Source organism: Mustela nivalis (assembly GCF_964662115.1).
Source record: "Mustela nivalis genome assembly, chromosome: 13".
NCBI lineage: Eukaryota > Metazoa > Chordata > Mammalia > Carnivora > Mustelidae > Mustela > Mustela nivalis.
The window spans coordinates 61,313,538-61,416,297 of NC_139032.1; the positions used below are offsets into that span (position 1 = coordinate 61,313,538).

Sequence of the window (102,760 nt, forward strand, 5' to 3'; positions counted from 1 at the left end):
GCCCTCCCTGGCCTGGGCGAACTGGAGGAGGAGGTTACCACGACAGCACAGAAGCCTAGCCTTCATCCTCTATAAGCTGTGCGCCACTGTCCTCCGAATAGAGGGGACCCAGGTCACCCAAAGACAGGTGATGGGGAGGGAGCTTTCCCTAAAAATTGGCAACGGAAGGTCTCTCGAGGCGCAAACACTCCGTGCAGCCCAGGAATCTGGGACCCAAATGGAGAAAGTGGTTGCCTCGGGCACAGATCGGGCGGGCGAAGCGCCTCTTAACACAGCCGAAGGTGTGAGGCTCCGTTAAGCGGCAAAGGTGAGGCTGGGGCAAGCCACCTCCCCGATCGGGCCTAGGAATCCTCGTCTGAAGGATGTGGGACAGGATGGGCAATGGGCAAGGCAGTTTGGGGGGTTTGAAAATCACTCTTGAAATACCTTAAGCGCCAGCCGACTGGAAGGTCGTCTTCCTTCCCCATTCTCTGCTCCACAAGAACCAAGCACCCCCCTCAGCCATTCCTCACCTCTCCCGACAAAAAAAAAAAAAAAAAAAAAAAAAAAGAAGCGAGCCGGTCCTTTTCACCTGCGGGTCCCAGCCTGCTGCAGAGGTTAGTGAAGTCCGGGAGCGCTGAATTCCCGCGCCAAGGTCTCCCGAGACAGTCCCTGGCCTCTCCAGGCCTCAGTCTCCCCGTCGGCGCGCAGGGGAGGCCAGCCCCGGCGAGCCCCGAGTGCCCTCCCCGCTCTGACGTTGTGGGGCTCCCGCCGCGCCTCCACAGCTGCTCCCACCTGCAGAGGTGCACCCGGGCCCAGGGGGCGGGCAGTCGGGGGGCGGGCGGGCACCCGGCGCCGCCCAGACCTTCCTGGCGCCTTTAAGGAGGAGAAGCCGGCGGAGGGAGGAGCCGGTCCGGGTGTGTGCAGGGGAGCGCCTCGCCTGCAGTTTCGGCGGCCGGAGGCCAACGGTGAAGAGAGGGAACAGTCGCCGGCCTACCCGCCTGGCCCGCATCAGTGCTCATCTTGCCTCCTTGCCCTCCGCAGGCTGGGCCACAGAGGCGCCGCCTAGGCAGCCCCCACCGGAGTGCCCCACGCCTGTCTCAACTGCCCTCGCTTCAGGCCTTCGGGCCCGGAGCCTCCCCTGGGCGCACGACTTCGAAGGTTAGCCTCAGATCAGCGGCAAGCACAGAGCAGCTGCAGGCGCCCCAGCCCCAGGACTGCTTCCGGACCCCTTGACCGTCGGGCACCGCGCGCAAAGGGCCCTTCAGCCCGCGACCGGGACTAGGCCCAGTCCCAACACCGCTGCCGGTGCCTGGCCTCGAGCTCCAGAACACGAGCAGAGCCGTCGGTGGGCGGGACACTCCTGAGCCTCTGTCTGCACCGAGCCAGCCCGGACACCGCGGGCACCGAGCCTCCCGGTCACCCCTGCCAGCCCACGAGGCCTCCCAGCGCTCTCCGCAGTGGGGCCCAGTGCCCGCTTCCTTGGGCACTTCCAGCCTCTCCCCCTCCCAAACCCGCCCCCGCCCCTCGACAGCAGCGGGCGGCGGGGACACCCCGGGACGCGGGACGGCTGCGCCATGACGGCTGAGAGCCGGCCGCCGCCGCCGCAGACGGAGGCGCTGGCGGCCGTGAAGGAGGAGCGCGGTGAGGCTGGGACCGGGGTCCCGGCAGAGGCGGCGGGTCGCGGCACGGGCGGGCGTCGGCGGAAGCGCCCCCTGCAGCGCGGAAAGCCGCCCTACAGCTACATCGCGCTCATTGCTATGGCCATCGCGCACGCGCCGGAGCGTCGCCTCACGCTGGGCGGCATCTACAAGTTCATCACCGAGCGTTTCCCCTTCTACCGCGACAACCCCAAAAAGTGGCAGAACAGCATCCGCCACAACCTGACGCTCAACGACTGCTTCCTCAAGATCCCGCGCGAGGCCGGCCGTCCAGGCAAGGGCAACTACTGGGCGCTCGACCCCAACGCCGAGGACATGTTCGAGAGCGGCAGCTTCCTGCGCCGCCGCAAGCGTTTCAAGCGCTCGGACCTCTCCACTTACCCAGCCTACATGCACGACGCGGCCGCCGCCGCCGCCGCTGCCGCCGCCGCCGCTGCCGCCGCCATATTCCCCGGCGCGGTGCCCGCGGCCCGCGCGCCTTATCCGGGCGCCGTCTACGCAGGCTATGCCCCGCCGTCGCTCGGCGCGCCGCCCCCAGTCTATTACCCCGCTGCGTCGCCAGGTCCGTGCCGCGTCTTCGGCCTGGTGCCTGAGCGGCCGCTCAGTCCTGAACTGGGCCCCGCGCCGTCGGGGCCCGCGGGCTCCTGCGCCTTTGCCTCGGCGGGCGCTTCCGCCGCCTCCACCGGCTACCAGCCTGCGGGCTGCGCTGGGGCCCGACCTGCCAATCCCTCCGCCTATGCGGCCGCCTACGCGGGGCCGGATGGTGCGTATCCGCAAGGAGCGGGCAGTGCCCTCTTCGCAGCGGCTGGCCGGTTGGCGGGGCCCGCCTCGCCCTCCGCGGGTGGCAGCGGTGGTGGCGTCGAAACCGCGGTGGACTTCTATGGGCGCACATCGCCCGGCCAGTTCGGAGCTCTGGCGCCCTGCTATAATCCTGGTGGGCAGCTCGGAGGGAGCAGTGGAGGCGCCTACCATGCTCGCCATGCGACTGCCTATCCCGGCGGTGTGGATCGATATGTGTCCGCCATGTGAGCCCAGCCTACAGTCGAAAATTCCCAGATACCTCGGCTGTCCACACGAACTAAGTATCCCCTAGACCTGAGAACAGATTGAGCGCCGCGTAGAAGGAACCGGTGCACCACACACACGGTTCGCTTTTGAAATGGGAGGAGGTGGGGAGGGGCTGTGGTGGCTCACGGACTGGGACAAAGGACCCTCGATAAGGCGAAGCTCCGAAGGACATGCCTTTCTGACATTCTACTGGGGAGAGTCCTGGGTGATAATGGGGGCGCAGCGCAATGCCTACGCCAGAGTCTAGGATCCACATGGTGGGGAATCAATCACGTCTTCACTCTTCCCTAAATTGCAAGAAACTCGGGCCTTTTTACACGGTTCTGCCTCTTGTGCCTTTGATTAGGTTACTGTAACAAAAAGGCTCCAGTAGCATCTTCCTTAAGTTACAGAGGATGAATTTGCAAGAGAAGTAGCCTCCCTCTTTAAAAAAACAAACAAAACAGGGAAATCTCTACTCCGTTTGACTAGGGGCTGGTTTTCCCTGCCTCTAAGAACTACAGACCTGACTCAGTCTAGACTGTTCATGCCTCAGCTTTATGTGTGACCTGTCTCACCGCCCAAACCCTCTGTTCCCCCATCTGTTTGACAGGAGGGCTGCAGGATTGGACCCCCTGTGATCTTTTAAGGGCCCCATTGTCGTCATGGATGCCGCCTTGCATATTTGGCAGCATAGGGGGGACCACCCAGGGCCTAGCCCTATTCCCAAGTACAGGAATAGAGGTCATGGCAACCGCCTAACCTAAAGTCTCTGGGTTGGTTCCAGGCAGCAATTATATTATAATTTCTTGAATCTTTTGAGCATGATGTGCTGATCATTTGGTAGTTGTTACTGCTAGGTCATAAATTCGGTTTTCTAATGAGGCAGGTAAAAATAAATTTTTCCATTGCCCACTCTTTCTTTTCATTAAGCAACCCCGGACCAAACTGGCAGACTAAAATTCAGAGAGACCACAGGAGTCAGGGGAGCCCTTTGGTGACAGCTCTCCGTTGGTCGAGCTGGCTCTTCCATCCCTGGCACCCTCTGCTTCATGAAAAGGAAAGAGAAAAAATAATTGGGGCTGTCAGTGAAGTAAGCTTTAGAAAGAAACTGGATCTTTCACGTTTTGTATCCATTCATTTTAAGCGTCAAGCTGACCAAAATCATAGAAAATCCAACCACTTTCTCACCGTTCTCTTGGGAGATCTTACAAGTTTTTATTCTGGAGTGAATATTCCCAATGTTAAACACTCTGGAGGCTCGGTGTGCAGCTTTCAAATAAACCTGAGGATTCAGATGAACTGTTTTAATAAAAATCTTTGATCGAGTTCTGGCAAGAGATACTCAGCCCCCTTCTGTGTAGTTAACTTGCGAGGGAAGAGGTGGGGATAGTGTGAGAAGACTGAAAACCACTCGTAATTTTTATTTTTAATTTTGGCAGTTGCTCTATCTTGTTCACAAAGACATGTGAATGTGATGTGATTCCGTCCAGACGGGTATTTGTCTCAATCGGTACAGTCCTGTAGAAGTGTAATGCAAACTACATGTGTAATTTAAAATTTTCTAGTAGCCATATTAATAAAATTTTAAAAACAGCTGAGATTAACTAATACATTGTATTTAACCCGATATATCCAAAATATCATTTGAACATACAATCAACATATAAATTGTGGAAATATTTTATCTTTTTTAGACTAAATCTTCCAAATCTGGAGTGCATTTACACTAGCAGCTCATCTAAATTTGAACTAGCCACACGCCAGGTGCCCAGTAGCAGTACGTGGCTGATGGCTATTGTATTGGACACCACAGGTCTAGATGCTGGTCTTTCCTGACTTTAGTGGTGGTAAAGGACCATCTGGAGGCAGGAGGCAGCTGGAGCACTGACCTTGCTGCAGTGGGTCCAGGTTCCAGACCCAGCTCAGACTTTGCAAGACTCTAGGTTTGGAGCCTCTCTCATCTCCCTATGGACCCTTACAGGAATGAAATTCGAAGGTTCTTCATGTGCAGCTCAACAATCTGGCTTTCCCAGCCCAGAAGTCAAGATGCTTTGCCTAGTTGGCAGTTACCAGGAAAACCGAGAGCCCTCCACCCAAGGGTTTTGTCCGTGGCTGGCAAGAGCCCAGACGGTGGTATTCAGGCTGGGGAAGGATGGCCTATATGCCCAGTTAGTGCGGGAGTTGACCCTTTGTTTTTTCAGTTACCAAGACCAGTGCTTTGGCCATTAACTGTCAGTCCCTTTTTCTCCACTGTCCAATGTGTGAATGGGAATTTGTGGCCACCTCAGAGGGTCCTCCTTAAGTTAAAGGAGATGAGAGTTTCCGGAAAAGCGCTTTGTGAATTATAAAGTGCTGGGCAGAGGAGGGAGGAGAGGCTTTAATTTTTAAAGCGCCGTCTTATGGAAGCCTCCTGGAGCGAGAAAGATAGGGTGGGAAAGTGAACGCATCTTCCCTTCCCTTCTCCCTTTTGTCAACTAGGACGTCGGGTGTGATTATGCCCTAGAAGAGGGTCTGGCCCGGAAAGGGAGGACACCGGGAGCAGGGAACGGGGTGTGCGCAGCGGGAGCCAGCCGGGAGAGACGGGGACACGCGGGAGGGTTGGATCAAAGCGTTGAAGACGGACCGTCAGCGCTTCTCGGCCTCTCCGTGGGCCTCGGACACCCGAAGCTCGAGCGCCATCCGCCCCGCCTGGAATAGAAGCTGCGCAGGCGAGGGACCGCCGCCGGGCTTCAACCACAGCCCGAGTCACCCGCAGACCCTGCAGTCCGCGGGACTCTAGATCTTAAGAACATTTCACTGCGGAGTCTTGGAATATTCCAACTCTAGGAATCCCCAAACCGTGGAATAGAACCTCCCTGTTCCCCCATCCGGGGGCTCCGAAACGGGAGGTACGTTTCTCTTTTTCTTCTTCCTTTAATGAAACTAGAAAAATCATTTGCCCCTCTCTGGGCCCTGCACCCCCAGCGTCGTGTGCAGGCGCCCCCGGGCTGTGGGTAATTAGATGCGTTCTTCCCTAATTGCCCAAGGCTCGTCAGAATTCGCCCCAGAGCTGTAACATTTATTTTCTTTCAAATTAACTTTGCTTTGCAATTAAGCTTAGGAAACCAGCAACAAAAGCAGACTTGGCCTGAGGTCGTTTACTACGAAAACGGATTAGGGAGACTTCTCCCCCAATTTACAGGGAAAGATTCCTGCGGCCAGCGTTTGGGGGAAATTTCCCGACAGTAGAGGCGAAGGGGGAGCAGGAAACTGCTGGCGGCGGTGGTGGATGGTAACCGGCTGGCCTTCTTCCCCATCTCCGCGATTCATGTGCCCAGAGGAATAAGAGTAACGTCCTTGAAATAAATTAGGAATGGTTAAAGCCGACCTACACACCCATGACATGAAGCTGATGTATATAGTTAGTTTACCCAGCACGGTTCATAAACATAATCTCATTTACTAAGAACTTTGTGAGAATATTTTATTAAATTGTTTTCTTATTACAAAAATTGGTGCATCTTCATTGTAAAAGAAAAAAACAAAAACAAGTTAGAAAGAAATCAAAGGAACCCATAGTTGGCCCAGAGAAAGCACAGCAAACACCTCAATGAGTATCTTCTAGTTCTCCTTTTTGTTTTTCCTATGCAGGAGGCCTAAGTCTCAACTTTTGTCCTGAAAGGCTGTGAGATCTTGAACAATTTCCTTCCTACAATGAGTAGGCTTCATTCTTACCTGCTACAAAACTAGGGGGCAGGTCCCCTTTACTCTCACATTCTTTTTTTTTTTTTTTTTTAAGATTATTTATTTATTTGTTAGACAGAGACCACAAGTAGGCAGAGAGGCAGGCAGAGAGAGGAAGGGAAGCAGGCTCCCTGCTCAGCAGAGAGCCAGATGCGGGGCTCAGTCCCAGGACCCCAGGACCATGACCCCGAAGGCAGAGGCCTTAATCCACTGAGCCACTCAGGCACCCCTACTCTCACATTCTTGATCTTCTCTGTTCTGGGTCACTTGAATCCTGGATGCAAGGGCCAGGATGCGTTCCGTCTCCCGTTGTCTTACATAAGAGACTGAAGCCTTGCAACTTCAAGTGTTGGCCATATACCAGCTGCAGGGACATCCCCTGGGAGCTCACTGCAAATGCAGAAGCTCAGGTCCTACCCCAGATCTTTAGACCAGAACCTGCATTTCAGCAAGACCCTCAGGTGATTCATATGCCCTAGGCAAAGAGGCAGAAATTTAGAGAAATGAAAAAAAAAATGTATTATGTTGTCAAGATCAGAGATCCCAGAGTAACTTCCAGGAGCCTCTTGTTCCTGACCAAGAACCCCAACCAGTGATACCAGCGCTACTTTGAGGCTCTGGCTGCACAGGGGAGCAGGCTGGGCTGCAAGGGAGGAAGGCCGGGTGGAGCACTTCATCTCCTCCCTGGCTTGTACTTTCTGAGTCTTGGAATTTAGCCCTAGTGCATCTCACCTTATGTCCCCAACCTTAAGGGTGAACTGTGACCTGGCATTCAATGAGGTTATACGTGAAACATCTTGAAAGCTGGAGTTAGAGCCAGGGCAGGAAGATCTTGGATTCTGGTCTCTATAACCTCCCTAAGCAGAAGCCATTTCCCAAGTATGGAATAAACTTGGTCTCTGTTCCCTCAGTTCCAGCCTCAAATTTGGGAGTAGTTAGGGATTTTGGAGAAAAATAATGCTCTCTTCTTGGGACATAGTAGCCAGTAGGAAGGAACCCCCATCTCTGAGTTTGTCCTGACCAGGGGTCCTCCAGTAGAGCCTTTAAGTGCCCTTGGACAGCCTAAGATTCTGGACACTCTAATGAATTCTGTCCTGCCTCAAATACACACCTTTCAGGAGAATTTTGTTTCCATGCTCATTTTGTTCCTGAGTGGAGCTGACTCCTGGTAACTAAGAAAGAAGTCCCTGATTCTCATGAAGAATGGGGCTTGGGGTGCCTGGGTGGCTCTGTGGGTTGAGCCTCTGCCTTCGGCTTGGGTCATGATCGCAGGGCCCTGGGATCTAGCCCCTAGTCAGGCTCTCTGCTCAGCAGGGAGCCTGCTTCCCCCTCCCTCTCTGCCAGTCTTGTGATCTCTCTCTCTCTCTGTCAAATAAATAAATAAATAAATAAATAAATAAATAAATAAATAAATAGGGCTAGAGCCCAGGATCATATACCAACTCACTGGGAGAACTAGGACTCTCATTTCAGTGCTCACGTGCATTCTCAACAAGAAGAATACTGTGAGTGTGTGTAGAATTTCTACAGACCTGAAGGAAGAGCAAATGACCTCTCCAAAATCTCAGAGCTTTAAGTGTTCAAGCAGGACTAGAACCTATGCCCCCTGCCACAAGGGAGAGAGCGTTTGATGATCATCTTAATAAAAGGCAATGTGGAGATGGAAGTAATCAGATGGGAACGTGGTAAAGGTGGGAGCTGGGGGTTGGGGTGGACTGCATCTTGGAAGACTTACCTGCTAGAGCCTCCACTGGATGAACTGGTAAACTGGGCTGGGATGGGTTAAGTAAATAGCTTAGAACGACCTAGAGGGAAAGCAGTGTAGCTGGTGCTTCTCAGCCTAAACTGAGCAGTGGACTAAATTAAAAACTGAAGAAAAATGGCGCAGACTGGTGGGGTGAGGGAGGATAGGAGCTCTTTATCAAGTTTGGTGTCTGGTCTGTCCCTGCCCTCTCTCCAGCATCTTCTCTCACCAGCTGAGGTCAAAGCTGGCCTTTGCAGAGCTCCTGGAATGGCCTTTTCTGCTCCACTTCAGGAGAGGATGACTGGTCCCTATGGAGCTCCCTGTGCCCCTCTGCCAAGCGCACAACCCCTCTTCTGAGCTCAGGTTCAGATTTCCAGCTCAACCCAGAGTTAACCAGGTGCAGAAGCACGTAGTCTGGGAGGCCCAGGGATCAACTGTCAGCCCCTCCCGGGTGAGGAAGAGACTGGGAAGCCAGAATCAGGGTGGATCTCAGCCCTGATGTAGAGCACCAGCTTATCTTGCTATCTGAGAACCTGAAGCCGCTTCTCCCAGGAGTGGGGGCAGAGCTGAGCCTCATGGTTTTTCAGGCACAGAGGCACTCAGCAATCAGAGATAAAGTGTGAGAACCATAGCCTCACAGGGCCTAACTCCCACTACCCTCCCCAGCAGCCGGCCAGGAACTCCACATGGGTGTTCCTGACTCCTCCCCTCCATCCTGCCCCCACCACAAGCTTCACTTCCTGAAGCCAAACTTGAGTCCTTGGTTGGGGGGGGGGCTCCTGATGTCAACAGCAGAAAGCCCAAACTCCTCCCCAGCACTAAGAACCCTCTATGATACCTATGCCAGCCCCTTTCCCAACCTCCCCCTCCCATAGCTACCCTTCCTGCACCTTTGGTCTCCAGTCAACACACCCACTGCTGTTCCCCAGACACCCCTAGGTGTTCCTGTCACCAAGAATTTGTTCTGACCACTACCTTTTAACCTCATGCTACCTTGGGACTTCTTTTTTTTTTTTTTTTAATGATTTTATTTATTTATTTGACAGAGAGAGATCACAAGTAGGCAGAGAGGCAGGCAGAGAGAGAGAGAGGAGGAAGCAGGCTCCCTGCTGAGCAGAGAGCCCAATGCGGACCCGATCCCAGGACCCTGAGATCATGACCTGAGCCGAAGGCAGTGGCTTAACCCACTGAGCCACCCAGGCGCCCCTACCTTGGGACTTCTAAGGTCACCAACCCAGCAGGAACTTCTGTCATCTCTCTCCTGGTTCATAGTACTAGCCTCCCTACAGGTCTCCCTGCTCCCTCCACTGCTTCCCTCAGACACACCCCTACCAGCAGCCAGTGTGTGCCCCCGATCAAACAGCAACAGATCATGCCACTCTCTCACAGAGGTCCAAACCTCTCAGGAACTCAGGGACTGAGATTTGAAGCATGGTGTGTCCGTGAGTGGTCCTGTGAAGGGCTGCTTACACTAGGGAAACATTAGGTTTAATATAAGCATTTTCAAGATTTCCCCTTCCCATGTTTAACACTTTTCTCTTACTCTAGATTTTCATCACAACCTCATATGACTATTCAACCTTGTGTGAAGTGTGATCTGCCCACATTTTCTCTGCTATGGTGCTCAAAAGAATAGTATCCTACAATGGACACAGCAGTCTTGGTGACAGAGCTGAGAGCAGTCAAGTGGAACATGTTGAGAACAACCACACAACAGAAACTCTGGAGAGAAATACAACAGTACACCCTCTTTCTGCCATATTCAAGAATGTACCAGACACAGCTAGTCATCTACCCAGCTGACTTCACCCTTCTTTGCTCATAAGACTCTGATTTTGTCCAGGTTTCAGTTAGCCATGTGTGTTCGGAGAAGTCTTACCTCTTGGAGTACCCATGGGCTCAATGTGGATTTGTCTATGAGTAACCATGGTGATAATTCCATCACTCTTGCCAGGAATTACCTAGAAATGCCCACAGGATACTTTCCAAAGCCAATGAGATAGCCAGAAAAGTGTGCTGAGGGCTTCTGAGAAACCTTTTTTTTTTTTTTTCTTTTTTCTGAAAAAGAGCCAGGGGAAGAGAAGCAGTCCTTTTCTTTCTCTGACTGTTGTTTGAGCATGCCTCCTGTAAGTGTGGCAGCCATGTTGGCCAAACCAACCTGCTGAGGGCTGTAAAGCAGAAAGATGGGAAGACACTCCGTGCCTGGTGACGTCATTGGGCTGCTGCAAGAGCCCACGTTACAGCTTTGGGCACCTACAGAGATACCAAATGTCCTCCAAGTTTAAGCTGCTTTTCCTTGGGCTTTCTGTTACTTTTAGTCAAATGCATCCTAACTGGTACAGAAGGTGACCCTCATGAATCGGGGGAAAAATTCTTAGTTTATTCCCTTTGAGATTTCCTTTGCTATTTTTATAAACTCACAGCTGAAACATTGTCTAGTTCCATCCTCATTTTATGGAAAGAGAAACCAAGGACCAGGGAAGATCACTTTCTGTGGTTGCACAGGGAGCAAAACATCTTAGATGCTGTCCAGAGCTCTCTCAGGCCATCACCGTTTCCGGCTCCAAGTGGCTAGGCAGTGGCTGAGCTGACTGTTTGTAACTCTGACATTATGGAAGAGAGGCTGTGTTCAGGGTGTACCAAGCACTTCCACACGTTATCCTCTACAACAGGTTTCGGCTGCATTTTTTCAGATGAGGCAACTGAAGTCCAAGAAGAGAGAACAAACTCAGGGTCATGTGACCCTTTGAGAAACTCAACCCAGGTCTACAGCATAATGAATTAGATGCCTGAGGATTTTTCCTCCCGGGATATGGGAATTGGGAGACTTGCCTGTTGGTTTTGACTGGAGCTGCAGAGAAGTCCTGTCTCTCTGGGCCTCTGAGTGGGGTAGATCGTCCACATGCCCCTGACTTATTTCTACAGGGTGTATGAGGCTTAGACACTGTCTGTGAAGTCTGTAGATCTGGCTGTTTCAGATTCTACAAGGTAGGACGGTTAGTGCCAAAGCCCAAGGGGACCGGCTCTTGCTTAAAATGAGTCCTACCATGGCAGACAGACATGGTACTCTCCCAGCTCCAGCCACCAGTGGTCCCACCAAGGCGCAGGCTGCAGGATCAGGCCCACAGTTTACAGAACACCTGGGAGAGGCTGTGGGCAGCTGGGTAATTTCCAAATTAATTGTAGGAGAAAACTAACAAAACAATCTACAGGCTAAGCGTCCTGGGAGTGCTGCCGTGAGACTGACAGCCTGGAATCCAGCAAGTACAATGCTGCCCGACCACAGACGGCAGGGCCCTTCCTCCTAGGGGGAGGATGGCTGACTTCCTTCCAACAGGGGCCCGTCTGGGCCTGCAGCCGGGCCCGAAAGGAGAGAAAACCCCAGAACTGAAACAGCCTTTCCGCCCAAATCTTAACCTACAATGAACATAAACAGCTTTCCCAAAACATTACAGCAAGGTTGACTGGCCCTGTAAGTTAGATGTCCTGGCAGAAACCTCACTTTAGCGAGGGGATTTCAGGTCTCATTTTGAAAATTTTCTCCTGAATTCATCCTCATGCAGGAAATGAACCTGGAGTCTACCGTATATTACTAATAACAGTATGATCTTACCCAGGTTTGGCACTCTCCTGTTTTCTAAGAGGCTGCCTGCTTTTGTCGGGAAAATTCTGGCTCAAATCCTGGCTCCAGTACCTAGGTAAGTCTCAGGCTCACCTTCCCTAGCAATTAAATGGACACAGCACCGCCTTCCTTCTCTAATACCAACGAAAATGGCTCATATTCGGTGAGCTCCGTGGCAGGCAGTTTGGTGCCTCTGGTCTCCACAAACTCCCCTGGGAGATAATGACCACAAACCAGGAAATGGGGAGAGCAGAGTTGGAGGCCAGGCAGTCAGGCACCAGAGCTGCTGCTGCTGCTTTTTCTTCTTTTTTCAAAAAAGATTTTATTTATTTATTTGACAGACAGAGATAAGTAGGCAGAGAGGCAGGCAGAGAGAGAGGAAGGGAAGCAGGCACTCCACTGAACAGAGAGCCTGATGCGGGGCTCGATCCCAGGACCCTGAGATCATGACCTGAGCTAAAGGCAGAGGCTTTAACTCATTGAGCCATCCAGGTGCCCCTGGGCACCAGAGCTTCTAAGAGATAACACTTCACATCATAAGTCTCCTGGTTCTGAGAGAGGCACTATGCTAGAAGTCAAAAGACTTGGCCTCATCCATCCACAGCCACCACTTTGTGCGTGATCAAGGGTGAATCCCTTGTCTTCAGTAGTCTCATCTATACACAGAGTAGATGTGTGTGGCTGGGAGCAACCAAGTGGCCTTCTGTGTCTCTTTAGCATAACATTTGGTGAGTCTGAGTCTCTGTCCCCTCCATATGAAATGAGGATGGAAGTGTATAATGGTGAACATTTTTTATAATTGTAGTGTGATGGTTTATTTCCAAGGCCCTCCATGCCATTACTTCATAAAGCCTTCTAAATAACTCCAAAGTGAGTGAGATGGGGGAGGTTTTACTGCACTTGTTTTTATAGCATGAAGAACTGAAGCCCAAAGAGAAGTCACGGGCAAGTACGGTGGATCCCACACTAAACTTGTGACATCAGTCTCTGACCTGGTGCTCCTGCTGTTATACTATGAATTTTGCAAATGAACGGATATCCCAGCACATTGCTGGTCCAGGTATAATGCTGTGCCTGGCATTGTGCCTTGCCTGTAGTGGTTGCTCACAGTATGCAGACCTAAGAAAGTGGCTTGGTAGCAAGAAGGAGGAAAGTCAATCCCACCTTGGTACTCAACCTGGGTCCAGGGAAGTAGGGCCAGTACCTACCCAGATCTGGGCTCAATCTTATAGGTTGCTAGACCCAGGGTGCCCATGGATAGCCTGAATACCCAAGCCCTTGCTCTGTGTCCAGACTTATTATATTCACCTTCCAGATGGCGTACTGATGGTTGTCTCAGGCACGATGTGCCTCATACTTCCAGCATGGCTGTAGCTTCTGACAAGGCTCCTAAAGATACCCTCTTCACAGCCTGTGTAGTTTCCACCCACCCCCATAAGTGTGGGTTGGACCTAGTGGTTTGCTTCTAATGAACAGGATATGGCAAAAATGATAGGGGGTCCCTTCCATGATTAGGTCACAAAAGGCTGTGACTTTTGTCTTGCTAACACTCAGTTTGTTCTAATGAAGCCAACTGCCATATTTTAAATACTGGATGGAGAGGCCCAGATGGCCAGGAACTAAGGAACTTATGAAGAACTGAGACTTTAGTCCAACAGAAAGAACTAATCCTGCCAGCAAATAAGTGAGAGAGTTAGGAAGTGGATCCTTCTCAGTCAAACCTTGAGACAACTGCAGGCTTGTGAGTGATCCTGAAAAAGAGGGCCAGAGAAACGGGGAGATGACAAATGTAACTGGGGTTTTTTGAAGATTTTATTTATTTGAGAGAGCACAAGTGGGGGGTGGGAGGGAAGTCAGAGGGAGACAGAGATGCAGACTCCTGGTTGAGCAGGGAGCCTAGTGTAGGGCTCAATCCCAGGACCCTGAGATCATGAACTGAGCCTAAGGTAGATGCTTAACCAACTGAGCCATCCAGGCGCCCTGATAAATGTAATTGTTTTAAGCTACTAAATTTTGGGGTAATTTGTTATGTAGCACCAGATAATTGATACATGGAAAGTGATATTGCCAAGAACCAAGGGATATCAGCAGGCTCTAGAAGTTAGCAGAGACAAATAATGGATTCTCCCCTGCAGCCTCCAGAAGGAATCAGCCTTGCCAACACCTTGATTTAAGCCCAGTGAAACTGATTTTGGACTTCCGACCTCTATAACTGTGAGAGAATAAATACGTGGTCACCAAATTTGTGGTAATTTGGTTTAGCAGCTATAGGAAATTAATATAGCTGTCTGTAAGAATTTTTAAATTTAAAAAAAATAATAATTTTTTAAAATTTAATTTTATTTAAATTCAATTAATTAGAATATAGTATATTATTGATTTCAGAGGTGGAGTTCAGTGATTCATTAGTCTTGTATAATACCCAGGGCTAATTACATCACGTGCCCCCATTCATGTCCACCACCCAGTTACCCCATTCTCCCCCTCCCCTCCCTTCCAGCAACCCTCAGCTTTTTTCCTACGGCTAACAGTGTCTTATGGTTTGTCTAACTCTCTGATTTCATCTTGTTTTATTTTTCCCTCCCTTCCTCTATGCTCCTCTGAAGAATTTCACTTCTAATACAGCAATATAGGCAAGTTGAAAGTAAGGATCAAAAATATATATCAAGTGGGGCGCCTGGGTGGCTCAGTGGGTTAAGCCGCTGCCTTCGGCTCAGGTCATGATCTCAGGGTCCTGGGATCGAGTCCCACATTGGGCTCTCTGCTCAGCAGGGAGCCTGCTTCCTCCTCTCTCTCTCTGCCTACTTGTGATCTCTCTCTCTGTCGAATAAATAAATAAAATCTTAAAAAAAAAAAAAATATATATATATATATATATATATATATATATATATATATCAAGCAAACATAATAAAAAAAAAAAATCAAACCAAAAATGCCTGAGTTCAGTCACTCAGGCGTCTGCCTTTGACTCAGGTTATGATCCCAATGTCCAGGGATGGAGCCCTGGTGAGGAATCCCTACTCAGTGGGGAGCCTGCTTCTCCCTCTCTCGCTGCCCTCCCCCCACTCATGTTCTCTCTCACTCACTCAGTGCTTTTTCTCAATAAATAAGTAAATAATCTTTAAAAAAGAACCTCCCCCCCCCCAAAATAAGGGCTATGTTAATTTCATATCAAGTAGACTTCAGAGCAAAGAAAACTACTAGGGACAGAAAGGGACATTACATAATAACAAAAAGGTAAAAGTAGCAAGTATACTTAGAAATCCTAAATAGGGGGCATCTGGGTGGCTCAGTCAGTCAAGACTCTGATTCTTGATTTTGGCACAGATCATGATCTCAGGGTGATGAGATCGAGCCCTGCATTGGGATCCACACTCAGCAGGGGCGGGGGGCACTACTTGACATTTTCTCTCTGCCCCTCTCCCCAATCACACTCTCTCTAAAATAAATAAATAAATCTAAAAAAGAAAAAAAAATCCTAAAAAAAGAAATCCAAACAATAGAGCTAACAAAATATGTGAAGCAAATTAATAGAACTGAAAAGGGAAAGACAAATTCACAAATAGAGTTGGAGATTTCAACATCCCTCTCTTAGTAACTGGTAGAACATCTACAAAGAAAATCAGAAGGAAACAGAACAATTCAACAATACCAAAATAGGATCTAATTAACATTTGTAGAACATTCCATCCTGCATCAGTAGAATGCACATGCTTTTCAAATGCCTATGGAACATGTACCAGAATAGACCATATTCTGGGCCATAAAAAAACCCTCAAAAAATATAAAAGAATTGAAATCATCTATAGTAAGCTCTTCAAAAGGCTCTGAGAAAGATATCAGGTAGAATCTAAACACTTGGAAACTACACAGCACACTTCTAAAAACTCAATGGGTAAAAGAGGGGTATCTGGCTGGTTCAGTCAGTAGGGCAAGCAACTCTTGATTTTGGGGTCATGAGTTCAAGCCCCATGTTGGTAGAGATTACAAAAACAAAAAACCTCAATGGATGAAAGAGAAAGTCTCAGGGAAATTTTTTTTTTTAACATGAAAGTGGAGGGGTTTGTATAACTTAGTCAGTTAAGCATCTACCTACCACTCAGATCATGATCTCAGGGTCCTGGGATAGAACATCACATCGGGCTCTCTGCTCAACCAGGAGTCCGCTTGTCTCTCTCATTCTTCTCCTCTCACCTGCTCATTTTCTCTCTCTCTCAAATAAATAAATAAAACATTTTTTAAAAAAAGAAAATGAAATATAACATATAAAAAGTAATGGGAGGGCGCCTGGGTGGCTCAGTGGGTTAAGCCGCTGCCTTCCGCTCAGGTCATGATCTCAGGGTCCTGGGATCGAGTCCCACATGGGGCTCTCTGCTCAGCGGGGAGCCTGCTTCCTCCTCTCTCTCTCTGCCTTCCTCTCTGCCTACTTGTGATCTCTCTCTCTGTCAAATAAATAAATAAAATCTTAAAAAAAAAAGTAATGGGACACAAAAATCAAGAGAGGGAAATTTATAGCACTAAAAGCATACATTGGAAAAGAGGAGAAATCTCAAATCAATTAAAGTCTTACCTCAAGAAGGTAGAAAGAGAATGAAAAAAAGCCAAAGTTGGTGGCATCACAATTCCGGGCTTCAAGCTCTATTACAAAGCTGTCATAATCAAGACAGCATGGCACTGGCACAAAAACAGACAAATAGATCAATGGAACAGAATAGAGAGCCCAGAAATAGACCCTCAACTCTATGGTCAACTAATCTTCGACAAAGCAGGAAAGAATGTCCAATGGAAAAAAAGACAGTCTCTTCAATAAATGGTGTTGGGACAATTGGACAGCCACGTGCAGAAAAATGAAACTGGACCATTTCCTTACACCACACATGAAAATAGACTCAAAATGGATAAAGGACCTCAATGTGAGAAAGGAATCCATCAAAATACTTGAGGAGAACATAGGCAGCAGCCTCTTCGACCTCAGCCGCAGCAATATCTTCCTAGGAACATCGCCAAAGGCAAGGGAAGCAAGGACAAAAATGAACTATTGGGATTTCATCAAGATCAAAAGCTTTTGCACAGCAAAGGAAACAGTTAACAAAACCAAAAGACAACTGACAGAATGGGAGAAGATATTTGCAAACGACATATCAGATAAAGGGCTAGTGTCCAAAATCTATAAAGAACTTATCAAACTCAACACCCAAAGAACAAATAATCCAATCAAGAAATGGGCAGAGGACATGAACAGACATTTCTGCAAAGAAGACATCCAGATGGTCAACAGACACATGGAAAAGTGCTCCACATCACTTGGCATCAGGGAAATACAAATCAAAACCACAATGAGATATCACCTCATACCAGTCAGAATGGCTAAAATTAACAAGTCAGGAAATGACAGATGCTGGCGAGGATGTGGAGAAAGGGAAACCCTCCTACACTGTTGGTGGGAATGCAAGCTGGTGCAACCACTCTGGAAAACAGCTTGGAGGTTCCTCAAAATGTTGAAAATAGAACTACCCTATGACCAAGCAATTGCACTACTGAGTATTTACCCTAGAGATACAAACGTAGTGATCCAAAAGGGCACGTGCACCCGAATGTTTATAGCAGCAATGTCTACAATAGCCAGAGTATGGAAAGAACCTAGATGTCCATCAACAGATGAATGGATAAAGAAGATGAGGTATATATACACAATGGAATACTATGCAGTCACAAAAAGAAATGAAATCTTGCCATTTGCGATGACATAGATGGAACTAGAGGGTATCATGCTTAGCAAAATAAGTCAATCAGAGAAAGACAACTATCATATGATCTCCCTGATATGAGGAAGTGGAGATGCAACATGGGGGGTTAAGGGGATAAGAGAAGAATGAATGAAACAAGCTGGGATTGGGAGAGGGACAAACCATAAGTGACTCTTCATCTCACAAAACAAACTGAGGGTTGCTGGGGGGAGGGGGCTTAGGAGAGGGGGGTGGGGTTATGGACACTGGGGAGGGTATGTGCTATGGTGAGTGCTGTGAAGTGTGTAAACCTGGCGAATACACAAACCTGTACCCCTGGGGATAAAAATACATTATATGTTTATAAAAAATAAAATAAAAAAAAAAGAAGGTAGAAGGAGAAGAACAAAGTAAACCCCAATGAATGGAAGGAAGGAAATAATAAGGATAAGAGCAGAAATTGCTGAAATTGAAAATAAAAACAATAGAGAAAAATCAAGGAAACAAAGAGTTGGTTCTTTGAAAAGATGAGTAAAATTTAAAAACCACTAGCAAAATTGATCAAGGAAAAAAAAGAGAAGAGACAAATCACCAACATCAGGAATGAAACAAACACTACAGACCCCACAGTCATCAAAAAGCTAATAAGGGAATTCTATAAACAAGGCAAAACACATAAATTTGACAACTTAGATAAAATGGACAAATTCCTCAAAAGACAAAAACTACTACAACTCACCCAACATGAAGCAGATAATTTGAACAGCCTTTTAAAGACAAAGGAAAGGGGCGCCTGGGTGGCTCAGTGGGTTAAGCCGCTGCCTTAGGCTCAGGTCATGATCTCAGGGTCCTAGGATCAAGTCCCGCATCGGGCTCTCTGCTCAGCAGGGAGCCTGCTTCCCTCTCTCTCTCTGCCTCCCTCTGCCTCCCTCTCCATCTACTTGTGATTTCTCTCTGTCAAATAAATAAATAAAATCTTTAAAAATAAATAAATAAATAAATAAAGACAAAGGAAAGTGAGGTGCCTGGGTGGCTCAGTGGGTTAAAGCCTCTGCCTTCGGCTCAGGTCATGATCTCAGGGTCCTGGGATCAAGCCCCACATTGGGCTCTTTGCTCAGCAGGGAGTCTGCTTCCTCCTCCTCTCTCTCTGCCTGCCTTTCTGCCTACTTGTGATCTCTGTCTGTCAAATAAATAAATTAAATAAAAAAAAAAATAAAGAGAAAGGAAACTGAATTTGTAATATTTTAAAACTTCCAAAAAAGAGGCGTGCCTGGGTAGCTCAGGGTAGGTTAAGCCTCAGCCTTCAGCTCAGGTAATGATCTCAGGGTCCTGGGATTGAACCCCGCATCGGGCTCTCTGCTCAGCGGGGAGCCTGCTTCCCCACCCCTCATCTGCCTGCCTCTCTACCTACTTGTGATCTCTCTCTCTCTCTCTGTCAAATAAATAAATAAAATCTTAAAAAAAAAAAAAACTTCCAAAAAGGAGATTTCCATGCCCAGATAATTTCACTGAAGAATTCAACCAAATTTTTAAAGAATTAATACAATTACATAATCTCTTTCAAGAAGAGAAAGAAATATGTCCCAATTCAATTTAGGAAGCTGGTATTACCCTGATACCAAAATCAGATAAATGTTGTGTCAAATATACACATATATTTATACATATATATATAAACTATATACATACATATATAAATTATAGACTATTCCTCATAAATATAGACAAATAACTCTTTCTTCTTCTTCTTCTTTCTTTTTTTTTTTTAAAGATTTTATTTATTTGACAGACCGAGATCACAAGTAGGCAGAGAGGCAGGTAGGGGTGGGCGGGGGAAGCAGGCTCCCCACTGAGCAGAGAGCCTGATGCAGGGCTTGATCCCAGGACTCTGAGATCATGACCTGAGTCAAAGGCAGAGGCCCAACCCACTGAGCCACCCAGGCACCCTAGAAAACTCCTTTATAAAATATTGGCAAATAGAATTCAGCAATATGAAAAGAATTACACACATGACCAGAGTTTATTTCAGAGATGCAAAGCTAGTTCAACAGTCAAAAATCAATCATTGTAGCCCACCATACTGACAGGCTAAAGAAGAAAAAAAGTCACATAATCATATCATTCAATGCAGAAAAGGCATTTGATAAAATTAACATTTATGATAAAAACGTTCAGAAAAATAGGAAGAAAGGGGAACCTCCTCAACTTAAATAAAGAATGTCTACCAAAACCCTACAGCTAACATTATACTTAATGGTGAAAGACCTGGAGATCAAGATCACAGCAAAGATGCCCAGTCTCATAGCTCTTGTTCAACATAGTACTAGAAGTTCTAGCCAATGCAAAAAGAAAATGAAATAAGAGGCATGAAGATTGGAAAAGAAAAAATATAAAACTGCTCCTATATTCAGATGACAAGATCATCTACTTTGAACAACCCAAAGACTCCACAAAAAGGAAAATGAAAAGAAAACAAAAACAAAAACAAGATGGAAGGAAGCAAGCAAGCAAGAAAAGCTCTTAGAACTAATAAGTGAGTCCAGCAAGGTCACAGGATACAATGTAAACATACCCCCCCAAAATTGATTTCTATGTACTAGCAATGAAAAGGTGAACATTACAATTAAAAACACAATTGCACAAAAAATTTGTATGTAAATCTAACAAAAGTTGTACAGAACGTGTATGCTGAAAACTCTAAAATTCTGATGAAAATAATCAAAGAAAATCTAAATAAATGGAGAGACCTATCATGTTCATGGGTGGAAAACTCACTATAGGAAGCTATAAATTCTTCCCAAATTCATTCACAGATTTACTGTAATTCCTATCGAAATCCCAGTAAGAGGGATGCCTGGGTGCTCAGTCAGTTAAGTGTCTGCCTTGGGCTCAGGTTATGATCTCAGGATCCTGGGATTGAGACCCCGTATCAGGCTCTCTGCTCAGCGGGGAGTCTGCTTCTCCCTCTTCCCTCTGCCCTCCTCATCCCCACTTGTGTGCTCTCTCTCTCTCTCTCTCTCAAATAAATAAATAAAATCTTTTTTTAAAATCCCAGCCAGAGCTTTTATTGATACAGACAAAATTCTTCTAAAATGTATGTAAAGGCACTAGAATAGTTCAAACGATTTTTAAAAAATTAAGTATATTCTGGGGCACCTGGGTGGCTCAGTGGGTTAAGCCGCTGCCTTCGGCTCAGGTCATGATCTCAGGGTCCTGGGATCGAGTCCCACATCGGGCTCTCTGCTCAGCGGGGAGCCTGCTTCCCTCTCTCTCTCTCTCTCTCTCTGCCTGCCTGTCTACTTGTGATCTCTGTCAAATAAACAAATAAAATCTTTTAAAAATAAATAAATAAATAGATAAATAAATAAGTCTATTCTATCAGTTTGGGTGACTATAACAAAATACTATAGAATGGGTGGCTTATGAACCATAAGAATTTATTTCCAACAGTTCTGGAAGCTGGAAGTCTGAGATCAGGGCATCAGCATGGTTGGGTTCTAGTGAGAGCCCTCTTCCAGACAGCAGAATGTTAACGTCCCATTGTATCCTCATGTGGTGTTAAAAAGGATGAGAGGGCTCTTTGTGGTTTTCTTATAAGAGCACTAATTTCATTCATGAGGGCTTCACCCTCATGCCCTAATTACCTTCCAAAGCCCCTGCCTCCTAATACCCTCATATTCAGGGAGAGAACCTCAACAAAAGAATTTTAAGAAGACTAAACATTTAGTCCCTTGCAAAGTGAGAGGAATCATTTACCCAATTTCAAGACTTCTTTACTACAGTAATCAAGAGTGTATGGTATTAATAGAGGGAAAAACACATATCAATAAAAAAAAAAGATAACCCCAAAATATACTCACACAAATAGCACCAAGTTATTTTTGACAGTGGAGGAAAGATGGCCTTTACAGCAAATGGTCTTGGGACAAATGGACACCCACAGGCAAAAAACCCCAAAACAACAACTCCAGCACCTCACTCTAACTCCCATATGTCATACAATAATTAACTTGAAATGGGTAACAGACTTAAGCAGAAAATGTGAAACTCTAAAACTTTTTGAAAAAAGGTGGCAGAAAATCTTTGGGATGTAGGACTAGGCAGACAAATAGTTCTTAAACTTGGCAGCAAAAGCACAATACATAACAGAAAAAAAAATGCTAAATAGGACTTTATTAAAACAAAAAACAGGGGCGCCTGTGTGGCTCAGTCATTAAGCGTCTGCTTTCGGCTTGGGTCATGATCTCAGGGTCCTGGGATTGAGCCCTGCATCGGGCGCTCTGCTCAACAGGGAGCCTGCTTCCCCCTCTCTTTCTGCCTGCCTCTCTGACTACTTGTGGTCTCTCTCTGTATCAATTAAATACATAAAATCTTTTTTTTAAGATTACTTATTTATTTGTTGACAGAGAGAGATATCACAAGCAGGCAGAGAGAGAGGGGGAAGCAGGCTCCCCGTTGAGCAGAGCGCCCGATGCAGGGCTTGATCCCAGGACCCTAAGATCATGACCTGAGCCGAGGGCTTAACCCACTGAGCCACCCAGGTGCCCCAATAAATAAAATCTTTAAAAAAAAGAAAAGAAAAGAAAAGAAAAGAAAAGAAAAACATTTGAAAGATGCTGTTAAAAGGAAGAAAAGACAAACTACAAACTAAAAGAAAATATTTTCAAACCACATATTTGACATATGGCTTAGATCTAGAATATATAGACAACTCTCAAAACTCAACAGTAAGAAAAAAAAAAATACAGCTAGAAAATGGGTAAAAGAAATATTGCACCAAAGACGGTATACAGATGGCAAACATGCACATGAAAAGATGTTCAACATCATTAGCCATTAGGGAAATGCAAATTAAAACCACAATGACATATCACTCCATACTTACCACGATGACTAAAAACAAACAGTGACAACACCAAATCCTGGCCAGGACTCAAAGAAACTGGATCACTAATGGTAATGCTGCTCTGGAAAAACAATTTGGCAGCTTAGTATATAAAGCTGAACATGAAACCACCATACACTCAGCAGTTGCACTCTTGGGCATTTATCCCACAGAAATAAAGACTTACGTTCACACTAAAACCTCTACAGGAATGTTTATAGCAGTTTATTCATAATAGCAAAAAACCCCCAAAACCTAGGAAAAAACCCAGATGTCTTGCAATGGGTAAACAGTTCCATGGTACATCCATACCATGGAATATTACTTAGCAATAAAGGAATAAAAAGGAATGAATTATCAATATACACAATAACTTGGATGAGCCACTAGAGAATTATGCCAAGTGAGGGAAAAACCAATCCCAATAGGTTACATGCTGTATAATTCCATTTATAATATCATTTTTGAAATGAAAAAATTACAGTAGTGGAGAACAGCTTAGTGACAAGCTGTACAAGGATCTCACTATATTATTTCTTACAACTGCATATAAAGCCATAATTATCTAAAAGTATTAAGTTTTAATGTAAAAATATGTCACATTAATAAAATTAGCCTAACAATATCAGTGATAATATCAGATAAAATATATTTCATGGCAAAAAAAGAAAAAACCCTCACAAGAAATAAGGTGGGTCACCTTATTTCTGTTTTGTAATAATAACACTTTCAAATCACCAGGAAGATAATAACTCTAAACTTGTATGCATTTAACAATACAACTTTAAAATACAGAGCAAAAGTTGGTAGAACTAAAGGAGATTTTTAACAAAGACACCATCACAGAGAATACATCTCTCTCAGTAATAAAAGAGAAAGAGATTGAGAGAGAGGAGAGAAGGCTCAAATAAATACAATTAGTTGACGAAAAGAGGACATAAACACAGATGTAGCACATCTTGCAAATGTACGCCAAAAGACGTGTGCAAGAATATCCACAGCAATCTATTCCTGGTGCTGGGGCGCCTGGGTGGCTCAGTGGTTTGGGCTGCTGCCTTTGGCTCGGGTCATGATCTCAGGGTCCTGGGATCGAACCCCGCATCGGGCTCTCTGCTCCGCGGGAAGCCTGCTTCTCTCTCTCTCTCTCTCTCTGCCTGCCTCTCTGCCTGCTTGTGATCTCTGTCTGTCAAAAAAATAAATAAAATCTAAAAAAAAAAAAAAAAATCTATTCCTGGTGCTAAATAACTGAGAAAAATCCACAAATGTCTATCAAATCAGAGTGCATAAATAAATTGTGGTATATTCATACAATGCAATACGACTTGGAAATGAACGTGAATGAACTACACCTACAAGCATCAAAATGGATGAATCTTAAAAACAAAATGTGGAGCATGATAAAGAAAAGGCACAGATGAATACATGCTTTTATGATTCCATTCACAAAAATGCTAAATGGATGAAACAGAAGAATACCTTTCTTGTCTAGAGGTTCACACATATAGGAGTGATACTAGAAATTCGCTATTCGGCACAGGCACCAACCAATCAGAGTGGACACCCAGCCAACCGAAACATACGCCAGCTGTAAACAATGGAAAATGCTGTACCTGAGCAACGGGCTGAATGTCAGTCCTCTGTACCATCATGGTACAACTACTACAAAGAAATACATGAGAGTAATTAGCACAAAAATCTTGTTAGTAGTTACCTTGGCCTGGGACGAATTAGGAAGACATAGGGGAGAGGAATCACAGGGGGTCTGTGATAATTGTTCTGATGTCTTAACATCAGGTGGCTGGCTCAGGGATGCTCCTTTGATATGATGATAATGATGATGATGGAGGGGGAGGAGAAGGAAAAGGAGGAGGAGGAGAATACTGTACCAACTTCCTCTTCTATATGGATGATATATTTCACACAAAAAAAATTTTTTAAGAACATTGGATTTAGATTAAAAAATCTTGGGTTCCACATTCTGTATAAAATTCTTACTAACTAAAGCTCAAAAGGTGTGACCTAACCAGCTATGATAATGGCCTCAAAACCAGCCTCCTGGGTCCAGAGCTCACTCTTCTACACGTGACTCCACCGCAGAGCTTTCCTTAAGTTCCATTCTCATGAACATGAAGGGTTTGTCAAATGTGAAAGTTTCTGAACCACCCAGGGCTGCCAGGGTGTGTGACTCCAGGGTCACCATTCACACAACTGTCTACGGAATTGGTCTTCCAAGCAATGCAAGTAGTGCTCCTTCGGTTTGTGTAACCTGGTGCTGCGAGCTCACTGGAGGAGAACTTCTGGAAAAATAAATTAGCCACTGGGTTCAGGACAAAGAATTCTGTCTATGGCAACAAAATCATTATACAGGAGTTTAAAAGGTTAAAACTTCTAAATCCAAACCAACCTCCAACATCTATAGTCCATTTCTTTCTTTTTTTTTTTTTTTAGATTTTATTTATTTATTTATTTATTTGACAGACAGAGATCACAAGTAGGCGGAGAGGTAGGCAGAGGGGGTGGGGAGCAGGCTCCCTGCTGAGCAGAGAGCCCGATGTGGGGCTCGATCCCAGTACTCTAAGATCATGACCTGAGCCGAAGGCAGCGGTTTAATCCACTGAGCCACCTAGGTGCCCCTATGTCCATTTCTTTATAATAACTATGGTCATGACCCAAATTTTGCCCTTTACAAAGCATCTTCATCACACTCATTATCCCAGTCTCAACCAATCAGTGTTTCCCCTGACATAATTCACAATTGGAATTGGGGCTCATCACTTTCAGTTATGACAAGTTGCTCAGTGCCATTCCCTGGGGTGCCCCCCCTTCTGTATGTCCCTTGGGATAGTCCAATCTGCAGCCCACTCACATTCAACATCCTTCAAGGCCCTTACAGAATCTCACCAGTAGAAATGGATCTTTGTTACACCATAAAAGCACTACATTGGGTGTTTGTCTCTCTACATTTGAAGCATCTAGTAGATTTATCTCTTTACCCCTCTGTTCTTAGGACCCTACTAATCAGTTTTTCAACCTCAGCGCTATTGAGACTTGAGTCCAGATAATATTTTGTTACAGGGGACTGTCTTATGCATTGTAGGACATTTGGCAGTATCTCTGACCTCTACCCACGAAATGCCAATACCTGCCCCCTTCTTCCCTACCCGTATCCCACTGTGACAGCCAGAAGTATCTCCAGACATTACTGATGTCCACAAAGGGTTAAAATCATCCCTTCTTGAGAACCAGGCCCTAGGCATGAGTACCTCGACGACAGAGCAGTGACTTATTTACCCTGTATCCCAACGGTCTAAAATTGTCCTGGCACAGAGGAATTTACCAATATAGTAAAATCACCTACTGTGTGCCAGATACAGTCTGATATAGGTCAGTGTTGACCCTCCAGTCATTGAAGGCCACCTTCTTTTTTCTGCCATATCTGCATGCCACCAAAACTAGTATTCACTTGATATTTTCCTTCACATTGATTCATTTGATCCCAAATCAGCCACTCAACACGGTACCTACACACAGTAGGTACAGAATCTGACACAGAGGATTCTTAGTAAATATTTGTGGACTCTTAAGTGAATTTCCCTTTCCAGCTATCAGTATCAGCTTTTCATGGGGGAAAAACCTGATTCCCTAATTAACTACCAAGTCAGTTAGGGACCTCTCACTTTATGTAATAAATAAATCCCCAGAATTTTGAAATTTTGACACTATGGGATTTTATTTCCCACTTGTGAACAGTCCATCTACGCTTTTCCCGATCACCAGGTGACTCTCCATGTGGCAACTGAGCACCCTCTTCTCCAGAGCTAGGCCCTGAAGCGACACGCATCACTTACATTCACCTTCCAGTAGTGAGAACCACTCCCAAGTCCCCAGCTCAGGGCAAAGGGGCCTGGAAAAGAGAGTCCCTAGCTAGCCAGCTTCATTCAGTGATGCTTCAATACTGTGGAACTAGGTGCACTGTCTTGGTGGACAGCTAGCTGGCCCTGCCTCAGCCCATGTAAGGTACTGTCAGCTTACATCTCAGACACTTCTTTCTTCCCCAGAATGTCCCCTCCAAAGCATCCTATCATCCAGACCAGCTAACTGTGCCTCTGATATAACCTAGAAGGAACAGAGGAGGGGAATTCTTGTCTACAATGGGTTCCCAAAGCAACATGCCCATCCTATCCTTTCCACCTACTGTCATTAGATAAATGGTAAAACCAAGAGAGGAGGAAAAACAAATTCTACTCAGGATTACCCACCAAGTCAGGGACAGTAGAGGACTCTGAGCTATCTGGGATGGCAACAATGAGGCCCATCCACCCACCTTCCGTGAAAGCAGCCTGGGAATTAGTGTGGATGCCTACACCCTGCTCTGGAGTTCCTGACACCTCTTCTTGGATCTAGGCCCTTTCAAAAGGAGCATTTCGAATAGGAGCCATCAACACGTACAGAGGGTGGAACTTAATCCACAGAGGATCATTAGCTTCACCCAAGTGATGGGACATCCATCAGCACCTCCCATTCTTCCACCAATTATCTATCTGCTAATTATCTGGGATTAAGAATTGACACAGAGCGACATGGTCATTAACCACATATTTGCACAGCTTATTCATGTTAGTGGGGCTGCTCGGTCTCACCAGGTCTAATTGGACACGCCCACAATGCTACACAACATATTTACATCTACTTGGCTGTCAGCAGCCAATAAAGGATGGCAGGATGTGTTTACTTCCAAAGCGACTTGGCTCTTGGCAAGACCTTTTTTGCAGGCATGCTGGGTGTCTTGGCTTTCTGGCAGTATGAACTGCGGCTTAACTTAGAGCACATAATTATTTGTCAAACATTTGTTAGCTCAAGCACTGTAGCACAGCACTGGCCCTAGGAGGTTTCACAAAGATGAATGAGACACTGTTCCTACCGCCTTCAAGGTTGATCTCCAGTCAAGGAAACACATGCAAGCAGATGTTTCTAAGAGCTGTGAGAGAAGGACAGCAGAATGCCACGGGAATGCAACATTGGGAAAGATCTGTTTGATCTGAGAAATCAGGGGAGGCCTCCCAGAAGAGGTGGCATTTTCAGCAAAAATCCACACAGAGAAAGGAATTCTAGGCAGAAGGAATGGCGGAAGCACGGGCACAGAGATGTGTGAGAATATCAAGGAGTGACCTAGTGTGGATGACACACATCACAGGTGGGAAGGAGGTGCCTGGGAGACTGGGTCATACCATTGAGAACACTGAATGTTCTGCTAGGGTTTGGAAATGTTTCATCTGGGTATCAGGAACATGAAAGGAACACTGTTTTGGTGTGTATGTGTGGGTGGACGTATTTTAATAAACTTTTTTTGAAATATAGCATACATACAGAAAATTGTAAACATTTTCACAATCTGGCCACACCTATGTAAATATCACCTGGCTAAAGAAACAAATCATTACTAAAACTCCTGAAATCCCTGTTAGTCCCCTTTCAGGAACTACCCAATCACGAGACAAACCACTATCCTGACTTTAATACCATACATTAGTTTTCCCTATTTTCTTGCATGTGGCTTCTTTCAAGCAACATGTTTTCAAGACTCATCATGTGGCTTTACATAAATGTAGTTTGTTCTTTATCATTGTTAATATTCCATTGTACAACTATACCATAGTTATTAACAAGCATTGGGTAGTTTTCAGACAGGGGCTATAAATCTTGTTGCACATGTCTTTTGGTGCTGCTGTGGACGTGTCTGTTGGGTACCTACCAAGCAGTCGAGCTATAGGGCACAGGGTATGCAGATATCTATGTGAATAGACACGGGGGTTAGTTTTCCAAAGGCGTTCTGTCCATTTACACTCTTACCGGCAATGCATGGGAGTTCTGGGAGTTCTATATCCTTGCCAACACTTGATATTGTCAGTCTTTTTATGTTTATCCTTGTTTGTTTGGAGGGGAGTGATATGATCCCACCCAAGTGGAAGGGTAGTCCCTCTGGCAGCAGCACATAGTGTGGTGGTTAGAAAAGAGGGAGCTGGCACAAAAGGACCCGTCGTGATGTCGACAGTAAGGCCCAGGAGAGGGGTAATGAAATCAGTGGCGATAGAACTAGAATAAAATAGGCTGATAAAAAGAGGCACTGCAGGGGGGAATACATGGAACATGAATGCAACGTAGAAGTGGACTGAAGAGGGAGATGGAGGAAGGTTTCTGTGTGGGGTGGCTGACTGGGTGAATGGTGTCAGGTCGGAATGCAGGAGAAAACAGCCTAATTTGGGACACACTGTGTTTGCGATATAGGATGACAAGATGGAGACGTTCAATAAACTGTTGGTTAGATGGGTCTGCTGCTAAGGGATGAGGTCAAGGCTGGAGACACAGCGTGAGGATTTGTCATCACAGAGGTAAGGGTTGAAGCCAGGGGTGTGGATGAGATTTCCCAGGGGGGTTGTGCGGGATGAAGAGAGGAAGGCTGAAGACCAGTCACTTAAATTCAGGGAATGAGTTCGGGAAGAACAAGAGACAACATCGCTTCCCTGTGAAATGCTGGCAGGGGCTGTGAAGCGTGAGTCAGGCCCTTTGAGCCCCAAGCAGCAGCCTGGGGTCGGTCTCACCAGCCACAATTTTCTCCTGAATGAACTTGCATCACTAACCTCAAAACTGCGTTGTGAAATCCGCATCAGATTGCGTACCGCTGGCAGCCTCCTGGGGACAATGGGACTCATAGCATCTTGGGGCTGGGAGTCCTCTCCACCTCCACCACATCTATGCCAATTAGTTAGTTATCCAGCACCCCAGGCAGGGAACTCATAACTTCCCACGGCAGCCATTCTCCCCTTGAGCAAGTGAGGCTATCAGAAAATGTTTTCTTACAAATGAGATCCACCAGGTTTAAGTCAATGGAAAACAATAAAGCTACACTCCAGTGGTGATGACCCTGGATAGAGTAAGATTCAAGGACTCTGCATTCTGGAAAAAATCTGTTTCTGTTCACGTATCCACCACCATTTTCCTGCTGGTGTTGGGGTCATGGTGTTTGACTCCCCCCAGGAAGCTACAGTGATTTCACTACCATTTGCACACTGGATGGGAATGTGCTCATCCGCTTCAGGCATTCTTCTGGCTTCATCAAGCAGTGAGTACTGCCCTGGAATCTGGCCAGTCTCTCAGGACTCAAGCAGTGCATGCCACAGCACAGATCCACCAGGCTGGACACGCGGGAAGAATGAGAGGCTGCTAGCTGAGAGTGAGCCCACTGCAAGCAAGGTGGGCACAATGCCATACTGTTCAACATTTTTTTTCTAAATATTTATCTGCACCTGGCCCTGTGTGGGTCTTTGGAGAAAATGAAGGAAGACAGATAAGAAATGGCTCTCATCCTTGGGGAAGGTGGTGGGAGAAACAGACAATGCAAGAGGGAAAGGTGGGTGAAACTTTTTTTTCATTTGCTTTATTTTTATAGACTGCCAAACACCCATCTAAGCAGCCTCTGTATGATCTGAAATATGGAGATTTGTATTCTGGAAAAGACATTGAGGAAAACTGCCCCTGGCCTCAATGGAAAGAGTGTTTTAAAACAACTGACATAGCATAAAACTCCAACATAGGCCGGCCAACTGAAAAAACAGACACCATTTTCTCCTGACTACAAGACATCCATTCCACTAGAAGACCTCAGAATGAAGATTCTTAGGAATTTTCCAGAACGTACAGACTTTGGAAGTAGATAGCTTGTACCCAAGAAGACAGGGTAAGATTAACTTTCTGATTCTACAAAATCCTTTTTCTTTCCCTTTGCCTATTATCGTACATTGATGCTCTCTCTTTTCTCTCTCTGATTTCCATTATCTTCATCCTGTTACTTTTGACCCCCTATGATCACCCTGACTGCCTGACTCACAGGCATGGAGTCCGACTGAGCATAGACCAGGAGATTCACTTCATAGTAAACAGCGTCTGGGAATAAGCCCATGGTCATGGGATGCACTGCTTGATATCACATATTGCACCCAGGGAAACTAGCCTCATAGAACACTGAAATGCCCTTCTAAAGGCACAAGGTACCATCTCTAAGGCAACACCCTGAAAGGGAGAGTGTCATCCTCCAGGACATACTGTATTCATTAAATAAGAGACCCCTATATGGTGGTGTGCCCCCAGTAAGAAGGATAGATGGCCTGGGAACCAAGGGACAGAGCAGAAGTGGCCCCACTAACCATCAGTTTCAATGACCTACTGGAAGATTCTGTGCATCCCATCCCCACACCTTTGGGGTCTGCAGGGTCACACTTCCTCAATCTCATATGAATCTGGTCAGCTTATTATGAGTCTTCAGTTGGATTTTTTTTTCCAGTTGGACTTGACTGGAACTTATTGTTTTATTAGGAAATTAGTTGAGGGGCACCTGGCTGGCTCAGTCAGAAGAGAATGTGGCTCTTGGTCTTTGGTGTGTGACTCTGAACCCCATATGGGATGTAGAAATTACTTCAAAATAAAATCTAAGGGACACCTGGGACACTCAGTCAGTTAAATGTCTGCCATAGGCTCAGGTCATGATCCCAGAGCCCTGGGATCAAGCCCCACATCAGGCTCCCTGCTGCCTGTTTCTGCCTCAGCTTGCTGCTCCCCCTGCTTGTGCTCTCTCTTTTTCTCTCGATCTGACAAATAAACAAATAAAATCATTTTAAAAAATAAAATAAAATCTTAAAAAAACATAAAATAGGGGTGCCTGGGTGGCTCAGTCAGTTAAGCCTCTTAAGGCTCTGGTCATGATCTCAGGGTCCTGGGATCAAGCCCTATTCAGGCTCCCACTCAGTGGGGAGTCTGCTTTTCCCTCTGCCCCTCTTCCTGCTCATGCTTTCTCTCAAAGAAGTAAATAAAATCTTTAAAAATAATTTAAAAAAATAAAATATCACTTAAAAGAAGAAAAGAAAATTTGTTGGATTTGCTCATCTTCTTGACTGTGGTGATGGTTTCACGGGTATATGTATATGTCATAACTCATCAAATCAACGTTTTAAATAGTTTACCCAAAAAGATGGTCAAAAAGAAAAAATGGGACAGTGATGTTAAAAATACATCATCTCAAAAATATTAAGACTTCAATAGGGATTTGGGTAAAAATATAGAAACTAAATAAGAAAAATCAATAAACCCTTCAAAGAAGTAAGTATAGGCATGATTCAAAATTAACCAAATATATTTTCATAATAACTCTAACAGCTTTCTTTAAAGGTTGGAGTATCTTAAAGATAGTCCTCACCTACTGAAGTCAGGATGCGCTTGGGTGTGCAGGCTGGAGCAGGGCCTAGGGAGAGGGATTGCTCTATAAAACCAGAGAGAAGAATGACCATGCTGGGCAAAGTGGAGGCAGGTGGGGCCTGGGAGAGAGGGAAAAGGGATAGCAGGGCAGGATGCTGCGTGGGTAGAGGAGGAAGAGTTGAGAGCCCTTAGGAGCAGAGCAGCACAAAAGGGGCTTTGGGAAGAAAAGAATTAATCAGAGAGGATCCTGAAGGTGATTTCCATTGTGTGTGTCATGGGCCTCTTTCTCTCGGGTCTCTCCTGCACTACCTTTAGCAAAAGCTGCATTGCTCACTAGTTTTTTTTTTGTTTTTTTTTTTTAATATGAAAGTGGATTCTTCTGGAATCCTGAAGAGGGTGGGATAAGGTGTACGCCTGTGTTGATGCAAGACAAAAACAGATTATGCAGAGAATGAGAGATTTTGTGCCCTTCCTCAGAAGAGATCTCCTAATTGAAGAAAATGAACTGAGGACTCTACACAGAAAAGCCTTCTCTGAGATTTTCTAAAAAAAAAAAAAATAAAGAAAGAAAATAGAAAGTAGAGAATATTTTTATCCACTTTACAAATGAATAAAAGGGGAGGAACGTAGAACTCCATTAATGCATTATAGAAAAATTATCCATGAATTATGATCTATCCATGAATAATGTCTAGCAAGGAAAGAGTAAGAATTGTCATTCATTGACAACTGACAATTCAGATGTCTCTCCGCATCAATGCAGAAGGAAGAAGAGGAGCAAAGAGGGGGCATTTGCCTGTTCAGTCCAGAGCTCTCAAGAAGTAAGCTTATCATCATAGGGGAAGAGAGGAAAAAATAAAACAAGATGAAATCAGAGAGGGAGAAAAACCATAAGAGACTCCTAATAATTAAAAAAAAAAAAAAAAAAACCTCAGGGTTGCTGGAGAGGAGAGGGGCGGGGGAATGGGGTAACAGGGTGATGGACACTATGATGTGATGGACATGACATAATAAGGACTGGGTATTATACAAGACGGATAAATCACTGACCTCTACCTCTGAAACCACTAATACATTATGTTAATTAATTGAATTTAAATAATTTTTAAACATTTTTAAAGAGTTAAGCTTTGTCTCTCCTTTCCATGAGACCCAGGTCTACAGTCTCCTGCTAGAATCCACCCCTCTCTGAAAACAAAGTTCTCAGCAAAGAGACTCATAGGAAGGAATCAGACCTAGAATGTTTTTGAGTTCCCTGCCAGGTCCATCAGTGGAAATGAAAAATGATGGAGCTGGGCAGTGGGTCTTGCCCACTAGATGGTGGTGGTGTGAGGTACAATGGTTTAGGACTCTAGGTCCTGATTGGGTACAAATTGTCTAACTTTCCTAAGGCTCATATTCCTTGTTGAGATATCCTTGGCCTGCATCCCTCACAGCATGGTTATGAGGATCTGATGGGATAAAGTAAAAAGCGCTATTCCATACCTGAGCCTGTCGGTTGCTGTCACTGACTGATCTGATACACGAATGCTTGGGAATTTCAGAGTCTCATGTCCCAAAGGACCATTTTACTCAGCCTCCTAGATCCTTTTGCTGTTCTCTTCACCACATGTGACCAAGTCTCCTGGTGTCCCAGGTTGGACAGCTTGCCAGAAAGGAGCTCATGTGACATGGGACCTGCTTGCTCTTTGGAAAAGCATCGATCAGTCTCTTTCTTCTTGTACTTCTATTCCTAGCATGGCCTATGTGATTCCAGGGCCCTGCTGCTGCCAAACTTGAAATGGGAAGGTAAACTTAAAGGAAGGGAATGTGAAAGAAAGCTCCTGCGAGAGAAATTATAGAAGTGTCATGAGGTCATTGATGTAGGGGAACAAGACTCCTGCCAGGCCGCTGGGTCCCCCATCCCCACCTTGTTCCTGGCTGCAGCCTGTACTTCTTGTCTTGTGCGGCCACCTGGGCTAACTTCTTCATGAGGGCAGCAAGATCCCTGCTGGAAAAGCTTCCCCTTACCCTGAGGCCTGGCTCTGGGGCACTTGCAAGCAGGTGCATTGACATGGTAACCTCTCTCCCTCAGTCCTGATACCTGAAAGCTTCTGAATATACAAGTCAGGAAAGGAGTGCATTTCTGGATTATGGAGAAGAAAGAATAGGAGGAGGAGTACTTCCCAAACAATTGAAGCACATTAGTAAAATCTTCTGGGACTACATTAGTTTCTTGCTGACACAAGGGACACTGAAGGTTCTCAACCCTTGTGGAGTAACATAGATAAACCAGAGCAAGTGCACCGTCCTCAGTTCCCAAGCCCTAAACACTAGAGGGAGACGGAAGGCTCTTTGCACAGAAATGGAACCAGCTCTCCCAGAGTCTCCCCTCTCTGCAGTCCTTGGGGCTACTGTCCTGGTCTCTGGACAGGGTTGATCCCCACTAGTGTCTTCCTTTATCTTATTTAGTGGATTCCCTAATGGGCCCAGTTCATACCCAGGCTGAAGAATCCCCACTGGCCTCAGTCCCTACCCCAGGACCCACCTCCAATTTCTTTCCCACTATGTCAGCCGCAGTTAGGGCCTGTGGAATGTCCTTTCCTAGACTCCAGGATGAAGTATAGTCTCTTACCTAAGGGAAATTCAATCCCTGGATTGGCACCTGTAGAAGCAGCTAGAACATTTGTGATGTTTGTCCTCTTTTATTTCAAAGATCTCAGGAAATCTTTAATCCTTTGGCTCCCAACAGTCTTCAGTATAATAGTACAGGAGGCTCTGTCTCAAGTACCAGGCTCCATCCTTGGTGGAGAATTACCTAGCAAGGAGATCGGGGGCAGCTGGAGCATCACCTTTGAAAGCCTCATCCAGCACTCAGCCCATCTAGCACAGATACAGCCTCAGGGCAAACTAGCAGGGACTTCTCACCCAAAGGGCAAATGTGGACCTTCACAATCCTCTGCCTTAGGTGCCAGAGGAGCAGGGAAGGATCTAGGCCAGATGACACAGAGGCATCCAGGAAGTTTCCATGTGAGGGGCTTGGCAAAGTGCCAGGTAGGGAATGGTCTCCAAAGAGTATAGAGCATAGCCCACTCCCCAGTGATAATCTAGTATTTAGAAAGCTACCCCATGAGGAGCTTAGGGTCTGATTCTGAAGAGATTGACTTGGTAGGCCACTAGGGAATAACTCATCAAAGGAGAACCTAGACGAGAAGCAACTGGAAAACACCCTAAAGATTCACATGGACAAAAGTTTGGGTAGGTACCTCCAGCAGGAGCCCTTGTAGGTGTGTGTAATTCATGGCTTGTTGCCAACTGCTCCCTCATTGAAGTACTATAGCTCATAGGAAACTGGAAATTTGGCACCTTCATGAATCAGGAACACTGCCTAAATACCTCTTGGAAGCTTTCCTTCCTTAATCCAGGCATTAGATAAGCACTAAAAGCCCAGGTTTTATAGTTTGGGGTATAGACGAGATAGAACTTACCTCTCAAGGTCATCGAATCCATACAGTTGTTATGTTGATAGAGACTCAATCATGATTTCTTCCTGGTCCGCATTTCTCTCCCAGCCACCCATGTTTCAGGGATGGCTAAGCCAAGGTTCCTTATTAGCTCTTTGAAAGAAACCATTCATTGCACAGGTCCAGAGACAAGCTGATCACAAAAAATGCAGTTCCTACCCTGGACAGTCCTCTCCTTGCCTTTTCAGTGTGAGCAAGGAAACCAGAGGGCCCTGAGATGTTGGTCATGGCTCACACAGGACCGTCAGTCTAAGAAGAGGAGGAGACAAACTTTTGCCCATTATGATGGACAAGTCATGGACAAAATGTCACTGTATGGGGGACAAGAGAGGCAGTCCAGAGTCACTCCAGACAAATGATGACAAGACATGTCCCAAGGGATAAGAGTAGTGTTGTGTACCCAGACTGCAGCCATGAAGGAGTAGTGCCCCACAGGCAGAGAACAGAGAGAAGAGTGTCTAGACGGGATCCCCACAGAGAGATCTTCTTGGAGTTTCCACTTTAGAAAGATATTGGAGGTAAGTTCACAGATTCTCTCAAGGATCAAATGATGCAGGGAGACAATGAAGTCCAAGAAGACTTCAGCTGCTAAATTATAACTGGAAGATGTTCTGAGAATCAGTGAACTAAGAGATCCTCAGAAACTAAATGTCTGAGTGGCCAACGGGCTCCAGTGGCCAAGTATTGTCCCCATCCCAAGCGTCAGTTACCCAAGATCTGGAATAGCCAAGCCTTAAAGAACAGCTTAGTGATGGATTGGAAGTTGAGATGCAGAGCAAACATCAGGGTTTTCCCACCGATGTGCCCCTTGCCTTAGAGAGCCTGCCTACTTAATTTCCTTGAAACTATAAATCTTGAGAGTTGATATCTTTATACTACGTCCTCTGATTCACATTGTAGGTATTTCTATTTCTGCAATTTCTCTCAGCAATGTCCTGTAATTTTGTGTACAGACACCACATATCTTGATAAATTTTTTGCTATGTATTTCGTAATTTTATGCAAATGGCATTTTCATTTAAACTTCCAATTGCTCATTACTTATAGAGACAAATTTTATTGTTTTTTGACCTTATATTCCATACTTTGTTAAATTCATTTATTAGTTCTAGTGGCTTTTGTTGATTTAGGATTTCTTCATAGATATGTGATCTGTAAATAGGGAAACTATTTCTTTCATTCTAATCTATATGCTTTTTCTTTCTTTTTCTTGCCTTACTGCTAGTACCTCCAGTACAATACTGAAGTAGTGTGTGTAGACATCCATGTCTTGTTCTTGATCTCAGGGTGGAAAGCGTTCGTTCAGTCTTTCACCACTAAATACGTTGGCTGTAGGTGTTTTGTAAATTGTCCTTATCAGACTGAGGAAGTTCCCTTCCATTCCTAGTTTTGATGGTTCTTTTCAAAAAATTATTTATTTATATATTTATTTGACAGAGATCACAAGTAGGCAGGCAGGGGAGGGGGAAGCAGGCTCCCTGCTGAGCAGAGAGTCTGATGTGGGGCTCAATCCCAGGACCCTGGGATCATGGCCTGAGCTGAAGGCAGAGGCTTAACCCACTGAGTCACCCAGGCACCCCTTGAGGGTTCTTTTAAACCAGGAATGGATATTAGATTTGGTCAAGCACCTTTTCTGCGTCTACTGAAATAATGTGTGTGTGTGTTTTAAGATTTTATTTATTTGTGAGGAAGAGAGAGTGTACACAAGTGAGGGGGAGGGATAAAGCACTACCACTAAGCAGGGTAGCCAAAGAGGGGCTGGATGCCAGGACTCTGAGATCATGACCTGAGCCGAAGGCAGATGCTTACCCCAACTAAGACACCCAGGTGCCCCAGTTTTTTCTTTCTTAGTTTGTAAATATGATGACTTACATTGATTGATTTTTTTTTTAAATGTTAAACCATCACATATTCCTTGGATAAATCTTACTCAGTCATGATGTATTATCCCTTAATATATTGTTGGATTACATTTCCTAAAATTCTGTTTTAAAACTTTTGCAACTGGGCGCCTGGGTGGCTCAGTGGGGTGAGCCGCTGCCTTCGGCTCAGGTCATGATCTCAGGGTCCTGGGATCGAGTCCCGCATCGGGCTCTCTGCTCAGCAGGGAGCCTGTTTCCTCCTCTCTCTCTCTCTGCCTACTTGTGATCTCTCTGTGTCAAATAAATAAATAAAATCTTTAAAAAAAAACTTTTGCAACTATATTCACAAGAGATAGCAGTATGTAGTTTTCTTTCTTGTAATATTTTTGTTTGGTTTAGGTATCAAGGTAAATGAGTTGAAAAGTATTTTTCATATTTTGAAAGTTTTTTTAGATTTTTTTTTTCTTCCTATGAAAAACAATCCTTGATAGACTTCCCCAGGGAAGCCACCTGCATCTGAAGCTTTCTGTGTTGAGAAGGTTTTTAAACACAATCTGAATTTGATACATGGGCTATTCGGGTTATTCATTTCTTCTTAAGTAGATTTTGATAATTGGTATCGTTAATATTTTTTATTCATTTCATCTAAGTTGTAAAATTTATTGGCATAAAGTTGTTCATCGTAATTCCCTTAAACTATCTGTAGAGTCTAGAGAGGTGTCACATCTCGTTCCTGACATTATTAATTGGTGTCTTCTCTTTCTCTAATCAGTCGGGCCAGAAGTATATCAGTTTTATTGATATGAAAGAACCAGCTTTTAGTTTTAGTGATTTCCTCTCTTTTTTGTTTTCTATTTCATTGATTTCTGCTTTGATCTTTACTATTTTCCTCCTTCTGCTTACTTTGGGTTTCATTTGCTCTTTTGTGCTCTCATTTATTGGGATTTTAGCAGGCAGCAGAAACAAATGCTTGGATTCACACTATGTTTATCCAAAATTCAGAGATGTGATTTGAGAGAGTTGATGAACTCGGTTTTAGTTTTCTTTTCTTCTTTCTTTTTCTCTTTCTCCTTCTTCTTTTTTTTTTTAATGGAACTGCCATTTGTAGATTCTCCTGGCTGGAAACTTTTAAGTTAGTATTTAAGAATGCTGGTTCTGCAGTTTGACAAGACTCTGGATTTATATCCTAAGGGACTTATATCCCTTCCTAGCTATAAAGTAATTAAATGTCCCTGAGCCTCAGTTTGCTCATATGTACAATGGAAACATCATCATCTTTCCTTATAATGAGTTAACCATGTAAAGCTCCACCTGATCCATAGAGCTTGAAAACTATTAGCTATTATTAACTCTTTTATTACCTTTATCACAAAAATCTATGCTACCCGAGAGACCCCTTCCTATTCAAGGACCTTTTTTCATGTTAACCTCTGTTAGATAAACCAGATTTCTACTGCTCCCTTCAAGAGTGTGGTAGCTAGGGGCACCTGGGCGGCTCAGTGGGTTAAAGCCTCTGCCTTCAGTTCAGGTCATGATCCCAGGGTTCTGGGATCAAGCCCCGCATCGGGCTCTCTACTCAGCAGGGAGCCTGCTTCCCCCCCTCTCTCTACCTGCCTCTCTGCCTACTTGTGATCTGTCAAATAAATAAATAAAATCTTAAAAAAACAAGTGTGGTAGCTAAATATTATAAATAATATAAAAAGTTAGCTTTTGTAACAAACCCTAAAATTAGTGCTTGAAATAACATTATTTTCCTCTCATGTTTCTTTGTATTGGCTGGGCCATTTTTCTGGTCTAGAACAACTCAGACCTAGATGATGTAGGATATCTTTATTTACATGCATGGTGACTGGTTCAGTGTCAGCTGAGATGCAACCATTTATTTCTAATTATCCAGTAGCCTAACCTAGGCTTGTTCATGTGGTAGTAGAAGGATTCCCAAGAAGAGGAAGAGGTAAGCTCTGATGACCAAGTTTCTCCCACCTTATGAACCAGTGAACATTTTGTGCTTGGCTTCCCTAATTTTATGTCAATTGTTTTCCCCTTATAGTCATTTGCTAACACTCTATATACTCATGTCTGACTATCTATTAAAGGTATCTTTGAATGTGACCTTTTATCTTGGCAAAGATAGGAAATTAGGCAAGGAACTAAAAAAGAAACATTTCCAGTTCTAATATGAGAGGGTACCTGGATAACCTGCCTAACCCCTCTGGGATTCGGTCCTGCCTTGGCTCTGCCAGTTCTCTCAGACCTCAACTCCTCTCCCAATCCAGGCAAGAGCCTGAGCCTCTAAATCAGTTGAATAGCCCCACTCCACCCACAATTCATGGGCTCTGCTCTGCCACCTGCCAATATGCCAGCCTGTCCTTCCTCCAAGTCGGCCCCACCTCCACCTCAGCACAGCCCCCTTACCCAGGGACACAGCTGATCTCCAGCTCCAAGCTTCTCCTTTCTTGCTGACCGAGTTTCCATTCCAACAGTGGGTAAGGGCCAGCTCTGGGGATGCAGGAACAGCAAACTCCACCAGTCACATGGTCTGTGAGCTTACTAAATAATGCTCCAGTGGGTGGAACTGACGAGTGAATGGATCCTACAAGCAGAGACCCATCCCTTAGTCCAGATTGGATGGACTGCATAGGCTTGGTGAATACAGAGCTAAGGCGTTCTCCATGGCTCAGCCCCGTGCCAGCAGCGCCATTCGCACAGTGCCTGTTTTTTGCCTGGAGGCACTTTGTCTTATCCAAAACCCTCTCTCTGGAAGAACAGAAAAAGTTAGTGCACCCTCGTCTAGGCTCAGCCAGTTTATCTGCCTCAAACTGGCTCAGCTCCACAGCTGATATGTGAAACCTGGTCTGTTTCTGGTTTTATGATCCACATGTGATGCTCCAGAAAAAAAACAAAAATGTCTCTAACTCTATTTACCAGACTGGGGGTGGGGGGGGAGGTACATATAGTTATGTATTTCAATACATAAATCTAACTTATTTAAGATAGGACCTTTTGCTCTCCTTATGCTTCACATACAAAAATGTGTGTTCATCACTTTAAAAATCCACAGCATACTGAAGAGAATAAAGTTCCCTTCCTCAATGAGCCCCCAGAGACCAACCTCCAGAATCAACTGTTAACAATATTTTTATTTATCATTCCAGAAATTTTCTACATGTGTGTATACATGGGTTTCTATAACTTCATTTTATACAAATGAATAGGATGTTTTAATACATACTTATTATTTAGGTCATTTCTAAGTTTTTTCACATGGCCCTATGACTAGATACTTTCAAAAACACAGATAGTCCTTGATTTAGAAGCACATGATAACCTAAAAACTCAATTTGTAAATAACCTTTCTGAAACTCAAAACACCTTTTCAGAGGAATAATGTTTTAAATCTGGATCAACAAACTTTTTCTGCAAAGGGCCAGGTAATAAGTATTTTCAGCTCTACAGGCCACAGTGTGTCACGCGTTCTTCTCGTTTTTTTGTTTTGTTTTGTTTTTATTTACAATCTTTTTAGAATGTAAAAACCAATCTTAACTCTTAGGCTATAAAAAAATGGGGTGTGGGCCAAACTTGGCCTTCGGATTATAGCTTGCTGACCCCTGTTCTAAATAGCAGTTAGGTGCCAAGCTTAGCTCTCAGAAGCAATGGGTTGCTAAGATATGAAAAGAGATACTGTCTTTTGTTTTATTATTATTTTTTAAAAGATTTTATCCATTAACTTGTCAGAGAGAGAGCACACAGGGGTGTGCAGCAAGGCAGAGGTTGAAGCAGGCTCCCTGTTGAGCAAGGAGCCCCATGCGAGACTCCATCCCCAGACCCTGGGATCGTAACCTGAGCCAAAGGCGGATGCTTAACAGAATGAACCACCCAGGCTTTCCAAGATAATATACTTTAAACTGCTCTATAAACCATAACATCTCTACCAATGTGAAGAACTATTAGACAGTTCTTCAGTACTTAGCATGTGGGTAACTTTAAAACTGTTAATACTGAATAAAAAAGTTTTATGTATCTCAAATTGCATGAATTAGTGAAGAATCTGAATAGAATTCTCAAGTGAGAATCTACAAGGCAGCAGAGATAGATAACATCATGTTACATCCGATCCTACCTTTTTTGTCAACACAAAATAAACACACCAGGATTCAAATTTGATTGGTTAGTGTGGTGTGAGTTGACTGGATAAGTAAGTGGCTCCTTCCATCAACAAAAGAGTGGACCACTGAATTTCTGCCTCCTGTGGACACTGAAAAGACTTTTCTTCTACCTTTTCACAGACACATGCACTGACCTAGCCTTGAATCCTCTGTCAGCTGTACCTGCTGTAACCTACAAAGGTGGAGAAGAGGCAGAGAGTAGAATAGAGAGGATGCTGGAGAGTCATCTGGTGACTACCTGTATTAAGAGCCTTATTTTAACAATAACAGAAAATACTGGTCTCATTTCATTGAGCTTTAACCCTTATGACTTGCCTCTTCTCTGTCACAGAGAATAACTTCATAACATGACTACACTTTTATCTTCTTATAAAAGAAATGCAGAGTTATTTCTGAAGCATCTGGGCTGAAACAGGAAAGAAGGTCAAAAAGAAAGGCACTAAAGAGAATCACGTGTGAGAAAGGGGTTGATGGGCTGATTGTATACACAGGCAAAGAAGGCAGTTCATGTCATACATGCAATCTGAGAAGGGAAGGCCGGGTGGAGGGAAGATGCTGCCCTGGGCATGTGGCTTCATGTCAACAGGGTCCTTAATGCAGCGGCATTCTGTGATATTTCCTTTAGCAAAGCATCCTATAACTTGCTAAAAGGGATCCTTTCAAAAAAAAAATTCTGTAATAAAAAAAGAAAACAGAGACTATCCATACCTTGTATTTTAAGGACCCGTTGGTTCCTCTGAGTCTTCTTGACTTCTTGTCCAGGCAGGTGAGCCAGAGCACAGTGGCAAAAAAAGGGTGTCAATGATGACAGGCATAGTAAAAATATTACCTACATTTGTACACCACTGAAGAGTTTAGAAAATACTTTCCCAAGTATTATCCTCGTAACAACTCTGTAAAGTCAGGGATTTGGAGATGGGTGCGGTAACTTGCCCAGGGTCACACAGCTAGCAAAGGGCAGAGCAGAAAACAGCACTTGAAGTTTCTGAGGCCAAATTCAGTACTCTCCACATCTCCCACACTGCTTTGCAGGAGGTTCCACAGAGACCTGGTAGGAATAGGCATTTCTACTTGTATTCCTCCCCCTGTTTTGTATTTAGTGCTTAGACTCCCATGAACATCACTCTAAGTGTCCTGCACTTATTAAACACATGACACTGCTGACCTTCAAATAAACCAGCATGGTTTGCTGAGCATCTGCATCTGCACGGGGGAGACCGCAGAGCCACGATGGGATGGGAGCCAACTCTGGGACCAGACTCAGTGGGCTGAAATCCTCAGTGCACAGCTGACCAGCTATGTGAGCTTCAGCATGTTACCTAACCTGTGATCAATGTATGAAAAGCATATAGCCCGGTGCCAAGGACGTAACAGAAGTTCAGTAACTGATACAGATTTCACTCTTACTGAGTCTTCACCTACCTTCTTTGGGACCAAAAGAAAAACTACCAACAAGAGGTTGATTGGTATCTTCAACTCTATCTTCTTTCTAAAGAAAATAGTCGCAAATACATGAACAGAGGGAATGCCTTGTATATACATGCTCACGGGTTTGGCTAATGAGTCTATCTGGTTGTGCACAGCCTCCACATGCTAAAATAATCCATCCTAGCCCTTAAGCCAAGCTACAATTTAAAAATTTAATAAATGGCACTCATCCTCTAATCTCTCCCTATACATGATTGACAAGCATCAGTGGAAGCATCTTGTGGAAGTTACTGTTCTGGAAAGCTGGGGTAAGTGGGCTGAAAGCCAAAATTACCCAAATAGCTGGAACTGGAATTTATTTCCCAGCTAGTGAAAATAATCAGTTGTCAAGGGCTCCCCCTACTGGCACCAAAAAGCAAAGGCTAAAATTCAGATAACATTTATGCAGGGTACAGAGTATTTTGTCTCTTTCTTCTTCTGGACAAGTTCCCGCAACAAAAAGGAATATAAGACTTACTTCAAACTATTTATCTTTCTGAGGGATGGAAGTTCATGACTTAAAGATCCAAATTTCATCATAACTAAAAATACATGCATAGAGGGCCCCTGGGTGGCTCAGTGGGTTAAGCCGCTGCCTTCGGCTCTGGTCATGATCTCAGGGTCCTGGGATCGAGTCCTGCATCGGGCTCCCTGCTCAGCAGGGAGCCTGCTTCCCTCTTTCTCTCTCTGCCTGCCTCTCTGTCTACTGTGATCTCTCTCTGTCAAATAAATAAATAAAATCTTTAAAAAAAATAAAATAAAAATAAAAATACATGCATAGAGAGAAAAGCTCACACAGGAGATTCAAAAACTGGGGATGGGAGAGACTTAACATCATGCTGAATGGGAAAGAGATGAAGGAAATGGGGGTGGCTCACCGGAGAGAAAGGACCGAAGGGTATGGAGCAGGAATGATATCTGACAGACTAGCATGGAAGCAAGATAAGCCTTATGTTATGCAGCCCCACTAGAGGGTGGAGTCATCAGAGAACAGATTTTACCTTATAGAAAGGAAGAACAATTAATAATGAGCACGATCATACATAAGGAACTACAAAGGGCAGGTGTGAAGGATCATCACTGACTGGTGAGCGGGCAGAGAACTAAATACTTAGGATTTTAGTTCTAGAATCCTGAGAATGTATGTTAAAATTCCAAACAACTGAACAGTCCTGTTAAGGCTAGTTGGTGTTATCCTCGGACTTTTTTTCAATAATAAGTTGAAATTGAAATTTTTCAATATTAAAGTGAAACATACTGTGCTTCAAGCCCTGATTTAATCTCAAAATAATTTTAAGAGAAAAGACGTCAAAATCAAAATTAAGGGTAGATCATGCCAATGTCAACTTCCTAGTTCTAACGTTCTACTACAGTTTATGTAAGTTACCATAGGAAGAAGCTAGGTGAAGTGTACCCATGGCCTCTACATTATTTTTGCAATTTCCTGTGAATCTATAATTACCTCAAAATAAAGAGCTTTTAAAAATCAAATTAAAGATATTTCCCTACAGAGCTCCTGGGTGACTCAGTTGGTTAAGTGTCTGCCTTCGGCTCAGGTCATGATCCTGGGGTTCTGGGATCCAGCCCCACACTGGGCTCCCTGCTCAGTGGGGAGCCTACTTCTCCCTCTCCCTCTGCCTCTGCCACTCCCACTGTGTGTGCTTTCTTGCTCTCTCTGTCAAATAAATAAATAAATATTTTTTAAAAAAGATATTTCCCTAAGAGGTTCTAAGTAACCTCAAAGACAATCCAGTTCGGTTCAAGAGTGCAGTGTCCTCAGCCACAAATGACTCCGTGCAAGTATCTACAGGCAGCAGGGCTCATTTCAAAACCATGATCAATCAGCTATTAAGATTTACAGTTGTGATTAGGAAAGCCTGTCATGCTGACAGGTGTCTAATTTGGTTAGGATGATCATAAATCTTCAGCTATCTCAGATCACATCATCAAAATCACCTATAGGCAATACATTCTTACAACTGCTGACTACATTGTACTACAAAGGAACCACATACAGACTTAATTACTATATTTATCTAACTGTAACACAGTAACATGCTCATTCTTCCTCCTCCCCTAACTATGACTTACAACAAGAACTACAACCTGTTTTTATCTGACTTTATCACCAAAACCTAACCCATTAATAGTTTTTTAGTAAATACTCATAAAACAAGTAAGAAATAAACCAGTAATTAAGTTATTTTCTTCGACTTCTGGGACTTTGACTTTCTTTTCTGATACAAAGACATCCAAAGAAACATCAGAGTCCCTACTTTGGAATCAGGATTAAGTATATGTATACATATACATACAAATGTGTTTATGACAAAGTCTACAAAACACAGGTGTTTAATTTCTAAAGACCTTTAATAACCACTTGCTTTTGATCTGCTATTTTCCTAAGACACTGTTAACTCAGCTTGATTTTTTTTTAAGATTTTATTTATTTGACAGAGAGAGAGAGAGAGAGAGAGAGAGAACAGGCAGGGGGACCGGCAGGTGGAGGAAGAGAGAGAACAGGTTCCTTGCTGAGCAGGGAGCCCAAAATGGGGCTCAATCCCAGGACTCTGGGATCATGACCTGGGCTGAAAGCAGATGCTTAACCTACTGAGCCACCCAGGCACCCCAATTCAGTTATGATTTATAATGAAAGAGAGAGGTCAAGCTTTTCCAGACAGGAAAACCAATATGAACTGTTGAACAGATCCCCTGAGCTTATAAGTTCCTGCTAGAATGATCTCTGCCTAGTTTCACCAAGTGCCAAAAATATTCAGCCTCTTTCAGAAATTACTGCAATATTATCACCTTTGGATTCTTCGATATTAACCAAATGAAAAGCATATGGAAATTTCTCTTTTATCTGTTTATTAAAAATGTTTTTGAAATAAATACTTTGAACAACCATTAACAATCAAAGCAGTGAGATCACTAAGTGTTGCTTCTTTCTGCAAAGAAGGCACACCATTAGCTTGTATAGTTAATGCAACAGCCACATCCAAAGTCAATTAGGCTGTTTTAAACACATGACGGACACTACTTACGATCCCAGAGATACCAAGGACTCCTCAGGGTCAGTCATCTGAATAGGCTCTGAAGCTGGCTTGATCCTTAGAACCTCTGCAAAGCCATCACCAAACCAGCAAGTAATATGTGCTATGTCTACAGTAAAGTAGAAAAGGCGGTCCTGGCAGAGCTTCCGTCGATACACAGACCGAGGGTCGGCTGACAGCACAGCCTCAATGGCATGCCTTGCTTCCTCTGCTGATTGGAAATACTTAAATGAAGGCTGACTGCCATCTGCAATGAGAAGAATACAACTTAATGCTGGTCAACTTTCAGTACAGTCAACTTCAATGTGGAGTATCACATTGAATACACTATCACTTGAAATGAACTGGGTTTGGCAATCTACTCAGTTGTTACAGAGAATGTTGCTTTCAGGTGGTTTCATTAGATTAAATTTACGCGTGCCCCAAATTTTCATTCACTGAACAAAACCTTCTATGTTCAATGTCGACTCTGATTTGATTCCTTGTCATTCCATTTCTTCTCAGAATGGAGGCATGGTCAGGGAAATGCATGACAGTCCCAGCACTCTCAGAAAGCCACAAGAAAGAAGACTAAACCCACCTATACCCAGAGCACCAGCCATAAGCAAGGGATGGTGTCTCAGAGAGCTGGTGTCACAGCCCTAGTTAAAGTAACACCACACTCCCTAAGGAACGAGGACTTGGGAGAGTCCTGAAAAATAGTAGTATAGATACTCTGAGAAAGTTAAATACCATCACTAGAGAACAAGCCACCCCAAACCACCAAGGTGAGGATGTACAGGTAAACAGACGTACACCCTATTAAGTGGCAAAACTTCCTACATCTTGTCATCACGGATGTATTTTAATTTTTAAAAATACAGTATGAACAAAACTTAAATAAAAAATTAACTGTGGCTTAATTTTTAATAGCTACAATATAACATACATCCAAATAAAGGCCAGGCCTTCCCAGGAAGGCATGTGCTTTAAACAATGTTGTTCCCATTCAAAATACCATGTGGAGTGGTGGTGGATCTTTATTCTTTTGAAAGTAAATTCAGTTTTTAGAAAACAGCCAAAATCACTTGGGTAGTAAGTTCAAAAATAAAGTCATGAAGTTCGATCTTTGTTCAAAAACCAAGGACCAATTCAACTGCTGATCATGTGGAATCCTTATTAAAAAAAAAAAAAAAAAAAAATCCCATCAAGGACCAATTATGCAGTGCTAAGATTCCTTTACTGCATGGCTCATGAAATGACTCCAAGGCCACTCAAAAAAGAGTAATTCCAGAAACATCACGCTCTTCACTAACAGTATACCTGGTAAAAGCTTCAGGACTTTGCACAGTTGTTCATTTGGCACAGGTGCCCTTCCATCACTTCTCTGCCTACTTATTCTTCCAGGCTCAGCTCAAATACTTTTTCCTCCAGGTAGTACTCCCAAATTTTCTCCCTGCTCCCCAAGTCATAATCTTTTTCCCTGTCATGTGCCCATAAGCACTCCATTCCAGTGCCAATCCCCCCACTCCTACCACCAACACAGTCACCATTTCAGTGTCTTTTATCTTTTTTAGACTCTAAAGCTTCTGGCAGGGTCATTTCTTATTTCTGTATTAACTCCAAATTCTGCTGGTCCAAATCAGTCCCTGTTTTATAGTTACATTTAATTTCTCTTTTTAGTGCTTTTTCAAATCAACAAGGCACATTATAACCTCTCAGACACCCAGCACTATAGTTTGAAAAAGATAAAACTTTCCAAAGTAAGAAGCAATCACTGCTAACTGCAGGTGAAAGGGTAAGTAGAAATATAAAGTATATTCTGAGCAACACTGCTTTCTTTGTTCTTTCACAAAATCCCTTTAAAACTGACCTTCCTCTGTATACAATGAGGAAACAACTTTCATAAACAAAACTTTTAAAATAAAGAGCTCAATTTAAAAATCAGACGCTTTGTTTAAACATAAAGCCTTCAGAAAGAATAAGAAACACACCGTGGAGTGGCACATGAAATCAGACATGTCCTTGGCAACCAACTGGCTGTTCTTATGGGCTTGTTGCAGCCACCTTCCTTCTAGACTGCTGCCTCACATCTGCTACGGGCTGGGGAACCAGGGGAGGGCATCTATTACAAGCTGTGTGTTAAAGTAAACGAGTCCAAGTAAAAGCCCTTTGGCCTCTCTTCTACAGTAAAGGGCACGTCTCCAGTGCTGGGACTTTTTACAGGGACAATTACTGTGCTAAGAGACTTCCCTTCTACTCCTAGGCTCCGTGCCACAGGGAGAGCTATCAGCCGTCTGACAGAATAAGGTGTGATATTTCTCTAGTCAGAGAGTAAAACATGAAAAAACTTAATCCAAGTATAGAATGAGCACAATTTAGCTTCTGAACGCTGTTTGAAAACTCCAGGAACTACTGTAACAGACTGACAAGAGGCCCTAAATCATGCGCCACCTCACGAGGCAGGAGCCATTCTCAGCAAACACTTCACTGAGTGTCTGGGACTCACTGTGCTGAAGAAGGCTTGTCGTCAGATGGTGCTGTTGCCCAAACAGAATTTTATACTCCTACAGTTCGTATAACCAGTCATACTGACAAATCCTCTATATAATTGCCCTCAGAAATACCAAATTTGGCTAAAGCTCTCATTCCAAACTAAAAGACAGAGGGTACCTGGCTCACCTTCTGAACTGAGGTGCTCGAGGTCCGTCTCTGCGTGAGGAGTGAAGCGGACTTCCAAGGGGGCCACAGGGGCCTCTCTAACCCAGTCAGGGACCGCGCTGCAGTGGGCTGCACCAGCCATCCTGGAAGGACACTGACGAACCACCGGCTGCATCTCCGCACTGTTTCCTTGTGCAACCACTGCTTCCTTCCCTCTCTTTAGCCTCTTTTCTGTACCTTCCTCTGAAAAGCTCTTCCCCGGACAATTTGAGCCAATTTGTTCTTCTGCCACACTCAGACTCTGATCACTTCTTGATTCTACACCCAAATCTGCTGCTATTTCCCTGGGCTGAGGGGAGTTTTGCTGGATTTTTGTTGAGTTATCATGTTTCATGTAGTTTGTTCCTGAAGTTCCATCTTCACATTTAGGTTTTTCCTTAGTGTGACTACAGGCTTGTGGTTTGTCACACCTTGAGAGCTGTCGCTGGTCACAGTGGTCAGTCTTGCCATCAGACTGGAATGTGTTTTGGGATTTATATTGGTTATTCTGTAAATTAAAGTCCTGTAGAGGCTGAATCAAATTTTGTGGGGAGTCATACTCAGCTATATAGGGCTTTATGTCTAGGACAGGTGTGCCATGAATCATGTCAATTCCAGAAAGATATATAGCTCCACCTATAATATGAAAAACACATCCTCTTAGAAATCATAACAATGAAGAACGGTACAAACAATTAAGAACCAACATCATCTGCTTATGCCTCACCAAGCTTACTCACAATTCTCTTACACACCAGGTTTTCTTATACCTGGTGCCACCACACCCTTTTCATTCTGCCTGGAAACCCATCCTCTTCTTCACCTGTGAAACTCCTACATGCTCTTTAGGGCTCCTCTATGAAACCTCGCCTACAGAGCCTTTCTGGCTCTTCCACACATAAGCACTATTTCCTCTGTGTTCCACAGAGAAACCCATGTAAAAACCTCTACTACACCCCTTTTCATATGGTCTGGCAATGACCTAGTCAGTCTCTCTCCCGAGACAGTGTGGGTAGGCCCTTGAGCACTGACTCATTTTTCCATCACTGGGGCTTCTAACTCTGTTTCAGGCATAGCAGAGTCTTCAGTATGTCTCTGTGGGTTCAATGAAGATTTCCACTGTGGCAAATATACACGAAAGTGGCCCCCAGAATGCACACCTCCTGGTGTTCACACCCTTGGATAATCCCCATCTTTTGAGTGTGACTTGATTTCACTCCAATGACTGTGTTACATTATCTAAGACTCCTGTGCCTGCAGGCAGATTCACTCGAGATATTCTCCTGGTGGGCTTGATGAAGTAAGCAACCACCCTGAGAAAGCCCAAAAGGCAAGGCACTGCAGAAGCCTTTAGGAGCTGAGGGCAGCCACCAGCCAACAACCAGCAAGCAACTGTGGCTCTCAGTTCCACAACTACAAGGAAGTGAATTCTGCCAACAACATGAGTGAGCCTGGAAGCAAATTATTCCCCAGTTGAGCCTCCACATAAGAACTCACCTAGATCACACCTTATTTGCAGCCTGGTAAGATCCTAAGCAGAGGACTGGCTTAGCTGTTCCCATATTTCTAAACTAATTATTATGAAACATAGTAATATTTCAAAGAGATAATAAATGTGTGTTGTTTAAACTGACTAAGTAGGGGCGTCTGGGTGGCTCAGTCGGATAAGTGTCTGCCTTTGGGCTCAGGTCATGATCCCAAGATCCCGGGATCAAGCCTGGTATCAAGCCCCTGCTCAGTGGGGAGTCTGCTTCTCCCACTCCTTTTGCCCCTCCCCTCCCCTCGTGCTCTCTTTCTCTCTCTCTCAAATAAAGAAAATCTTTAAAGAAATAAAAAAAAAAAACAATAAAGTGTATGGTAATTTGTTACACAGCAATGGAAATCAACACATCCATCAAGACTCAAACACTTAAACAGAACATAAGTCACCACTGCCAAATATTAACAGGTCTTTTGTCTCACTTATACAGCTGCATGTCCAGTGCCTGCTACTGGTGCAGATTCTACTAACTTGATTCTTGGGAAATTGGCCAAATGAGAATCAAAAAATTGCATATGATCACATTCCATTCTGTCTCCATTTAAGAAAAAAAAGACTAACAGAGGACTGATTTCTAAAACATGCTCACTACGAATGAGCCTGGAACTTTGGAATAATGACTTTGGACTTCCTAACTAACAGATATGCCCAACAATGTCTGCAGAAGGAAGAAAGCATTGTAGTATACATAAACGTTATTGGGATTTAGACTTACACAACCCCCTGGTTGGATGCTATTAGGTGTATTATCAAACATTAAAGAGCCTCAGCTTCCTCATCCATAGGAGGAGGACTGCTACCCTATCAAATCCAAACAGCCACAGAGCGATAACGCACCTCAACACGCTTTATAAACTGTAAAGCACCATGCAACCACTAGTAGTCATCATAACACTTACTTGTAAGAATGTCTATAGTGTTATTGTGTTTGCCTTTTACATTTCTAATTTGAGCTCCCCCATGAGAATTTTAAGTTCTTCTTCAATGCAGGGATTGTGTGTGTGTGTGTGTCTGTAAATTTTTATCTACTGTTTTTGGTGACACACAATAGTTTAATAATGAGAACTGCAAGTGATGACATCATAACAGGATATATTAAAACCTGAAAAAATACAGAGCGCTTCATGAATTTGTGTGTCATCCTTGTGCAGGGGCCATGCTAATCGTCTCTGCATGGTTCCAATTTTAGCATATGTGCTGCTGAAGCGAGCACAATGCATGGATTTTTATCTAATTTGTTTACCACTATACCCTCAGCACCTAGAACAATGCCTGGCATATACACAGTGCTCAGAAAATATGTGTGGGATGCACAAATGATAATAAAATGTTCAGTAGTAGGGCACCTGGGTGGCTCAGTGGGTTAAAGCCTCTGCCTTCGGCTCAGGTCATGATCCCAGGGTCCTGGGATCGAGCCCCGCATCAGGCTCTCGAGAGCTGGCTTCCCTTCCTCTCTCTCTGCCTGCCTCTCTGCCTAATTGTGATCTCTGTCTGTCAAATAAATAAATAAAATCTTAAAAAAAAAAATGTTCAGTACTATTACTCAAGCTGGTTGGCTATCACAAATTGACAAAGCTCAAGTTGGACTGCCGTCAGAATTTTCTTGGAAAACCTATCCAAGGCTGGGCTGAATACATCCCAGGGGACGGAGTTCAAGTTCTGGCAAAAAACAAACAAAATAACTGATCTTACCTATTTAGCACTAAGTAGCCTGAAAAGTACTCACAGCTTTTGTCTCATAAGATCCTAAAAAAATTTAAAAAATTAAAAAAAAAAAATACTATGTAGTCCCAGAGAGGGCAGGTCCTACTCCTTCACCCACTTTACAAACCAGGAAGCTAAAGCCTAGAATGGACTCCTGACCTCCAGTCTTCTGCCTCTCCAACAAATGTGCTTATTGTTAGTCAGAGTGATCCAAGAACGAGATGCTTTACTAACAAACAAAACAAACCAAAACTCAAAGATACAGAGAACAGATCACTGGTGGCCAGAGGGAACAGAGTAAGGAGATAAATGAAATGGGTCAAAGGGATCAGGAGATACAAACTCCCAATGATACAATAAGTCTTAGGGATGTCATGTACAGCACAGTCAGTAATATTGTATCATATATTTGAAAGTTGTTCAGAGTAGATCCTCAAAGTTCACACTTTGAAAAAATATTTTAAACTATATGGTGACAAATAATATCTAGACTTATTGCGGTGATGATTTCACAACGTATATAAATATTGAACCATACTGTACGCTTGAAACTAATACGTCAATTATACTTCAAAAAAAAAAAAAAAAAATGGATGCTTCCCAAAAATGTATGGCCCAGTAACTAGGCTATATCTGAATACACAGTTAAAATGAACCTGGTATTCTACACAGGTACTTCCACAATCTGACAGGTGTTTAAATGTTATTATACTGCAATTCATAGCAGACCCTCTGCCACACATCAGAGTTAACAGGTGTACTACAACCACAGCATATGTTCATCTCCTCAAAGTGCAAGGAAGAAATAATACACCATCACCCTACATGTTTACCATATCTACACATACAAGCAGTTATTCTCTGTTAATTCTGAATGTGTCCAATTATTGTTGAATAATTTTGTATTTACTATATTCTAAGTCAGAGAAAATTTGGTTACTAATTTAATTATTTTTTAATAATGTAATAGTTTCTAATATATGGGATGATATAATTAAACTCTGAGCATCCTATGAGAGCTGATTTCAAAGGGTGACATTCTTTTTTAGTCATTTCTTCTTCCATGCCTGGTAATCCCCAGGGGTTAACACCACTGGTACTCCTCCGAATAACAGCCAGTTAATACTATGTTTGTTTTATAAGACTTCTTTTAGCGAAGGAAAAAACATAAAAGTAGAAATGAAATTTGTTACCTTCTACCTTTTCCAGTTTGGCCAGGGTCAGTCCTATCGCATTGGGACGATGTGGGCTCCTTGTGGAGAAAACTCCAGTCTTGATGCCATTCAGCCTAGGAGGCTGCACTTTTGCCTTACAGCTCAAATGACCATTTTTGTGAAAAACAAACAAAATCCTATTGAAAATAAACCAAACCACCAAGTAAGGAAAGAATACTAAATTAATTTATCATAATAATTTTATGGGGAAAAAAACTTTAATCTTTTATCCCACAAGTTAAAGCTGAAGGAATGCTTTTTAACGATACTAAAATGTAATCAGTGGGGAAAAAAATAATGCCATTCTCATTCCTTGAAGGAAGGCAGCGTCTTATCTCTATATCCTAACACAATTACCGGTATGTTGCAGGAACTTTTACAAATATTTGTCAAGTGCCTGAATAAGCATTATTTACGAAGTAAGAGCCTGCTATTTGCCAGGAAGTCTGCTACACATTTTTATACTTATTTAACTCTCTTAACAAGCCCAGGACTTGTAATTTAACCTCCATTTTAAGAATGAGCCATTTAACATTTAAGAAATGTTAAATAACTTCACTGGGTCTTCCTAAATAAAACAGAAAAGCAGGAAACCATAAAGAGAAACAATAACAGATTCAAACTCATTAAATCATTAAATTTATGACTCTAAAATGTTATCCCAGGAGAAAACGTTTGCTACATGTACAATAGATAATGGGTTAATATCTGTGGTATATAAACTGTTCCTACAAATCACAAAGGGGAACTCATTATAAGAAATTAAGCAAAGATGGGGCGCCTGGGTGGCTCAGTTGTTAGGCATCTACCTTCGGTTCAGGTTATGATCCCAGAGTCCTGGGATTGAGTCCCACATTGGGCTCCCTTCTTGGTGCAGAGCCTGCTTCTCCTTCTCCCACTCTCCCTGCTTGTGTTCCTTCTCTCACTACGTCACTCTCTGTCAAATAAATAAATAAAATCTTTTAAAAAAAGAAAGAGGGGCGCCTGGGTGGCTCAGTGGGTTAAGCCTCTGCCTTCAGCTCAGGTCATGATCTCAGGGTCCTGGGATCGAGTCCCGAATTGGGCTCTCTGCTCAGCAGGGAGCCTGCTTCCCCCTCTCTCTCTGCCTGCCTCTCTGCCTACTTGTGATCTCTGTTGGTCAAACAAATAAATAAAATATTTTAAAAAGAAAAAGGAAAGAAACTAAGCAAAGAATATGAATTGACAAAAAAGAGTAAGAAATAACAGCAATCAAATGAAAAGATGTTGAACCTCACTAATAATTAAGAAATTTAACTGAAAAATAAAATACTGTTTTTCTCAGGTCACCTGGATGGCTCAGTCGGTTGAGCATCTGACTCTTGATTTCAGCTCAGGTCATGATCTCAAGGTGGTGAGATCAATCCCCGCTTAGGATTCTCTCCCTCTGCCCCTCTATCCATGCGTGTGCATGCTCACTCTCTCTCTCAAATAATAAACAAAATCTTTTAAAAATATCTTGTTTTGGGGGCACGTGGGTGGCTCAGTGGGTTGGGCCTCTGCCTTCGCTTCCGGTCATGATCTCAGGGTCCTGGGATCGAGCCCCGCATCAGGCTCTCTGCTCAGCGGGGAACCTGCTTTCCCCTCTCTCTTTGCCTGTCTCTCTGCCTACTTGTGATCTCTCTCTCTCTCTCTCTCTCCCTCTCTGTGTCAAGTAAATAAATAAAATCTTTGAAAAAAAAAATCTTGTTTTTCCCTGTCTGACAAAATGCAGAAAAACTGGAACATAGACAGTGTTAGCAAGAATGTAAGAAAAGGTCATTTTCATACACTGTTTTCATTTACAATACACAAATTAAGCTTTTTAGAGCAGTTTGGCAGTAGCCCTCCAAAATTATAAATATGCACACCCTCTAGCTCAATATAACCATTTCTGATACTTATTTGTGAAAATGTACATGTGCCAAGATCTGTGTCTAAGAAGGTTTGCTACAGCATAACTATAATAGTAAAATAACTATCCATTAACAAAAGAGTGGTTGGGGCGCGTGGGTGGCTCAGTGGGTTGGGCCTCTGCCTTCAGCTCAGGTCATGATCCCAGGGGCCTGGGATCGAGTCCCGCATTGGGCTCTCTGCTCAGCAGGGAGCCTGCTTCTCCTCATCTCTCTCTGCCTATTTGTGATCTCTCTCTCTGTCAAATAAATAAATAAAATCTTAAAAAAAAGTATACCATAATGATAAAAAAAAAAAAAAAAAGAGAGTGGTCAAATCATGTCATATCTCTATTTTGCAGTAAGAGACAGCCATTAAAGCAAAAAGAAGAAACCTGTATGCATTGTCATGATATACACTGTTAAATGAAGAAAACATAATCCATTGTTTAAAACAAACACCTACCCCGGTATGTATGTTTATGCTTCTATACCTATTAAAAAAGAAAAAGAAAAAGAAAAGGCCTGGTAGCATGTAACCAAGCTATTAACAATAAAAATCTCTGAAGAGTGCTGGGGCTAAGGATGAGAGAGAAGACAAATAGGAGGGATACAAAAAATCTCTTTATATAGATTTGGACCCATTTTTTTATATATCAGCAATGTTCTTAATTTAATTAATTTAACCAAGATCATACAAACTATGTCAGACACATGCTGCTTTTACTCTACCCACATCTCCAAATTAACAAAAACATAAGCTATCTCAGAATAAATACTTCATTTTAGGTCTTCCCCAGTAAAATCAGACCAAGTCATACTGGTGATGCTGGAGTGGGTAAAAATGGATAGAGACAGAATTCCAAGTGACAGTAACACTACTATAACACAGGTGCTAATATATGTAACACTTCATTTAGAGTATCCAGATTTCTGAAGTCTCTTTTGTCTCTTAGCAAGAACAAACTTAATTGTTAATGGTCTAGAGCAGAGTCTGCAAACTTTTCCTGTAAAGGGTCATACGCTAAGTATTTGAGTTTACATGCCAACAAGTCTGTTGTAACCATTCAACTCTGTCACTGTACCACAAAAGCAGCCACACACAATATATAAATGAACGGGAATGGCTATGTTCCCATAAACTTATTTAGAAAGATGGGGAAAAAACAAAGATGGAGGGGTAGATGGATTTGGTCCATGGCCTGTAGCTTGCTGACCCCTGGTCCAGAGGACAGAATAATGACTTACAGGCAGAATTACGAAGGTCCATAGAGTACAACTCAACAGAAGGCATTCATCACAATCAGGACCAACTGCAAATGGAACGAGTCCCCTCAGTGGATCCCAAGCTTCCGTGAGAATGCCCAAGTTATGCCTACAGTCACGTGTGTGAATATGCAACAGGAATTCCATGCAACAGCTAAGTGTGGTCTGGAGGGCAGACTCTAAGGTTGCCTTCGATGGGAGTACTTTACTCAAGAGCAGGTTCTTACCCGAAGACCCACTTCTAACCATAAAACAACTTACCACACATGAGAAAACTGTTCTAAACCCATCAAAGAATGTTCAGGATTATTAAAGATGCTCTTTCTAATTCTCAAACAAGCCCGTGAATGGCTACAAATAGACGGCTGCCTTGGAGTACCATTCTTGGCTGAGAAACAGGATTCCAAGTAGCCAATTGGCTCAGTTAAAAGATTCCCTACAGAAGAAAAGTAGGTAAGAAATCATTAGTCAAAATGTCAAATAGAAATGTAGGAAAACATGTTTTCTTTAATGCACTGATTTCATAATTTTAGCATCTACCAAGTGTTACACAACTATTAAAAATGATTCATATGTCATGAATACATATAAATAAATATATCATCACCACACACATATTATTATATCCCTTTTGACAGCCAGAGAGAGTAAAGGTCTAAGAAAGACAGGGGGCTCGAGGCACCTGGGTGGCTCAGTGGACTAAGCCTCTGCCTTTGGCTCAGGTCATGATCTTAGGGTCCTGGGAGGGAGTCCTCTGCATCAGGCTCTCTGCTCAGCAGGGAACCTGCTTCCCTCTCTTTCTCTGCCTGCCTCTCTGCCTACTTGTGATCTCTGTCAAATAAATAAATAAAATCATTTAAAAAAAAAAAAAGACAAGAGAAATTCTCAGAAGTTCTACTATGACCATAACTCAAATTCAATGTTACCATTACTAAGGTATGTGACTTTGGTCAGAACTAAGAGTATTTAGGGGCGCTTGGGTGGCTCAGTGGGTTGGCCTCTGCCTTCAGCTCAGGTCATGGTCTCAGGGTCCTGGGATTGAGCCCTGCATTGGGCTCTCTGCTCAGCGGGCAGCCTGCTTCTCCCTCTCTCTCTGCCTCCTCTCTGCCTACGTGTGACCTCTCTCTGTGTGTCAAATAAATAAATAAAAATAAAAGAGCATTTAAAATAGAGGGAATTGGGGCACCTGCGTGACTCAGTCAGTTAAGCATCTCAACTCTTGCTTTCTGCTCAGGTCATGATCTCAGGATTGTGAGATCGAGCTGCAAGTTGGGCTCTCTGCCAAGCATGGAGTCTTCTCCACATTCTCTCCCTCTCCCTCCCCCTCCCCTGTCCCTTCCTCTGCTCACGCTTGTGTGCACACTCTAAAGAATAAATGAACTTTTTGTTTTTAAACAAAACAAAAATGAAGTTTTTGTTTTTTTGTTTTTAAAGGTTTTATTTGACAAAGAGAAACACAGCAAGAAAGGGATCACAAGAAAGGGGAGTTGGAAAGGGAGAAGCAGGCTTCCTGCTGAGCAGAAAGCCCAATGTGGGGCTGGATTCCAGCATCCTGGGATCACGGCCGGAGCCGAAGGCAGACCCTTAATGACTGAGCCACTCACAGACCCCAAGAATAAATGAATTCTTTAAAAATATTTTTTAAATAAAATAGAGGGAATAATATGCACAAAGTTTAAGGACAAGTGCGACAGCACATGCAGAGAACAAGTTATTTTGATTGGCTGAAGTGTGAAAGATCAGGCAAAGAATAACAAAAGATAAGGAGACAGAGATTGTATACAGACATCCTCATGCTTTTCACAAGCTTCATGTAAGCCACTGTGTGTTTGTGAAAGACCTACCTCAGTTCCTGTTTTTGCTAATCAAAAGAAATCCAAAGAGAATGTTTGATTTTACAAAAAAAAAAAAAAAAAAAAGGCTAAAGTGGAAAGTGCTCAGCATTTGTTTTGCAGCAAGCTGTTATAGATGCAGGGTGCACCCCAAGCAGTGAGATCAGCCCCACCCAGGTCCTTCCCCAGGAACTACACTCAGCATCTGAGCATCAAGCCACCAGAGCTTTGAACTGTGTCTGTGAGCATCTGTGCTTTATCTTAATTTATTTTGTGCATCAACTAACAATATGTGTCCTGAAGTAACAGAAAAGTCTAAGAGAGGTAATTTTTGGGGTCTGGGAACATTCAACAATTTTTCCACATAAATTAATGGTAATTGCTTCTTCGCATTACGCCATTTCAGGTTACGAAAAATTTCATAGGAATGACCTACTTTCAGATAGTGGGGGAAACATGTTCCAAATAAGCATACATTCAACTAAAAAGAACAGAACTGGGTGGTTCAGTCAGTTAAGCATTTGCCTTCAGTTCAGGTCAGGATCCCTGGGATCAAGCCCCGCTTCGGGCCCCCTGCTTAATGGGAAGCTTGCTTCTTTTCCCTCTGCCTGCTGCTCCCCCTGCTTATACTCTCTGTCAAGTAAATAAATAAAAATCTTAAAAAAAAAAAAAAAAAAAGAACAGAATATATGAAACAAAGTAGTTTAAGCAATAAAGGGAGTGCATGGGATCATAATCATACTACTAAAATATCTACAGACAGATAAGATTTTAGGTTAGGCTTGGTCTAGTAGCTCTCTGCCCCTAGAATGTAAGCTCCATTTGGGCAGCAGTATTTCTACCTTGTTCACTGCTACATTCTCGGCCTAGTACATTGCATGTAAGGGGGTAGGTACTCAAAAAATTCATGTTACTTGGAAAAAAAAGGATTGTTTAAGTCTAAACTGGTTAAAATGGAAAGTGAGGGGCACCTGGGTGGCTCAGTTGGTTTGGCCTCTGCCTTCAGCTCAGGTCATGATCTCAGGGTCCTGGCATTGAGACCCACATTGGGCTCTCTGCTCAGCGGGAAGCCTGCTTTCCCCTCTCTCTCTGTCTGCCTCTCTGCCTACTTATGATCTGTCAAATAAATAAATAAAATCTTAAAAAAAAAAAAAAAGTGGGCGCCTCGGTGGCTCAGTTGTTTAAGTGACTGCCTTCGGCTCAGGTCATGATCCTGGAGTCCAGGGATCGAGTCCCACAGTACCATATTGGGCTCCGTGCTCAGCAGGGAGTCTGCTTCTCCCTCTGACCCTCTCCCCTCTCATGCTCTCTTTCTCAAGTAAATAAATAAAATCTTAAAAAAAAAAAAGTGAAAAATTGAAAGAATATCTCATTTAAGAACATTTATTTATACATTTACCTATTTAAATATGTACCTGTATATGCTTAGAAAGCTATCTGAAAGGATATTTCACCAAAATGTTAACATTTTGGTAAAATGGACATGGTAATATAGTAAAAATGGATAGTGAGATTTCTGGACTATTTTTATACTTTGTAATTTGTATAATATTCAAAATTTTTTAAATCATCAGAAATCCTCTTTTTTCTTCCTAAGTAGTAACTCCTTTCAAAAGACAGAAACTTGGCAAGGCAGCACCAATATAGGTTTAAAGTCCAAGGTATCCACAACTAGCATTTTTAATTTACAAGTAACTTTCTTTTCCACATTTCATGAAATTTACTAACTTCTTTTAAGAGATGACATACAGACACTCTAGACCATCATTTTATTTTCAGCTTCCATTAATTAAATCTATCTACCAGCACAAGTGGTAAGATTATAGGCCTGGTGTTATCCCTCACAGTACCTTTCATTACTTTTCACTTATAAAAACTGTTTTATTGGCTACATATAAAGTATTACATGCAATAAATGTATAACAGAGCATAATACTCTGAAATCCTGTGTACCCACCCACCCATTACAAGAACAAGAGCTTTACCAACAAAATGTTATCTTTTTATGTTGCTTCTCTCCTATGGCAACCCATCCTTTCTCCCTGAGATAAACAGGTGCCTGAATGGGATCTTTATCACTCACTACCTTTAATATAATTTTATCACATGCATATGCCTAGATAATATTTATTTTGTTTTGAATTCCATAAAAACTGGGATTAAACTGCACGTTATCTTCTCAGAATTGCTTTTTCTTTCTCAGTATTACAATTCTAAGACCCTTCCATATTGTGTATGTTTTTGATGACTTTAAAATATTTTCCCAAATATGTTTACAGGCATTCTTCTGTTTATCCTCATCCATGTTTCTGTGGAATAAAGATGGTAAACAACTTAGAGATGAAGAAACTAAGGCCAAACAATTCTCTGGTCTTCATTAAAATGCCATAAAGAAAAATGGCCCAAAAAAGACCCCTCACCTAATAAGACGGGATCCCTGTGTCTTGTTTTCATTTGTTTAGCAAACTTTATAATATTCTACAACTGCCAGACATTGAGCTAAGCTTGGGTTAAAGAAACAAGAATTCTTATCACAGCAGAATTAACAGTTGGTTGGGAAGAACCTCACAATATGTTTCAACATCATGGGAAAAATATGGAAAGTACCTAGTGCCATGCAAAGTGCTCAGCAAAACTTGGTTTTCTAAGCTCTTACTTAGGCATTTCTCTTGTTTTAACAATACTGCAATTGTACTAACTGTGTAATACGAGAAAAACCAACAAGTTATTAATGCAGAGTTTTTGTACACAAAGTTTATCTGTATGTTTTAGTGCTCACAGAAAGTTCAGGTCCTAATGACCCTCCTGCCCAGACCCTAAAATTACCCCTGCTATAATTCACAGGTCCCTCCCCTTCTTAAAATACACTACACCAGTACTCCAGACCCTGAGTTCCTTAATTATATGCTATCTCTAACTAAAATTTTCACTTTTCTGTTAACAGACATTGTATTTCTTAACCTGGTATTCAAGGTTCTCTACAATCTGAATCCAATCAACCTCCTTGCTCCATCCACTATTTCAAATTTATAGTTCCCCAGTCTGGTGTTATGTAGACCTCTAAGCCCTGCTCCTTCCTGCCTATGAAAATATTAGGCCTGTAATCTGGCACTGTGCAACAATTATTTTTAAAGAGCTCACCCTTCTACAAGTAACAGTGCTTTTAGTAAATTCAATCTAAGTTAAACTTTTATAACATGCACAAACATTTCAGTCTTAATAATTTTCTTCACAATGAAAACTGGCAGTAACCTAGAAGTCCAACAGTAAGAAATTGATTAGAACACATCTCTAAAGCAAAGTACTATGCAATCCCTTAAAACTATTAATGGCCACCCATTTATATGAAATTTAAGTTTTAGAAAGACGTTATAAGACAGTGGGGTCACATAATTCATTTACTAGTTATTTCTTAATTCATAATTCTTAATTCATAATTCATTTTCTAGTTGTTTCTGCATGCGCAGAAACAAGTATGTAAGGTAGGCACCAGGATATTAACAGCGGTTTTCTCTGGGTGATGGCAGACTTTTTCTTCCATTTGCGTCTTCTAATTTCTAATGTTAATACTCGGCTCTATGTAATGAGGTAAAAATAAACTCATGCCCAACTTTCCAGGCCCAGTTTAAAAAGATTTCCTGTCTCTCCTCTCCGCCCCAGAACTTTTCCACATCTCCCGTCTCACTTCCTACAGCACAGGATGCCTCTCTCGGGGGTATTTATTAATTCCTAACCCGCGTAACACCAGCGTTCAGATCCTGTCTCTCCTACGTGAGCAAAAACTCTGTGAGAAAGGCTATTACACTGCACGTGCCTGTTCCAGCTACGGTGCCAAGCCCAACTCAACCGCAGCTACCAGGAACGGAACAGATGACATCATGCCGCTCGCCTCAGTAAAATCACGTGGTCGCTAGTGCACGTGATCCGTGGCTTCCCAAGAACTGCAACGACCCACTTGGGTTCAAGTTGTCGCATTTTACATCCCGTTCCGAAGTCGGGTCAGGGGCCTGCGCCCGGGCCTCTTTTGGGTGCGGAACCGCTGATCTCTCAGAAGTTACCTGTTTCCAGAGCCGGCTTCACGCACCCACACCCGGTCGCTGTGGGCTGAGGCCCCGGCTCTTCCAACACACGCATGGCGACTGCTCACTGAGGTACCGACTCGCCGCGACAGGCCTTCCGCTTCCGGTCTCCGAGCGGGGTGCCTGCGCAGTAGCCGTCCTGGCGGGGTGGCGCGAGCCCAGCGCCTGGCGCGTGCGCGGGTAGTGGGACGCACGCTAGGCGGGCGCTGCATGTGGCAATGGTGGGGTTTCGTTTTCTATTTCCTGGCTTCGGTATCTCTGCCGGACCTGATTCTGATCCTTCGCGCTGACCCGCTGCGATTCCCTGCCAGTCAGCGACTCCGAATTCCCGCGCTTGTGAAGGGGGACACTGCGATATATAGATTTATGCACTCAGACGTCTCTCTCATTGATATAAACAATCTACGTGACCAATGAATGACACTGGTTTTTAAAGACAAAGGATGTGTTTATGCAGTTAACCACTTAGCATAACGATGGGATGTTAGGAAATTAGAATTTTTTTTTTTTTTAAGAAGATCCTTGTAGCTTATGGGTGCCCACAAGGCATTTATTTTAAAAAAATATTTTATTTATTTACTTGACACACAGAGAGTGAGATCACAAGTAGGCAGAGAGGCAGGAGGAGGGCAGCCCCGCTGAGCGGAGAGCACGACTGAGGGGCTCGATCCCGGGACCCTGGGATCATGACCTGAGCCAAAGGCAGGGGCTTAACCCACTGAGCCACGCAGGCGCCCTGGGAAATTAGAAATTCTTGAGTGGTGGGAATAAACATGATTTTACTTCTGTATACGCCCAACTTTTCCGCAATAAAAACGATGTTTTGTCAGCAAGGAGCCCTAACTAAACTACTTCACATCTAATGGATGGGGAGCGTCACACTGGAGTAGGAGTTAAGGAGTCCGGACTTTTCTGTGCTCCAGACCCTATGGGAACTGAAGCAAGAATGAAATTCAGAGTTAATATGCCATGTACATGGGAGAGATTGTGATCGATGTTTCTGGGCAAGCTGTGAAAGGTTGAGAGCCAACAAGAATCCTGATTTCATCCCATGAGAAGACCAGCTATCCTTGCAGCGATACTACCCTTTCACCTACTTATTTGTAAAGTCATCTCTCCCCTATATCAAGTTTCTCTGTACATAAAATTCTGTTTCTGGGTTTTTTATCCTGCTTGGGGTCGGGGAACATAGGGCTTGCAATATAAAATATCCAGAAGCATGCAAGTCCACAGACTTTAAAAGCTCAACCATGAAAATCTGTTGCTAAACCTTCTCATTTCTCATGGCGTTATATAAGATCACTAGTAGAAAATAACCGGCAACACCCAAAGATTTAAGGAAAAGGTTGTGTAAAATACACACTTTGGGGCACCTAGGTGTCAGTCAGTTAAGCATCTGCCTGCAGCTCAGGTCATGATCCCAGGGTCTTGGGATCTAATTCCGTGTAAGGGTTCTGCACTCAGCGGGAAGCCTGCTTCTCCCTCTCCTCCCTGCTCTGGCTCTATCTCTGTCCCTCTCTCCAATAAATAAAATCTTAAGAAAATGATAAAAATAAAACATGCACTTTAAAATTTATCAACTCCATATATGAATCCTATGTCCATGAAAATTTGGAAAAGAATATTGTTAATCTGTTTCCAGGAGAAATGCCATTAATATGTGCACTTGCAGAAACAAGTAGGAAAACAATTGAGCTATACACACTTTATAAAACTGGGGCTGTAATAGCTGTGTTTGCCACTAGATGGTGGTATTAAAAGTGATGTCTCGCTTAATTTATTGACAGAGGAGTGTGGGGAAGACAGAGGTAATTGCCCTCTTGACACTAGATATCATTATCTAAAGGTAATCATGAAAAATAATGCATTACCGAGTGTGACAAGTACTGCGATGCAAAGCAGATTTGGAGACACTGATGAAGTAGCTTGCTACTTCAAATTTCAAAGGTAAATTTTCTTTTTATGGAAAACAGGAACTTAAATATATAGCAACTTTATTATGCGATCTGAGGCTTTTTATTACCCTTTCTAGAGTTATATCTGATTATTTATAGTTTATAAGGCAACTGTTTCTTTGGAGGTGAGACCTAGGAATCTGCCTTTAAAAAAGCCTAAATGATTCTAATACAGGTGATCATCAGCCTACACTTGGAGAGACACCAATTCTTATAATGGTTCTTAACCTTCCATTTGGATGAAGGATCCCTTTGAAAAGCAATTAAACCTTTGGGACTTCTCATGCATCATTTTAGATTTAAAAGCATAGGATTCATGGACTTTTTAAGAACCACTATTGTACCTACCACAAGAGGAAAATAGCACAAAGTAGAGGTAGATGTTTACCAAACTTTTGATTCTGTGACCTCAAGGTTCAAACCCAAGGAAGAAAACTGGAAAATGTTTAGATGCACACTGGTGTTTGAATGAGAATAGTGAGAAAGCAGAGTTTGTATGTATACAGGGAGCAAGGTAAGAGAACGAGCAGAAAGGATCCTAAGAGGTAAAAAGAGAATATTCCCTCTCCTTCTAATGTACTATAGTCCTCGTTCCATCTACTTCCCCATCTCTTTCATCGTTATGCCCCCTGTGAGTTGTACCTATGCAAGTATCTTATGATTCATTTTAATGCAACTCTCTTAGAACATGAAACTTCCATTTAGTCTTTTTCCTCTAAGGTTGACCCACCCTGGCAGGTGGATTGAGATAAAATTTCTTAAGATTAGACCTAGCGTGAAAAGCACTGAAGAAGTTAGATGTGACTTTAGGTGAGTACCCAGCATCTTTGAGGCTCTTCCCTCATCTATAAAACTGGAACTATAATCATTGCCCCTCCCATTTCACACTCATATGCAAATAAAAAAAGTGTTTATGAAAACATAAATTCTGAAATGTCATCCAGTTGTAAATGACTATTATACAGTTATGCTGCCCTCAATATGTCACTGGAGTAATATGATGGGGTATGAGTAAATCCCTATACAACGAACATATCTCGAGGAGAAATAAATGTAATGTTCATGGGGGAGTGTGTGCAAACAGAAGGGAAACAGCATTGTGACTGCCCACTATATCAGTGGCCATTAACTGTAGCTGCACTTTAGGATCACCAGGGGAGCTTTTCAAATACCCTAAATGCAATGTTGTATCCCATTTTGGATCCTGAAGCCAGAAAAAAGGGCATTAGTAGAAAAACAAATGAAATCCAGATAACGGTAACATCACTGCCTTAATTTCTTAAGGTTTGATGAATGGACCATGGTTACAGAGCTTGTTAACATTAGGATAAACTGGTGAGAGGTATACAGGAACTTCTGTACTATCATGTATTCTATAATTTTTCTTTTAAAGATTTTATTCATTAGACAGAGATCACAAGTAGGCAGAGAGGCAGGCAGAGATAGAGGGCAGGGGAAACGGGCTCCCTGCTGAGCAGAGAGCCCAATGTGGGGCTCGATCCCAGGATCCTGAAATCATGACCTGAGCCGAAGGCAGAGGCTTAACCCACTAAGCTACCCAGGCACCCTGAGTCTTCTGTAATTTCTAAAATTATTTCTCAAACAATATTTAAAACAAAAAAAAAACTACTTAACAATTAATGTATCTATGCCTGGATCCCATCCTAGACAGGTAAATCAGAATCCTTGGGGAGGTGTCTTGACAGCTGTGATTTGGAAATCTTCCCCAGTGTTTCTGATGGACCCTGAGGGTTGAGAAGCTCTTTCTACACTGTGATGCTTATGAGACTGAGATTCTGTCTTGTTCTTAGCTGTCTAGCTTAGCACTTAGCACAGTGCCTCTATACATATATGGGGAGCTTATATAATCACATCCTTGCTGAACTAAACCCTTACCTGCAAAAATCCCCTTCCTTTGAGTCTTCTGTAATAACAGATGGAAAACTGCAAACAGTGCCCCCGCCAAAATACTGGGGGGGGGGGTTCAGATATCTTCCCCCACAAAATAATTCCTATTCATGCCCCCAGTCTCTTATAATTTTCAGCTAACCCTGACCATTACAAGATAGAAAGTCTTAAAATACTAAAACCGCATTGTTCAAGTCTTACTTCGTTCCACGTTACCTAACACATACTTCTTAGGTGTGCAAAATTCTGTCCACTCTGATATGAGACTTTCAGCCTATTAGCCTGCTGTTCCACACAGACCGTGCATTAAGTGTAGTTTGTATGCAGTTCCCTTGAATATATGCTGAATTCATCCTTCTCTGTGTCACATACAGTGAGGCCACAATCCTCGCCTACAGTACAAATCTTTTCCACCTTTCAAGACTCCTCGAAGATGTGATTTTTTTCAGGTCACTCCAGCAAAAAAAGAAAAAGTGAGTGTTTCCTCTATTGTGTCTACTCTTCAAACGACACTAGCATTACTGTTATTTGTGTTCTGTTTTATTCCCCCCACGAGACAAGATTAAACCCCCGGAGGGTAAGGACTATGTGTTATAGGTGTTCTAATCCTCGCGGCGCTTATCAGGATGCTGTCCAAACGGTGAAACATGTAATAAAGATTTAATGTACATTTTGCACAAATACAATATTTAAAAAGGAAAAAGAAAATCAAAATTCAAACACTCCAGGAAACTGCGTTGATCACTCATCTCCTCAAAATATCTTGAAAGGAGTCCCAGAATAATTGTTAAAATTAACTTAAAAAGACTACCAAAGTCTGAATAAAATGTTGATGCTATTGTTACATGGATAAGTGAACAAAGTTTACAAGAAAACTATTACTCCCCCAGATTTTAAGTGTTCAAACAATAGTTTCTCTACTTTTAAGAATTAACCAAGGAAAAAATAAATAAAATATAGAATTAAAGATTCTTGATGGGTGATCAATTACTCAGCCATTCCTTTCGCGTTTCTCTCTCTCCCCCACCACTATCCTCACCCCAATATGCATATATGTATATACACACACACACATGCACACACACACACGCAAACACTAGCAGGATATCATCTATATAACAGGGCCTGAAAAAAATACCTTCATTCTCTCAGAGTCTATACATGAGAAAAAGAAAACGTAAAAATATTAATGAGTATTGTAGAGATCTACAGTGTTTTGAAAAAATCACACACGTAATATATTAAGATGTGTATTTTGTTGGACAACTATTGACAGTTGAGCATTGTTAAAACAAAACATAACTAAAGACGTCATTTTCTGGATGAATTTCTTGAGGAACATTTGCAATTGCTGGTATCTCTGGTTCTTCTGCTTTGGGTTTTTCTCTCATTTCTGTAAAATAAAATATGGAAATAGGTCCAATAAATGGTATTGAAACAATTAAGTATCTCGGGGGAAAAAACTCTGCCTCACACCTTGCACAAAAGCAAATTTCAAATAAATAAAAGTTTTAAATATTAAAATACCATAAGTTTTGTAGAAACAATAAAGTGTTTTTTATACTCTTAGTGTTGGAAAGGCCTTTCTAAGCAGAATAGAGGCCAGAAAACATAAAGGAAAAGAATGACTGGTTTGAAAAACTTAATATTAAAATCATGACAGTTTTGAATAACTAAAAATTAAAATTTTATCATGTAGATGACAAAAACCACTATAAATAAAGTTAAGCCAAAAACAACAGGGGAAATATTTATAACTTTTATGTAGGTGAAAGCTTAATAAATAAGATATAAGGATCTTTAAAATCAATCCAAAAGATCAAATTTAAAATAGAACAGGAAACGGGCGCCTGGGTGGCTCAGTGGGTTAGGCCTCTGCCTTTGGCTCAGGTCATGATCTCCGGGTGCTGGGATCGAGCCCCGCATCAGGCTCTCTGCTCAGCGGGGAGCCTGCTTCCTCCTATTTCTGCCTGTTTTCTGCCTACTTGTGATCTCTGTCAAGTAAATAAATAAAATCTTTATAAAAAAATAGAACAGAGGGACGCCTGGGTGGCTCAGTTGGTTAAGCAGCTGCCTTCGGCTCAGGTCATGATCCCAGCGTCCTGGGATCAAGTCCCACATCGGGCTCCTTGCTCAGCAGGGAGCCTGCTTCTCCCTCTGCCTGCCATTCTGTCTGCCTGTGCTTGCCTGCCATTCTGTCTGCCTGTGCTCGCTCTCTCCCCCTCTCTCTCTGATAAATAAATAAAATCTTAAAAAAAAAATAGAACAGGAATTCAAACGCAATTCTCAAAAGAAAAAAATTCAAATTTATTATAGTCATGAAATTCAAATTCATGATAATATTAATGCCTAGTAGCAGTAGTCATCATTTTAAAAAGTAGAAATTAAAACAATTGGGTTTTTTAGTTTTATTTTTTTAAGCCTAACACATAGGAAAAGGTTGTTTGTTTTTTATTAAAGATTTACTTATTTATTTTAGAGAAGTGGGGACAAAAGCAGGGGAAGCGGCAGAGGGAAAGGGAGAGAGAGAATCCTCAAGCAGGCTCCTTGCTGAATGCAGAAACTGACACGGGGTTCAATCCCGGGACCCTGACCTGAGCCAAAATCAAAAGTCAGACATTCAACAAACCGAGGCACCCAGGTGCCCCAGAAAAGTTTTTTAAAGGTAATAATATGCAGTATGGGGGCACCTGGGTGGCTCAGTGGGTTGGGCCTCTGCCTTTGGCTGGGGTCATGATCTCGGGGTCCTGGGATCGAGCCCGCGTCGGGCTCCCTGCCCAGCGGGGAGCCTGCTTTCCCTCTCTCTCTGCCTGCCTCTCTGCCTAATTGTGATCCCTCTCTCTGTCAAATAAATAAATATACATGTAAAAAAAATATGCAGTATGGTCAAGGGCCTAGTGGAAAGGCATTATATAAACTCTTGGTTTGTGTGGATTGCTACAATATTTTGGGATGCTGGTCTGAGAGAATGTATCCAAACATTAAATGTGGGTACCTTTTGGCCCAGCATTTCAATTTCTAGAGATTTATCCAAAGAATATAATTGGACAGACAAACTTCCTGTGCCTCAGTTTTCTAATCTATGAAATGGGGATAATATTGTTTTTCTGTTAGGGCTTTAACATTGAATAAAATAATTCACCCAAAATGTTTAATAGTTTCTGGCACATAGAAAGTGCCCCATAAATGTTACTTCCAATGATGTCCATTGAACTCTGTTTTAATAGTAAAAGTTGGCAGTAATGTAAGTGTTCGTCATTTCAGAGATTGGCTGAATAAATTATTGTACATATAATACCATATAACTGCTACAAAAGATTTCATCAAGATGGCCATGATATATATTGTATGTGAAAAAACGCAGGTTACAGAATGTATTCTACTATCTCATTTGTTTTTTTTAAGATTTTATTTATTTATTTATTTGATAGAGAGAGATCACAAGTAGGCAGAGAGGCAGGTGGGTGCAGGGGGTGAGGAGCAGGTGGCTCCCTGATGAGCAGAGAGCCCAATGCAGGACTTGATCCCAGGACCCTAGGGATCATGACCTAAGCCGAAGGCAGAGGCCTTAACCCACTGAGCCACCCAGGCCCCCCTACTATCTCATTTGTTAAAATGAAGGAAAACGACCTTCAGGATGAGGATCAAAGATAGGAGATGGTGTTAGAGTGGACTTACTCTACATTCACTTACATATTGCCCTCCTTTATCATGATGAACATTCATAATTCATTATTATGAACATTTTCTACTCAGTAAAAAAGGTAGATACTTCCACTTGTTTGGCCAGACAAAACCCCCAAAAAAGAAATCACGAATTAATTTCCCACATTCACCTTGGCAAGAATGAACTTTCTAGAACAGAGCCCTGTGTGGATGAGAGCTGCTTCTCCAGCAGGGGCTCCTGTCAGCACAGGCCCATGCTTCACCCTATCTGCTTTTTACTCTAATTTTTTCTTTTCTTTACTCCAATTTTTTCAGGGTATTTCCAACTAACCCCATGCTTTTGTTGCACTCATCTTTTAGGAAAGAGAATAAATAAGCTACCAGAAGGATTTCTTTAGGAAACAATCGCCTGGAGAGAACTCTAGTCTGGGAGACTCAGCCCTTTGCTAACATTGTCTATGGTATTGTACGAAGAGTAAGTGAAACAGAAGAACGGTCACATTATTTAAAAAGTGTTATGCTTAAGAGAAAGCTTTTCAGGAATAGGCATTGAAATAGAAAGGGGTTTTAGAAAACTTGATAAATCCTACAAAAATGAGCTCCCCAGTAACAGGATCACATTTTATATCTTTATAATTTCCTCATACCTTGTACCCTGAGAATTTACTTGCTTTAAGTTTGCTGGGAAATTTTTATTCTCAAGAAATACTATATTCCTGAAATTTTCCTATTAATTTAGATTTGACTGTTCTTTAAAATATTTTGTACATAATTCATCTTATATTGGGTTCATTTCACTTTACTGGCTAATGCTTCCCAGGTATATCAAACACCTACTATAAACAATTATATTTTCTTTTTTTATTATTAAGAGATTTTATTTATTTATTTGAGAGAGAGTGAGAGTGAGAAATCATGAGAAGGGAGAAGGTCAGAGGGAGAAGCAGACTCCCCACGATGCTGGGAGCCCCATGTGGGACTTGATCCCTGGACTCCAGGATCATGACCTGAGCCGAAGGCAGTCGCTTAACCAACTGAGCCATCAGGCGCCCCACACTTATATTTTCAATGATTTTCTTTTAATTCTTTGTAAATGTGCCAAACAGACATTGGTTGGATGAAAAACATTTTTTACTGGAAACTAGCTAATGACATTAATCGTATCCTTTGCAATAATGGGAGATACCCTACGATTGTTAAGGCAGGCTATAAAATCACCACTCCAAGGGAGACATACCTATGTTGGTGCTCTAATTATAAATGGGGAACCCCACTAAGTGGCAGTATCACTGACTTATCCCGATAAAACACCCTACCTCGAGGAAAAGTATAAACATCCTTAGCATCCTCCTGGTGTGCTTTAGGATCCTGGCCTTGGGGCCCACCTGTTTCTTGATGTGGTTCTGGAAAGCATTCTTTGGGCAGATCCTTATTTTTATATGCCTTAGTAGAAAGATCTTCAGGCCCAGGTGTTTCTTGGTATATTTCAGGTGAATAGTCTTCAGGCCCAGGTGTTTCTTGGCATATTTCAGGTGAGCCTTCCTCAGGCCTAGGTGTTTCTTGGTATATTTCAGGTGAACCTTCCTCAGGCGCAGGTGTTTCTTGGTATATTTCAGGTGAGCCATCCTCAGGCCCAGGTGTTTTTTGGTATATTTCAGGTGAACCTTCCTCAGGCACAGGTGTTTCATGGTATATTTCAGGAGGATATTCCTCAAGAGCAGGCACTTTTTGGGTTGTGTTATGAGAGAATGCTTTAGGCACAGCAATTTCTTTATATGTTTCATGAGAGAAGTGTTCAGGTTCAACTGTTTCTTGGTGTGTCTTTGTAGAAAGGTCTTTAGGCACAGCTATTTCTTGTGTCTTAGGAAAGAAGCTTTCAATCTCAGCCATTCCTTGTTCTGGTTCAGAATTGTATTCCTCAGGTTCACCTCTCTTTTGGTATGTCTCAAGAGCATACCCTTTAGGCATATCTGGTTTGGAGAATGCTTCAGGGGAGCATGCTTCCAAGTCAGCTATGTCTTCAGATGTTTTAGAAGGAAGGACTTTGACTACAGTTGTTTCTTGGCACATTGTAGAGGAGAGGGCTTTAGGTTCAGCCGTATCAGGGCACATTCTGGAAGGATGGTTTTGAAGTATGGCGGTTTCCTGGCACATTGTAGAAGTGAAATCTTCAGGTTCAGCTGTATCAGGGCACATTATGGAAGAATGGCCTTGAATCACGGCCATTTCTTGGCACGTTGTAGGAGAGAGGTCTTCAGGTTCAGCTGTATCAGGGCACATTATGGAAGAATGGCCTTGAATCATGGCCATTTCCTGGTACATTGTAGGAGAGAGGGCTTCAGGTTCAGCCACATCTTGGCATGTTTCAGAAGGGTGGTTTTGTACAACTGTTTCTTGTAACTCAGAAGAATGATCCTGATGTATGTTTTCTTGATCCACTGCAGAAAATTGTGTCTCAGGCATAACTTTTTTGGGAGAGGCTAGCAGAGACAACACTTCAGTTATACTCTTAGGTGGTTCAGTTTCTTTCTCCGTAGGTACCAGTGCTTTCTCCATTGTGTCTTTTTTAAATTGTGACTGAGGTTCCTCCTTTAGTTCTGTACTTTGTCGTCTCTTTCTTCCTCTTTTGTTTCCTTTTCCTGTCCTTGGCCGCTTGCATTTTTTCTCTCTGGGGAAGATAAGAATTAGTGTCAGCAATGGGATTACAGGATTAGAAGAAATCCTTAGTGATAACAGTACCAGGTCTCCCGCATCCTACTGTGTTGTATGACCATGAACAAATATTAATCTCTGTAGACCTCAACCTTCTTGTTTGTAAAATGAAGGAGAAGTGCTAGATGTTCTCAGTTGGCAAGAGAAGAAATGTCCCTCGGGGAATTTTTGTCTCTGACACCTGGCTCACACAGAATCTTCCTGGTGAGTGGAGAGAGAGAGAGAGTGTGTGTGTGTGTGTGTGTATGTGTGTGTGTGTGTTTGAAACCCTATACTTAACGATTGGTCCTGGTAAGTGTATTACTCATGTTGTACAGGAATAGACTGGCATGCTGGTTTACACAGATGTCTCTTTGGGTCGAGTCTATGTGAGTTAGTCCCACTATGCCCTGCGCAAACGGATACAACTGTGTTTCTAGATCTGCAATCTAGGCACAGCTCCTTGCCTGTGCAGCCCGCAGACAGAAGATATATGTATAATTGCTTATCTAATTCAGCGTCTTGTGTACAGAATGTTAATCGCTGTGATACATGTCAAATGAGATGTACTGTAAGCTGGGCCAAAAGCTGCAAAAACATTTCTGGAAATAAAGAAGTCTAGTAGAAAGGCATGAGTGGCCATATTATACCTACTCCAAATTAATAGCTAGAGGAGGGATCTAAAAGATAAAAGGATATGCATGGAAATTGCAGTTAATGACAAATTGTTAGTTATTGCCACTACAAGCAAATACAGATGGCTAATGCAGATGGGCTGGGGGGTTGGGGGAGGAAAAGGTGCTATAAATAAACATTTCATCATTTTTCTAAACCTATTGAAATTCTGTTCTATGCTACCTGCTCTGCGGAGCCTTCTCTTAGAGATCACAGGCTGAAATGTTCTCCTTGCTCAGGATTTATGACGAGGGTCATGCTTTTAGGGGAGGGACATGGACTGCCTCATACTTTCATTTTTTCTGGGGAGATATTCTGAGAGTAAATATTCTTATTTCTTTTAGCAAACAAGGTAAAACCAGCGCTTTTATATCTCTGCAGTGTTCATAATTCCTTGCATACTTAAATGGGTACCCTATTCTACCTTTATTTATGTTTGGTGATTTCCATAGTTAAAAATTTTTTTAAAGGTGGCCTCACAAGAACTAGTTTGAAATCAATGTTTTGAAAGTTATATATGTGGGGCACCTGGGTGGCTCAGTGGGATAAGCCTCTGCCTTCAGCTCAGGTCATGATCTCAGGGTCCTGGGATTTAGCCCCGCATCCGGCTCTCTGCTCGGTGGGGAGTCTGCTTCCCCCTCTCTCTCTGCCTGCCTCTCTGCCTACTTGTGATCTCTCTCTCACTGTCAAATAAAATCTTTTTAAAAAATAAAAAAAAGTTATCTATGTAATAAGACAGTCAAAAATAAGTATTAAAAGTAATATACAAGAGGGGTGCCTGGGTGTCAATGGGTTAAAGCCTCTGCCTTCAGCTCAGGTCATGATCTCAGGGTCCTGGGATTGAGCCCCACATGGGGCTCTCTGCTCAGCAGGGAGCCTGCTTCCCCTCTCTCTCTCTCTGCCTGCCTCTCTGCCTATTTGTGATCTCTTCTGTCAAATAAATAAATAAAATCTTTTTTTAAAAAAAGTAATAAAGAAGAAGATGTGCAAAAACGATGGGATGAGACCTCAGCATTATAGAGTTTAATTCCAAGTGACAGAGGACACAAGATAATTTTTGAAGTCCTCATTGTCAGATTTTTAAAAGATGCTGTATGTGACTTTTTCAGGAAACACATTTCATCCTAGATATTAAATCCTAAATAATTTGTTAGGTACAACTCTGAGGGATACTGAGTTATGTTCCATATTCTTCCTGGTTGTTTTTCAAAAGCCACAAATACATCTATGTGGCCTAAAGTTTAATCCAGACTCCGTCACTGGTCAGCTATGTGATCACGGACAAGTCACTTAAGCTCTCTATTCCTTGGTTTCTTCATAGGTAAAATGGAGTAAATGGTATCTGTCCAACTTCATGTGGTAGTTGTAAGAATTGCATATAATAGGGGTTCCTGGGTAGCTCAGTTGGCTAAGCATCCAATGCTTGGTTTTTGGCTCAGGTCATGATCTCAGGGTCCTGAGAGTGAGCCCCATGTTGAGCTCCCTGCTCAGCAGGGAATCTGCTTCCCCTCCCCCCTCCCCCCGCTCATGCACACTCTCTCTCTCTAAAAATAAATAAATCTTTTTTAAAAAGAACTGCATATAATAACTTGGATGAGTGAATTATTCAGGTATAAATTAGTACTCATATTAATACGGGAAGCCCAGTCCTTCTTATGTGCCAGGCACGGTTTTGAGTAATTTACTTATTCTATTATCTCATATAATTTTCACATCATCCACTTATGAGACAGATACTATTATTACCTCCATTTTGCAGATGACAAAACCAAGGCACTTTCTTGTCCAAGGTCAAATGGCTAGAAGTGGGGGAGTCACACCTCAGATCTAGCCATTCTGGCTGTAACAGCCAGGGCTCTTAACCATGACCCTCTGCTGCTTCTTTCTGGAACCACCAAGGTTTCACTGTGTGGTGTGTTATGGTAAAAACAGCCCTCAGCAGTAAAGAGATGTGTCACAAGAGCATGGCCAGCCAGCTGCCAAGAGACTTACCAAGGTGTCATCTACGTCAGTGGCTTTTTCAGCCTTGCCCCACCGCCCCCAACCCAGCAAGCCCAGAAACCCAATTCTATCAGCACACGGAGAAGAGCTCTTTTTATCTGGAATAGAACTCATCAACCAGCTCAGAGAGACTGATAGATAAGCCTAAAGACCAGTTTTTAAGGAAACAGTGAGAAAAGCAAAGTCACCTAGCAGAGGATGCTTGGACTAACAGACGAATGTATTCTTTCTCTGTACCAAGTATTTGAGAAGCCAAGTAACAATCAGAAGTTTGCTTGGCAAGTATGGAATTAGGGGAGCTAATAGGATATTCTTCAACTGAGTCACCTGCCACAGGACTCGAGTACAAAAGTTTCTGCTGTAATTCCTGGAAAATCATAACTCCTGGAAAACCTTTCTACAAATCAAAGTGCAGTGCTTTGCGGGGGGCGGGGGGGGAATGAGTTAAGGCAAATAACTCAAATTCTGTGCAAATTTTTGTTTGTTTTTATTAAGTAGGTCTAACACGGGACTTGAACACTCAACCCTGAGATCAAGACCTGAGCCAGATCAAGAGTCAGGGGGCTTAACTGACTGAGCCACAGAGGCACCCCTTGTGCAACACCAACGAAAATAATGGGTACCCAGGAGATGACTTGAGTAGTCCAGACAGGCCGCTTACCCCTGCTGGAGGCTGCCTGAGACAGAGTGAAAATACTCAAAAGCAACAGTGTAAATGCAGGCTTTCAGCTGCTGAGATCATGCAAATGATGGGGGTACTCTGAGCCAGCAGGCTGGGCAAGGAGATTGTGCAAGCTACATGTGGGGAGCAGTGCAGGGCTAATCCTATCCTCTGGGGAAGGATGCCTGAATGCACCCTGCTTTTGCAGCAGCCAAGCTGAAGATTTTCCCTTTTCGAAGGTTTTAATTGTATTCCCTTTTGACCAGGCAAAATCTCAAACCAATACAACTTCTACATTATACTGACATCATTCTCCTATTTACCAATCATATGTGAGCTGACTGGTGCTGTAGAAACTCGCCTTGTAGCAAACTAGCTGGTAACTCAGTCCACAGGGGGATAGGTGCTTTTTCTCCAGAAAAGTGCTAAAACATCTACATTGTACTTTTTTTTAAATGATGCCTACAAATATGTAACCTATTTTATCTTTGCCATCAAAAGAAACATTTTTGCAGCAATGAAGAAATGCAAATCTAACTGCTAATCTAATAATAATAAGAATGATGATAATAAGTGTTTAGATCAGTGGTTTTCAACTGGGGGCGATTTTGCCCCTTCGTTTCCCCCCTACGCCCCACCCCCTGTCCTATGTCAGCAGACATTTGACAATGTCTGGAAACACTTTTGGTTGTCACAACATGGGTGAGGAGTGCTACTACTTTCTAGATGCCAGAGAAGCTACAAACCATCTACAATGCACAGAACAGCCTCCCACACAAAGACTTACCCTGCCCACAGCCTCAATAGTGCCCAGATTGAGATACTCTGGCTTAGATGGGCTAAACTCAAACTCTGGCTCCTTGGGCTCCCCGTTTCTATCTCTAAGCATGTCCAAGTACCTCTGTTTTCAGAGTCCTATTTTAAATGAGTGTAGTTAGAAGCTGCCTCGTTTATAATCATGGTTTCAGACTCCCTCCCTAAGGGAGGCAGGTGACTTTGCTTGGAGATTTAAGAACTCCTACACTCTTCCATCACTTGTTTCCATGGTTTACTCCATAGAGAGTTAGCACTCTTATTCAATTAGGATTTTACTAATTGAAAGCTTGGAAAAACTAGCTCAACATTCTCCTCCAAGATATCTACTGCTCCCAAAAGATGCTTCTATGGTTGTATTACCAGGGTAGTAGAACACCAGGCCCCTCTATAATATGATTCAGCTGCCTGGGGCTTTAATTTAAGAAGAACAGGAATAAAATTCTTTTCTCAACCCTTCACTAGCTATGCGATTTTAGTCAAGAGATTTAACCTTTGGAGACTTGGGGTTTTTTTGTTTTTGGGGTTTGTTTGTTTTGTAAAATAAGAATAGTCCCCCACCCCCTCCAATTTCTGGGGTTGTTGGAAAGATACAGTGTGTAAAAGCATGTCAGCACTACTTGACCCAAAGCATATACTGGACAAATATAAGTTCTTTTCCCTCGCAATGATACTGTACCCAAAATGCCACTGCAAATTTTGCTTCTCTTGTGCTTCAGCTTTCCTTTTTCTGAGTTGCTCTCTGTTTCGCAAATTCCAAGTTCCAGTGACTTCTGTAGGATCAAAATGGAAGTTAGAGGATGTAGTGATAAATTGTGGCATTTATCAGCAAGAGTCCTAGGGCACAGTGGTAGAACCTCTACACAAGGTGTCTGTTTTGCTCCCAGCTTTTGGAGAACAAAGACCATATCTTATTTATCTCTGTACTGACCTCCAAAGAGTGCCTAGGAGCAAATATTCAGTAAACACTTTTTAAACGAAAGAGTCAGTACATAAGTGTGCTATTAACCCATTAATTTCTTCAAAATAATTTTACATATTGTAGAAACATTAAAAAAAATCAACCATGTTCTGCTATCCTTAATGTTAGAACCTGTTTTCATTTTATTTCTCATACCCATCTAGTCCTTATATTACATAAATCTGTAATGATTGCATACTATAATTTTATCATTATTAACCTAACATTATGTCAGATATATTTTCTATGAGATAGTCCTCATAATTGTAACTTCAATCAAGTTGATGTATTTCTGTTTGTTCAGTCATTCTACTAGCATTGGTTGTTGCCAATTTTATGGGAATTTTATGGCAAATTTTTTTCCATTGTAGATCAAATTATAATAAGAACATTCATGCATACAGCTTCTTTCCTTTTGAATTTTTTCCTTAGGATGATGTTTCTCCAAGTTCTTTGGAAAGTTATCAAAAAAGGGTTCTGTTGCCATCTAAGTTGTGAAAAGTTAGTGGGTCTTCTTAGAACTGTAAAGTGATTATAAACTTCCACTGAGATTCCAAAGAGACAGATCATGCCCCTTGGACCACAGCACCTTTTGTTCTTAGGATAGAAATTCTTAGTGAACTTTGATGGGGGAATAATATACCTTCATTTTTATCAATGTTTAAGTAAATCTCCTTCAATTATGAATGTAGGTGACAAACCACAGCAATTTTTGTTCAGTAACTGACTTTGTCACCAAAAGAAATCACAGTTTTTTCCTATCACAATACAGTTGTTACAGATACCTAAAAATACAATTTATTTGAGATGATATATTCAATCTGATACAGTGGTTTTAGACTCACCTTAATATGATCTTGTTATTTAATACATTTACAAATAAGCATATATATTACTATATCACAATTTTAAAATTTTGATTATTGGATCTTATAATTGTTCCCTCTGGAATCCTATCAATTTTATGTATTTAAAATATTTACTTTATAAAGGGGTCTATAGGTTTATCAGAATGTGGAAGAGATCCATGGCACAAAAAAAAATTTTTTTTAAACTATCTCAAGGCCTAGGGTTCTGCAAAATGTTTTGAGACATGTCACTTTAGAACAGACTCAAGACTAAGATTAGTGAGTCAAAAGAATTAGCTCTATTACAGATCGGCCATTAGGTAGACCAGATCTCTTTCCCAAAAATCATAGCAAATTTACACTACCATAGAAGTATAAGCATGTACTTGTCTTACCTCAGCCATCCAGTATTGGGTATTTTCATTATCTTTCACTTGAATATATTATTAATAACTTACTTGTTATCTCCTTATGTTTCTCTGACTTATTAGAATCAACACACTGTAAGTCACCTCAGAAGGTATATAACCCCAATACTTCCCATCTAACGTTATATGAACATAATCATGTCCTTTTTGGGGGACAGATCCATAAAATTTAGGAAAATAATCACAGCCCCAGTTCTTCCCAACAGTCACCAAGTCATCTGAGTGGCCACTAGAGACCTCTGAAGATCTCTCTCATTACCTGGAACATGGTTCTCTTCTTGACGAGGATTAGGTGTCTGACGGCGTTTTAAGCGAGATTGGTCCTTTCCCAAATCCATTTTGCTGTAATACCTTCCTGCTATTTGGTCTAACTTCCACAAGCAACCTTTTTAAAAATATCAAAAGCACCTAACAGTTAGACAGACGCAGGCACACAAGTTTACTTTTCACTTAACTTCCCGCCTAAAAGTTTTATCTGGTGGGACCACAGCTGTTGGGCACTTCTACTTTCTTTATCACACTGCACAGGTATGAGTGAGTAGGGGACATGGTTCCTACTGTCCTCATCCTGTAGCGTAGTTACTGGTTAGAGAGGGAACTACATGGCCACAGCCTGGCATGGCGCAACCATTTATTTCTGTTGCCTGAAAAGTGCCTGAGTCTGATGGTCCTTTTTGGAAGGACCTTTATACACTATGGAAGTAACATAGTGTAGAAAGAACCCTAGGTCTAGGACCTAACCAGTCCATGTCCTAGAATAAGTCACCCCTCCTTTCTGCGACTCTATGCAAGGTGGGTAAATACTTCCTGACTTGCCCACCCCGCACAGTTCTTGTAAAAAACTGAAGATAAGAATGTGAACACTATGAAGGGGTGAAATTAGACTTACAAGCTCTTCCTGCAAATGGCATTCTTTCTACCTTAATCCTTTGCAAAATAATGTAAAGTCTTAGAAATAAATTGAAAAAATTAAAAAAAAATAATGTAAAGTCTTGCTGTAGATGCTGTGAAATTTAGATGATAGCGCCAAAGAATAAAATTAGGAAACTGAAGCAAATCTGAACTCTTTTCTGTTCACCTGATCATTCTGCAGTGACTCAAGGTAACTAGTGAAATCCACTGTTACTTGTCCAGGAAATGTCAAAAAGAATTTCTTAATGAAAATATGACCATGTGATGCCACAGAAATTAAGTTGGAACCAGAGGAATTACTCCATCCCCGGTCGGTTACCCCATTTGAGAAGGCAAGGAGGCTGTTCAAGTAGGGAAGGACGACGGAACACACCTGGATGTGAGCAGCCCGTCTGAGAAATGCAGGATTAACAGTATTTGAGAGTCACAGATTGCACTGAAGCGAGTTTGAACGCCAGTGATGCTCAGTCCAGTTAAATAGTCTGGGGGCCAACAGACCTAGCTACACACGGGGACAATATCGGTACCTATCTCATGGTGTTATTGGGAAGATTAAATCAAATACTCTGTATAAGACATTTTCTATGTGCCCAGCATATTGAACTTGCTAACAAGTATTAGCTGCTTTTATTAATATTAAAAATATACTAACCAGATTTTGGTAAACCAAGTCATTGTTGGTGTTGTTTTTCAACGACTTATTTATTTATTTATTTGAGAGAGAGAGAGAGAGAGAGAGAGAGTACAAGTGGAGAGTCAGAGGGAGAAGCAGACTCCCTGCTGAGCAGGGAGCCAGATACAGGACTCAATCCCAGGGCCCCAAGATCATGACCTGAGCCGAAGTCAGACACTTAACTGACTGAACCACCCAGGTACCTCCCAAGACATAGTTTTAAATGCACTAAAGAAATGCAGGAAATCTGGAAAGAATCCTTTATAAACAGAAAACTTTTAAAATGTGAAGAGGTGCCCCGTGCTTTTCTAAACTCTTATGGCATTGGAAGTAGAAGGGCCCGCAAAACCATCTAGTTCCCTTCCCCATTTTATATATGGATAAACTAAGAGCCAAGGAAGGAATGATTTACCTGCCCCAAATTTTCTTACTTATTGCCAATAGCACCTCTTACTGATTATAAAACAGCTTATCTTTTTCAGGCTTGATCTTGTCTGGGTATGAAAATGTATGAACAGATGAGAGAAGCAAGTTTTTCAAACACACTGGAAAATATTGAGAATCACATAACACCCATATATACCCAGCACCCAGAATTAATGTGGTTTTCAGTCATCAGATCCTAATGCTTTAGCTTTACATTCCTAAATTTTCCAGTCTTTCTCTTCAGAAAACATCTAAAAACTCATAACCTCAGAGACTGTCTCTACAAAGGAGTCCTGGAAGGAATGGAAGGTGTAATTTGCAATTTGCTTCTTGATCATTTTTGGATTTTCAGATATAGGGCTTAAAGAAATCAAATAAAATTGGAGTAACTTTAAAAATTTTAAAGTAATATGTTGGTTAACTGAACATAATAAAAAAATAAAAAATTTTGGAGCGCCTGGGTAGCTCAGTGGGTTAAAGCCTCTGCCTTTGTCTTGGGTCATGATCCCAGGGTCCTGGGATTGAGCCCCACATCGAGCTCTCTGCTCCGCAGGGAGCCTTCTTCCTTCCCCCTCTCTCTCTGCCTGCCTCTCTGCCTACTTGTGATCTCTCTCTCTGTCAAATAAATAAAATCTTTTAAAAAATTAATTAATTAAAATAAATTTATATCTATTTAAATAAAATTAAAATATTTTAATAAATATTTTATACTTATTTTATATTTATATTAAAATTTTATAAAGAAATAAAAAATTTAAAAATAAAATTTTAAAGTAGTATAAAGTAAATGATAAAGTTTATCATTTAAAACTGGCATCTTAAATATTGATCCCTTTATTTGAAATGCTTTAATTCTTACTAGTTGTTTCTTATGATAGCTCAGTTAAATAACCTTATCAGATATCTCTGGGGTACCTTACAGAAGATGCAGAAGTACTTCTTAATGAGAATGATCTTTACTCAGGGCTTATTATGTTCAGTTCAGTGATTTGGTAAACCTTAGGGAATGCCACGTACTGTGTGCCAAAAGTTGACCAAGACTGTCAGGATGCAAAGACCGATGGATGTAGTCCCTGAATTCTGGGCACCGTATGCTCAAGAAAGTCATACACATCCTTATTGTAAGGAAATAATAGATTCTTTGGTCTGCTGCAGCCTTCCTAAGTTAATTCCACTCCTGCCTCATGTTCCTGTATCTAGAAGCAGACTGCGGAGGGACCATAAAAGGGTGGGGTCTCAAGTTAACAGTAGTAGGGCCAGTACTGGGTGGAGGGGGCCAGTGAAGGGACCTTGGAGTAAATTAGATTGGAAGTCAGGCAAGCTGTCTTTGATGTGATAAGCAGGCCAGAGCAGGAACTTGTCTGGGACAGCAAAGGAACAGCCACCGAAACAGAGGAAAACCAGAAAAGTATAGTGTCCCAGAAGTCACTTGAAAAAGATGTTTCGAGGAGGAGGGAGTGGGGGCGCCTGGGTGGCTCAGTGGGTTAAGCCGCTGTCTTCGGCTCGGGTCATGTTCTCAGGGTTCTAGGGTGTTCTCAGGGTCCTAGGATCAAGCCCCATGTCAGGCTCTCTGCTCAGCGGGGAGCCTGCTTCCCCCCCACCTCTCTCTGCCTGCCTCTCTGCCTACTTGTGTTCTCTCTCTCTATCAAATACATTTTTTAAAAAATCTTTTAAAAAAATTTTTTTAAAGAAAGAGGAGGAGGGGGTGTGATCAATTGTGTCAAATTTAGCTAATAGGTAGAGTAGAAGAAAGATTGAGGGTTGTCTATTTCCTAACAATTCAATTCATTATAGACTGCAGCCCAGAGGGGCCCTATAGACAGGACAAAGTTACATGATTTGCACTTCCTAGTGCACAACGAAGAGGCATTGCTCCTCCTACAAAAATTAAGAATTTCCCGTCAAGGGGCTCCAGGGTGGCTCAGTCAGTTAAGTATCTGACTTTGGCTCAGATCATGATCTGAGGGTCCTGGGATCAAGCCCCATGTCAGGCTCCAGGCTCAGTGGGGAGTCTGCTTGTCCCTTTGCCCCTCCCCCTGCTTATGCACACACACACACACACACACACACACACACACACACACACACACACACTCTTTCTCTCTCTCTCTCAAAAAATAAAAATAAAATCTTAAAAAAAAAAAAAAAGAATTTCAAGCCAACCACAGCAGAAAATTAAACCCAGCACAGGGCCTTTCCTACTTTCACAAGTGTTTCACGGGATCCTTGCAGTAGACATAAAATAATTATGGTCATTTTTTCAGATTTTTCAGACCAGTGTATGGTCATTTTTATACTGGTGCTAAGTATTGAGTGATTTCAGGTCACAGAGCTAGAGTAAATCTAGAACTTGGGCCTTCAGCCTCTGAGCCTGGTCTTCTTCCTACAAGACCAAACCAGTTATTGAGGGAGAGAATGGCTTTTCCACCTCCTGACCCATCTGGAGCAAGTTTAAATATTGACGTCCTGTTCATGCTTTTCAGAAGGCTGATTGAACCGTGCAGGTGTGGGGAGGAAGGAAACATGGCTAAGAACTTCTGCCCCAGGGCTCTTATGATGGGGGTGAGAAGGGAGAAGGGCACATGAGGTACTATCCCATCAAAAACATGGTCTGAGCTTGTCTGCTTATGGATGCCGCCGAGTACACATCGTTAAAGTTCCACTCCCACCGCCATCAGGTCTAAGTCAGAGTCTCCCAAGGGGCCTGAAGAGCTGTGGAAGCTCTTCATCAGAGGTCTGGGCTTTGAAACAACCAATGAGAGTCTGAGGAGCCATTTTGAACAATGGGGAGCACTTAAAGACTGTGTGGTAATGAAAGATCCAAACACCAAGTGCTCGAGAGGCTTTGGGTTTGTCACATACGCACCTGTGGAGGAGGTGGGGGCCGCCATGAACACAAGGCCACACAAGATGGATGGAAGAGTTGTGGAACCAAAGAGGGCTGTCTCAAGAGAAGATTCTCAAAGACCTGGTGCTCACTTAACTGTGAAAAAGACTTCTGTTGGTGACATTAAAGAAGACACTGAAGCACATCATCTAAGAGATTATTTTGAAAGGTACAGAAAAATTGAAGTGATTGAGATCATGACTGACCAAGGCAGTGGCAAAAAGAGGGGTTTAGCTTTTGTAACCTTTGACGGCCATAACTGTAGATAAGACTGTCATTCAAAAATCCCATACTGTGAATGGCCACAACTGTAAAGTAAGGAAAGCCCTATCTCAGCAAGAAATGGCTAGTGTGCTTCATCTCGCCAAAGAGGTCGAAGTGGTTCTGGAAACTTTGGTGGTGGTCGTGGAGGTGGTTTTGGTGGGAATGACAACTTTGGTCGTGGAGGGAACTTCAGTGGTCGAGGTGGCTCTGGTGGCAGTCAAGATGGTGGTGGATATGGTGCCAGTGGGGATGGCTATAGCAGTGCAACTTTGGAGGTAGCGGAAGCTATAATGATTTTGGCAATTAGAACAATCAATCCTCAAATTTTGGACCCATGAAAGGAGGAAATTTTGGAGGCAGAAGCTCTGGCCCCTCTGGTGGTGCAGGTCAGTCCTTTGCCAAACCACGAAAACATGGTGGCTATGATGGTTCCAGCAGGAGCAGTATAGCTACAGCAGTGGCAGAAGGTTTTAATTACTGCCAGGAAACAAAGCTTAGCAGGACCGGAGAGCCAGAGAAGTGACAGGGAAGCTACAGGTTACAACAAATTTGTGAACGCAGCCAAGCACAGTGGTGGCAAAGCCTATCTGCTACAAAGAAGACATGTTTTAGACAATACCCATGTGTATGGGCAAAAACCTCTAGGACTGTGGGCGCCTGGGTGGCTCAGTGGGTTAAGTCTCTGCCTTCAGCTCAGGTCTGGGATCGAGGGTCTGGGATCGAGGCCCACATCGGGCTCTCTGCTCAGCGGGGAGCCTGCTTCCCTCTCTCTCTCTCTGCCTGCCTCTCTGCCTACTTGTGACCTCTCTCTCTCAAATAAATAAATAAAATCTTAAAAAAAAAAAAACAACCTCTAGGACTGCATTCAAGACTATTTGTATAACAGGTTATTTCAGTTTCTGTTCTGTGGAAAGTGTAAAGCATTCCAACAAAGGGTTTTAATGTAGATTTTTTTTTGCTCCCATGCTGTTGATTGCTAAATGTAATAGTCTGATCCTGACGCTGAATAAATGTGTCTTTAAAAAAAAAAAAAACACACATGATCTGGTACAAGTGCACCAAAGCTAATGTGGTTATGTGTTTTCAGGCTATACTGATAATTATAGAGCCCCCAAACCAGGGGAGATCAGAGTCCTGCTACACTGTGGTTTGTCATGCTGTATCCGGAGCATCATACTGTGAGGACCATGGGCGTGATATTTGAGAATGTTCAGGAAAAAGAGGTAGGGTATGTAGCAGTACCCGGTGGTGTAATTTGGGGGGAAACTGCAGCGTTCTTGCTAATCCTTGACTTTTTCCCTTGTAAAACAGGAAAAGTAAAACTTCACCTGGATTCTGTGGTGGACAAAACCAATCTTGAGAGCTTTTTGTAGAATGAAAAGCACTGTGCGGATAGGAGTGTCCTAAACATGGGGGGTGTTCGTGGTATTGTTGGAGTGGTCTCATGACGCACCTAGGCATTCTCCTAGAGTGCATTTGCGTACACAAGTCAAGAAAGGGAAGATATCATACACTTACTTTTCTTAGTGTTCCTTCCTTGCTAAGATACTTTTCCAAAGCTTTCAAATTCTTTTCAAAGAGTGGATCAAACTTTGTTTTCCTAAGTGGAGAGGGAGAGTTTCTGGTTTCCCTCTCTCATGGTCTGTGGATACATGATAAATGAGTTCTGTCTCTGCTTAACCAGATGCTTCAGGACTCCTAGTGATAACATGGTCTACGGTTCTAGAACGGCGGCAACCTGCCTTTCAACCTAGTTTGTGGCAAAGGTCGTCCTTTGGCCTCCTCCACCAATGTTTATTTCTACTTCTTACTGTATAGACAAATAAGCACCTCCTGATGAACCATGAGTGGTCATTTGTCTGGGGAAGAACAATTCTGCTCCCACCTTGAGCCGCCATCACATCTTTCTTTCCCCAACTTCTTGAACTCCTACCATACTCAGTTGACCTTCTTTTCCCCACACCCCTTCTTCCTTCCTTCACACCTGCAGTCTAGTTTTTCTTTCCACATTTCGTTCTCTCATCAGTGATGCCTAGCGGCCAAGTCCCGTGGCCCCTCCGCAGTTCTACCTCTGAGAGGGAGAGACTTGCTCACGACCCCTCCCAGCACTTCCACCCTCCTTGAAACCTGCTCTGGCTCTTGGCATCTGTGAGGATCTATTTTTCACCTCTCTTCCACTTCCTCATCCTTCCGCACGGCTTCTCTTTCACTCCCCCGCAATGTGGGAGGTATTTCCCAAGGATGACTCCCTGATCTTTTCTCTGTATACTTCCACCCTTCTTAGGTGGTTGATCCAACTGTAGACCTTCTGTTATTACCTCTGTGCATATATCTTCTAAATAAATATCAGTCTGAGTTCTAAGTTCAAGTTTTCAAGTGTCTCTTGTATGTCATTCATTACAGAATATCCCACTGCACCTCCAACTTAGCATAACAAAAACCAATTCTATCTGCCCCCTCAGGCCACTTTCCTCTTTGGTTTCTTTCTGTCAGAACAATAGCACCATGCTCCTGGTCATCTAGTTGTAAATCTTCACCACTGTCTTCCCCTCTGTCTCCTCACTCCTTCTCACATCTGGGGGACACGGTTCCATCAGTTTCTTCTTCCCAGTGTCCCACATGTTCATTCCCACTTATCCTTCCCCATGCCACCATCCCAGAGAGGGACCTCACCTTCTCACTCAAGTACTGGAAAAGCTTCCTAGGTGGATTATCTGTTTCCATTTTCCCTCACTATCCCCAGACTGTCCTGCAGAAACAGCCAGAACATTCCCCTTATGGCTCACTCTGAACTGGTTACTACCTTGTATACAATACTGTCAAGTATCAGTAACACTTTCAGGATAAAGACTTAATTTCTCATCCTGGCCCTTACAGCCAACTTCCTGATCTTCTTTCCCATTCCTTTCCCCAAAATACCCAATATTCTAAGTAAACAGTGCCATTGGTCCTCTCTGTTTGCCCTTGGCTCTTTCTAACACCCACAGTACCTTTATTCACACCTCCTGGCTGTTCAGTGTTCTTTCCTTGTGTCTGCCCTTCCAGGTAGTGAGCGCCTCCATCACAAAGCCTTTGATGATGGTGATGATGATGGCGAGGAGGAGGAGGAGGAGGAGGAGGAGGAGGAGGAGGAGGAGATGTTAGCCACTTTACAAACACATAATAGGTACCTAATGTTTTATATACATTATCTCATTCAGCTAATATTATCTCTGTTTCACTGATAAGGACATTACTGGTTTAAAGAGATTAGGTTATATCCCAAGATCATCTAAGCGCATTAGTGCTAGATTTAGGGCTTAAAACCAAGGCAGTCTGTCTTTAAGTTCAGATTGACCATTCTGTTCTACTAACTCTTCGTACATAGAAGTGATCTCTCTTTCCAAACTGTAATCACACTTAAGGTGAGCTTCTTGTATAGTAAATACCACATAATAGTTTTAATTTTATTGTTCACATGTATACATCTTTTCTACAATATTCATTTGGCAAACACGTAACAAACATTTACTGCCAGGCTCTTCACGGAGAATTGGTGACATGGAGAAGAATCAAATAAGAGTCCTTTTCCCCCAAGAAACTCAGTCTGATTGAGGGTGAGAGATAACAAGCAAATCTGAATTCGAATATAACACAGTGTGGTCATTTTAATATTGATATTTCCAAATGCTCTGAGAGTAGATATGGAGTACTAATTCTATTGTCATAGAAGTGGAAAGATACGGATATTACACTGTGCACCACGGCTATAATTCTTATTTGTAACTGCCATGGAATGAATCTGCATTGGTCAACAAGCAGATTTGGGAAAATGAAGAGGTTTTATATGTATGTAATAGTGTCATGGTTTTTTTTTTTTCCACTTTATACTAGTGAGTTTTCCCCCTTTTAGTAATTTCACACACAAAAATAATAATAATAACCAATGTTTATTGAGCACCTGCTTACCATATACCAGGCACTATTCTAAGCACTTTATATAGAATTCATTTGGTCTCTGCAACTTCCTTTAAGGTAAGTAAGTATTGATATCCTTGCTTTACAGATGAAGAAACTGAAGAAGAGGCATGACCTTGCGCCGTAAATCACCCACCTAGTAAGTGGCCCAGCTGGGTGGTTTGGATCTAGAGATTTTTTTTTTTTTAAGATTTTTTTTAAAGAGAGAGTGAGCGCACAAGCAGGGGAAAAGGCAGAGGGAGAGGGAGAAGCAGACTCCCTGCTGAGCAGGGAGCCCGATGTGGGACTCGATCCCAGGACCCTGAGACCATGACCCGAGCTGAAAGCAGACACTTAACCAATTGAGCCACCCAGGTGTCCCAGCTGGATCTAGAAGACCATAGGTTTAATTACCTTGTTCTCTTACCTCTCAAGTCTACTTCTTTCATATTGAATAAAATAAGATAGCAATATATTTTCTTTTCCAATCCCCTCCCTCTCCTGGTTTCTCTTTTTCCCTCTCCCTTATACTTTGTTGACTCTTTATTCTGCCCAAAACAATGCAGGGTGTTGGAGATACAAAGGCAAATTAACAAAAAACAGCATACATAGAATAGTAAGAAAACATGGATGAGGGACACTAGCCAAGGTGGAAAGAGAAGGACTTCTTGGAATAGATGATCTTGAGCTTAGTTTTGAAGGGTGAATGGGAACTAACTATTGCAACACAGCAAGGCTAAGAGCAGAAAACACAGGCTCTGGAGTCTGATCTAAGGTTATTCACATCAGGTTGTGTACAACCTAGGGAAAGTTCCTTAAAACCTCCCACCCTTGATCCCCTTGTATATGGAATAGGTATCATAACACCCACCTCTCGTGACTATTACGAAAATTTAAAATGAAAAATTATGGAAAACATTCAGCTCACAGATGACCTTAATACGCTGGCTGTTATTATGATTGCTCATAATCTAATAGAACCACTAAATAGTAAAGCTGAGCAAGGCGTTAGAGTTATTTTCAAGGTAAGAAAGTGGAGATCCAGAGGGAGGCCAGTGTCACACAGGCATAGTGGCAGTTAGAACTGGAACCTGGATCCTTTAAGAGTTCTACCATTTTCCTTTTACTTGTCTGGTGTTCTGAACTCTCCTGTCTACAGGTCAATCTATTTCATTCCCTTGTTTAATATGTATTTCCCAAACTTTCCAATTGTTTACATTCCCTACTTGTGACTTTTGCCAGATTCTTGTAATAACATCTTCTATATTATTATTTGCTTAATATTTTTTCTTCAGATAAACCCATTTTTAATGAAAGCATTTCAAACATTTTTTTTTTTTAAAGTAGGCTCCAGGCCCCATGTGGAGCCCAAGGTGGGCCTTAAACTCACCACCCTGAGATCAAAACCTGAATTGTTTCAAATGGAAATTTTATATCACCATTGTATGCAGAAAACCAGTCACAGGTTTGTGCTGTAATAAATTCTATTTCATCCAAGGCACATTAAAGTAGATACCAAGCTATGAAAATAAAAAACATTTCATCTAATTATCTGCACTTCCCCAAGTGGAATGCATACCACATCTGGGAAATGCTGGCCTATGTAATTAATCAATGAACCTTCTCATTTTACAGAAGTTCTAGATCATGTCCAAATCCATCTGTAAACCAAACTGCCCTTTGCGGTGGCTGATTTATAACTCAGAAGAAACAGAGCAAAAGACTCACCTCACTCCTGGCCTGCTACTGACTCACTATTATTCAATCAGCAACTCTCATTAACATCTCTAGTTGAACACTAGCCTCTCCTATTTTTGCTATTTCTTCATCCCGTGGAGTTTTAGCAATTCTGGCAATGAACATACTCTAGAAACTAACATAATGGGGCGCATGGGTGGCTCAGTGGGTTAAGCCTCTGCCTTGGGTTCAGTCATGATTTCAGGGTCCTGGGTCGAGCCTCACGTTGGGCGCTCTGCTCAGCGGGGAGCCTGCTTCCCTCTCTCTCTCTCTGCCTGCCTCTCTGCCTACTTGTGATCTCTCTCTCTGCCAAATAAATAAATAAAATCTTAAAAAAAAAAAAAAAAGAAAGAAAGAAAGAAAGAAACTAACATGATGCTTTTGTTCCATTTATGAAGTTTCAAATCCCTGCTTCCAGCAGATTCTATCCCCCGACTTGGAATTTATAGTTAAATTAACCTAGATCTGTCCCTGCCCCAAAAGGGACCCCTGTGACGAACTGCAGCCTTCTGAATGGTTCTGCACACCATGCACCTGCTGCCCACCCCAACTCAGAGGGTCCTGCGCAGGTGTGTTTTCAGTAAATAGTCATCGCCTGAACCAATTGGGGTAAAGGGGCTCTGGCTAGAACTGCTGCCACTAGGTGGACATCTACGGCAATTGCACCATTCTCACCTGCCAATGAAGTCAGAGCTTTGGCTCCAGCACTTTCTTTTGGAGGCAGCCAGCCTTCCTCCCTCATTTACTGACACTCTCTGTTCCTCCTCCCTGCAAGCCCTCCTACGGTGAGTTAGCACTGGGGACGTTTGCATACCAAACACTTAGCTAATTGATATTCTGTCACAATCTGCTCAACAAATGGTAGGCTTTTTTGTTTTGTGTGTGCCCCCCATCCCCGTGTGTGTGTGTGTGTGTGTGTGTGTGTGTGTGTGTGTGTGTGTGTGTAGTGACATGTTGGTTGTATTTTTAGCCAGGTTGGGAAAGGAAGAGCAGGAATTACTCTGGCAGGCAGAAAATGTCTTGCCAGGGTCTTTCTTGCCTGGCGTTCTCTTAAGTGGCTGTGAGCGCCTTTAACAGATGGAGTTCAGTTATATGCTCCAATCTGATTTTATCAGCACATATCCTGGGCAAGTTCAACTCGAGGATGAAGACTTCCTTTGTGCTTCTATATGTGTTGTCTTGTCACCCTTTCTTGTTAGTACTCTCTCCTCATTTTAAGGAAACCAGCCTTGGTCAGCCATGAGAGACACCCGTGTGGGAGTCACGTAACAATGTCTGACACTCCATGGGGATAGAAGATGGTGGCAGTCCTGGCCCAGCCTTTGTAGTGAACCTTCCAACCTCCCCCATCAGCAAGAAGCACTTTTTATTCTTAAAGTAAGTGGCACAACGTTCTTGGTAATCAAGAGACACTAAAACAAACCCAGACAGAAGAGCCATCCTCTAAGACCACCAGCAGCACCCAGAATGGCCCATAATTCTTCTATCTGAAATAGGAGGTCATGTGTTACTATTGATATAGCCTTTATCATTAAAGTTGGACATTGCACTTCACCTCTCAGGAAACATTAACTCAAAGGAACCACTACCACCCTGAACAGCATGTGGTACAGCGGGTAGAGCCTGGGCCCTTGGATCAGAAGATAAATAGGGTATCTATTTGCACAGAACTGCTATTAGCTGATGTTTTTACCCAGTCCAGATGGGTGTATAATACTTCTTTCTCATACAGGGAGACTGGGGAGAACCTTGTCAGACAGAACATAAATAACTTCATTGGTCCATCCCATGAAGGCAGACGTTACTTTCTAGAAAACCACACACCTACTCTGACTTATGGAAACCTCCATTCCCATATCCCACTACCAAATATGACACCGAAATGGATTTAGTCATCTCTCTGAGAGGAAAGAATAGAGTGGAACTGCACTAATCCAGTCAGTTTAATTCCCCTTTAATGGGAACTAAATTAAGATCTCAATAATACATGATGACAGTTCTGCTTTCTAGTCTTATATAGAAACTACGCCTCTAGCTCTAAATCCTAGTTATCTCTGACAGAGGAAGTGAAGCATTGATCAAGTAATAGAGTTGTTATGTTGTAGGGAGTAAAAGGAGTGGAAAGAAGAGATTGATGGCGGGGGGGGGTGGAATAAATAAGTACCAGGGGGAGACGTCTGGGTAAGTCAGACAGGGATGCCAGGCTGGGAGGGCGAGCTATTTATTTTGGGATTTACGAGGGAGCTCAGAATTGTGCTTAACGAAGTTACATGAACCTGGGACACAGTAAACACTAAATTTCACAGAATCTCATAGCTGGAAGAAATCTTTAAAGTCATCTGGTCCCAAGAAATGCCTGGAAACCCTCTATAGACTCAGTTTACTAGAATATGTTTCTGTTTTTAAGCACTTTGTTAAGGAAACCAGCAGGTACTTTTTAAGTAACCCCCATTTGTTATAGTTCTGATTGTTACTTCACAACCCTGGGAAAGTCATTTCCTATTTAGGGGCCTCTGCTCAAAAGTGTGACCTCTCTGGCTATGAGTTTCCGTTTCTATAAATAACCACCCCAGATCTCTCCTACCTGCCCCTCTTCATGGAGAACAGGCAAAAGAAAAAGGGAGAAGTGGGAGTGTCTTGGTAACCCTGAGGTATGGTGCACTTTCAAAAACATGACGAGTGTTGCTTTCCCTCCTATATTCCTCACCAGTAACATCCCCCCATGCTGTGCAAGAAGGGCAGTGTTCCATCCCTCTCTGTTCTACCAAGAAGCTTCTCACCCTTGCTCTTCATTCTTTTCATAGAGTGACCCACAGACGCTATAAGAGCATTCACCCAGGGATCCTGAGCTTTTGCACAAAAAACAAGGAACAGGCTTGTGCTGGTCACAGTGCTGGCTGCCTGGGGTGGGGATAGGGGAGGGCTAGTGTGCAGGGAGGCTTAGCAGTGGTCTTCTGGCTCCTCCCCACATCCTCGACTACCAGGGCCACCTGTCCACAGGCCTCTATGGACCCCTGAAGAACCCAGCGTAGCAGCCCACACAGAGGAGCCTCGTAGTCCTGGGTTTTCAGTCACAGTGGAGCCTCCTAATGGCCCAGACTGTTGTTCCCTTTAAGAGGCATTTAGTAAGTGTTTGTGATGCGTCAGGCCCCGTGCTTGCCACTGGGGATAAGAGATGAGTCAGATGCACTGCCTTCCCCAGAGACCTCACAGATTAGTGGGAGAAATAGACTCATGAGTGTCATACACAAGACAGGTTATGACCAAAGCCTGAATGGTGTTTGGGCTTAGCCGATGGATCACTTCAGTCTGTCTGAGGCTCTGGTTCAACTTCTCAGAGGAGATGAGGTTCAAACAGAACCTTAACAGGGGTGTAGAAATTCCCCAGGGGAAAAGAAGAGGCATTGCAGGCAGGGGAATCTCCTAGTACAAAGGCACAGAGCTGTAGGAGGACACCTGGGTTCTGGGTAATGGGAAGGCCGGAGTGTGTGCTCCCGTCAGGGAGTGGGAAGACCTGAAAACAGAAGGCTTGTGAGGATCCAAGGAGCAGGCCTTTATGATGTCATGGCAGCCACTGAAGGATTTTAGGGAGGAAATGTCATGGTCAGGTAAGGTTCTTAGAGCATTTAGGTGACAGTGTGGGGGCTGGGTGGGAAAGGAGAGAGAAGATAAATTAACTGAGGGTACTGAAAGGAAGGGACAGATCCTAGAGAGATTGAGGAGGTAGGATTGATAGACCTTATTATGAAAAAGTCTAAGAGCTTCTGGCACAGGAAATTAAAAAAGAAAGAAGGCACACTGAAAATTTAGTGAGGGCCCACAGGTAAGATGACAAGATATCTTACATCAACTTGACTTCAACTTCTTGACTGCCTGGCCAAGATGGCCTGGGTAATGTTTGCGGAAAGGAGGTCAAAAGCTTTTTTACAAATGATTTTTCCTAGCTGCAGAGAAGGATTCGGCAGATCTGGCTGACTGAGCCAGTCTTCCCTTCCTTCTTCTCTCCTGCTCCACGTATCTCAGTCCTGAAACTGATTGCTGTGTCAAGGAGGTTGCCTTCCCCAAATAGAAAAAGAGCCTCATTTGAGTTAAGGATTGGCAAATAACCGTGTAGGATCTCCATGCATCTAGATCTATGCATAATCACCAAGAACCGCATAGCTCAAAATGCTCTACTATCTCTAGCATACAGTTACAGACCAAGCAGGGGGGAAATTTCCAGAAGAATCGATATTTGGGCTGGGTCTGGAAGGAAAGCAAAGGAAACACAAATGTGCTAAAATCATATCTTTCTTGGTTTGGCACCTAGAGTGCTCTAGGGATGAACTGTCCAATATGGTAACATGTGGCTATTGAACCCTTGAAATGTGACTAATGTGATTGAGGAACTGAATTTTTTACTTAATTTGTATTACATTAAATGTAAACCATTCCTTGTAGCTAGTGGCTACCATCCTGGATAGCACAGCTCTGGAGTGCATTTAACAAGCCCGGATTCTGTTTGAGATGTTCATTCTTTGCTTCATTCTCCTTGTGACCCTCCTCTGTCCCTGCTCTCTTCTGCCTAGTCCTTCCATTTTGATTACCAACTGGCTATCTTCCAGCTTCGAACACTGGTTCTACTTCCTGGTTATTGATTTCCTCTCTCTCTCACCATAACGGAACCCTGGACTATCTTCCATTTGACTCATGCCTTAATACCTCCCCGGTTTGTCCCACCACATGTGTGGACCTGGCTAAAGTAGGATTCAGAGAATCCTCTCCTGCCACATTGGGCCCTTCAACAGGTCTCATTTCCTCCTTTTCCGTGGTTTCTTTTCTAGGTCCCTTGAACCAGCCAGTTAGTGATGTGGAATATTCTTTGATGTTCTCCCTCCCTGACAAGCTGAGTTAGAGGATGGGACAGTTGAAAGAAAAGGAAGGTGGGAGGGAGAGTTCTAATAGATTGAATGACTACTTTGATCTGAGGTCTCTGGTAATAGGTCAAGAGCTCCATCCGGAGGCCTTCTCTGTTGTTTTTAACTTTGATTTGGGTAAAGATTGCAATATTGATAGATTGTTTACCTTTGTGGATGAAAGGGATAGACTCAGGATAGATTCAAAAAACGGGTCGGGGTGCCTGGGTGGCTCTTTGGTTAAAGCCTGTACCTTTGGCTCAGGTCATGATCCCAGAGTCCTGGAATCAAGTCCCCTATTAGGTTCATTGCTCGGTGGAGAGTCTGCTTCTCCCTCTCCCTCTGCCAGCTGCTCCCCCTGCTTGTGCTCTCTCTCTCTCTCTCTTGTATCTTTCTCTCTCTGTCAAATAAATAAAGTCTTTTAAATTTTTCAAAAAAAAGCTTTTGATAGGCCAAATTTAACACGACAAAATGGAATGATGACAAGTCTCAGATCCTGTATTTAATGGATTTAAATGGCTAATTGCTTATATGTCAATACATGGCTCAGAAGGCTTGGTGGGTTTTGCTGATTCTGAATCAGTGGTGGATAATAAGAAAGGTAATATACTCCGGGAAAGCACTACAGAATCATATCTATGAGAGATCTGTACATTTCCACAGCAATCAGAACATACCTGGATCACTGTTTCAGGTTCTGAGCATCTCACTTAAAAAAAAAAAAAATGGTGGGGGGAACATTGATTAACCAGCCACAGGGGTAAAGGGACTGGTAACCCATCATATGAGAACTGAGCCACCTGAGGCTTGGAAGAACAGACCATGAGGATGGGATTACCATCCTCAGTCTCTGCAGGGCGTTCACAGGACAGAGAGCAGACATTCTCAGGGGCTCCCGACGGCAGAGCAAAAAAAACAGAGTGAAAATTCAAGCCGACTTCAGCTCAGTGTGATGAAAATGTTCCCAACTGAACTGTGATTTTTGGCATTGTAACCTGCAGAGGCAGAATTTGGTAGAGCCTCCGGAGGAACGATGTTAAACATGCCCCAGAGCTAGTCTGCTCAAATATTGATTGTCTCTCCAGTGACGATGGCTCATTCAAATCTGTAAGCCCCATCCTTGCTGACCCCGTGGAGCTGGCAGGTTCTATATTAAGTGTCAGACTCTTCTCATTCTAGCTCAGCATTCTAATTAAATAACCGTGGCTCCTTGCATGTGGCAAACAGGTTTCAGGCACAGAACCTCTAGCACCAAGCAGAATGGCAACATAATTTTAGCTCCGAAGCAAAATGGGTCTCACAATAGCAACAGTGGGGCGTGTGCATTAACATTTGAATATGCTGTATAATAAGCCTGTTAATTACTCTGAGAAGAATACTTGAAGAATAAAATAAGCTGTGACCATTGGAGGAGAAAGTGGCTAGCCACGGATAGGATGGCTGCTGCTTGATATTCAAAAATACATGACAGCTCTCATCACAGGTAAAAAATAAAATTACTGGGATTATACACCGTGATGAGAGCGGCAGGAAGTGATTGGAATTTTATTGGAAGGAAGTCTGTGGTATAGCTGTTGTCGTCGTCGTCGTTTGCCACACTCAGATTTATTACTAATAAAAATGTGTTTCTGTCTGGTGGTTTCGTTCCTTTGAGCAGTTTAGGTGTGAACCTGTTACTGTATTGCTCATCTCAACTGTGCAGAAAACGGCTGGCAGTTTACAAGGGAGATGAGGACCTGGGAGGGGAAGGTCTCCGGTTGGACATGGGGCCATGATAACCACCTTGTGCTAGAAGAGAAGCTGTAGGGACACTCGGGCGCCTCAGTCAGTTAAGCGGCTGCCTTCCGCTCATGTCATGATCCCAGGGTTCTGGGATCGAGTCCTGAATGGAGCTCCTTGCTCAGCAGGGAGCTGGTTCTCTCTCGGCCTGCCACTCCCTCTGCCTGGGCTCGCACTCGCTCGCTCTCTCTCTGACAAATAAATAAATAAAATCTTTAAAAAAAAATACAATAGAAGCTGTAATGATGACCCAGTACCCCATGCCTTGGACAACCTAAGAGGGCAGTTCTTAAAGTCTGGTCTGCAGACCTCGCTGCGATCCTGCTACTCTTTCAAGGGGTCCATAAGACCAAATTATTTGTATAATAATAATAAGATATGATTTGTCTTTTCCACAGTATGGAACAACTATATACTATATGATTCATTTCTATGAAATGTCCCAAACAGGAAAATCTGTGGAGACAGAACGCAGATAAGCAGTTGCCAGGGACCAGGAGAGGTCAAAAGGGAGAGCCTAATGGGTACAGGGTTTCCTTTTGGGGTGAGGAAAATGTTCTGGAACTAGGTAGCAGTACTGATGATGAATGTCCTAAATGTCACTGAAAATAAAATAGTGAACTTTATGTTATGTGAGTTTTACCACAATTTTTTTTAAAAGACCAAAAAGAGAGATATAGAGAAAGAGAGAGTAAAGTTTGCACATTGTACCACATGAGAAATTTTTCCTCTCCAGAATTTTGAAACTTGAGGGGTTTCTAGTCCTGAAAGCTTTCCTCTTTGCAAGGCCTCAATAGCTACAATTCTTTTTTTTTTTTTTTTTAAGATTTACTTATGTAGGGGCTGCTGGGTGGCTCAGTAGGTTAAAGCCTCTACCTTCAGCTCAAGTCATGATCTCAGGGTCCTGGGATCAAGCCCCACATCGGGCTCTCTGCTCAGCGGGGATCCTGCTTCTCCCTCTCCCTCTGTCTGCCTCTGCCTACTCTCTGTCAAATAAATAAATAAAATCTTTTAAAAATCTTAAAAAAAAGATTTACTTATGTATTTATTCTCACAACCTGTGAGATCATGACCCATAAAATCATGACCTGGGCTGAAATCAAGAGTCAGATGCTGGGGTGCCTGGGTGGCTCAGTGGGTTAAGCCGCTGCCTTCGGCTCGGGTCATGATCTCAGGGTCTTGGTATCGAGGCCCGCATCGGGCTCTCTGCTCAGCGGGGAGCCTGCTTCCTCCTCTCTCTCTCTGCCTGCCTCTCTGCCTGCTTGTGATCTCTCTCTGTCAAATAAATAAATAAAATCTTAAAAAAAAAAAAAAAAAGAGTCAGATGCTTAATTGACCAGGTGCCCCAATAGCTACAATTCTTAAAGTAAAGAAACATTTTTCTTATTCCCTGAACATGCTAGCCTCTTTTAAACCATCTCTTTGGACTTTACCCAATGCTTTATCCTTTTGCCTTATCTTTTCTGTTGACCTGGAAAGTTAGTACTTGTTCTTTAAAGTCCATCTAAAATGAGGGGTGCCTGGGTGGCTCAGTGGATTAAAGTCTCTGCCTTCGGCTCAGGTCATGATCTTGGGGTCCTGGGATCGAGCCCCTCATCAGGCTCTCTGCTCAGCAGGGAGCCTGCTTCCCCCTCTCTCTCTCTGCCTGCGTCTCTGCCTACTTGTAATCTCTGTCTGTCAAATAAATAAAATCTTTTAAAAAAGTTTTTTTTTAATTATTTAAAATGACATTCCCTTGGTGAAATCTTCCTGGACGTGCACCCCAACCCCAGGAAGAAATGGCCAGTCTGGGTTCTTATAGTACTTTAGTCATATTCCTGATATAAAGAATTGTATCACAGTTACTCACAATACATCACTTTTTGTTAATATGTCTGTCTCTCTTAAAAGGTGAGTCTTAAGAGTGGGAGTAATTCTCATTACCCGAAAAGCCCAGTACATCCACATACCCCTCACCCCACACCCCTGTAGCTCTCCAAATGCTGTGCCGATTAACAACTTTATAGTAAGTAGTTTTTAAAAGGCTTTACAAACATAGACTCATTTAATCCTTCTAGCTTTATATACATTTTATAGATGGTTCACCTGAGGTAACAAAAACTTTAGGGCATGAAGAGGTGTTAAAACAGCAAAGTCATGGGCACCTGGCTGGTTCAGTCGGTTAAGCACCTGCCTTCATCTCAGGTCATGATCCCAGGGTCCTGGGATTGAGCCACATATGAGGCTCCCTGTTGACCAGGGAGCGTGCTTCTCCTCCTCCTTTTCCTTCTCCCTCTGCCTGCCACACCCCTTGTTTGTGCTTTCTTTCTCTGTCAAATAAATAAATAAAATCTTAAACACACCCACACACACACACATCAAAGCCATGTGACAGTAAAACCACAGGACAGCATCTGCTCTCAAACTTGGCACATGGTTGATCATCAGTAAATGCCTGTTCTGACAAGAGAAGGAAAAGCTAATAGTATTAGGTAAAGAAAAGGTTCCCATATCTCTTTTAGACTTCACAGTGTTAGAGCTGGGAGGGGACCTTGGCTATCTCCCCGTGCAAGTTAGGGATAGAACAGGGGAGGTGCCAGGCAGTCCTGTGGAGCCTGGAGCTGGAGCCGAATGGGAGAGATCAGGAGCAGGGAAAGAGATCTCCCAGAAGGCGAGAGAGTGAATAAGCTGAGAAAGAGTGGGGAGGGGAGCTCAAGATGATTATTCGACCAGCACTAAGGAAACCCCCACACCCAGGAGAAAGGCGGCAGAAGGCCGGAGAACTAAGACATGGGGAAAGCCATGGAGTAATGCAAGATGGCCCAGAGCATGCATGCCCCCCAGGGGATAAAGTCTCAAATCAAAGAGCAAGTCAAGGCTTCCTCCAAAAACCAGCTGTAGCTCTTGTCCCACACCGCCCTGATAGATCTGCCCAGAGGCAGCTACTGCCAACTCTTCCAGCTTCTGAGGTGTACCCCGTATTTATAAACAGTTTCCCTTGCTATTTCTTCATCTCTCCACGTTTGCTGTTACATATTGACCTCCTACCATTCAAAGATGAGGATTTAGCTCTCCGCTACCTCCACGAAGCACTGGGTGTGCATCAGCCAACTGGAAACCAAGTGACCCAGCTGAGGGGGAGACAATTGCTACTTAGCAGGTTACCGCCAGGGACTCAGCTCCAGGTTGGCGGGTTGTGTTTTTGTTTCTATAGGCCGGGAAAAAAAAAAAAAAAAAGTATGTTTTTTTGCAAGTCACCCAAACACAGCTGAAAAACGGGGACTTAACCATGAAGCTCACACTAAGGGTCCCGGGTCATTCAAGCTTCAAGGTTGGTTTGATTTAGCAGAACACCTGTGTCATCGATGCTGATTTCCGTGTGAGATGGCCACCGACAGTCCCCGGGGTCCTCACCCACATCCAGACAGAGAAAGGTCATTTCTGGAAGCCTCTTTCTCAAAGACCTCAGCAAACCTCCGTTAGTCTAGATTGGGTCATGAGCCTGTAGTGGGTACCGTGAAGCTCTGCTCAGTTTCCCTCGTCAGGCTGGACATAGTGGTGTCTCAGATGCTGAGAATATTCTTGCAGTCAGTCTCAGGTCTCAGGAAATCACTTCCCCCAAGGTTTTATACCTCCCCCCAACCAAACCAAGGTGCTGTCTGAGGCTAGCCACTGGCTGATGAGCCTGGGCCCTACGCTTCAATTTGGAACGATTCTGAAGGGTCCTCCCCATTCTCAAGTCCTTGGTGGGATCATCTGAGGCCTTGGTTGTAACTACATTGCAGTTAGCTGATCAGCTCTGTCCACATCTGCCCTGGTGTGTTCACGTCCCCACAGATGTATGCCCTAAGAACACCCCTTAACAGACCTTGTGCATGTTACTCTCCATCTCAAATCCATTTCCAGGGAACCCAATCTAAGACAGTCCTCACTTCTGGATCAACAAAGGTAACAAGAGGTGAGACTATGCTGATGAATTAGGACTAATTTACATGCCCTATTATAGAACCAGGGTGGGATCAGCTTCTCCCAAAGCATATAGGCTGAGGCAGGGAAGATGGGGACTGGAACAAAACTTTGAATTGTTGATAAAAAAGGGAAGAATCGGGGTGCCTGGGTGGCTCAGTGGGTTAAGCCGCTGCCTTTGGCTCAGGTCATGATCTCAGGATCCTGGAATCGAGTCCCGCATCGGGCTCTCTGCTCAGCAGGGAGCCTGCTTCCTCCTCTCTCTCTCTGCCTGCCTCTCTGCCTACTTGTAACCTCTCTCTGCAAAATAAATAAATAAAAATAAAAATAAAAAAGGGAAAAATCATCCTGAGAAGGAAATGCTACAGATATTTTGATCCTTCAAGAGAGCCAGAAGCAGTTTATGTTAAAAAAAAAAAAAATCTCGTGATGTTTCCACATTGGAAACGAATTGAGGTATTTTTAAATGCCATGAAGAGCCCACAAGACATAGTCCAATACTGGCCCACATTTCAGCAGTTGGCAACCTTAGCCAGAAAAAAGCAAGTGTAGTTTGTAGCTCCAGAGACCAAAGTTAGGACTGATAGCTACGTGAAATCAAGATTTCAGCTCCTCTAAAGAATAGTTTCCTAATGATCTGAGTGATATAAAAATGGAATGAAGCATCTAAGGAGGAGGTGAGTTCCTTAGCACCAAAGTTCATGTTTGAGTCACCCTAGAATTTGAACGCTATGATCTTTGAGATCCTGTTCATTGATACCCATAGAAAGTGCCCTACCTTTACAAAATATCATTGATACACCCTTATCCTGATCTTAACAACAAACAGCATTGGGATTCCACCAGTAGTACTGCTGAAACACGACTCAGTTTCCTTTTCCTGGAATACACCCCACTTGACTCATCACTTCTGGATATCTACTTAAGTTTATCAAGGGAAAAAGGTTTCTTGTCTTAGATATAAAGATGCCCCTAGCAAACCCTTTATAAATATCTTGATAACCTCTGTTGCTTAGAAATTAGCATTATATTCTAGCATGTCAGAGCTGGAAGCATCTCAAAGATCATGTAGTCCTGTTCCTTCATTCAATAGAAGACCCAGAGAGGGGAAAGAACTTAACTTACACAGTAAAGACAAGATCGGGGTCCAGAATTCTTTACTCTTGGAGAAGAGTTCTTCCCACTGCAACCCAAGTGATTTTTTTTTTTTTTGTCATTAGGCTGAAATAGTTTCCTATCATCCAGCTATCCCAGAGTGACAGGATTAATGGGCTAATGGACTTCAGGGTTCTAGGAGCAAGCCAGTCTCAGCACCCATTCCCTTTCAGGAGCTTAGAGTACGAAACCATTTATAGAGATAGTTTCTTTGATTACATTTAGAAGTTATTTGTTTTAAAAGTATTATGTTCACATGGTTCCAAATTCGGTGTTCTTTTCTCAATCTCACTATGCCATGAAAAAAAAAAATGCCACGGTACGTGGTAAGAACTTAGTCATCCTGCGAGAAGCAGGATGAAAGGTATGGTGGGTCTGGAGGGCGAAGAGCCACTGAACCAGGGCTCCTTAAATTCCCTAATAGGACGAGCCTGCAGAAGGAACAATCAGCCCAACCTGTAAAGAAAAGAGGGACTCAACGGGCAGATAAATGATCACCTTGAAATACGACTTGTTTCATCCCGCTCCTTCATCCCATACATCTAATCTGACATAAAGCCTGGTCGAATCTTCCTGTGAAATATGTAGCTTGCCTGTCCCTCCTTCTCTCCCCTCACAGCAAAAAACTTGATCTGGACTTGAGTTACCTCACACGGAGATTATTGTCACAGGCTTTTAACTGACCTCCTCCAGGTACAGAAATAGCCTTAACCTAAATGAACATGTCTTTCACCTGGTTTCATTAATAGCATGTGTGTACATTATGCCGGTCTTTAAAAAAGGCTAGCTGTTTACCCTTCAACTCCACGTAGTGGAAAAAACACTGTTAAGTGCCATAAAAAGACGTGCTCCAGGTCAGGAACAAGGCTGGTCACCAGAGAGAAGAAACTTCTCAGAAAATGGGTAAACAAGTTGCATTATTATTTTTATACATTAATATAGGACTCATGAATTAGAAGAAGTGAACACCCAGCAACCCAGATAAATCTAAAAAATACCACGTTGAGTGAAAGAAGTCAGACACGAGAGATGATTTCATTCATACGAAGTTCAAGAACAGGCAAAACCATCTTTTGGCAATGTAATTTGGGATGAGGGTTGCCTCTGAGCAGGGCACTGGAAGGGTTACAGGGGAATGGGATAGCCATACTTTCTAACTTCTTTGGGGTATCGGTTTTATACATATATACCTTTGTTAAAACTCACCAACTGTACGCTTAACATCTGCCCATTTTACCCTATGGAACTATTCCTCAATGTAAGTGAGCAAGTGAGAGAAACCTACCTGCTCAGGCTGTTGTGGCAAGAAGAACCAGGATGTCCGGTGAAAAACAGTGGCTTCCTAGGAGGCCCCAGCCCTCTCTCAGCTTCTCAGTAAAGAACATCTGAAGAATTGGAGAAATTAGAATCTCCCGACACCATGCAAAACCGGACAGAAAAGCGATGCTATGGTCTCAGCATCATCCCCCCCCCCCTTTTTTTTAAAGATTGTATTTATTTATTTGACAGAGAGAGAGATCACAAGTAGGCAGAGACAGGCAGAGAGAGAGGGGGGAAGCAGGCTCCCTGTCTAGCAGAGACCCCGATGTGGGACTCAATTCCAGGACCCTGAGATCATGACCTAAGCCGAAGGCAGAGGCTTAACCCACTG

The 102,760-nt window shown here is 42.9% G+C and overlaps 3 protein-coding genes and 1 long non-coding RNA gene across 13 annotated transcripts; 1 reads left to right on the forward strand and 3 right to left on the reverse strand.

Annotated features, from left to right (window-relative positions):
• The first annotated feature begins 530 nt into the window (after nucleotides 1-530).
• On the forward strand, nucleotides 531-3,814 carry FOXE1 (forkhead box E1). The gene has a single exon (XM_082694953.1). The coding sequence runs from the start codon at nucleotides 1,557-1,559 to the stop codon at nucleotides 2,667-2,669; it is 1,113 nt and encodes a 370-aa protein (XP_082551079.1). The 5' UTR covers nucleotides 531-1,556; the 3' UTR covers nucleotides 2,670-3,814.
• Nucleotides 3,815-9,447: 5,633 nt separating this feature from the next.
• Nucleotides 9,448-36,563, reverse strand: LOC309846154. Its single transcript, XR_014301748.1, has 5 exons — nucleotides 35,107-36,563; nucleotides 34,254-34,436; nucleotides 33,125-33,462; nucleotides 22,394-22,475; nucleotides 9,448-10,859 (listed from the first exon to the last, which is right to left on the reverse strand). It is a non-coding gene; the product is annotated as an uncharacterized lncRNA (long non-coding RNA).
• Nucleotides 36,564-40,126: 3,563 nt separating this feature from the next.
• Nucleotides 40,127-63,035, reverse strand: TRMO (tRNA methyltransferase O). 5 transcript variants are annotated; one of them, XM_082694950.1, is made up of 6 exons: nucleotides 61,873-62,005; nucleotides 56,244-56,418; nucleotides 53,637-53,764; nucleotides 52,807-52,964; nucleotides 48,352-49,005; nucleotides 40,127-45,937 (listed from the first exon to the last, which is right to left on the reverse strand). In XM_082694950.1, exons 3-6 carry the CDS (start codon nucleotides 53,681-53,683, stop codon nucleotides 45,678-45,680), a joined length of 1,119 nt encoding a protein of 372 aa, XP_082551076.1. In that variant the 5' UTR covers nucleotides 53,684-53,764; nucleotides 56,244-56,418; nucleotides 61,873-62,005; the 3' UTR covers nucleotides 40,127-45,677. The 5 variants fall into 5 exon arrangements, with proteins under 5 accessions (XP_082551076.1, XP_082551074.1, XP_082551077.1 ...); XM_082694948.1 differs by lacking the exon at nucleotides 53,637-53,764 and having other exon boundaries at nucleotides 61,873-62,019; XM_082694951.1 differs by lacking the exon at nucleotides 56,244-56,418 and having other exon boundaries at nucleotides 61,873-61,975.
• A 3,365-nt stretch (nucleotides 63,036-66,400) lies between these two features.
• On the reverse strand, nucleotides 66,401-102,464 carry HEMGN (hemogen). 6 transcript variants are annotated; one of them, XM_082694941.1, is made up of 7 exons: nucleotides 102,395-102,464; nucleotides 86,653-86,732; nucleotides 85,181-85,304; nucleotides 78,760-78,885; nucleotides 76,943-77,036; nucleotides 70,739-72,090; nucleotides 66,401-67,149 (listed from the first exon to the last, which is right to left on the reverse strand). In XM_082694941.1, exons 4-7 carry the CDS (start codon nucleotides 78,836-78,838, stop codon nucleotides 67,043-67,045), a joined length of 1,632 nt encoding a protein of 543 aa, XP_082551067.1. In that variant the 5' UTR covers nucleotides 78,839-78,885; nucleotides 85,181-85,304; nucleotides 86,653-86,732; nucleotides 102,395-102,464; the 3' UTR covers nucleotides 66,401-67,042. The 6 variants fall into 6 exon arrangements, with proteins under 6 accessions (XP_082551067.1, XP_082551069.1, XP_082551066.1 ...); XM_082694943.1 differs by having other exon boundaries at nucleotides 70,739-72,086; nucleotides 76,938-77,036; XM_082694940.1 differs by lacking the exon at nucleotides 102,395-102,464 and adding an exon at nucleotides 88,470-88,599.
• Between the last annotated feature and the right edge of the window lie 296 nt (nucleotides 102,465-102,760).

What these genes read in the sequence shown, in the direction of transcription:
- FOXE1 (XM_082694953.1), top strand. Translation starts at nt 1,557, where the DNA reads ATGACGGCTGAGAGCCGGCCGCCGCCGCCGCAGACGGAGGCGCTGGCG.
- TRMO (XM_082694948.1), bottom strand. Translation starts at nt 61,948, where the DNA reads ATGCGTGTGTTGGAAGAGCCGGGGCCTCAGCCCACAGCGACCGGGTGT. An exon ending in GAACAGTTTTCTCATGTGTG is followed by an intron (nt 52,965 to 56,243) that starts GTAAGTTGTTTT and finishes TATTTTCAATAG; the next exon opens with GATTTTGTTTGTTTTTCACA. An exon ending in CAAACTGGAAAAGGTAGAAG is followed by an intron (nt 49,006 to 52,806) that starts GTAACAAATTTC and finishes TTCATATTATAG; the next exon opens with GTGGAGCTATATATCTTTCT.
- HEMGN (XM_082694941.1), bottom strand. Translation starts at nt 78,838, where the DNA reads ATGGATTTGGGAAAGGACCAATCTCGCTTAAAACGCCGTCAGACACCT. An exon ending in AGAAGAGAACCATGTTCCAG is followed by an intron (nt 77,037 to 78,759) that starts GTAATGAGAGAG and finishes TTGATCCTACAG; the next exon opens with AAGTCACTGGAACTTGGAAT. An exon ending in AATTTGCAGTGGCATTTTGG is followed by an intron (nt 72,091 to 76,942) that starts GTACAGTATCAT and finishes TATCTTCCCCAG; the next exon opens with AGAGAAAAAATGCAAGCGGC.